Raw genomic sequence first — 144,179 nt, 5'->3', positions numbered from 1 at the left:
TTGAAGAAGTTAGAGAACAAACAATGTATTTACCTTAATAGTGTTCAAAAGTCATAATATATATATATCAGTTCATGACATCCGGTCTTACAAATTTCGTTTTTCTGACGGACACACGTCCAGATCGTCCGCTCTCAAAACTCTGCCATCTCTCTCCCCACATCCACCACTGCTGGCAGCTCACCTCCAACTGCGCAACGCTAAGCGCTGTCACATCCAACTGCCCAACACTACAATAGCGAATATTCCAACAATGCCAACGTGATGTTACCAACATGAAAACCTAAACACCCTACTTACAAAATATCGGGTGATCAAAAAGTCAGTATAGATTTGAAAACTTAATAAACCATGGAATAATGTAGACAGAGAGGTAAAAATTGACACACATGCTTGGAATGACATGGGGTTTTATTAGAACAAAAAAAATACCCCATATTGCTAGACGCGTGAAAGATCTCTTGCGCGCGTCGTTTGGTGATGATCGTGTGCTCAGCCGCCAGTTTTGTCATGCTTGGCCTCCCAGGTCCCCAGACCTCAGTCCGTGCGATTATTGGCTTTGGGGTTACCGGAAGTCGCAAGTGTATCGTGATCGACCAACATCTCTAGGGATGCTGAAAGACAACATCTGACGCCAATGCCTCACCATAACTCCGGACATGCTTTACAGTGATGTTCACATTATTTCTCGACTACAGAAATTGTTGAAGAATGATGGTGGACATATTGAGCATTTCCTGTAAATAACATCATCTTTGCTTTGTCTTACTTTGTTATGCTAATTATTGCTATTCTGATCAGATGAAACGCCATTTTTTTAACTTTAGTATTTTTTGGTTCTAATAAAACCCCATGTCATTTCAAGCATGTGTGTCAATTTTTACCTCTCTATCTACATTATTCCGTGATTTATTCAGTTTTCAAATTTATACTGACTTTTTGATCACCCGGTATATCATCGTATGACATATGGTTCGAGAGATATTAATGCATAAACACTCAGATGCGTGAAAGAAAACCACATCATGCATCAAGTTTTAATAGATTTATTCTTTACTATTAACACAGCGCAACACTCGAGTCAACTTAAGGAAATCCCTGATACCTGACAGCGCTTTTGACAGCTATCAACAGCGAAGCGAAAACAGCTGTAGGCGAAAACGGTAGTCGTCTATAGAGATACGAAGAGGCTTTGACATAGAGACGCTTACAAAATAGCAATGTAGACACGCGAAGCAGTTGCCATTAACAAAACGAATACCCGTTCCGTGCGGGGTTTATCAACTAATAACAATGATGGCAACTTATGCCGTAAAATTTGCCACTACAGAAATTTTGTAGTACTGTGGTACCCCCCCCCCCCCCCCCCCCCCCCCCCCCCGCCGACGAAAAGAATTGAAACGATTGAGAATGTTGTGGCAAGGTTCTTCTCTGTGATGAGAGGAAGGGCGCAGCGGAGGAAATGACGACGAGTTTTATGACAGCAATTTGCAGACTGATGGCAGAAAAAAAGAATGTTATTTTTTGGCTACTCTTCCCATGCAGTAGCCTTGTTTCGTGCGTTTCGGAGATGGGGGCGCCACAGACCGTCAGCAGGCCACACAGGCGGCACACCACCCCGGCCAGCACACCCCGCCGCTCCTCGGTGCCTCCCTGGCCAGCGCCGGCATCGGGCAGTGTATTAGCGCCACGGGCGGCGCGCCAGCGCAGCGGATTAACCTGTGATGTGGCCGTGTTTCCATCTCTGCTGCAGGTGTTCCATTAGGGGCCGAACCGGCCGACGGCTCACGCTGCGTGTTGCGCCCGGCCCTGGACGCTACCTGATTAGGCACCAGTTGCAGATTGCCTCATCCGCCCTCGTAGCCAGGATAACTCGCCCAGAATGGAATCCTTCACGTCTCTCCGCAGAAAACATCATTTCGCCCGGCCGCAATGTTAAATTGAGGCGTAACCGTGGAAGCAATAGCCTCCATTTATCGGTACAGCGACGCAATGGTAATCAACAGCCCGAGAGCAATGAGTCGTATCGCTCCGATGTGACCTCTAGCACTGGCAAAGCCTTACGTATATCTAGAGTAAAATCTCTTGATTTCATTCTTCGTAACAACTAGAGAGCATTGAACGCAACAAATATTTATTCAAATCGCAAAGCTGTTAAATAGTGACTAGCTCGACTCTGCAGCGCTACACCCCATAAAACAATTATTTTGGAAAAAAATGCTCAGATACGTGTTCACACCTATCTTCCATTAATCCATCTCCTCCTTACTTCCCCCTCCCTCTCTATCGTCTCCTTTTCTCCCTCTCTCTTTCCACCTACTCCACTCCCCCCTGCAAGACCCACCGCTTCTAGGCTGATACTGTTATTACTCAGCTGCGAGTCCGTAGAGGGTGGTATATGTGACGTACAGTATAACTGGTCAGCATTTCCACCCGGAATTTGCGAGTGTAAGTCGGACCTTCCTTGATCCGCCTTGGTGGGTCGTGTCGTCGGATTTCCTCCTACCTGTGCGCGGTGCAGCTCTCGTAAATGTCGCCCCGTGCAGATTCTCTGTCGGTGGAAGCTAATTATCTGAAACTGCTGCCGATTAACTTTGGGGTATCTATTTACTCGAAATTAACATTCAGAGCGCCGTAATATCACTTTTATTCCTATTATATCAATAATGAAAGACTCACGTCACAAACTACTCGTAACCGAGAGCATGGCTACCATCGAACAAGACAGAAAGAGCTCTTAACGCCGACTGCCGACTTTGGCACGCAGTCCGTATCTCTTACTAGTTTCGTCACAGTTCGTGGATTTCCGATCAAGTTCGTACTTACTAAGATATGCATTTGTTAATGAACGGGTGTGAATCATAACGAGGCAAAATTATGATAAATAGTTTTAAACATCCAGAGGCTCCTCCTAGTATTCATGTTGTCATCAATGACTTTAATTATTAAATATAAATAAACAAAGCCGGTAACTTTGGCGCCAAGATGGCGGTACTTCCCGTCATGTATATTTCCCTGGCTGACACTTGTTGCTACGGTCCAGCGCCGAGCCCCACCCCACTACGCGCGACATATGGTCGCTTCGTCACCTAGCCAGTGAAATATGGCTTCCCGGCTATTACACAAGTTGAAAATATGGTCACTATTTTTTATAAACTTAAATTTGCCATATTTCGTGACAGTACCTTTTCCATTAGACGTTTGCAAGCAAATATAAGTCTTGGCTTCAGTTGTCTAAGTATGATTCCACAATGCATCGTTGTCGGCTGCAGAAAATGACGTGGTTCAGCGTGTTTCTCTCATTTTGGTGTTTCAAATACAGTTTCTTCCAATGTAGTTTCTTCTTTTTAGTTAATACAAAAATAATAGTTAACATAATTCAAAATTATTTATGACTGCGACCTTCACATTGTTCTTCCGTCAACACACACCAATAGTTAGCTTCCGACTCGGACTGACTATAGTCAAAGACTACTCCAACGTCAAAGATATTTTACACAATCAGTTTCTTTGCTATTCTTCGATACATTTTCTAATAGTAATTAATATGCTTTTACTCTCAAAAACAGAAGTAAATTAACATATAATAAGACAAATTATAATAAATTCTGACAAAAATATAAGAAAACATTTTCAATTCAGTATCGACAAATACGGTAAAAAAATAACATCTCCCAGATCCGTTACACCAGCAGGCGTGGGAAATGCTCTCCGACTCAAGGCCGGCTATGGACTAAGCACTTCCTAACTATCGTGAATACATCAATAAGACACAATAATTTATTAAAATTGGTAAAAATGTCTTCCTCACGTAAGAGGCATCTTACACCCCTCTCCGTCAATATCCCCCTCTCCCGTCTCTCCTCCTCGCTCCTCTTTCCGTCCAACTCATCCTCCCTCCTCTCGCTGTTATCTCCTCCTCTTCCCTCTCTCTGTCCCCTCTCCTTGTCCATCTCCTCATCCCCCTCTTTGTCTGTTCATCTCCTCCCCCATTCTCTCTACACGGTATCATCTCCACCCCAATAGCAGGATGGTGGTCCTTACCCCCACCTCAGTATTTCTTTTCGGATCATTACTAATAAATGCAACAATTTTGGCTGAAATAGTTCCAGGAGTTTAGGAAGAGATTTTTGCCTTTGCCTGCATACTCATATGTCAAATACACTGATCAGCCAGAGCATTACGACCACCTATCTAATAGCCGATATGTCTACCTTTGGCGCAGGTAACGTCGGCGACGCATCGTGGCTCCACATCTGTAAACAGAAGTCACCTAATTCCCATAAATTCCGAGGAGGGTCGATGAGCTCTGACGCCACGTTCAATCACACCCCAGATGTGTTCGATTGGTTTCAAATCTGGCTAGGTGAGCGGGCGAGAACATCAATTCGAACTCACCGATGTGTTTCTCGAACTACTCCATCACGCTCCTGAACTGTTCATTGCGCATTATCTTGCTGAAAAATGCCACTGCTGCCAGGAAACATAATCGTCACGAAGGGGTGTACGTGGTCTGCAACCAGTGTATGATATCCCTTGGCCATCATGGTGTCTTGCACGAGCTCCACTGGACCCATAGACGTCCACGTGAATGTTCCCCAGGGAATAATGGAGCCACCACCAGCTTGTCTCCTCCCTACAGTACAGGAGAAAGGATCTGTCCCACTGGAAGACGACAGATTTGCGCCCTCCCGTCGGCATGATGAAGAAGTTCTGGAGATTCATCAGACCATGCAATGCCCTGCCACTACACTGACGTCCAGTGCCGATGGTTACGTGTCCATTTCAGTTGTAGTTGCCCGTATTGGTTTTAACATTGGCACGTGCATGGGTCGTTGTCTGAGGAGGCCCATCGTTAGGAGTGTTCAGTTCACTGTGTGTTGAAACACGCTTATACTCTGCCCAGCATTAAAATCTGATGTTGGTTCTGCCGCAGTTCGCCTTCTGTCAGTCTGCCCAGCCTACGACGTCCGACATCTATGATGACAGGTGGCAGCTCAACCCCATGGTGTATGGACGTGGGTTCACCTTGGTTTCGCCATGTGCTGAAGATACTCACTACAATACTGCTCGAACATCCCACAAGTCGTGCAGTTCCCAAAATGCTCGTGCCGAGCCTCCGTGTCATCACAATTTGCCCTCGGTCAATCTGCCTTTCCCGTTATACACATATTCATTACGGTCACTGGTACTACAGACTCTGTGCTTGTATGTGACGAACAGTATTCCTCACCAGGTGACACCGCTATCGTATGGATGGGCTTAATAGATAGTAGGTAGGGGGTTATGATGTTCTAGCTGATCTGTGTGTACTTCACCTGTATTTAATACATTTCACAAGTGTTGTGTACATAGTTCCGCGTAGTCAGCGCGTACACAACTTTCCCAATAGAGCGCGCCCCGCTAAGCACAACAGCGCAGGCGCAGCGCTCGTCCGTCTCCACACTACGAGATGGCGCTGTCTAAGAGACGGACCAAATTCTGCTTCCGCCGATCCACGTATTAATATGTAACGCAGCCAATGAGATTGCTGCTAGCATAGAACCTTTTCTCCTCGCGGATCACACTCGCGCAGTGATACCTGAACGCGCGAGGTATTATAACGAGTGTACAGACCTCCGATTAGTCAGTCTGAATTAGTCTGTAGTCAAGTTTCAGTCTGCGCCTAATAAGATTATCATATTCCTGTACATAGCCATGAAGAGAAATGTATAGACCCTTTGTCAAGTATCAGAGATATGTGAGAATAAAATTAACGTACCAAAACCAAAGGAAATTCAGATTGTCAATTGTAAACAGCATCCAGAATCAAGTTACGTAATGTCTATGATTATTATTATTTTAATAAATGTGTGTGAAAATTAATCAAGTTCTGTTTAAAGTTGGTCACCATCAATCTGCTAAGCATGCAAGTGGCATTTCTATTGTCTGACCTAACGGCAGAAGATAAACACGCCACGATAAGACCACGAGACATATTGCTGACACTCGTCTACTTCGTTAGAGCGACAAGTCAAACAATCTGATGGTGTGTGTACTGAAGGTCTTACAGTACGCACACCACAACAAGTATCTGTACACATATTTCAACTGTATCTCTAGCAAATTTCGCTCTACAGCTGCAGTTTCTCGCAGATCAATGGTTATGGCGCCGGATATCCTGAACTACGTTTCGTACAATAATATAATTTTGCAGGTACATCCTTTGGTGTGTGTGGCTACCGCCTTCGAACTGTCTTGTGAATAGTGTTAGTAGCAAAGAAGTAATAAATTAAAACGTCATGCAAAATACAGCAGTTTTTGACGCATCTCACAAGAGTAGGCCAAGAGAATGGGATCACAGATTTAGTTCAAACTTTGTACACCTTTAGTAGCCCATTAAAACAACATAATCTGCAAGTAGGTGCACTACTCTGGTAATTCCGAGAAAATCGAAAGAGAAATTTATCTCGTCTATTATGTAAATGATGTACCTGTGGGTAGATACCGGAATTCATGGTGGTCAATCAGTCCGCCTTCGTCGTTGCAGCGGCTCGGACGTGCCTAGCGCTCGGGCCGCGCCCCGTTTAACGTGAACTTTGTTTACATCCGTGAGGCTTCGCATAGCAGTGCATTGATTACTACAGATGCCGATGGCTCTTTCTTATCGGAGGGCGATTATCAGGTTCACGTTCGACGCACAATACGCAAGACCAAAAGCATACAAAATCGAACGTTTCATGCGCAAAGTGGTGAAACTAGATCCCTGGGAGCTGATGGGAATTTTCCTATCAATAGTGGCCAGCGTCGTATACGTAAAACTCACAGACGAGGCAGCGTGCGACAGACTCACTCGTCGATCCACTAACGGTTTCCGTTTTTGTCACGCAGACGGGAACGTGGGTGTGGTTTCTATTGACCATGCCGGTCTCGGAGGGAGGAAGGTATGCGTATTCGAACTTCCGTTCGGAGTTCCTGCTGACACGGTTATCACAGCACTTCACCACTATAGCACGGTCCTTAACCATGCTGAGGAGAAATGGACCAACTTCGAGACGTATTCCGTACTCGACGGAGTGCGCCAGATAAGAATTGAACTCCAGAAGCACATACCATCTTAGGTGATAGTAGATGCCTGTCTAGCTATCGTTATATACGATGGTCAACCGAAAACGTGCTCTGGCTGTGGGCAGGAAGGCCGTGTCCTCACTGTCTTCAGCGACGCCTCAGACACTTACCTCGGGACACCCAGCATCCACCACAGCAGATGACATCGCTGCCTATTACCTACGTGGAAGTGCTACGGAGCGACGTGGGCGACACGCATGACAGGCCGTTGCCCTTAGAGCCTGTGAGTATCGACCCCGATCCCACAACACTGACGGCGCAAGTGATCTTGTCACACCAACAGCCAGACGCCCCCACGACAGCTGCGGAGCCGCGGTCCTACCACGTTCCAGTCAAGCCCATCTTCAGATATGCGAGCGGATCCGCAAGAGAAAGGCACTGAACAGCATCCCTCAGCAGACGTGGAAGCTCCACCACGAAAACAGCGGTCGAAGAAGCGAAAGAAGAGGCGGCTGCTCACAGAAGACGAGCACCAAAACTGTGGCGATGAACAAGACAGTGGGAGCGATCATGACTCGTTTCCACCGACTGGCTAAAACAGCGTCACACCCACAGCGCATGTGCTACAGACCGTGGAGAAGCCGCCACATCGAAGAGACGCGATGGATACAGCTATGCAACCGGGTGACGTACCACTTGCAGAGGAAAGCCCGTCAAGTCAACAGCAACAGTCCTTACCAACGCATTAGGAGATTGGGCACAAGAAATGGAACAAGCTGATGATATGCAGGAGGTCGACGTACAGTTATTGGCTCCCACCGACAACCAGTCGGGAGGGAACATTGTCCATGGCTGCTAATGAAACCGTGTCGTGTGTTCCCGGTCCTAGAAGAACGCTTCGTAGGCGGCCGATTCCTAGGTGTGTGACTTCCCAGCAGTCCAGAACCGATAAGATGTCACAGGTCTGCTGTCTTGGTACACTTAACATCAATGGCATTTGCACCCCAGTAAAAATCCAAATGCTACAAGATATGCTGCGGACAGCGGGCTTCAACATAGTTTTTCTGCAGGACTTACGAAACGATGCCCCAGTTGAGTTTTAAGGCTGTGACGTCAATCATCTAACAAGCTACGACGATAGCATACTGTTACGAGAAGAAATCGTGGCGGAGGATGTGGAATGCTTACCGTCGAACCCTGGTATTGCCCTGACTGTAGGGGATGGCCACTTAGTGAATGTTTAAGCACCATCTGGCTGAACGAAGAGACACGAATGCACAACCTTTTACACAAAGGAAGTGTCACCGCGATTTCGAGGACGTCAGGAGAATTACATTGTCGGCGGCGATTTCAAGTGCGTTCTGCGGCCCGAGGACCAACGACCACACTTCGTCCCTTGCCCGGCATTACAGACGCTTGTCCGGGATCTTGCACTGCATGACACCAAGGAAATATCGCACGGTGACAGCCGAGGACACACATACTTTAAAAGCCACTCAGCCACTCGATTAGACACTCGGAGTACGTGTCACGTGGGCTACGCCACAGGCGACGACTGACGCCGAGGTGTGGCCTACGGTCTTTAGAGACTTTTATCTGGACCATCGCCCTATCACGACAGAAGAATGGCGCAGTAGAGGCCCATGGAAGCTCAACGTTACCCACCCGGGGGATGAGAACTGTTTACGTGAGGTTGAATCACATGGCGTCAACGTTAACGGCGTCAACTTTCGTACGATTCCGCGCTTAAATGGTGGCTCTGCTATGGCAAACCGGCTTTAAGCAGAACGTTCACACGATATGACCAAGGTATGTCTCACTGGCAAAGGGTGACATCAGAATTTTATTTCACAGCCCTACGTGAGTTGGCGACACAACCACCGTCTCCCAACGGCAGGCTGTCCAGCGATTCAAATCACGACTGCTGCGTCGTATCATTGATATCCTTTCACCTTGAATTTTAATTCCACTCCCTTTCTTTTATTTACTTCATTGCTTCTTCGATGTACAGATTGAACAGTATGGACGAAAGACTGCATCCCTGTCTTACACCCTTTTCAATCCGAGCACTTCGTTCTTGGTCGTCCACTTTTTATTATCCCCTTTAGATCTTGTGCATATTGTATGTTACCCGCCTCTCCCTGTGCCTTACCCCTATTTTTCTCAGAACTTCGAACATCTTGCACTATTTTGAATTGTCAAACGCTTTTTCCAGGTCTACAAATCCTATGAACGTGTCTTGGTTTTTCTTTAATCTTGCTTCCGTTATCAACCGCCACTTCAGAACTGTCTCTCTCTTTTCTAAAGCCAAACTGAATATCTAGGACATTCTCAGTTTTATTTTCCATTCTTCTGTATATTTTTCTTGTCAGCAACTTTGATGCATGAGCTGTTAAGCTGATTGTGCAATAATTCTCGCACTTGTCAGCTCTCGCAGTCTTCGAATTTGTGTGGATGATATTTTTCCGAAAGTCAGATGGTATGTCGCCAAGTTCATACAATCTACACACCAATGTGAATAGTTGTTTTGTTGCCAGTCCCCCCCCCCCCCCCCAAATTATTTTAGAAATTCTGATGGAATGTTATCTATCCCTTCTGCCTTATTTGATCTTAAGTCCTCCAAAGCTCTTTTAAATTCTGATTCTATACTGGATCCCCTATCTCTTCAAAATTGACTCCTATTTCTTCTTCTATCGCATCATACAAATCTTCCCCCTCATAAAGGCTTTCAATCTATTCTTTCCACTAGCCGGCCGAAGTGGCCGTGCGGTTAAAGGCGCTGCAGTCTGGAACCGCAAGACCGCTACGGTCGCAAGTTCGAATCCTGCCTCGGGCATGGATGTTTGTGATGTCCTTAGGTTAGTTAGGTTTAACTAGTTCTAAGTTCTAGGGGACTAATGACCTCAGCAGTTGAGTCCCATAGTGCTCAGAGCCATTTGAACCATTTTTTATTCTTTCCACTTATACGCTCTCTACTCTGAATTTAATAGTGGAATTCCCTTTGCTCTCCTAATGTTACCACCATTGCTTTTAATGTCACTGAAGGTTGTTTTGACTTTCCTGTATGCTGAGTCTGTCCTTCCGACAATCATTTCTTTTTCGATTTCTTCACATTTTTCATACAGTCATTTCGTCTTAGTTTCTCTGCATTTCATATTTATTTCATTCCTCAGCACTTATATTTCTGTATTTTTCTGTATTCCTGAATTTCCTTGAGCATATTTGTGCTTTCTCCTTTCATCGATGAACTGAAGTATCTTCTGTTACCCATGGTTCCTTCGCAGTTACCTTCCTTGTACCTACATTATTCTTTCCAACTTCTGTGATGGCCCTTTTTAGAGATGTTCTTTCCTCTTCAACTGCACTGGCTACTGAGCTATTCCTTAATGCTATATCTATTGCCTTAGAGAATTTCAAGCCTATCTCGACATTCCTTAGTGCTTCCCCTATTAGACTTCTTTGCATATTGATTCTTCCTGACAAATGACATAAACTTCAACCTGCTCTTCTTCACTACTACAGTCTGATCTGAGTCTATATCTGCTCCTGGGTACGCCTTGCAATCCAGTATCTGATTTCGAAATCTCTGTCTGACCATGATGTAATCTAATTGAAATATTCCCGTATCGCCCGGCCTCCTCCAAGAATAACTCCTCCGCTTATGATTGTTGAACAGAGTGTTTATTAATAGCTGAAATTTGTTACAGAACTCAATTAATCTTTCTCCTCACTCATTCCTTGTCCCAAGCCCATATTCTCCTGTAACGTTTTCTTCTACTCCTTCTCCTACAACTGCATTCCACTCCCCCATGACTATTAGATTTTCATCTCCCTTTACGTACTGCGTTACCCTTTCAATATGCTCACATACTTTCTCTATCTCTTCACATTCAGCTTGCGACGTCGGCATGTTTACCTGAACGATCGTTGTCGGTGTTGGTTTGCTGTCGATCCTGACAAGAACAACCCTGTCACTGAACTGTTCACAGTAACACACTCTCTGCGCTACCTTCCTGTTCATAATGAAACCTTATCCAGTTATACCATTTTCTGCTGCTACTGATATTACCCTATACTCACATGACCAAAAATCCTCGTTTTCTTTTAATTTCACTTCACTGACCCCTGTTGTATCTAGATTGAGCCTTTGCATTTCCCTTTTCAGATTTACTAGTTTTCTGCCACGTTCAGGCTTCTGACATTCCACGTCCCGTTTCGTAGAACGTTATCCTCCCGTTGATTTTTCAGTCTTTTTCTCACAGTCACCTCCCCCTTGGCATTCGTCTTCCAGAGATCCAAATGGGAGACTATTACGGAATCTTTTGCCAATGGAGAGATCATCATGACATTTTTTCTACCTACGAAAGACCCGATGTGTGGAAGTAGGCAGAGGGCTGCCGCCAGGAACAGCAGTGTCCATCACCATGGTTCCCACTCTCAAGTGTTTGCAAGTGGTATCCCACGGAAACATATGACGTACAGCGGCGGATGATTATCGACGGCTACTGTGACAGATTCGCGCATTACTACAACAATACGCACTGCTCGCCACAAGTACACTATGTGGTTAAAAGTATCCGGACACCCCCAAAAACATACGTTATTCATATTAGGAGTATTGTGCTGCCACCAACTGCCAGGTATGCCATATCAGCGGCCCCAGTAGTCATTAGACATCGTAAGAGAGCAGAATGGGGCGCTCCGCGGAACTCACGGACTTCGAACATGGTCAGGTGATTGGGTGTCACTTGTGTCACACGTATGTACGCGATATTTCCACACTCCTAAACAACGCTAGGTCCACTGCTTCCGATGTGATAGTGAAGTGGAAACGTGAAGGGACACGTACAGCACAAAAGCGTAGAGGCCTACCTTGTCTGTTGACTGACAGAGACCGCCGACAGTTGAAGAGGGTCGTAATACGTAGTAGGCAGGCATCTGTCCGGAGCTGCTTATAAGCCACATATCACGCCGGTAAATGCCAAACGACGCCTCGCTTGGTATAAGGAGCGTAAACACTGGACGACTGAACAGTGGAAAAACGCTGTGTTGAGTGACGAATCACTGTACAAAATGCGATCCGATGGCAGGGTGTGGGTATGGCGAAAGCCCGGTGAACGTCATCTGCCAGCGTGTGTAGCGCCAACAGTAAAATTCGTAGGCGGTGGCGTTATGGTGTGGTCGTGTTTTTCGTGGAGGGGGCTTGCACCTCTTGTTGTTTTGCGTGGCACTATCACAGAACAGGCCTACATTGATGTTTTAAGCACCTTCTTGCTTCCCACTGTTTAAGAGCAATTCGGGGATGGAGATTGCATCTTTCAACACGATCGAGCACCTGTTCACAATGCACGGCCTGAGGCGGAGTGGTTACACGACAATAACATCCCTGTAATGAATTGGCCTGCAAGGGCTCTGACCTGAATCCTATAGGACACCTTTGGGATGTTTTGGAACGCCGACTTCGTGCCAGGCGAAAGCGACTGACATCGATACCTCTCCTCAGTGCAGCACTCCGTGAAGAATGGGCTGCCATTCCCCAAGAAACCTTGCAGCACCTCATTGAACGTATGCCTGCGGTAGTGGAAGCTGTCATCAAGGCTAAGGGTGGGCCAACACGATATTGAATTCCAGTATTACCGACGGAGGGCGCCACTAACTTGTAGGTCATTTTCAGCCAGGTGTCGGGATACTTTTGACCACATAGTTTGTGTTCCACATTATGTCAACGTCTATTTGGCACCAAAAATAATCACTTGGCATACATACTACCGTTGCCCAACAGATCGCGTCAAGATGCAATATTTCTGGCTTAGTCAGCCATCATATTGGGCTCCAAGAAACTGTTCCCAGAGCAGTGGAGATGCAAGAAGTATATACACTCCTGAAAATGAAAAAAAGAACACATTGACACCGGTGTGTCAGACCCACCATACTTGCTCCGGACACTGCGAGAGGGCTGTACAAGCAATGATCACACGCACGGCACAGCGGACACACCAGGAACCGCGGTGTTGGTCGTCGAATGGCGCTAGCTGAGCAGCATTTGTGCACCGCCGCCGTCAGTGTCAGCCAGTTTGCCGTGGCATACGGAGCTCCATCGCAGTCCTTAACACTGGTAGCATGCCACGACAGCGTGGACGTGAACCGTATGTGCAGTTGACGGACTTTGAGCGAGGGCGTATAGTGGGCATGCGGGAGGCCGAGTGGACGTACCGCCGAATTGCTCAACACGTGGGGCGTGAGGTCTCCACAGTACATCGATGTTGTCGCCAGTGGTCGGCGGAAGGTGCACGTGCCCGTCGACCTGGGACCGGACCGCAGCGACGCACGGATGCACGCCAAGACCGTAGGATCCTACGCAGTGCCGTAGGGGACCGCACCGCCACTTCCCAGCAAATTAGGCACACTGTTACTCCTGGGGTATCGGCGAGGACCATTCGCAACCGTCTCCATGAAGCTGGGCTACGGTCCCGCACACCGTTAGGCCGTCTTCCGCTCACGCCCCAACATCGTGCAGCCCGCCTCCAGTGGTGTCGCGACAGGCGTGAATGGAGGGACGAATGGAGACGTGTCGTCTTCAGCGATGAGAGTCGCTTCTGCCTTGGTGCCAATGATGGTCGTATGCGTGTTTGGCGCCGTGCAGGTGAGCGCCACAATCAGGACTGCATACGACCGAGGCACACAGGGCCAACACCCGGCATCATGGTGTGGGGAGCGATCTCCTACACTGGCCGTAAACCACTGGTGATCTTCGAGGGGACACTGAATAGTGCACGGTATATCCAAACCGTCATCGAACCCATCGTTCTACCATTCCTAGACCGGCAAGGGAACTTGCTGTTCCAACAGGACAATGCACGTCCGCATGTATCCCGTGCCACCCAACGTGCTCTAGAAGGTGTAAGTCAACTACCCTGGCCAGCAAGATCTCCGGATCTGTCCCCCATTGAGCATGTTTGGGACTGGATGAAGCGTCGTCTCACGCGGTCTGCACGTCCAGCACGAACGCTGGTCCAACTGAGGCGCCAGGTGGAAATGGCATGGCAAGCCGTTCCACAGGACTACATCCAGCATCTCTACGATCGTCTCCATGGGAGAATAGCAGCCTGCATTGCTGCGAAAGGTGGATATACACTGTACTAGTGCCGACATTGTGCATGCTCTGTTGCCTGTGTCTATGTGCCTGTGGTTCTGTCAGTGTGATCATGTGATGTATCTGACCCCAGGAATGTGTCAATAAAGTTTCCCCTTCCTGGGACAATGAATTCACGGTGTTCTTATTTCAATTTCCAGGAGTGTAGATAACGAAATGTGGTGTGAGGTACCTGTGACAGATGTTAGATTCGGTACCATTTCCGTGAAAAAGACCGCCTGCATAATGCTACTGCTCTGTGATTGGCTGCTGTTTTCGGAGCAAGGGCGCCAAAACGTTAAAGTATAGTTATTATTATTAGTTAAACTACTCATTGGAATGACTTCACTTTTTAATATGAATATCTCTCAACAGCTGACTCTCCCACAGTAATTTTAGAAATATTATAACCATTTAAATCAAAAACAAAAGACTGATGAAATTGTAGACGAAGCACTTCGGAAGCGTTCCGATCACGCCTTTTCTGGTATGGCGCGCGAAGTGTTTCGGGCTGTTCGCCACTCTGGATTAGACAGTCGAGAAGAACAGACATGTTGTCTGTCGTAGGATGTGTTCCCAATTTTTATTTAAGGCTGTTCGTCACTCTGGATTAGGCAGTCCAGAAGAACAGACATGTTGTCTATCGTAGGATGTGTTTACAAATATTTATTAAGTTCCGATTCGTCACTCTGGATTAGGTAGTCGAGATGAACAGTCACGTTGTCTGTTGCAGGATGTGTTTGCCAGTATTCAGTATTAACAGATTCACTCCGGTAGTCATGAGGCACAGACACGTGACAAAAATAGGGTGAAGATACATTTTCGTAAACATTGTGTTTGATCATGTACTTTGCTGTGTCAGAAGGTGTGGCTGTATTAAAATACGCGAGTGGCATCCCAAAGAAGTGATACATTATCTCAGAACAGAACCTCGCTAAAAGTCAGTTTCAGCCTCAAGATACAGAATCTACGACCTGCGTGCTGTTTTCTGCGCTGGGGACATCAACTTGAAGGCAGCAGGTTAGTGAACTATAACAGAACCTTCATATTCCACACAGTGCAGTGGTAACAACTAGGCGCCTCCCGTGTACTGCATGCACAGAACAAATGTGCTCAGTGGCACGCCATCTGCAGTAATGCAGAGGAGGTAAAGGAGGATGAGCGTTATAGACACCAACAATCAATTCATTCTTCGTTTCTTGCCGTAAAGACTACAGTTGGTCTTCAGACATTTCGTAAGTGCTGACCTCCTCTTCAAAATGTGCTACGATACCTTGACGCTGCCACCGAGAAGAGGAGGCATTGGACAGCGTGAGGAACAGGGCGTGGGCGCTATTTCTTAGTACGATACAGCACTGTTGGAGAACGGAGCACGTCATCTTAATGGGCGCTGTGATCCACGGATTGCTCCCCCATTCACTCTGTTCATTAGTCAGTGTTGGCCACATCACGGCATCGCTCGGACACCTTCGGGACCTCTTCATCGATTGCAGTTACGTTCAGGACAGCTTGCCGGAGACCAGGCTGCCCACAACGAAAGACATATATCGAATCTTCCTTTAGCAACAATCTCGCAATGTGGCCGAACGGAAGTACCCGGAGAAACAGTGGCAGAGAATATGGAGTGCGGACTCTGTCTCCCCACGGAAGTACGCGCGTGAACGGCAAATTCCCGATTCGTCAACGACTGCACTCAACTCGCCAATATGGGCCCCCAATGAGGGGTCGTCGACTGCGATGAGCGCTGCTTGGTTTGTTGCACGACATTGGACTGTTGGCTTCTCACGAGGAAAATACTGGCCATTTTACTGCGTACGGCGCACACTGCGACCAGAGCTGACGACCTGCTGTTCTCGGACAAAGTATACTTTCCCATCGCCAGGACAAACGCCTTAAACTGGACAAAGGAGATGGCGATGTATTATTACCTGTATCGCATCGATGACAAGAACGGCACAGACATCTGGTACATTCTGCAAGAGCAACATGAGATCTTGCGGCGACACCTGAAATATAGAACATATTTTTCCAATTGCTTGGGTTCGTTATTCACGGACGCTCCAGCTAGTTGGGGTGTTCCGGGTATGAGAAGTGAAATGAGAACATAGCTTATCGTTTAGAAACTAACGTTCATGTCTGATGTGTTCAGGGGGGGGGGGGGGGTCTATAATGACCATCATCAGATCTGTTTTATAAAAACAAAGTCCTAATGTACTTTGTTTTTATAAAACAGATCTGATGATGATCATTATAGACAGAAACCGGTAATCTGTTAACAAATAGTTTGTGACCATAGACGTAACTTAAAGGAAGCTTATTGTACAGGGTGATCAAAAAGTTAGTATAGATTTGAAAACTTAATAAACCACGGAATAATGTAGATAGAGAGGTAAAAATTGGCACACATGCTTGGAATGACATGGGGTTTTATTAGAACAAAAAAAAAAAAACGAAGTTCACAAAATGTCCGACAGATGGCACTGGACAGCAAAATTCCTACCGTGACGGGTGAGAGGTACGCCGGTATGTTACAGAATCGCATCATAAACACTTACTGGAACGTACGATGATTATTCAGGATGGCGCTCCACCCCATATTGCTAGACGCGCGAAAGATCTCTTGCGCGCGTCGTTTGGTGATGATCGTGTGCTCAGCCGCCACTTTCGTCATGCTTGCCTCCCAGGTCCCCAGACCTCAGTCCGTGCGATTGTTGGCTTTGGGGTTACCTGAAGTCGCAAGTGTATCGTGATCGATCGACATCTCTAGGGATGTTGAAAGACAACATCCGACGCCAATGCCTCACCATAACTCCGGACATGCTTTACAGTGCTTTTCACAACATTATTCCTCGACTGAATGATGGTGGACATATTGAGCATTTCCTGTAAAGAACATCATCTTTGATTTGTCTTACTTTGTTATGCTAATTATTACTATTCTGATCAGATGAAGCGCCATCTTTTGGACATTTTTTGAACGTTTGTATTTTTTTGGTTCTAATAAAACCCCATGCTATTCCAAGCATGTATGTCAATTTGTACCTCTCTATCTACATTATTCCGTGGTTTATTCAGTTTTCTAATTTATACTGACTTTTTGATCACCCGGTATATACGGGTCACTGTTTTATTCGTGACTATGTCGCAGCTTGTCAAAGTAACAAAAAATACGTCAAATAAAAATTTAAAAATTACGAAATAAAAAAAGTAAAAAACCTTTCATAACTTGGACCACATCCTCAAAAAAGGGAGGGTGGAGACATTGAGGCCAGGCCTAGGGTTGCAACACCAGCCCACCCTGCCTCCGCCAGCCCATGACCTGATTTTATTTTATTTTTTTATAAATGAAGTGGTTAGCGTTCAAGCTACGTAAGACGCGCATGCATGAAGCGACAGTTCGACTCCCGCTCGAACTTAATTTTTAATCTATCTTTTTTCCATCACTGGTCATATTGTTTAACTTATGTGACATTTGAGCGGTCATATAGTTAAAAACACGTTTATTTGCTTGAAGTTTTAGTGAATTTCATGTTATTGGACTACTTGCTGTTGTTGTTGTGGTCTTCAGTCCTGAGACTGGTTTGATGCAGCTCTCCATGCTAATCTATCCTGTGCAAGCTCCTTCATCTCCCAGTACCTACTGCAACCTACATCCTTCTGAATCTGCTTAGTGTATTCATCTCTTGGTCTCCCTCTACGATTTTTACCCTCCACACTGCCCTCCAATGCTAAATTTGTGATCCCTTGATGCCTCAGGACATCTCCTACCAACCGATCCCTTCTACTAGTCAAGTTGTGCCACAAACTTCTCTTCTCCCCAATCCTATTCAACACCTCCTCATTAGTTACGTGATCTACCCACCTAATCTTCAGCATTATTCTGTAGCACCACATTTCAAAAGCTTCTATTCTCTTCTTGTCCAAACTATTTATTGTCCATGTTTCACTTCCATACATGGCTGCACTCCATAGAAATACTTTCAGAAACGACTTCCTGACACTTAAATCTATACTCGATGTTAACAAATTTCTCTTCTTCAGAAACGCTTTCCGTGCCATTGCCAGTCTACATTTTATATCTTCTCTACTTCGACCATCATCAGTTAACTTGCTACTTTAACTAAATTTAATTATTAGAACAAAGATATTTACAACTATCGAAAAGTAAATGAAGATATGCATAGAGTTTTCCTGAAAATATATGCCTGCCGCGATTTGCGAAATCCGTTATACATGCAGTCTGGTAAGGCACCCGTGATTAAAGCCCACCTCGACGCTTCGAGCTGCAGACACAGCGGCAGGCCCCGTTTGGTAGTTAACCTACGTGGCCGTGAAACGTTGCTAATGTAGCAAGAACGAATAGTGCAGGTGTAAATTTTTGAATAACACAGAATTTACGCTTGTAAAACAAAAATTAAGATTTAAGAGGGAGTTCAACTGTCGGCTCACACACCTTTGTCTTATAAAGCTCGAAAGCTAACCACTTTCATTTTTTTATATTTTTCGTTGTGTTTGATGGTAGCGTATGTTACATGACACCCGTAGACGGTCGTTGTTGATCCCTTCACTCAGTTTTTTTATTACAGAGACCAGCCAACTTTGTGACCGAACACGCTGAGCTACGGTGCCGGCGCCAATTGACCACCATGGACTTCAGCTTCCGGCACCTATGCACATACATAATAGACGAGTAAAGCTTCTCTTATGATTTTCTCGGAACTGCCACAGTAGTGCACATTACTTCTTGAGGATTAAGTTGTTTTAATGGCCTAGTAAAGGTGTACAAAATTTGAAGTAAATCCGTGATCCTAAAGTCGTGGTTTCCCCATGACAGCATTTGACGTCATAGCATTCGATATAATTTTGCTGGTACATTCTGTGCTATATTTGAATAATGTCTGCAAAATGAGTCTCGAATATAGTTAGTAGCAAAAAAGTAATAAATTAAAATGTCATCGTTATTGCGGCAGTTTTACTTCATCAAACACGGAAAGTGAAGGAAGTGATGAATTTTTCTCTTTCATCGTTTTTTTTTTTTTGGATGGGGGGGGGGGGGGGGGGTGGAGGGGGAAGTTGGTTGTCAGGGAGAGAAAGTTTCATAAAAGTTTGGCATTATGTGATTGTTGCAAATCATAAAGTACTCTCAAAAACTGGGTGAATAACATGAGTACCGCGCGCTGCACTTCATCTTCACCTCCACGCTTGCCTGTTGGATACATATAGCTTATGTGTTAATTTAGGGTAGAAGCTATCTAGGTTTCAAATTTCATCCAGATCCGTCCTGCCGTTTCAGCGCTCTCTCTCTCCCCCCCCCCCCCCCCCCTCTCTCTCCCTCTCTCTCTCCCTCTCTGACACCCACCCACCCACCCACACCCACATCCACACACCCAAACACACACACACACACACACACACACACACACACACGCACACACACTCGTTCACATATATACAAGGTTACTAGAGTATTGTGCATTGTTGACCGTTGAAGCTGCAGTGCTATGAAGGTGGCATGTAAAACACGCCGTATTTCCATGAAGTGTGCAATATGCTTTCACATGCAAGCACAACCGCACAAAGCAGAAAGGTGTGTAAATGGAGTAAAGCCATCTAAATCCTGTGCATAAGGCAAGTTTACGCCGCGAGGTTCTGTTTCTGAAACTGCATTTGATGCTGGTTGTTTCTGAAAATATCGTGTTGCTCCTCGTATAAGAAGGGGGAACGACTGTAGCTAAGGCTAGGCGGACGATTATTAACGCAAAAGTTTTACGGTAAAGATCGCAACGTTTCTAACGCAGATGCCTGACTATACTATACTTTAAGTAACGCAACGTTTTACGCGGTAAATGACGCAGGTTTTGTAGCACGCCGGCTACACGAGGTATTGCTAACAGTGCTACCTTTGGAACATGGTCCACCGACAAACAGAAAAAATACAGAGAAAGGGGTGGATCGATTAAGGAATTGTAGATTGTAGATCGGCCTCTGAAAGAAGTATTCATAAATACAAGTGGAAGACTGAAAAATTATCCAATCCTGTTATTTGATTATTGTCGTATATCTTTGTAGTTAATGAACCCTTGCACCAGAGGAAATTCTAACACTCGAAAAAAGAAAGTACAATTATCGGCTCAGAGCCCGAAGATTTGTCGAATGTACGTTTGGAATACAAGCCAATAAGTGGCGTATTTTTCACCGTCCTCTCGACACTCAGCATGAACATCATTCCATAATCAAAATATGTTGTTTGTAAAGCAACTTCTTCGGGAAACGGGATGTATTCGGGATTAAAGATATACTGTTGTGTTCTTTAGAAAGAGTACCAACTCGCGGAGTTAGGGAACGCCAGAGAAGATTCCATATACGAAAAAATTTTGCAGCGTATTTCACTTCAACTCATGGGCCATTTCGGTGGTGGAATGATTGCGTATGGATAATGGAATTGAATTACTTTCTATACAAAATGAGATCTAACTAACAATCTGAAAATTGTTTTATACTGTTTTCATTATGCATATAAGTACTTGTCAAACATACTTCATAATAACCACTTAGCATTTAGTGAATCTGTGTAGCACTAATAAAGTTATTATTGCTATGCATCTTAGGAACTGTAAATAAATAATACTATTTCATTTCTTTGCTCTGCTTAAAAAAAGAAAATGGTTCAAATGGCTCTGAGCACTATGGGACTTTATGGGACTTAACTTCCGAGGTCATCAGTCCCCTAGAACTTAGAACTACTTAAGCCTAACTAATCTAAGGACATCACACACATCCATGCCCGAGGCAGGATTCGAACCTGCAACCTTAGCGATCGCGCGGTTCCAGACTGTAGCGCCTAGAACCGCTCGGCCAACCCGACCGGCCCTGCTTCCATGTTTCGAGCATTAAAGCCTTGGAAATAAAAATTCCTGGTTATATGGTCGAGGTCCACGAAACTTTTGCGTTTCAAACGTTTCGTCCAGAGCTAAGCTGGACATCCACAGATGTTCTCTTGGTTACACTAAATCTTGAAAACTGATGGGACAGTATCACAACTATAAGCGTGTCATCGCCCAGTGCTCTAACGGTCCTGATGGTGATTTGTTTAATCTACTTCTGTTTCAAACGGAAGTCAGTACATCAGTCACATTTACCTGTGCACCAAATAACCGTTGATTGGTTTATAAGAGATTACAGGTGAAGTACTAGATAAATTTGCAGTTCTGTGAAATTTATCGCCGGCCGCTGTGGCCGAGCGGTTCCAGACGCTACAGTGTGGAACCGCGCGACTGCTACGGTCGCAGGTTCGAATCCTGCCTCGGGCATGGATGTGTGTGACGCCCTTAGGTTAGTTAGGTTTGAGTAGTTCTAAGTTGTAGGGGACTGATTACCTCGGATGTAAAGTCCCATAGTGCTCAGAGCTGTTTGAACCTTTTTTTTTTATCTTAGCCGCAAAGAAATAGCTTCTATAAAGATCAAGATACTTAACTCGATGAGTTGGACATAGAAAATAATGCTTTAGCAGTAACGATAAGTCCAAGAAATCATGTGATTCATTTCCATGAGAACAGACGGATAATTAAACTGAGCAGTGGATAAATGTTGCTGTAAAATGTGAATGGTAAGATTCTTACAGAAACGCTCAGATCTGAAAAATTGGAGACGAACTTTTTGGAGGGAGGAGGAGATGTTTCACCCCGAAATAGCATCACAGGATAACACTAAAAGTTTATCGAAATTCTTCACTGGCGACGCTAGGAGTCTAGCTGCCTGAGTCAATGACCGGTGAACTGCCACCTACGAGGAAATGCTGAGCAGGCGCTGTAGTAAACACAGAAGCGATTACGACAAGCGGGACTAGCCAAACGGCCTGATCCGCAAACGAAGCAGAATGAAATCATAGCAATCGACAGATATCGTCGTACTGGTGACAGTGCAGAGTGTCGTAAGAAAGCCCAGTTATAATGCAACAGTAAATTTTCAGCCACTGATGCAGCAGAAAAGAGCTTCTGAAAGACGAAATTACGGAATTCTCAAGCCACAAGGAGAGCTGACCACACAAAAAACCAGTACACATGAAGTCAGTGCTACTTCCCAACACAGCTGAACATACGAAAAGCGCCAGCGTAAATACTACGCGTTTCTTAATCTCTCCCTCAGTTGTAACTTTCCCGTTGTATAGTGAACGCTAGTCACTCGACCGTCTACGCGCCTAATCGTCCAGAATTTTCTATGGAGTCGCAAATGACGCTAAAGAGACCTTGCCACTGTAAGCTGCGCTGCAGCGTCACTTCTGAGTCATCACTGATGGGAGTGCAGAGATCACCACCATTTTACTGTTCTATTGGAGGCTTAGCCAGCATGGCCCAGAATCTATACGCCATCTGCCGGAGTGAGAAGGAGCAACTGTTGCCACTCGCCCTTTCCCTGCAGCCGACATTGATGCTACCGGCCTCTTGTCTCCTAATTGGAGACCACTCGTAGAGCTCCTCCCGACAACGAGTACTTAAGTCTAGGCTAGAGGACGAGTACCCTGGGTGCACATCTTCAACGAGAGCGTTACGGAGACCAGCTCACAGAGGATGCTGTTTGCCACCGTCAATCGACAACAACGCCAGAAGCGACGCCTGGGAGTGACCTTATGTGACGTGACGGCTGCCATGAGAGCCTTCCGTGATACGGCAGAACTGCCAGGAGACGCGGCCCTGCTACTGCTGACTGGGTCCAAACGCCATTGGCCCGACTGAGCTGCCAGCACCTGGGGAAGATAGAACTGTATTTGTGATAAATAAACGTTCCACGTACACTACTGGCCATTAAAATTGCTACACCAAGAAGAAATGCAGATGATAAACATGTATTCATTGGGCAAATATATTATACTAGAACTGACATGTGATTACATTTTCGCGCAATTTGGGTGCATAGATCCTGAGAAATCAGTACTCAGAACAACCACCTCTGGCCGTAATAACGGCCTTGATATGCCTGGGCATTGAGTCAAACAAAGCTTGGATGGCGTGTACAGGTACAGCTGCCCATGCAGCTTCAACACCATACCACAGTTCCCCAAGAATAGTGACTGGCGTATCCACATATCATCAAAAGTAGTGACTGGAGTTTGTGACGAGCCAGTTGCTCGGCCACCATTGGCCAGACGTTTTCAAATTCCCCAAGAACAGTGACTGGCGTATCCACAGATCATCAAAATTAGTGACTGGAGTATTGTGACGAGCCAGTTGCTCGGCCACCATTGGCCAGACATTTTCAATTGGTGAGAGTTCTGGAGAATGTGCTCGCCAGGGCAGCAGTCGAACATTTTCTGTATCCATGCGGTCGTGCATTATCATGCTGAAACGTAGGGTTTCGCAGGGATCGAATGAAAGACAGAGCCACGGGTCGTAACACATCTGAAATGTAACGTCCACTGTTCAAAGTGCCGTCAATGCGAACAAGAGGTGACCGAAACGTGTAAACAGTGGCACCCCATACCATCACGCCGGGTGATCGCCAGTATGGCTTCCAATGTGCGTTCACCGCGGTATCGCCAAACACGGATGCGACCGTCATGATGCTGTAAACAGAACCTGGATTCATCCGAAAAAATGACGTTCTGCCATTCGAGCACCCAGGTTCGTCGTTGAGTACACCATCGCAAGCGCTCCTGGCTGTGATGCAGCGTGAAGGGTAACCGCAGCCATGGTCTCCGAGCTGATAGTCGATGCTGCTGCAAACGTCGTCGAACTGTTCGTTGAGATGGTTGTTCTCTTGCAAACGTCCCTATCTGTTAACTCAGGGATCGAGACGTGGCTGCACGATCCGTTACAGCCATGCGGATAAGATGCCTGTCATCTCGACTGCTAGTGATACGAGGCCGTTGGGATCCAGCACGGCGTTCCATATTACCCTCCTGAATCCACCGATTCCATATTCTGCTAACAGTCATTGGATGTCGACCAATGCGAGCAGCAATGTCGCGATACGATAAACCGCAATCGCGATAGACTACAATCCGACCTTTAACAAAGTCGGAGACGTGATGGCACGCATTTCTCCTCCTTACACAAGGCATGACAACAACGCTTCACCAGGCAACACCGGTCAACTACTGTTTACATATGAGAAATCGGTTGGAAACTTTCCTCATATCAACACGTTGTAGGTGTCGCCACCAGCACCAACCTTGTGTGAATGCTCTGAAAAGCTAATCATTTGCATATCACAGCATCTTCTTCCTGTCGGTTAAATTTCGCCTCTGTAGCACGTCATCTTCGTGGTGTAGAAATTTTAATGGGCAGTAGTGTATTTCCTTAACGCTCTCGAGCGTGAATAGATCCTTCTCATTGTTCCCTTCTTCGCACAATCCCGACAAACTTCGGTGTCTTGGACTAGACCCCTATATTAGTCTGGCACTGCTAGTTATGCACTGTGAACCAAAACATAATGACCACCTGCTTAATAGCTTGTTTGTCCGTCTTTCGAAAGAAATGAATCACTGATTCTGCGTATCAAGGATGGCGTCCACTAGCGCCGCAGTACGGTTCCATAGAATTCCCATCATCCGAATTTGGTCGCCGAGTCAACGTGAGTTCACTATAATGCTCCTCAAAGAACTCGTTTCTGGCTCCGAGACACGGACAATTATACCGCTGAAGGATGTGAAGGATGACATCGCCTCTGGGGAAGACATCAAGCATGAATGGATGCAGGTGGTTTGCAGCTGTTAGCGCGTCGTCGATTACTACCACATGTCAAATGCAAGTGCTGGAGAATGTCTCCCATAGCATAATACTGCTTCCACCAGCCTGCGACCGCGGTGCGCTACAAGTTTCGAGCCCCCGTTCACCTCGATGACAGTGTTTGTGGAGACGACTATCGAACATGTGTAGCAAAAATGTGATTTACGCAAAGAGCCGACATCTTTCCATTGATCGACCGTCGAATCTCAATGGTCCCGTGTCCACTGCAATCGTAATTGTTGATTGCTCTGGTTCAGCGTGTGAATACGTAGGAGTGAACTACTGCAGAGCTCCATGTTCAACAATGTACGATGAGCTCCGAAACACTTTCGCGTGCACCAGAACTGTGCTCTTTCGGCAGAGATGCCGTAGGCCACGAACTGTCATACTTTGCAAAGCAAGCGGGCCTCCGAACCCCATGGTCTGTGAAAAGTAGTGAGCGTCCAACCATTTAGCGCCTAATGGTAGTTTCACTGTCTTTCTCCCTCCTTCCGTGGCTGCTTGTGACAATAGCAAGTGAATATTCAACCAGCTTCGCCGTTTTCGATATACTCGTTCGAAGGCTCTGCGTAATCATCTGCCCTTTGCCAAAGTCGCTTATCTCAATGGATTTCCCCATTTGCAGCCCATATCTTCACCAGGGTGATCCTTCGTCCGTGTCTGCTCCGTGTACATACTATTGTTACCACGTTAACTGCCCACAACGTCACCAGGCGGCATCCTACATCACGGTTAACAGTGGTCATAATGTTTTGGTTGATCTACGTACAACAAGTAATCTTCAACTAATACTGACAAAGTCACGAGCTACTCCTCTTCACACATTGTAGGGTAAGTCTCATACTCTAGCTGTCAAAGAACCGACAGCAAAAATTTTCATTGTATATTTTTACAGCACAAGTATGTCAGTCTTAATATGCGTCATGTTGAGAAAATAAAAAATGTTCACCGTTTTGTGTCAAATCTATTTCAAGATGCTGAGAGAATTAACCTACAAGATAGATTCTGGAGACACTTGTAAATGGAATAAATGGAAAAAATTGAGGAAGAGTGGCATTTTAATATTCATAACGCCAATCTTTGTCTGTTTTTATTTCAGCTCGAAGAAAATAATTTTAACGTCAGTCTTTTGTTATAAGAAAATTGTCCTTTTAATAATGTATATGATATTTTATTAGGAACTAGTTTTAGCTTCTTGCCGAAGAATAGAATGTTGCATATCATGTACCCAAGGACAAATTGCTCTCAGAATTTGAGCTCGGATTTCGTGTGAGACAGAAAATTGCAATATATAATGAGATTGTGGTTTAGAATCTCGCCAGCGATGAGGTTATTGAAGACGGATTACGTGGTCGAATTAAATAGGGATTTGGAAGGAAACCAGTCGTGTTCTTCAAAGATACCATCCCAGCATTCTTCTTAAGTGATTGAAAGAAATAATGTAAAATTTAGATCAGGAAAGCAAGACATTGATCTGACTGAATAATCGTTTAGTTTTCATTTCTCTCATAAGTATCAGAAATTTCGAAGAAATGTTATCTATCCCTTCTATTGCGAATCTTCCATAACTAACTCTGACTCTAATATTGAATGTTCTGTCCTCCAAATCAACCTTATTCTACCTCTCCTTTTAATAATTTTAGGATACTTCTGATGTTACCCTGACTGGTATCTTAACCTTCCCTCCATTTTGTTTCAACTACTTATTTTAGTCTAGTTACGGCTCCTGCATTCCCTTCTCGGATTTTGTAATTTCCGTCTCTTATTCACGCTTCTGACATTCCAAGCTTCGATGATGTTTTGGTTTGTGGGGCGCTCAACTGCGCGGTCATCAGCGCCCGTACAAAGTCCCAATTTCCTCACAGTCCAATTTTTTTCACAGTCCTATCTAGCCACTATCACGAATGATGAGGATGATGATGAAATGATGAGGACAACACAAACACCCAGTCCCCGGGCAGAGAAAATACCCATCCAGGCCGGGAATCGAATCCAGGACCCCGTGATCCAGATGTCAAATATTTTCCCACTTGCTTCACCCCCCAATTCGCAGTCCTATTCCTGAATCTGGAATGGAGAACTAATCGGGATTCTTTTGCATCAGGAAATATCACCATGACACTTTTCTAAGTGGAGCCACATCTGTAGTTTCAGTAACTTTAATGCTTTACCTCTTCATTGCTTTTTGCATCTACAGGCCGTTGATCAAAGTTGATTCATCCGCCATTCAAGAGCAGTTTTGCATATCGTTGACACAAAGGTGTCTCAGTCCATTCTGGGTGTTTGTCTGCCTTCTTGTTAGGACGCCGCTGTCAAGGATGTCTTGTACTGAAAAATCATGGGGTTTCGCGAATCACTGTCGTAAAGTCAATGTGCTACTTAGATCGAACGCGGATCGAACCCGAGCTCTCAAATTATCAACCAAGCCCCGAATCTACAGCAGCTGGTCGATAAAACCAGACGCTGTGTGGAATGCGAACGCTACTCTAATCATGAGAAATGAACAGTTCATTGTCTCACATAATCGAGACGTCACACTTTATATTGACGGTCAGGTGATAGTTGAATGCAGGATGGGTATGACGATCGGTTTACATCTGCATACAAGGGGCGAACCCTAAGTCGATCGACAAATTTCGGAGGTCTTCGATAGTTCATTCAGAGTAATCGCAATTTTTTTTATATTTCTCTCTCCCATTTACATTTGTATCGGTATTGGACTAAAAGTATTGGTACAACAGTGCAAATGTTAACAGTATGCACAGTGTCTTGTTTGGAAACAAATTTATTTCATTCACTCACGGTGACTACAGTAATGTCCACTTTGCTCTTCGGCCTCAAGGTTACATTCAGTTTTGTTTGGATCTGTCTTAGGACTGAACGATAACAGCGATACACTGCGGATGGATATGTTTCCGTATGGGGAAATGGCCGATTGCACCTCTTGTATGGGCTCAAAGATTAGGATGAAAGAGCAGCAAGTCGGCGCTATGCTGATTAGTTATCGCAGTGACGGTAACCACACCACAGAACTTTCCCACCTGAGGGTGTATTTGAAGTTGGCGGAATGAATTGCGGGCAGACTATTAAATATGTCTTTCTGAAATTTGGCTGAATTACTCTCCGTGCGTGTTCGCAAGGAGTACTAGGCTAATTTTTTATTTTAATTTATTCATTAGTTATTTCAAAACGTGACCAAAAGCACATGACAAAAATTCACCACTCGTTTAAACGTCCACCATTTCATTATTTTGTCAAATTTTAAAAACTTTGCTATTACTCCGTGTGCAATAAAATGGTTCACATGGCTCTGAGCACTATGGGACTTAACATCTGAGGTCATCAGTCCCCTAGAACTTAGAACTACTTAAACCTAAGTAACCTAAGAACATCACACACATCCATGCCCGAAGCAGGCTTCGAACTTGCGACCGTAGCAGTCGCGGGGTTCCGGACTGAAGCGCCTAGAACCGGTCGGCCACCGCGGCCGGCAGTGCGCAATATCCTATAGATTAAGACAATTGTTGGTTTTTTGATTTCAGATAAGTCTTGCAGGCTGTCGAACATCTGTCACGGGCACACGCATTATGGACACAGTAACTTTAAATCTTCGGATATGATGCTTAATGATGACTGAAATCCTTTAAAAATGTCAGAAAATATTCTCCAAGAATCAATAAATAGTTTACCAAAGATATAAGCTGATTGCTTCATTAGTTTTTCCATAAATGTCGTAAAAATCGCTTGTTTTATCGGCTGACTAAGGAGAGTGGGTCCTGAAGGCAATGGCAATAGGTCTTTATAGAAGTCTACGACAGATGCACTTACACGAAAATTGCATGTCTAGATCGCCATATTACGTCAGACAGAATATGATCACTTCGAGTAGAAGCGCTTCCTCGTTTTGGCTTGGCACGATCATTTGCTTTTCGAGTAATACGATGTCACGAGTCTTTAAATTTTGATCTGATGATGGCAGTCTGCCGAAATACATTGTCCATATGAGAAGGGAGAGAGTGTGATCTAGACAGGCAGTGACTGCATAAATAACTGTATATACCTTCATATGCATACTAATGACCTTCAGCTAATTCTGATGTGCAGTAGCATCAGAATGGCCACACATTCTTTGAATATAAGCCGTGTATGTATCCACAACGGAATTTCGCGAGAACTAGTTCACCTTTCTTCCAAAGGTTTCCATTTAATTTACGTGAGCATCGCTGTTAGACCTTTATAAGGGATATGTCGATCTGCTACGGCCTTTTCAGGGCGTCCCTTAATTTATTCCACATCTCTTGTCATGCCAATTTTATAAGGGCTCCATATAATGAAACAATACTCTGGGATTGCAGCACTAGCAATTTATTTATTAATTCTTGTTTGTTTAATATGATCCGATTGCGACCATCGGGCCCTGTCTTACATCGGATGAAGGTTTCACACATGCAGTGCCTTTTTTTAAAATTATAGTTAGCTAAGGAGTAACAATTTTAGTATAACAAATAGTATTAAAATGATTTGAATGTCTATAGAAACCACATGAGTAAGTAGTACTGACTACGAATTAATAAAGTTAATACAGTCGGTTCTACTACTGGTGCTGCCAAAGATAATGATTGTGATGATAAGCTGAGAATACAGGGAAATGAGGAAGAACTGGCTGGAATGAAGGTTGTACCAAGATAAAGAGTGCGTTCAGAGACAACGGTAGGAATTAATTTTGCTTCAGTAGAAATATCATCAACTATCTTCTGAAGCTGGAGATGTTATTCAGTTCTGTAATATAATGCTCGAAGTTATTCCAAAGATGGGTACCTGTTAATGAGAAGCTCAGAAAGTGGCTGAACGATGGATGGAAACGGGTGTTTGCCACGTTGTTTCAGACAAGAACGTTAAGGTCGACAAGAGTTATGAGGGACAGTGTACTTTGATAAGACGGTAGAGACGACAGAGGGCATGGAAGTCTCTGCCATTGTCTGCACGCAGTCGAGGTAGTTGTGTGTATGATGGTGCAATGTGTTCAAAGAGTCGAACATCACAAATATAACGAACACAAGCATTCAGCACCAGTTTCAGCGCCGAGAGCTTTCCTGAGAAAGATCTTGAAGGATAATGTCGCTGTAATCACTATCTGGAATCTTCTTTTTCAGGTCAAGAGGGAACATCTTTTTATATTTTTGTAGGGCTTGGAGAGATTTCATGCCTTCTTGCACGTTTCAGTTATATGTTCATACCAACTCCAATCTATGATACTCCTAGACTCCTTGATGAGCGAGTGAAGTTGATACTTGTCCCACTTAGGGTTAAAGATAGTAGGGATTCCCGATATTTCTGGCTAATGAGTCTAGATTGACCAACCTGTACCGCTTGGTATTTGGATGGGTTGATCTTTACATTCTGTGCCCATTCTCGATAGCTGTCTTCAGGTTTATTGGTTTTGCTCTTTGATACAACTGGAGGCTATCAGCATGTATGCGGTTTTGCAGTGGAATAAAACTGATGTCACATCATTGACGTAAAGCAAAGGAGCATAGGACCTAATGCCCAACCGTAGGGGATGCCTGAGCCGGCCGAAGTGGCCGTGCGGTTAAAGGCGCTGCAGTCTGGAACCGCAAGACCGCTACGGTCGCAGGTTCGAATCCTGCCTCGGGCATGGATGTTTGTGATGTCCGTAGGTTAGTTAGGTTTAACTAGTTCTAAGTTCTAGGGGACTAATGACCTCAGCAGTTGAGTCCCATAGTGCTCAGAGCCATTTGAACCATAGGGGATGCCTGATACCTCCTGCCTTCATTGTGAACTTGATGGTGTCGGACACGACGAGTTGCTGGCGAGACGTCAGATATGAGGGAAACCATTGCACTGTACTTGCGATGAACTTAGCTTGCTAAATGTGGCAAGTAAAATGCGAAGCCGACACTGCCAAAGGCTTTGCTGAAGTCCAAGAGGCACGTGATAGTCTCATCTTGTGCACTCGTGGAAAAAAAAGAAAAAAAAAAAACTGTCCCAGAAGCTTTCAATAAATGTATGTCTTCCATTTTACGTGTTCGTCCAGTTTAAAGTTGCCTCTCTGGTGATACCTGTGGTTAGTGTTCTAGAACGAGACGCAAAATAATAACAGAGGAACAGAAAACGTAAACTGAAATACGATGAGAAAATTCTTCATAGAAGATAATAATGAAGAAATGTCTATATGGAAATATCCATGACCAATGGAGTTGTAACTAAACCTCTGACAAGAGAAATGATGATCGATTCGCATGCTGTTCTAATTCATCAGGAAGTTTCAGTCTTTCGTTATATTGACGAATTACCTGTCATTCAGTGTCCGGACACAGAGTTTTGAGTGTGTCGACTGTAGCCATGATGAATGGACATGCAGAGACTGGGCGTTTCGTCCATAATTTTCGAGCTTCAGTTCCGGTTTCAGGGAGTCGTCAGCCGCAGTAATGAGTGTTTTTCTATTGAAGCTCTGTTAAATATCACAAGCATTTGTAACAGAGTTTACTTTATGTGACAGTACCACTACAAATATAATTGAGGCGCATTAGTTTCGCTTGCAGTCGGTAGCTTTTACAATCGTCACAGCGTTTTCCGCGTATGTAGTGCGGCGCTGTCGACTTTCAGGCAATTTTCGGTGTATTTAAACACATAATTGGTTGTGGTAAGTATACCTATTGTTAACCTGTCAGCTTTCTGTTCTTTAGATCAGTAAAAAAGGAAAACACAAGATATAGGAAATGATAACAGAAAACTTACATAGCTTGCAGAGTGATCAGTGGTCTATAATTCTGACTACGAATGTTTAGTTATCATCGATGATTGAAATGTTTTAGTTTGCTGCAACTGAAAGTTGTTCAATCTTAGGATTTCAGCATAGACCACGAATCCGTACCCTCCTTTCACCCTCTCCCCTCCTTCCTCCTCAGTTAATTACTTAGTGAGCTAGTTATCTGAATGTTTCGTGGATCCTGGTTTCGATGTGGTATTGTGTCACTTTACATATGTCACACCCTTCCTCAATGAAAAACCCGCCGACATGCTAACTACATACATTATTTACATTAATCTTAAGCTATATTTAAGTCCTCAGTCTTTCATGTAACTATCGTGTACTTCCTTAAAGTGAAAAGCTAACTTCGAGTTTTTGCTAATAGCTCCCATTCACTTTCAAACTTATTTGCTTATCGTTACGCTTTTAAAGAGACGATCGTTATTTCTTTCCGTCTGTTAATCGTAAAAATCATGGCTCAGCTGAATCAGTAAGCTTTGTTGTTAAAAGTTGAAATTTATTCGTTCGTCATCACACAGTTTCTGTCTCAGAGGCTACTTTGATATAATACCCATAATATATCAAAAATATCATAATCTTGGAGAACAGGATAGAGTACATGTCATCCAACTTACGTCGATGCCCGTGCTAAGGTATTACATGTCTGTGTGTAACAAGATTATCTGCGTTTTATGGTCCTTTGTACTACATGTCACTGCCTGAGTGAACCGACTCTGTACCGATAAGAATTAGGTACAGGTGCCGTGAAATGTTTTCCGGAATTATAACAGCTCCTTCTTGGTATCAGTGAAAATGCCTTCTAGGGGCGCAACTCAACAGCTGTGAGCGACCAACAAATTTTAATATTTGACAGAGAGATTGCAGTTCAGTGTAACCTTGCTATTAGCCTCTAAAATGATTATTGATACAAGCGAACCTATTGTAAATAAATCTAACTACTACTTTCTATTTTTTAATCCCGAAATACGAGTAAGTTTGATTACATTCTGTGACAAGATATTATCGAATTTTTTAAATTACCTAGCGTATAACGAATCGCTTTCCGGAGGTTGAATGCATGTTATTAGAACACATCATCAATTTATCTGATTGCTTGTAGCCTAAGTAAGAGAGCATCAGAAATAAAAGTGTGTATCTCAGACAGGTTTCAGACGGACAAATATCGGCTGCAATAGTTTTCGTTAAAAATGATGTATGTAGGTACTATACTTGAGATTTCTAGCAAATTGTTTCTCTTTAAGGAAAAAAGAGAAATAGCCTCTTCATTCTCCTGTTCCACACATGAGGCTCTTCATTGATAATTTTTTTCTCCGTAAATAGGTTATTTTTTCCGCTTATAGACCGATGGTCCGCCAGTGCGAACCTTCTAGCACTCAGTTTTAAAACAGGGGTACAGCACTTTGCAAGATACGATTCTTGTGTTAGATCACTGCTGATCGTATGCAGAAAATGGTTAGTCCTATAAATCTAAAATGTTTCTAAGTAATTATTGTGTCTATATATAAGACCTATACAAAAATACAGAAAAGATCACAGATTCAATGAGGAAGAGACGGCTAAAATTTTATGGACATTTAAAAAGAATGGAAGAAACACGGATCACAAAGAAAATTTTTAATTACGTTAGTAAGCTGAAAAAAACTGTAGGATGGATAGAAGCAGTGAAGAAAGACGTCAACAAAATAGGTGTTACAGAAGAAATAGTACGTGACAGGAATAACTTTAGGCTACTTAAAGAAAACGCAAACTGTGAAGAAGATGCGCCAAAGCCTCGACCCAAGAGAGTGTGGACAGATGAGCAGAGGCGAGCAGTTGGCGAGAAAATGAAGAAGTACTGGGAAGAACGGAAGAAAAAGAAACACCATAAGTCTTAAGTTGTATGCGGTCCATAGCTGGCCAAATTCATAAATAAAAAAAAACCACTGAGAATGTAAAGTTTTTTCCTTAACATTCGCTAACTATTCTAGACGTTGAGAAAAAGTTAAAATTTCTATAAATTTTATTTGTTACTATTAAATAATCAATTTCCTGAATGTCCTCGTACGTGGATATCAAGTCGTACGCATATTTGGTAATTTCAATTTGGTCTTCGATAATGGAATACTGAAACAACTGTTATTTATACGCTCTACAGCAATAAAAAATAAATCAAACTAATCTCCTCCCGAACAGGCCATGAAGGCCCAACGGTACCGACAGGCCGCCGTGTCATCCTCAGTCCACAGGCGTCACCGGATGCGGATATGGAGGGGCATGTGGTCAACACACCACTCTCCCTGCCGTATGTCAGTTTCCGAGACGGACTCGACAGCAATGCATAAAATATTAATTGATGAGAAATTATAAGCTCTTTTTAAGACAGAAATGGGGAGTTATCTGTCTGGAAAGAAGAATTCTTGTCTGAAGACTGTCCTGCTGAGCTTGATGAAATTGACTGCTAAACAATATGAACGTTAAGATGACTTACCAGTAGCTAGGAGTAGATGACACCCTTGTGAGTGAATCTCCTAACAGTGAAGATGTAGATGGAGTAGAAAATGTGAATAAAAAGCCAAGAAGAGCTCTGCTGAAACCAATATCAGAAGTTAGGTTTCAAAATATTGGCCAACCACAAAATTTGTTTGAGGCAAAGAATGCCTCACAATGCAGGGCACCTGGCTGCGTCAGACGTCGAATGTATTTATGTATTTTGAAAAAAAGAATTGTTTTGAAGCTTATCATAAAGCGTACCGAAAAAATTTATTTACTACCAGTAACAAATAATTATTTTATGATTCTCATTTTCTTGCATTTATGAAGCTGTTTCATAGCATCAGCAAACACATGTATTGGAAATCATATATTTACAAAATATTAACGTTAAGAATGCTATTTTCTGTGTGCATTAATATATACAGCTTACCGTTTCAATGTTTCAAACAAAATATATATTTTGCTGAATAAAATGTTTTATTGAAGAAAGGGAAAAGAAAATACAAAGCGAGGACTAGTACGTTTTAACGGTAAGTGAGACGTGAGCTCAACACAAAATGGTTCAAATGGCTCTGAGCACTATGGGACTTAACTTCTGAGGTCATCAGTCCCCTAGAACTTAGAACTACTTAAACCTAACTAACCTAAGGACATCACACACATCCATGCCCGACGCAGGATTCGAACCGGTCGCGCGGTTCCAGACGGTAGCGCCTAGTACCGCTCGGCCACGCCGGCCGGCGAGATCCACACATGTGGACCTCCGTTTATGCCTTAATGAATCATAAAAAAAGTTTTTCGTTTATATTTGTGTCATGCTTGTATTTTAGTTTGCTGGAAATTATGAAAAGAAGAATTTCCTCAGATTTTTTTTTTTTTAATTTCAGGAATGGAGAGGATAATATAGTATTTTAAATGCAATGAGGACTATATGTTGTTGTGCTACACCGTCCGAAACTGGTCTTGATGCATGCTCCACACTAGTCTATCCCTTGCATGATTGTTCATCTCTGCATAGCTACTGCAACCCACATCCATTTGAAACTGCTTACTGTAGTCAAGCCTCGATGCTGTACAATTACTACACTCGCCCCTCTCCAGCCCCCCCCCCCCCCCCCCCACACACACACACATTAACTTTCCGTCAGTACAATACCGTCGATTCTTAGTTGCCTCAGGATGTGTCCGGTCAACTGGTTCCTTGTAATAATCACGTTGTCATAATATTTTTTCTCCGTTCACTTCAATATCTCATTAGTTACTCGACTTACTCAGCTGATCTTCACCATATTTCAAAAGCTTCTATTATCTTCTTCTGTAAAATGTTTATCGTCCAATTTTCACTTCTGTAGAAGACCATACTCCAGACAAATAAGTTCAGAAAAGATTTCCTAGCATTTAAATTGATACTAGGTGTTAAACTTCTCTCTTTCAGAAATGCTTATCTTGTTGCCCAAATAATAAAACTCGTCTACTATTTTCACTGTCTCATTTGATAACCCTTGCCCTTAGAACTGCTTGAATTACGAGTTATTTGCCATATGGAACTGCTCTTTTTGTAGTTTACTTGACGTTCGTTTTGTAAGCTCTTTCAAAACATTATCAATTCCATCCAAGTGCTCTTTCAATACCTTTTCGTCTTTGACATTACGTTATCGGAAAATCTCGAATTTCTTTCTTCGGCGTGGAATTGTAGCTATAAGGTAAACTAGATTTGTGTTCTTGTTAGCTTTCATGACGCTGTAACGGTAGTCTACGTAAGAAGGAATATTACATACGCTTCAGTAAAAACCTGTTAGTGAATGCCAGTAACACTTTTCTAAGAAGAACAAGGCAAATAAATTTGACTAGGAATATTAAGAATTTTATGAGCTTCTCTGTGGATGATATAATTATAAATGAGGATCTGTGCAGTCTCACATTAATAATCGCCAAAGACGGGGCTTTTTGTTTCAGATGATATTAATTCTAATATGTGAATTGTAACTCTGCATTTGTCCTTGATTTCCCTTTTTCCCTATTAAGAAAACGATACGTACTGGAGATAAAATCAAGTATTAACTTGCAAAGAGCACTACCAAATACACAGCATTTCTAAATTTAACGGAACATTTAATCTGTTATAAAGCAAAAGTACGCATAAACAATTCTTTCAAATGAAGCTCGTATTTTTTAAATTAATTTACAGTACGTAATAATTTGTATGTAATTTATATCAATAGTATTGCGGCGATTTGTCTTTCCAAACGGACGACAATTCTTTTAACACCATTTTACTCATAAAAGATACGAAACACAAAGAAAGAAAGATATCTTTTTTTCTCTTCCCAGATTTGTAAGCGAAGTGTGTGTGCTGTGAAGGTAAGAATGGATAGTGTTTATTATGTTGTGGGCTTTAAATAACGTTGTAATTTGATGAACGTCCCAGATCAAAGAAAAATTCAGTAGGCAGTATTTTGAAAAATTTATATTCAAAATTTAATATTTTGAAAACGCACAATGAAAAGACTGTGGCAGGCAGTGTTTTTAAACCAGTGGAATTTTAGCGTCTGCACTATCTGAGAACGCGCTGACGGCTGGAATTCTAGTTCTTTTCTGTCTTTGCGTCTGCAATGCATAGATCTGACCCATTACGATTGTCATCACCTCTATCATCATCATTGTCTTTATCTGCAGTTACGTCAATCTGTTGATGGCGCTGGCTAAGAATGAGTCAGAAACTTTGTCACAAAAGGATAATGTTTCAGTTGTGTCACTGAGTTACGTTGCGTGTATGTTTTTGTAAATGCTAAACTTTAATTAGTCGCTACTGTTAATAGACTGATTCCACCACAGCTGAAATTTGGTTCATAGCAGTAAGATCTAGAAGTGAATCAGACAAAGTAAACATATTTTAAGGGAGTGGCATTCAAATGAGAAACAGTTGTTGTTATACCGAGTGGGTTAGCGCACTGGATGGCACACTGGTTTCGCGGTCGGGAGTACGAAGGTTCAGATCCACGTCCGGGCATTCTGATGTAGGCTATCCGTTATTTCGATGGTTCCTTCGAAAGGGTACGGCTGCTTTCGTTCTCCATCCTGCCCTAATCCTAGCCCGTGCTCCGTCTCTTATGACCTCGTTATAGACGGGACGTTAAACACTAATATTCTCCTCCATTAACAGCTGTTATATTTGTTTTCATCTGTGTCTAGTTAAAAGATACAGCTGTTTTACACCTGTGTCAAGAAAGGACTGCACAATGGGCGCTTTTCTGCCGTGTACGCTCATCAATATAAGAAGATAGATTGCGAGTGCTGGTAGTCAACAACCGGCATTATCTGATGTCATCATATCCACATTGTCGTAATTACAAGTTTATTTCCAAGTGAAGTAAGTGTCATTTTACCACATAAGTTTGTATCAGCAAAACATGTGAAGGAGCGCCGATTACTTCGTTTCAGTCGAAGAACTGTATTTACTTATTCTACGACTATATACGTATTCTACGACAATGTACATAAAGATTTAAAATCACTTACTCTTGCCCAGAAAGGAGTCCAGTATTCAGCAACGCATATTTTCAATAAGTTACCAGCAACCATTAAGAGTTTAGTTTCAGACAAGGCACAATTTAAACATAAGAATTTTTGGTGGCCAACTCCTTCTATTCCATCCACGAGTTTCTCAACAAGTGCAGTAGACCATTTTAATGAAAATTTATTACACTTTAATTTTTGACAATATTTGGTTGTAACAGCGAACTAACTACCTACTGTGTGAATGATGGATGTAGGGAAAGCAGATGTAAGTCTTCAGTCTGTAAACAGTGGAAGTTTAATTTTAAATCTTGTACGTAATCTGACTGTTCTTAACTGAGGATCACTGAAATGAATAATTTACGTTAATTTTTGGCAATACTTCGTTGTAATAGCCAAGAAACTAGCAAATGTCTGAATCATGGATTTAATGAAAGCATATGTAATTATTAAACCTGTAAATATTAGAAGTTTAAATTTAATTCATGTACATAATTTTACTGTTTATTGACTGAGGACCATTAAAATTAATGAAACTCAAGTTTTCTAATTACATTTTTGTAATTTGTCTATCTGACATGTTCCACACACAGGAGGATTCCCTCTTTTATGGGTCTATGGAATGAATAATTAATCTAATCTAATCTAATCTAAGGATTGTAATTGGCTGTATTTCCTTAGGAATAATATGATGAAGATTTTCCGTGTGTGTGTGTGTGTGTGTGTGTGTGTGTGTGTGCGTTTGCGTTTGTGTGAGGGGGCGAAACGAAATACAAATTTTCTTACGTTCATTCAATTTCCTCTCTCATGAAGTTTGTTGTAAATAATCCACTGCAATTCGAAAGGACCAATGATGTACTCAATTACAATATGTACATAATTAAAATACCGGAAGGAAAAATGGCATTCATTACTCCACATTGAGACTGTCTGCGCCAAAGTTGTGGACAATGCTGCAACAAAAATTTTTTTCACTTATTCAGTGATATAAAAAGTCTAGCAGACAGCAAAGGATAATTTGAAAACATAATGAAAAAGTTTCTTCGTGACAACTTCTTCTATTCCGTGGGAGAATTTCTGCTTTTGTAATGAATAAAGCTGCTGGGTAGGAATTAATAACTCACGTCTGTGTATTTTAATATATTAAGAAAAACACATATTTTAATAAAGGTTAAGAATGTAGTCATATTTACAAATTAATTTGTGATGTGAATTTTAAATGACTCATTCGAAATCATTAGGATTTTTGTGCAAAATGATTATGACGGTAAACTGAGTTCATGGTTCAGAGTAGTTTCAGGGGTAAGACAAGGCTGCAACCTGTCTCCACTGTTGTTCATATTATTTATGGATCATATGTTGAAAACAATAGACTGCCTGGGTGAGATTAAGATATATGAACACAAAATAAGCAGTCTTGCATATGCGGATGACTTAGTTGTGATGGCAGATTCGATTGAAAGTTTGCAGAGTAATATTTCAGAGCTAGATCAGAAATGTAACGACTATGCTATGAAGATTAGCATCTCCAAAACGAAAGTAATGTCAGTGGGAAAGAAATATAAACGGATTGAGTGCCAAATAGGAGGAACAAAGTTAGAACAGGTGGACGGTTTCAAGTACTTAGGATGCATATTCTCACAGGATGGCAACATAGTGAAAGAACTGGAAGCGAGGTGTAGCAAGGCTAATGCAGTGAGCGCTCAGCTACGATCTACTCTCTTCTGCAAGAAGGAAATCAATACCAAGACTAAGTTATCTGTGCGCCGTTCAATCTTTCGACCAACTTTGTTGTATGGGAGCGAAAGCTGGGTGGATTCAGGTTACCTTATCAATAAGGTTGAGGTTACGGATATGAAAGTAGCTAGGATGATTGCAGGTACTAGTAGATGGGAACAATGGCAGGAGGGTGTCCACAATGAGGAAATCAAAGAAAGACTGGGAATGAACTCTATAGATGTAGCAGTCAGGGCGAACAGGCTTAGATGGTGGGGTCATGTTACACGCATGGGAGAAGCAAGGTTACCCAAGAGACTCATGGGTTCAGCAGTAGAGGGTAGGAGGAGTCAGGGCAGACCAAGAAGAAGGTACCTGGATTCGGTTAAGAATGATTTTGAAGTAATAGGTTTAACATCAGAAGAGGCACCATTGTTAGCACTGAATAGGGGATCATGGAGGAATTTTATAAGGGGGGCTATGCTCCAGACTGAACGCTGAAAGGCATAATCAGTCTTAAAGGATGATGATGATGATGATGATGCTGATGATTATGGAACATGAAACTAACTAATTGAAAATTTAAAAAAAAGAAAATTTTGAGCCTGACGCACTGTCGCTGCCAAATTTAAAAGAACACAAAATCCCCAAGACTGGAAAAGTTTTGCAGAAGTTCGAAATATAGCGCGTGCTTCAATGCGAGATACTTTTAATAATTTCCACAACAAAACTCTGTCTCGAAATCTGGCAGAAAACCCAAAGAGATTCTGGTCATGTATAATTACACCAGTGGCAAGACGCAATAACTGCACGATAACAATGGTGATGTCACTGATGAGAGTGTCACTAAAGCAGAGTTATTAAACACGGTTTTCCGAAACTCCTTCATCAAATAAGGTGATGTATATATTCCAGAATTCCAATCAAGAACAACTGCGAAGATGAGAAACATATAAATAGATACCCCGGTGTAGCAAAGCACAAAGCAGCTTCAATCTCTTAATAAAGGCAAGGTCTCCGGTCCAGATTGTATACCAGTCAGGTTCCTTTCAGAGTATGCTGATGCAATAGTTCCATATTTAGGAATTATATTCAACCGCTCAGCTCAAAGAAAGTTCCGTACCTAAACACGGGAAAGTTGCTCAAATCACACCAATACCCGAAAAGGAAAGTAGGAATAATCCGCTGAATTACAGGCCCGTATCACTAACGTCGATTTGCAGTAGGGTTTTGGAACATATACTGTTTTCGAACTTTATGAATTACCTCGAAGAAAACGCTTTATTGACACTTAGTCGGCACGGATTGAGGAAACACCGTTCTTGCGAAACACAACTAGCTGTTTATACTTATGAAGTAATAGGTGGTATTATCAGGGGATGTCAATTTGACTCCATATTTTTAGATTTGCAGGGGGCTTTCGACGCCGTTCCTCACAAGCGTCTTCTAACCACACTGTGTGGCTGTGGAATATCGCCTCCGTCGTGCGCTGGATTCGTGATTTTCTGTGAGAAAGGTCACTGTTGGTAGTAATAGGCGGAAAGTCATCCAGTAAAACAGAAATAATATCCAGCGTTCCCCAAAAAAGTGTTATAGGCCCTCTCTTGTTCCTGATCTATATTAACGACATAGGAGACAATCTGAGTAGCCCTCTTACATTGTTTGCAGATGATACTGTCATTTACCGTCTTGTAAAGTCATCAGGTGACCAAAACGAATTGCAAAATGATTTAGATACGATATCTGTGCGGTGCGAAAAGTGGCAATTGACCCTGAATAAAGAAAATTGTGAAGTTATTCACATGGGTGTTAAAAGAAATCCAGTAAATTTCGATTACGGGATAAGTCACACAAATCGGACGGCTGTAAATTCAACTAAATACTTAAGGATTACAATCACAAATATCCTAAATTGGAACGATCACATAGATAATGTTGTGGGTAGAACCAACCAAAGACTGCGATTCATTGGCAGAACACTTAGAAGGTGCAACAGGTCTACTAAAGAGACTGCTTACACCACGCATGTCCGCCCTATTCTGGAGTACTGCTGTGCGGTTTGGGATCCGCATCAGATGAGACTGACGGATGACATCGAAAAATTACAAAGAACGGCAGTTCGTTTTGTATTGTCGCGAAGTAGGAGAAATAGTGTCACAGACATGATACGTAAATTGGAGTGGCAATCATTAAAACAAAGGCGTTTTTCGTTGCGACGGGATCTTCTCATGAAATTTCAATCACCAGTTTTCTCCTCCGGTGGCGAAAATATTCTGTTGGTACTCACCTACATTGGGAGAAAAAATCATCACGATAAAATCAGAGAAATCAGGGCACACACAGAAAAATTTAAGTGCTTGTTTTTCCCGCGCGCCTTTCGAAAGTGGAACGGTAGAGAGACAGCTTGAAGGTGGTTCATTGAACCCTCTGCCAGGCACTTAATTGTGAATAGGAGAGTAATCACGTAGACGTATAGGTATCACTAGACACCAACAATACAAGTGATGGACTTAGCCAACATTTCTTTAAGAAATCAGACGTTCTTCTGAACTGACTTACGAAAATCGAAATTACAGTTGATGGGCAGAGATTCGAACTTTGCTTCTCATGGACGCGAATGAAATATAATTTTTAAGAAATGTTCATTGGAATCTGTTAACTGAAAACTGAGTGGGCCAAAGATCGATAGTAGACAACGTGTCGCTAGACCACGCAGCATATTCCTCAGTTTTGCCTCTATCTCTCAAGCATCACTAAAATCTAACAAGCTGCATTAGTCACAAAAATTTCGGCGATTTTTCAGTGGCTTCATATCATGGCCAATTTTAGCTATCATCTATCGACTGTTCTGATTCAGTCTCTTTATCTCTCCATACGGTTTATGTATTCTTAATTTGAAGTTTTTACTGCCCCCACCATATTTGTTAGTTGGTTCTGCATACTCTAAACCTTGTCTCTAGAAAGTTTCAATTCTACCCCTTCTTGTACGAGATGAGTTATTCTTAAATGAATACCTTACTGGATGCTTTAGGAACCTGTCCCTTGTACTGGTAAGGTGATTTTTTTATACTTCTTTCTTTAACCACTCATTTTAGGCCCCTTATTTCATACTGTTCACTTAATTTTTAACGTTTCTGACAGTGCATTCTTATCTCTTTCCCAAATTCCGTGTATAGTTCCTTACAGAGCTGTCTACCAAACGTATCAAACAAAATCTTAGTTTTCAGTTTTCATATCAGTGGAACTCTTACGCTAGCGAAAGTTTTCTTGATTTGTGTCAATTTACCTTCGATATTTTCCTTCCCTTATGTAAGTTTGTTTCCTATGTATCAGGATTGACTGTACTTCTGCAGCTGTCTTTTTACTAAGTCTGATGTTGATCTCTTATCTGCCACTCTCAGTTGGAGTATTATGATACTCTGCTCAAGATATGCTCTCGCACTGAATAGCATTAAAAATATTCCACGTATTGGGAACATGTGGATTCATCAGCACCGAAAAAGTCAGTGCCCCAATCATTACCGAGCGAGATGACGCTGCGCTCGTTTTATTTCGGAACTGGAATGGCGTGGCGTGGTGCGAATAGTTATACTCGTAAGATGCAAACAATCACAAGAATACATTACCAACACCTCCTGACGACCTCACAGGAAACTGCCAAGGCGGAGTTTCACGTGAAGGTGTCCAGTGGGGCGTGTTTTGCTCCACGACAACGCCAAAACTCACTCTGCACAAGACACACTCTGCACAAGACACAGTAACACATGCTGTTCTTTTGGACTATCAGTTTTTGCCCTGTGTCACTGTTTGCCCACCATGTCATCCAATAACTTCTTCTTGATTCTTCAGATGAACAAATCCCTGTATGACAGGTTTTTCTAAAATGAAGACGGGGTGATTTTCGAGGTGGAATGTACACTGAACAGCCAAAACGTAGAGTTCTACACGGCCCAGTCGCATTAATGTGATCACCTGTCAAAAGCCTGAATAACTACCTTACGCAGCTCAGACGCGCAGACGCCGGCCGGTGTGGCCGTGCGGTTAAAGGCGCTTCAGTCTGGAACCGTGTGACCGCTACAGTCGCAGGTTCGAATCCTGCCTCGGGCATGGATGTTTGTGATGTCCTTAGGTTAGTCAGGTTTAATTAGTTCTAGTTCTAGGCGACTGATGACCTCAGAAGTTAAGTCGCATAGTGCTCAGAGCCATTTGAGCCATTTTCAGACGCGCAGAAAGCGAGTCAGCGAGGTCAGGGATTGGAAGCATGTCGTCTCCAGCATCATGGCCAGTGGTGGTAGGTTTTTTTGGTTGAGAATCCGTGGTGTGGAGAGCCTGATCGAGGTGGTCCCACAGATTCTCCACTGCGTTTAAATCCGACGAGTTTGGTGGCCCAGGAGTATGGTAAACTCATCGTGCTGCTCTTCAAACCACGCACGTAGACGTCGACCTGTATGACATGTTGCACTGCTGGTAACGAGGAAAAACCAACTACATGTAAGGGTGGACTTGGTCCCTGAGCAACTTGTGTTAATCCATTGTGCTTTCCGGAATGACGACATCACCCAGGGAAAGCCATCTAGCCTGGACACTTCCGAAGATTGTTGCAGGGTGTTTTCTTTCTGACGTTTCACACCGTACACGCCAATGGCCATCTGTCCGGTGGAGCATAAAACGTCATTCATCTGAGAAGGCTGTCTTTCGCCATTCAGCGGACGTCCAACTGCGTTACTGGTGTGCGAATTCCACCCATTGTCGCTGACGAACAGCAGCCTGCTGCATCAACCAGGCGCCCGCTGCAGAGGCCCACGCGCGGCAACGTTCGTTGAGGAGACGCTGTTGGTAGCCCCTTGGCTCATCTGGCCGGTCAGCTGATCAATAGTTGCACTTCTATTCGCTCGTAGACACTTCCGCAACCGTTGTTCACATCTGTCATCTATGAACAATGGTGACCGATAGTTCTCTCGGCGCCGGCTTTGGCTAGCACCATTTTGCCAAGCAATAGTGTAATTTAATCATTGCGGCACACGAACACTACAGTTTATCTGCTCCGGAAATGTTTCCATTCTTGGCCCGAAAGCAAATCACCATGCCCATTTGGACGTCAGATAAATCGCTCCGTTTCCTCATTGAGACAACGACTGCATTTTTCCAAGTTCCCCGGATATACTTTATGTATCTTCCGGTGCTAGGGCTGCCACTTACCGTCTGTGAGTGGTTATTGCACGTTGTGGTTACAATGAGAATGGACTATGTGCGGCCAGGGCCTCCCACAAGTAAACCATCATTATGATAAATATGTTGGTTCAAATGGTTCAAATGGCTCTGAGCACTATGGGACTCAACTGCTGAGTTCATTAGTCCCATAGAACTTAGAACTAGTTAAACCTAACTAACCTAAGGACATCACAAACATCCATGCCCGAGGCAGGATTCGAACCTGCGACCGTAGCGGTCTTGCGGTTCCAGACTGCAGCGCCTTTAACCGCACGGCCACTTCGGCCGGCAAAAATATGTTGCATTGAAGGATTAATATGTAGAGGATTGACACCTTCACCGTTTTTTATAGTCACAGGGTCATTATGTCTAGGTGATAAATCTTTACCACTAGCCCTGGTACTAAGACAAATCTAAGGAAGAATAGCGTATTGTATCACAGCCGTCCACAATACGAGCACGAAGAGTCTCTACATTTGGTACCGAGGTTGCGTAGACAAGAGCTTTCAAATGCCCCCATAAATGAAAGTCAAGAGGGTTGAGGTCAGGAGAGCGTGGAGGCCATGGAATTGGTCCGCCTCTACCAATCCATTGGTCACCGAATCTGTTGTTGAGAAGCGTACGAACACTTCGACTGAAATGTGCAGGAGCTCCATTGTGCATGAACCACATGTTGTGTCGTACTTGTAAAGGCACATGTTCTAGCAGCACAGGTAGAGTATCCCGTATGAAATCATGATAACGTGTTACATTGAGCGTAGATGGAAGAACATGGGGCCCAATCAAGAAATCACCAACAATGCCTGCCCAAACGTTCACAGAAAATCTGTGTTGATGACGTGGTTGCACAATTGCGTGTGGGTTCTCGTCAGCCCACAGACGTTGATTGTGAAACTTTACAGTTCACGTTGGAATGAAGCCTCATCCGTAAAGAGAACATTTGCACTGAAATGAGGGGTGACACATTGTTGGATGAACCATTCGCAGAAGTGTACCCGTGGAGGCCAATCAGCTGCTGATAGTGCCTGCACACGCTGTACATGGTACGGAAACAACTGGTTCTCCCGTAGCACTCTCCATACAGTGACGTGGTTAACGTTACCTTGTACAGCAGCAACTTCTCTGACGCTGATATTAGGGTTATCGTCAACTGCACGAAGAATTGCTTCGTCAATTGCAGGTGTCCTCGTCGTTCTAGGTCCTCCCCAGTCGCGAGTCATAGGCTGGAATGTTCCGTGCTCCCTAAGACGCCGATCAATTGCTTCGAACGTCTTCCTGTCGGGACACCTTCGTTCTGGAAATCTGTCTCGATACAAACGTACCGCGCCACGGCTGTTGCCCCGTGCTAATCCATACATCAAATGGGCATCTGCCATCTCCACATTTGAAAACATTGCACTGACTGCAAAACCAGAACACCAACCTGTTGATGCTACGTACTGACGTGTTTGATGCTAGTACTGTAGAGCAATGAGTCGCATGTCAACACAAGCACCGAAGTCAACATTACCTTCCTTCAATTGGGCCAACTGGCGGTGAATCGAGGAAGTACAGTACATACTGACGAAACTAAAATGAGCTCTAACATGGAAATTAAGCGTTTCCGGACACATGTCCACATAACATCTTTTCTTTATTTATGTGTGAGGAATGTTTCCTGAATGTTTGGCCGTACCTTTTTGCAACACCCTGTATAAGTAATGATAAAAAAGAAGAGAGAATTATATCTGAAGGTACTGTTTAGTTTATTGTTTTTTTATCAATATAGATGGTTAACTCTCCAGGATTGCAGAGTGTGTGAAAGCGTCGCTTCCAGGGTGGGAGGTGTGGCGTCCCTAGATTAACGGCGAGGTACGGTGTGACGGCCAGTCTCGACGTGGTTTCTTAGGTGGTTTCCCATACTGGACTACGTGAAGTCCCGCCAGGGTTACACAGTTCACAAACATTTAGAAAACATTCACACCTAAAGAGCAAATGGGTGGAAACAGGAGGGGCATCCAACCACCCCTTAATTTTCTTTTTTGAGTCATCGGTCTTCTGACTGGTTTGATGCAGCGTGCCACGAATTTTGCCCTCCTGTGGCGACCTCTTCATCTCAGAGTAGCATGTGCAACCTACATCCCCAATTATTGGCTAGATGTATTTCAATCTCCGTCCTCCTCTATAGATTTTACGCTCTACAGCTCCCCCTCGTATCATGGAAGTTATTCTGTGACGTCGTAACAGGTCGTATCTACATGTCCCTAATTCTTGTCAGTGTTTCTCATATATTCCTTTTCTTTCCGATTCTGTGGAGAACCTACTCATTCCTTAGCTTATCAGTCCACCTAATTTTCAAAAGTAGTCTGTAGCATTACATCTCAAATTCTTGGCCAGGGATGTTCTTTTTGCCAGTGCTAATCTGCGTTTGATGTCCTCCTTGCTCCGTCCGTCAGGGACTATTTTGCTGCCTAGGAAGCAGAATTCCTTAACTTCATCTATTTTGTGATCACCTGTAACACTTCTTCACTTTCACTGAGAATAGCAATGTCATCAGCGAATCTTACTGTCCATATCCCATTAATTTAACTATGCCAGACACGTTGATAATCATGCGGACCCTACTCAAATGCAGTACAAAGGAACAAGAAAAAGTTCATTATGTAGATACTTACTGGGTAGACTTTATACAGGGTGTTACAAAAAGGTACGGCCAAAATTTCAGGAAACATTGCCCACACACAAATAAAGAAAAGATGTTATGTGGACATGTGTCCGGAAACGCTTAATTTCCATGTTAGAGCTCATTTTAGTTTCGTCAGTATGTTCTTCCACCTACGCTCAATGGAGCACGTTATCATGATTTCATACGGGATACTATGCCTGTGCTGCTAGAACATGTGCCTTTACAAGTACGACACAACATGTGGTTCATGCACGGTGGAGCTCCTGCACATTTCAGTCGAAGCGTTCGTACGCTTCTCATCAATAGATTCGGTGACCGATGGATTGGTAGAGGCGGACTAATTCCATGGCCTCCACGCTCTCCTGACCTCAACCCTCTTGACTTTTATTTATGGGGGCATTTGAAAGCTCTTGTCTACGCAACCCCGGTACCAAATGTAGAGACTCTTCGTGCTCGTGTTGTGGACGGCTGTGATACAATACGCCATTCTTCAGGGCTGCATCAGCTCATCAGGGATTCCATGCGACGGAGGGTGGATGCTTATATCCTCGCTAACGGAGGACATTTTCAACATTTCCTGTAACAAAGTGTTTGAAGTCACGCTGGTACGTTCTGTTGCTGTGTGTTTCCATTCCATGATTAATGTGATTTGAAGAGAAGTAATAAAATGTGCTCTAACATGGAAAGTAAGCGTTTCCGGACACATGTCCACATAACATATTTTCTTACTTTGTGTGTGAGAAATGTTTCCTGAAAGTTTGGCCGCACCTTTTTCTAACACCCTGTAGATACTATAATGGTTCTTCGTCTCCTCCTTTTATCGGTTGACACTGTAGTTGTTCCTATACCCCACTCCCTAACGAATTAACAAATTATTATGAGATGTGGAATGTGCCGTGACACGCTACTGCGTTGGGCATGCTAACAGCGCTTGTTTTTCTTTGAGAATTCTTCCATGCGGAGGACTACGTTTTCCGCGGCCTAACAATGCGTTCACTTAACTCCTCTCACACTAAGTACATGGTGTAGGTGTGAATGTTAGTTCTTGACTGACTGAACACTAGTCGAAAACTGTGTGTTAGTCAGCTTCAGTGTTTCGCGCCGGCGTGCAGAGGGCACATTTCTGATTGGTCGGTTCAATCAGCCAGGGATTAATAACATTACATAAAATTTATAATTAATATTTCAGGTAGGTACTTGCGCTACTGCTATCATGTTTAGGCAGCTGTCAAGGGGATAATGTTGAAAGTCTAGCTGAATGTGTATACAAACATTTAAATAGTTAATAGTAATAAACGAATTGATTCGCTAGCCGCCCAGTCTTGCCACAGTGTGAAACACCGCATTATTTATACTCTGCAGTACGCCACGGCTCCTACTCGCACCTTATTTCTCGCTCTTCCTGAATTTCAGTCGTTTTGTTGGATGGGAATTACTACCGATCCTAACTGCTTGCTCACTTGCAGCAGTATGTCACTACAGAGCACGATGTAGTACCAATGGTGTAGCAGGGAAGACTGGGTTTAACGCCACGTCGACATCGAGCTCATTATAGACGGAGCACAAGCTCGGACTGCGTCAAGGATGCGAAGGAAATGGGCCCACCTTCTCAAAGGAACCATCCCGGTATTTGCCTGGAGAACCACAAGAGGAGGAGGTATACTCGGAAAAGACCGGAAGACAAGGGCAGGTCCGAGCTGGATTACATCATGACAGATATTTCCAAATCAGACAGTGAATTGTAAGGCATAGCCAGACGCAGATATTGTCGTGCGTGATTCATACACAATGGTAAGGAGAGGTGATGCGGTAACTGTTGCCTTAGTAGAGCTGGACAGGAGCATAAATGATTAGGTACAAGTAACACGGCAAACAGAAGATATATTCAACTCGTATTTCTCCAAACGTACGAAGATGATGATGATTATGCTGACGATGATGACGTTTGGTTTGTGGGGCGCTCAACTGCGCGGTTATCAGCGCCCGTACAAATCCCCAACCCTTGCTCAGTCCAAAAACTCGCCACTTTCATGAATGATGATGACAACACGAACACCCAGTCATCTCGAGGCAGCTGAAAATCTCTGAGCCCGCCGGGAATCGAACCCGGGACCCCGTGCTCAGGAAGCGAGAACGCGACCGCGAGACCGCGAGCTGCGGAAAAACGTACGAAGTCTCGATGCGTACAAGCGGCAAGAAACAGAGTCCAGCTATCAAAGTGCCAACAAGGAAGAATCTCGCTCTCCTAAAGGTGTTAGAACCGCGACTAGACGGCGACTGCGTAGCGTCACGTGGCGATGTGGTTCTAAAACCAAGTGGGGCTTAGCCATCCTGTATCACAGCGGTAGAGGGTGCTCGTGGTACGGAGCCGCTGGAGGTGTAACTTAGGTGGACGCACACCATTGGGTCCGCCCGATCCCGCGGGACTGCTATCAACGTCAAACAGAAATTTACAATTCCATTACTAACATAACAACATTCGCGGAGTGGTATCGATATGTAACTCTACAGCTATAGTCTCTGATCATGATTTAACCATGAGGGAGAGTAGACTGAAGTTTAAGAGAATCGTCCAAATGAATCAATGTAGGCATTTCCCAATCGGAAGAAGAATAAATAAGGATGAAGGTCAGAGTGAGAGGGCAAGGGAGATGGCGGGAGAGGGAGAAGGTCAGATGGACAGAGAGAGGGGGACTAGGAGATAAGGGTGTGTATGTCATACATATTGAGCAATTGCGAAGAATTTCCAGATTCGCTAGTCAATTAATAAAACAGTCTAGATCGCGAAAACCATTTATTTAAAAATGATGACCAGTTTTGGCTTTATGCTGGGCATCTTCAGATCTAATGCATTCTAAAAATATAAATTGGTCAAATTAAATAGGGAAGTCAGAAAATAACATACAGTGCGAAAAAGGAAAGTAAAGAAAGACCATCCAGAGTTAAAATTACACTTACTGCTGCTGATGTCTAATATACCAAGGGTTAAATAGGGTGGAAAAAGGTGCGATTATGTCGCCGTTATCAGCCTCAGCCAAGGGGCAGTGACTTAGGTAAGATTCGTTCAAATGAACGAATAAAATCTGAGAGAAATGGCAGAAGCATCTGTGTAACAATTACTAAAAGTAGCTTACGAATAACTGTGTAAGTAGCGTGGATAAAAGGACACTATGTGCAAGAAGCATGAAGCGCCCTTTGAATGTATCCTGATAGCTAAAAGAGCCACGCGCACTTAGAATAAGAAAATGCTACTTGACACTGAAATCAATATAAAAGATAGGGTCGCCACCAACTCTAGCCACACGACAAAGAAGAAGTAGCACTGAGTCGGAAAATTACTTAATTTATTAATAAGAAAAACTCACAAAAGAACATTCATTGTAAAGTCATTGATAGAGAATGGGATGTAGTTATTAATATGATCCAGGCATTCTTCCCGTGAATCAAATATTGAGTAAAGTAAATAGGTCGTGAACACCATGCGTAAGTGCAGCCTGCAGCAAGATTCGTGAAAACACGCTCTATTCCAGAGAATTTGTTTCAGATAAAAAAAGGGACACTAATCACTACACCTGTGCACATGGAAACGCTATAGGTGGGCCAACAAGGAAAACTACAAGGTAAATGGCGAAGGTAACGGCGACGTAACATCGGTACACAAGATAAGATTGAAGGCAAAATTATTTATTACTTAAAACATTGATGTAGTGCATCTATAGACTGCTGTTGCATGCTAACTATGTACAATTGCTTGTGAAATACTATACGTTTCATAACAGACTCCCGTGCCCACTCGGTCCGCGGAGACAATTTCTATGGACCGTGGCCAAATTTTAATCACATGAGACAAAGAAAATTCACAAATACACAAAAATTACCAAGATCCGGAAAAGATTAGAAGCATACACACACAGTTGTAGGCACATAAACATTCACACTGAACCGAGGGCACTTCAACATATGCAACTCCTTTGTGCTGTGTTCCTCTCACGGATCAAAGTCAAGACTGCATTGGGAATCAAACTGAAAGTCTACAAAAGCCTTGCATTCCCTGCTGCAACCCAGCAAGTAAATCTTTATAAGACGAAATTCGAGACCAAAAGCTAAAAGCTCCCCTCTCTATGTGACAACGCGCCACGCGGTCAGTCCAACTCACCCTTCTTCAACTGGAGCACAGCTGTGTACGCTTCCCGTACCGGCGGCAGACTGCCTCCCGCTTCTCCAGCCTCTTCCACGCTCCGCGTGGACCGGAAAACCCCAGGATGCCATTTCCGCCACCAACCTAACGCAGGTGGATTTCTCACAAGTAGCGGAAACCTCTTTGCCGACTTGACCACTACGAGAGTTGGCAATGAAAGGTGGCTACAGGACCCTTTCAACTGTATCAGTTTACTGATAAAAATCTTGTAATCTTAAAACATTTCAGGTTAAAAGAGCCAATGTGATAGACTGTATGGTAATCGACTGTAGACTGGCGCCATTGGTTGGTGCTTTCAGGGATGCTGTTTCCATAGAGACGTCGGCCGCTGGTGGTCCAAGATGTACCAGGAGAACGCCGTATATCGCTATGACGATGGCGTGTGGTTATCGATTGGCACCGGAAAGGATGAAGCAGTAAGGCATCGCAGACTGTATTGGAGGCAGTGTGTATGACGTCGCCAGCACTAGGATGCTTGTTGAATGTTCATGAAAGAAGCCAGTAGGTCAATCGTTATAGTATGACAATATAGAGCTTCATACTTCGTTTTTTTTCTCTTGGTTTATTTTCTTGTATTGCTCAGTTATAATTGATTGTGGCCTACATGCCAAGAAAGATCGGCACCTTATCAGAAGTTTGTTGCTGCTATTCTTGAACTGCTGGTTCAAAAAATGGTTCAAATGGCTCTGAGCACTATGGGACTTAACATCTGAGGTAATCAGTCCCCTAGAACTTAGAACTACTTAAACCTAACTAACCTAAGGACATCACACACATCCATGCTCGAGGCAGGATTCGAACCTGCGACCGTAGCGGTCGCGCGGTTCCAGACTGAAGTGCCTAGAACCGCTCGGCCACCAAGGTCGGCTCTTGAACTGCTGACTACCTGCACTCCGTGCATTCGTTATGTGCAGCCGATACGAATCGTTTGGAGAGGAGTCACGTTTTGACTGCTCAATGCCAAAAGCTCTCTGTTGCACCACCATTCAGCTAGCTGGGAAAGTAATTCCTTCCTAACTCGTTGGTCGACATAGTTCCGAAATGCCAGATTTTGATTTCTAATCCTTCACCTCTCGGCCACAACAAGACTGGCTGTCGCCTTGCATACCAACCTGATCGCGCATGACTGAACCATGTATAAGAAATAAACTTCCTTTTGGTCCATCAAAAGTTCGTCTTAGGGATATAATTCTCCTTAAAGATGCCCACAGTTTCACTAACCCGTCCAGGCTCACTCTGCTTCTGAACATACAGTATTGCCTCATTGCAGGAAAACCGATTCTAGTTCAATAAACAAAGATACGAGCGGCAGTTCATAAAGCTATAATTCTAACCTCGAAAAAATAATGTGACCCTAATATTTTTTTTCTTTGCAGATACGGCTATTGCCGCGCTACAATCTTGCAGTAAGCCGCAAGAGATGTCAAAATGGCGCACCACGTTGACAAAGTAAGGCACTTACGAGGCACGGCATGGCTGCACACTTAGCGGCTTGTTGCGGTACTGTAGCTCTGGGATATCAGTGTTTACCAGGTCTGCAGAAACATAAACAATTAATCACGCGACTTTCATTTTTCGACGTGATAATTATATTTTATGACTATCTCTCTTACAGTTACTTGTGGTGCTGGGTTTATTCGTAATACGAGGGGCATTCAATAAATAATGTAATATATTTTTTATCGGCCAGTTGCGTTTGAAAAAAGTGGAAAATGTTTTATGGGACATAGTGGAGTATCCCACTTGAATAGTTTCCGGAACTTCTAGTTCGTTGCTTTCAAAGTGTCGTCTGTAACGGAGGCGCGTTTCAAGCGGAGAGATGTCGTTGAGTTTCTTTTGGCACAAAAAAAAAAAAAAAAGAAAAAAAAAATGGCTCTGAGCACTATGCGACTTAACTTCTGAGGTCATCAGTCGCCTAGAACTTAGAACTAATTAAACCTAACTAACCTAAGGACATCACACACATCCACGTCCGAGGAAGAATTCGAACCTGCGACCGTAGCGGTCCCTCGGTTCCAGACTGTAGCGCCTAGAACCGCACGGCCATTGGCGCAAAACCAGAGCATAGCAGCTATTCATGTCTACGGAGACCTGACAGTGAACAACAGCATGGTGAGTCGTTGGACGAGGCATCTATCATCATCACAACGACGTCGCGCATACCTGTCTGATCTCCTGCTTTCAGCCAGGCTGCACACAGTTGTGATTCTTACCATGTTGGAATGTGCAGACAGCCTCATTCGAGGTGATCGACGCATCACAGTCAGACACCTCGCTGATTGGCTGGACGTCTCTGTTGGTAATACTCAAACACTTTCGTCCACCAGTTGGGGTACCTAAAGGTGTGTGCCCAATGGACTCCTCGCAGCTTAACAGAAGACCATAAACAGCAACTAAAGACTATCTGTGCAGAATTGCTTTTGTTTATTTATTTATTTATTGTTCCGTGGGACCAAATTGAGGAGATGTCTCCATGGTCATGGAACGAGTCAATACATGAAATTATAACACGACAGTAGAAACAGATAAAATGAAATACAATAAACGTATTCCGGCGACAATTCGTAAGTTTAAATATAGAAAATCAACAATGTAACACGGGAATTTGCTTAATTTTTCAGCCCTTTCAGGAACTCCTCGATAGAATAGAAGGAGTGAGCCATGAGGAAACTCTTAAGTTTAGACTTAAAAGCGTTTGGGCTACTGCTAAAATTTTTGAGTTCTTATTGAAAATGGACGCAGCAGGATAGTGCACTCCTTTCTGCACAAGAGTCAAGGAAGTGCATTTCACATGCAGATTTGATTTCTGCCTAGTATTAACTGAGTGAAAGCTGCCAACTCTTGGGAATAAGCTAACATTGCTGACAACAAACGACATTAAAGAAAATATATACTATGAGGACAATGTCAGAATTCCCAGACTATTGAATAAGGGTCGACAAGAGGTTCTCGAACTTACACCACATATAGCTCGAACAGAACGTTTTTGAGCCAAAAATACCCTTTTTGATTCAGAAGAATTACCCCAAAAATAATACCATATGACATAAACGTATGAAAATATGCGAAGTAGACTACTTTTCGTGTTGAACTGTCACTTTATTCTGATACTGTTCTAATGGTAAATAAAGCAGCATTTAGTTTCTGAACAAGATCCTGAACATGGGCTTTCCACAACAGCTTACTATCTATCCGAACGCCTATGAACGTGAACTGTTCCGTCTCGCTTATAATATGCCCATTCAATATCAGTTCTTGTTGAACTGTGAGTTAGAAACTGTAAAAACTGAGTCTTACTGTGATTTAGCATCAAATTATTTTCCACAAGCCACAAACTTATTTCATGAACTACATTATTTGATAATTTTTCAATATTACACACAAGATCCTTCACTACCAAGCTGGTGTCATCAGCAAACAGATATATTTTTGAATCACCTTTAATACTAGAAGGCATATCATTTATATACATAAGAAACAGCAGCGGCCCCAGCACCGACCCTTGTGGAACGCCCCACTTAACAGTGCCCCATTGGGACTGAACATCACTACCACTCTGATTATTGCGGAGAATTACCTTCTGCTTTCTGTTCTTAAAGTAAGAGGCGAACCAATTGTAAGCTACTCCCCTTACTCCATAATGGTCCAACTTCTGGAGTAATATTTTGTGGTCAATCCAGTCAAAAGCCTTCGTTAAATCAAAGAAAACACCTAGCGTTCGCAACCTTTTATTTAATCCGTCCAAAACCTCACAGAGAAAAGAGAATATAGCATTTTCAGTTGTTAAACCATTTATAATGTCAAACTGTTCATTTCACAGCAAATTACGTGAATTTAAATGCTCCAGCAACCTTGTATATACAACCTTCTCGATAACTTTAGCAAACACCGATGGCATAGAAATAGGTCTGTAATTGTCAGCATTATCCCTGTCTCCCTTTTTATAAAGTGGATTAATTACTTTAATCGGTCAGGAAACCGACCACTCCTAAAGGAAAAGTTACAGATATGGCTAAGTACTGGGCTAACATACATAGAACAATACTTCAGTATTCTGCTAGATACCCCGTCATATCCATGAGAGTTCTTGGTATTTAAAGATTTAATTATTAACTCAATCTCCCTCTTGTCAGTATCATGAAGGAGCGTTTCATGTAACAGTCTCGGAACACTTTTTTCTAAGAGCGCTATATGATTCCCTGTTGGGACTAGGTTTCTATTTAGTTCACTTGCTATATTCAGAAAGTGATTATTAAATACTGTACATATATGCGACTTATCAGTAACACGGACATTCCCACTACGCACTGATTCTATATCCTCGACCTGTCTCTGCAGACCAGCCACTTCCTTTACGACTGACCATATGGTTTTAATTTTATCCTGAGACTTAGCTATTCTATCTGCAAACCACACACTTTTTGCCTTCCTAATAACTTTTTTAAGCACCTTACAATACTGTTTGTAATGGGCTGCTGCATTTAGATTTTGACTGTTTCTAACGTTTTGATATAATTTCCACATTGTTCTACAGGATATTCTTATATCTTATATTCAGCCACCCAGGCTGCCTGTTTGTGCTAGTGCCCTGTTTTTAACGTTCTAACGGAAAGCAACTTTCAAAGATCACGAGAAAAGTCTTGAGGAAAGCATTATATTTACTGTCTACTGTATCAGCACTATAAACATCTTGCCACTCTTGTTCCTTGATAAGGTTTACAAAGGTCTCTACAGCAACTGGATCAGCTTTCCTAAAAAGTTGATAACTATATTTAACATGTGTTGCAGCACAAAAATCTTTTAAAGTTAAAACTTGTGCATCATGATCTGAAAGGCCATTCACTTTTTTGCTAACAGAATGCCCTTCTAGTAATGAGGAATGAACAAAAATGTTGTCTGTGGTTGTTCTACTGTTCCCCTCGTTTAAAACAGTTAAAAAAAATTTCGGTCCTTCCTGTCAGTATGGAATACAGACTTCTCCAAATAGTACATTTTTGCATTTTTGATACAGACTGGTCCTTTACACAGTTGGGGAAAATGAAGATCTGATGGCATCTGTTCCTTGTTTCGTGTGATGCATGTACTCCACGTCCACGTCTTCAACTGAAGAGGTGACTTTGTAGTTTTCAGCTTCCTCTAAGTTGAAAATGTTCCCTTGTATGTCATTTACAAGCTTAAACGGGCTCGGTTTTATTCCACATGACGCCATTATGTCATTCCAAAACTCTGGAGTTTCTATGGTCTCCACGGCTTTTCTTTGAGAAATGTGTGCAAAATGCTGTTCATTTGGGAAAGTACGAACGGACCCCAACCGAAAACATGTGAGTGATTGTACTGAACATTTTCAGACAATGCACCAAGAGATACAAGAGCTTTATCACCCACCGGACACCAAAACCAGATCATCTCTCTTATTTTCCAGATCCTAATGTAATGGAAAAGACGTGATGTCACCGCGATTTGACCCGTCTTCCTAGTCCCTCATAAACCCATACTTAGCTACGCTATCGTCTTATAAACTGTGTATACCGAAAACAAAATGCCATAACTGTCGAGCATAAAATATCTGGTTTGTGTAGATGTGCAGGCAAATTCTATTTATAATCAAACGAAATTACAGAATTTTGCCCCTTGTATGTATACTGTTGCAGTTTCCTTGTCTTTTCCTGAATCTTTTCGTCTTTTCGGAGATGGAATTCCTTCTCCATCGCACTGGTTGGTTTGACCCCAGATGATGACTGAATTTTGACCGTTAGGAAGCAACAAACTCTACATGTATCAGACCTAGATACTCCAGATTTAATATTAGACTTCCGAGAAAAACGGTCCAATAGGCCTTTTGTGGATATTTATCTCATACATCTCAAGGAATATTGTATGCATTGTATTAACATTCAGTGTTTATGATAAGTATTTGCGGTTTAGATCTTCTTTGTCTGAGTAATGAGATGTTCTTTGTTTAAATGATTTAATATGTTGAACGACCAAGTTCTTTATCTGCTCATGACACTTTCGTGGTCTGTTACCGCTCTCGGATCCTATACAATGGATAGTCAAAGACTAGAGGGGATTGGATGTACCTCAGACGTGGTCTCGTAATCCCATGGAAAACTAAAAAGGCATTTCGACATACAAGGTACATCTGTGGGACTGCCATTTACATTAATCCTTTATCTGTAAAAGAATGATGACGAGTGGCTGAATCATTGTGCAGTAACCGCTTTATGATCGCTGATTTCCTGTTCTGCGTCAACTGTTTCAAATAGTTCGGCTCTGTTTGTCACCAGAAGGTCTAATATGTTATCGCCACGAGTCGGTTCACTGTTTAACTGCTGAGGGTAGTTTTCAGATAATTCACTTAAAAAAATTTCACTGGATTCTTTGTCTCTGACACCCATTATAAACGTTTGAGTCTCCCAGTCTACATCCGGTAAATCAAAATCTCCACCCAGAATTATAGTCGGGAAATCTAGTCGAAATATTTTACAAATTTTCCTTCAGATGCTCTGCCACAACAGCTGATGATCCAGGGGGCCTATAGAGACATCCAATTACCATGTATGAGCCTGCTTTAACCGTGACCTTAACACAAATTATTTCACATTTCGGATCTCCGTCAATTTCCTTCGATACTAATGCACTTTTTATCGCTGTGAATGCGTCCCCCTCTTCACTGCCCAGCCTGTCTCTGCGGTATACGTTCCAATCTGAGTTTAGAATTTCATTACTGTTTACATCTGGTTTCAGCCAGCTGTCCGCCCCTAGTACTATGTAGGCATTGTGACCGTTTATTAATGAGAGCAGTTCTGGGACCTTTCTATAGACGCTCCTGCAGTTTACTATTACCACATGAATATTGTTATTCCCTGTTGGGTTTGCCTACTGCTACCTTGTCGCGTCTCAGGAGGCGTCTTGTCGGGCCTAGAGAGGGAATTCTCTAACCTAAAAAACCCACATGTGCACTCCACACATACTCCTATACTCTTGTAGCCGTTTCCTGCGTGTAGTGCACGCCTGACCTATTCAGCGGGACCCTATATTTCCACACCCGATAGCGGAGGTCGAGAAATTTGCACCCCAGGTCTCCGCAGAATCGTCTGAGCCTCTGGTTTAAGCCTTCCACTCGGTTCCAAACCAGAGGACCGCGATCGGTTCTGGGAACGATACTACAAATAGTTAGCTCAGATTCCACTCCGCGAGCGAGGCTTTCCGCCTTCACCAATTCCGCCAACCGCCTGAACGAACTGAGGACGACCTCTGAACCTAGACGACAGGAGTCAATGGTGGCGACATTAGCAACAATTTGCAGTCGGGTGCACCCAGTGCTCTCTATCACCGCCGGCAGGGCCTCCTCCACATCTCGGATGAGATCCCCCGGCAAGCAGACAGAGTGAACGCTGGCCTTCTTTCCGGACCTTTCCACTATTTCCCTAAGGGGCTCCATTACCCACCTAACATTCGAGCTCCCAATCACTAATAATAAACCCCTCCCCCCATGTGCCTGCTCGGATCTTGCTGAAGGAGCGGCCACATATCCACTCACAGGCAGAGCGGGCGATGCCACACGGCCAGCCTCCACATTGATCCTCCGCCTCCTGTGACGCGAACGCCTCTGAGCCCGCCACTCCCCTTGGGGAGAGGGTGGCCCAACCGCGCCCGGTACCCGCGAATATGTCTCGACGGCAGGGACCCTGGGTGAAGCATGTACACTTGGGGTGTACCATGCGATGCACCAGACTCCCCACTGCCGCTACACTCCGAGGCAGCAGCCTGAAGACGGCTGACCACGGCCATCAGCACGTTCAGTTGTTCACGAACAGTGGCCAGCTCCTCCTGCGTCCGTACACAGCATTCACACATCCTATCCATCATACGAAATCAACAATTTACTGTAGACTTTTAACTAGACTGCTAATTCACTAAAGGCGGCTGATAGTTGACTAAACTCTGGTTACTAGACACTTCTTGATGGAAACAATGAAAATAAGCACTAACTGTCTCTGGACTGCATTCAAAACAAACACGAAATCTATGGAACACTATTACTAGTACTCTAAAATTAAAGCTTCGTAAAAGCAAAAACACACGGAAAAAGAAGTGACAAGTAAGGAAAACACAGTTAATACTTGAATTTACGTAGCTTGCTGCACAGCGGATGTGAAGCAGGCGGCAGTTACAACGACTTATCAGAGGGACTTGGCACCCTCTCTGGCTTCGATGTGTGAACCGTTTCGGGTGGGAAAGATGTGATAAAACTGTTGTATCCTCTCTAAAGGCAAGGGTGCAGGTGGCCCACAGCGGCTGTAACTCATCCTTCATATCCACAATACTGGCACTCGGATGGAGGTGATGTCCGAGCAAGTCTCACACATGTTCTATCGGGACAGCTCTGGAGATCTTGATGGCCAGGGGGATATCACAACATCACGCAGAGACTTCATAGAGACTCATGACATGTGTGGACGAGCACTGCCCTGTCGAGACGTGGCAGAAGGTCCTGTCACATGAGAGGAAGAGGTGGAGATTTGTGTTTAACGTCCAGTCGACAACGAGGTCATAAGAGACGGAGCACAAGCTCGTATTAGGGAAGAATGGAGAAGGAAATCGACGAGGCCCTTTGGGAACCATCCCGGAATTTGACTGAAGCGATTTAGGGAAATCACGGGAAACCAAAACGAGGGTGGCTGGACGCGGAATGCGGGTCCAGTGTGCGAACCACTGCGCCACCAGGTTCGGTCGCATGAGAGGTAGCACATGAGATAGCAGGATGTTCATGACATACCGTCGCTCAATCACTAACAGCTGTGACCTGAAATAATACCCGAAGGCTCTCCGCACCACGTCGCTAGGAGGAACGACACTGTGCCTCTGCTAAACATCTCCACAGGTATCTGCCATGTGGGGTAGTGCGGAACCGCCAATCATCGGTGTACCCAGTGCGACGCCATTCACTAGTAATCCATGCTTGCCAGTCAGAAATGGCAGGCGCAGTCTGTGATGCTTACAGCAGAATACGATGGCCGGAACGCTGACGACGAGTACGCCTACCCCAAGGCTCCCATGCCGTTTAAGACTGGGCCAGTCACATCAGAATGCCCCACAAGCATGATTTGGTCAACTCGCCAAATACAGACCCTCTCAAACTTCATCTCATTCCACCTAACCAAACGACAACTGAATGTAATCTTCTATTAGTACAACAAAAAATACGAGATAGTCGACACTCAACATAGTTGGGTGTGATTCTACAGCTCCCCGATATTTAGAAAAATCTTTGAAATTAAAAGGACAGGAGTTAAAATGAAGAAATAAGATATTACGAAAAATAGCTGGTGCTAACTGGGATCTATTGTAACCCCTTAAGAATTACAGCAGAAGCACTTTCTATCTTGTCGCCGAATACAGTTCTTTTGTTTGCAGTAGATGTAGCCATGTAAGGAAAATAGATATCCTTCTATATGACGTGATTAGGATCGCGACAGGAACTCTTAAATCCATGCCAATATCATGGCCGTCAGTACTCGCCAAAATTGATCCTCCAAATCTTCGACGACGTGACTTGATGATAGTCGAAAGACCCAGACAGTTACAAACTCATCAAACATTGAACAAATAACCACGCACCTAAGAACTAGAGAACCAATCTGGATAAGTAAAGGCCATCTCGCCCCAGAAAGCTATAAGATAAGGGATGAATGAAGAAACAGTGGATGTCCTTCCCTGGTCATAGGAAGTTAGATAAAATAGATCCGTCCGTCCAATCCAATAAGCAGAGCAATCAAGAAATATATGGAGCTTCCTGAACTGTATCAGAACTGGCCACGCCCTAACCAATCTGCGCCACACAAGTAGGAAATTGTAAATGATAGCCAATGCGACTGCGTAATATCAGAACAAACAACGAGGCACATGTTGCTCGACTACCAGGAAAGAAACTTCATGGGTACTTGGAAAGCCATCGTAGACGCAACACCTGCAGCATTTAAATGGTTGGAGTCTTCGGATATCCGACTATGATGGACAATAGATAGCTCAACTTCTTTTAACTACTGCCTGTTTTCCAGCTATCCTTATTACCTACACATAGATAAAGGGTGCTAGAGGTATAACAGCAGACACTGTGATCATTGGTACCTCCTAGCTCACTCATTTGTTACATAGTTTAATTCTTAATTTCTTTGCGTGTTTTTGGTACTTGCATTGTGTAATTCATAAATTTCGGGCGTATTATAGTATTTGAGAGTTGTAGCATCGCGTTTTAGTACCTGAATAGTGTAAATTCGCGTAGTCGTCTGTCTTCTGTTTTTGTTTTGAACGGCCAGTGTCGGTTGGTCACAGTCAGTGTGCTCCATGCCGCCGTTGGATAAGCAGCTGCAGCAGCAAGTCGTATACTCCTAGCTCACTCATTTGTTACATAGTTTAATTCTTAATTTCTTTGCGTGTTTTTGGTACTTGCATTGTTTAATTCATAAACTTCGGGCGTATTATAGTATTTGAGAGTTGTAGCATCGCGTTTTAGTACCCGAATAGTGTAAAATCGCGTAGTCTCCTTCCGCCGCCGAGCAGTGTGTCAGCAGTGCGCAAGTAGCAGCATTACTGCATTTACCAGGCAATCTTGTATTTTAATAACCGTTTAAATTTTGTGTCGATTTGGTTGGTTGGTTGGTTTGGAGAAGGAGACCAGACAGCGTGGTCATCGGTCTCATCGGATTAGGGAAGGATGGGGAAGGAAGGTGGCCGTGCCCTTTCAGAGGAACCATCCCGGCATTTGCCTGGAGTGATTTAGGGAAATCACGGAAAACCTAAATCAGGATGGCCGGACGCGGGATTGAACCGTCGTCCTCCCGAATGCGAGTCCAGTGCCTAACCACTGCGCCACCTCGCTCGGTGTCGATTTGTTTGCGCTCTCTGTAGATTAGTTCAGACGTTCTTTGCAAAACAGTTTTTAGCATGGGTAGGGACTCCAACTGCTGTGTTCGGATGCAGGCTGAGTTGGCATCCCTTCGCTCCCAGTTTCAGGCAGTGTTGGCTTCGGTCACACAGCTTGAGGCTGTTGCCAATGGGCATCACTGTGGGGGTCCGGATGGGGGTTTGTCGGGGACGGCCAGCTCGTCCCACGCATCCGCCGATCGGACTACGACTGTGGTTGCCCGGGATACTGCCCGCATTGAGGCTGATCCCTCACCTGTGGTAGAGTGGGAGGTCGTCTCAAGGTGTGGCAGGGGGCGAAAGACATTCCGGAGGGCTGAACGGAAGGCCTCTCCAGTTCGTCTGACGAACCGGTTTCGGGCTCTGTCTCAGGATGATACTGATCCTCGGCCTGACATGGCTGCTTGTCCTGTTCCAGAGGTTGCCCCTCAGTCTGTAAGATCCGGGCGGTCGCAGAGGGTGGGCTTACTGGTAGTTGGGAGCTCCAACGTCAGGCGCGTAATGGGGCCCCTTAGGGATATGGCAGCAAGAGAGGGGAAGAAAACCAATGTGCACTCCGTGTGCATACCGGGGGGAGTCATTCCAGATGTGGAAAGGGTCCTTCCGGATGCCATGAATGGTACAGGGTGCACCCATCTGCAGGTGGTCGCTCATGTCGGCACCAATGATGTGTGTCGCTATGGATCGGAGGATATCCTCTCTGGCTTCCGGCGGCTATCTGATTTGGTGAAGACTGCCAGTCTCGCTAGCGGGATGAAAGCAGAGCTCACCATCTGCAACATCGTCGACAGGACTGACTGCGGACCTTTCGTACAGAGCCGAGTGGAGGGTCTGAATCAGAGGCTGAGACGGTTCTGCGAGCGTGTGGGCTGCAGATTCCTCGACTTGCGCCATAGGGTGGTTGGGTTTCGGGTTGCGCTGGATAGGTCAGGAGTCCACTACACGCAACAAGCGGCTACACGGGTAACAGGGGTTGTGTGGCGTGGGCTGGGCGGTTTTTTTAGGTTAGATGGCCTTGGGCTAGTACAGAAAGGGCAACAGCCTCAACGGGTGCGGGGCAAAGCCAGGACATGTGGGGACCAAGCAGCAATCGGTATTGTAATTGTAAACTGTCGAAGCTGCGCTGGTAAAGTACCGGAACTTCAAGCGCTGATAGAAAGCACCGAAGCTGAAATCGTTATAGGTACAGAAAGCTGGCTGAAGCCAGAGATAAATTCTGCCGAAATTTTTACAAAGGTACAGACGGTGTTTAGAAAGAGTAGATTGCATGCAACCGGTGGTGAAGTGTTCGTCGCTGTTAGTAGTAGTTTATCCTGTAGTGAAGTAGAAGTGGATAGTTCCTGTGAATTACTATGGGTGGAGGTTACACTCAACAACCGAGCTAGGTTAATAATTGGCTCCTTTTACCGACCTCCCGACTCAGCAGCATTAGTGGCAGAACAACTGAGAGAAAATTTGGAATACATTTCATATAAATTTTCTCAGCATGTTATAGTCTTAGGTGGAGATTTCAATTTACCAGATATAGACTGGGACACTCAGATGTTTAGAACGGTTGGTAGGGACAGAGCATCGAGTGACATTATACTGGGTGCACTTTCTGAAAATTACCTCGAGCAATTAAACAGAGAACCGACTCGTGGAGATAACATCTTGGACCAACTGATAACAAACAGACCCGAACTTTTCGACTCTGTATGTGCAGAACAGGGAATCAGTTATCACAAGACCGTTGCAGCATCCCTGAATATGGAAGTTAATAGGAATATAAAAAAAGGGAGGAAGGTTTATCTGTTTAGCAAGAGTAATAGAAGGCAGATTTCAGACTACCTAACAGATCAAAACGAAAATTTCTGTTTCGACACTGACAATGTTGAGTGTTTATGGAAAAAGTTTAAGGCAATCGTAAAATGCGTTTTAGACAGGTACGTGCCGAGTAAAACTGTGAGGGACGGGAGAAACCCACCGTGGTTCAACAACAAAGTTAGGAAACTACTGCGAAAGCAAAGAGAGCTTCACCTCAAGTTTAAACGCAGCCAAAACCTCTCAGACAAACAGAAGCTAAACGGTGTCAAAGTTAGCGTTAGGAGGGCTATACGTGAAGCGTTCAGTGAATTCGAAAGTAAAATTCTATGTACCGACTTGACAGAAAATCTTAGGAAGTTCTGGTCTTACGTTAAATCAGTAAGTGGCTCGAAACAGCATATCCAGACACTCCGGGATGATGAAGGCATTGAAACAGAGGATGACACTCGTAAAGCTGAAATACTAAACACCTTTTTCCAAAGCTGTTTCACAGAGGAAGACCGCACTGCAGTTCCTTCTCTAAATCCTCGCACAAACGAAAAAATGGCTGACATCGAAATAAGTGTCCAAGGAATAGAGAAGCAACTGGAGTCACTCAACAGAGGAAAGTCCACTGGACCTGACGGGATACCAATTCGATTCTACACAGAGTACGCGAGAAAACTTGCCCCCCTTCTAACAGCCGTGTACCGCAAGTCTCTAGAGGAACGGAAGGTTCCAAATGATTGGAAAAGAGCACAGGTAGTCCCCGTCTTCAAGAAGGGTCGTCGAACAGATGCGCAAAACTATAGACCTATATCTCTGACGTCGATCTGTTGTAGAATTTTAGAACATGTTTTTTGCTCGAGTATCATGTCGTTTTTGGAAACCGAGAATTTACTATGTAGGAATCAACATGGATTCCGGAAACAGCGATCGTGTGAGACCCAACTCGCTTTATTTGTTCATGAGACCCAGAAAATATTAGATACAGGCTCCCAGGTAGATGCTATTTTTCTTGACTTCCGGAAGGCGTTCGATACAGTTCCGCACTGTCGCCTGATAAACAAAGTAAGAGCCTACGGAATATCAGACCAGCTGTGTGGCTGGATTGAAGAGTTTTTAGCAAACAGAACACAGCATGTTGTTATCAATGGAGAGACGTCTACAGACGTTAAAGTAACCTCTGGCGTGCCACAGGGGAGTGTTATGGGACGATTGCTTTTCACAATATATATAAATGACCTAGTAGATAGTGTCGGAAGTTCCATGCGGCTTTTCGCGGATGATGCTGTAGTATACAGAGAAGGTGCAGCATTAGAAAATTGTAGCGAAATGCAGGAAGATCTGCAGCGGATAGGCACTTGGTGCAGGGAGTGGCAACTGACCCTTAACATAGACAAATATAATGTATTGCGAATACATAGAAAGAAGGATCCTTTATTGTATGATTATATGATAGCGGAACAAACACTGGTAGCAGTTACTTCTGTAAAATATCTGGGAGTATGCGTGCGGAACGATTTGAAGTGGAATGATCATATAAAATTAATTGTTGGTAAGGCGGGTACCAGGTTGAGATTCATTGGGAGAGTGCTTAGAAAATGTAGTCCATCAACAAAGGAGGTGGCTTACAAAACACTCGTTCGACCTATACTTGAGTATTGCTCATCAGTGTGGGATCCGTACCAGATCGAGTTGACGGAGGAGATAGAGAAGATCTAAAGAAGAGCGGCGCGTTTCGTCACAGGGTTATTTGGTAACCGTGATAGTGTTACGGAGATGTTTAACAAACTCAAGTGGCAGACTCTGCAGGACAGGCGCTCTGCATCGCGGTGTAGCTTGCTCGCCAGGTTTCGAGAGGGTGCGTTTCTTGATGAGGTATCGAATATATTGCTTCCCCCTACTTATAATTAATGGCTCTGAGCACTATGGGACTCAACTGCTGTGGTCATAAGTCCCCTAGAACTTAGAACTACTTAAACCTAACTAACCTAAGGACAGCACACAACACCCAGCCATCACGAGGCAGAGAAAATCCCTGACCCCGCCGGGAATCGAACCCGGGAACCCGGGCGTGGGAAGCGAGAACGCTACCGCACGACCACGAGATGCGGGCCCTACTTATACCTCCCGAGGAGATCACGAATGTAAAATTAGAGAGATTAGAACGCGCACGGAGGCTTTCAGACAGTCGTTCTTCCCGCGAACCATACGCGACTGGAACAGGAAAGGGAGGTAATGACAGTGGCACGTAAAGTGCCCTCCGCCACACACCGTTGGGTGGCTTGCGGAGTATAAATGTAGATGTAGATGTAGAATGTGTACCCATTCCAGTGTGTCACTTGTTCCTTTTTCTGCATGCAACAGTCTTCCTGAAAACGTACCACATAATGTACTACCTTATGTTTTCTGCACAGTCGTAACTGCACCACTAAGTAAACTACGACTAACCCTTTGAGGTCCACGAGCTCAGACTTCAACAACTGACATGCTACCCAGGGGAAAACAAGCGTTTATGGCTTGCTCTTGCTTCATGTTCTCGGAGGTACTAACCAACCTAAAAACGTATTGCTCCTATTAGCTATAATCATTAGTCTGTAAATGAAGTTAATTCTGATGTAATGTTGTTGAGTACACTGTCCTTAAGCACCAATAAAAATGCTTGCTCTTATACGCATAACACCCAGTATCTAAGAGCTGCCTGCTTATACTGATTCATATTAATTATCTTGTAGCAACTTTTATTACTTATGCACACTGGTGGCCGCTTTACCTGTCACGGAGCAATATAATTCTAATAATTTTCATACCCTTCGATGGCTGTATTGTTGTATTGTTTATTGCGCTTACATAAAAATAGGGCTTGACTGTTTCCGGGTTCATAAACATTTTATTTTGGCCTCTTGTTACTTTTGTGTTGTAATTTCATGTACTGACACGTTCCATGAGCTTGGAGATTTGTTCCTCAATTTGGTCCTAAGGAACTTGACACGTAAATAAATAAATAAGCGATAGGAACGTGTACGAACTTACATTCAGATACGACGATGTCTTGTGTGTGCTTTGACTCTTTTGTCAGGCAGTGTAGTTATGGCGATGGTGGATAATGTTGTAAAGCTGTAGCAGTATATGTGGTCTTATTAGTGTTAGATGTTTGGGGAACAATATTAACACTTTCAAGACAGATCCATGTCGTAGTCGGGCACTGGTTCAGGGCTATAGGCGTCATATCTCCTGAATTACGTGTAGTAAAATGACTTAAATTAGCAGGTACATTGTATTGTGTATGTGGATGCTGCCTGCAAAATGTGTTACGAGTAGAGTAAGCAGTTAAGAATCAGTAAATTAAAACTTCATGCCTTGAGATTCGGGCTCCGTCTCGAAAGCATTACACGTTGAGAGCAGTAATTTCAATAAGAATGTATACAGCCGTTCCTTAAATTATAGATAACAGGCTAAAATGTTAGAACTAAATAAAAAAGAATGTAAATAGTGTTCAGATCATCTTGGACTAAGAGTTATTACCTGTGCTGAATAAGATGCTTGCTAACGGAACTCTTATTCCTTCACAGGATATGTACCGTAAGAAAATAACACATGTATGGATACACAGGTATGAGTATCTGTCCTCATCTCAGATGCCGTCCCCGTGTAGCCTGCATATTTTCTTACGTCGGGATTCCGGAGGAAAATTTGATGTACACGAATTTAATTTCTCGGTAAAACGCCCGACTGAGATGCTGTGGCTCTTCTCACAATCACAGAGCTTTATTTTGCTTAAATGGTACTGCTCGGTTTGCTTGAAACTGAAATTTAATTACGTTCTAGGTTTCGGCCTTGCTACTGGAGAATAAGCAGACCTATTTGAAGCTTACAGTTCCTTTCTCCTTAATTAATTTCATTAATTTTCTTTTGAGGGAAACTTAATTGTAGCTTCAAATAGTGTCTGAATTAAACATTAATAAAGCACAATGCAACAAGCGTGGACGGGCTGTCAGAGCAACAATCCCAAGTTAATGAAAGACAGTAGACCAACTGACGTAGCTGCCCAGTTTCAGGGCCAATTTAAGAAACATATAAATAAAATCAGAAAGTTTTTCACTTTTGACAAGTAGGGTTTTACATTATCACTGAACAAGAACCATGAGTTTATTCCATGGGACATACGACAGGTAGTCATACAGTTTTAATTAGCCCGGGGAAAAAAAATCAGTGCTTGGCCACGAAACTTGGTGATGTTGTTAGCCCTTTTCTTCTACATATTCACGATCCAGTTTTTCAACGATGAATCACTGGGGGGGGGGGGGGGGGAGACCTTCATTGTAGAAGTCACCATTTTGACGTACAGGAACCGTTCCACCTCGAGAATCACTTCGACATTCTTCTGGAAATACCTGCCATGCAACAGTTTCTTCATACGACCAAATAGGAAAAAGTTACCGGCAGTCATACCATGGAAATACGCAGAGTGAAGCATAATTTGATAACACAAAGCAGCAGCATGTATGGCTGTGTTCATTTCGAGGGTGTAGCTGGTTCGGGTTATCAAATTATGCTTCACTTTCGGAACGCGTTCGTGACACTCACGGCTTACTCGTACGTGAGGTAAAAATGACGTGATAGTAAGCCAAGAGTGCAGACGGCTGCTTTGGAGATGACATGCCTATTTCGTCGTATTTCGTTGTTGTTGAATTACAATATGCGTGTTATGGCACGAGTATGCAATTTCAAGGCAGTTGCGCATTGAAAATTTATCACAGACAAGGTACTCATGGTACGATTGCTTGCAATTTTATGTCAGTTAGTGACGCATCAGCAATAAAAGCCTTCATTTGATCCTAAGATGAACAGTAAAAATACAGAGAGTTCCCTGTTTGTCATGGTCCTGTGGTTAGGGATTCCGAGCTATGAAGTCGAAGGAAGTATAATCGCTTCCTTTTTATAACGTTCTTTTTTGGTCTTCACTTCTGTAACGGATTCTGGGACCACCATGGGCATTTGTATTCCTGCTTGTAAAAAGTATTTGGCCGCTTTTCCGAATATGTCGCGATTTCAGAGGTCTTGCTGTTGCTGCGAGTGGAACGAGGGTGCAAACCGTGCATATCACGAACGCATCCCTTCCTGTATCGCTTCGCCATTTATAAGCATTATCTGTTACCATCATACTATGCATGTTATAACGATACACATTAGAATTAGATTAGGGAATTAGATTAGGGAATTAGATTAGGGAATGAGGCACTTAAAGTAGTGAAGGAGTTTTGCTATTTGGGGAGCAAAATAACTGATGATGGTCGAAGTAGAGAGGATATAAAAGGTAGGCTGGCAATGGCAAGGAAAGCGTTTCTGAAGAAGAGAAATTTGTTAACATCCAGTATTGATTTAAGTGTCAGGAAGTCATTTCTGAAAGTATTCGTATGGAGTGTAGCCATGTATGGAAGTGAAACATGGACGATAAATAGTTTGGATAAGAAGAGAATAGAGGCTTACGAAATGTGGTGCTACAGAAGAATGCTGAAGATTAGATGGGTAGATCACATAACTAATGAGGAAGTATTGAATAGGATTGGGGAGAAGAGAAGTTTGTGGCACAACTTGACCAGAAGAAGGGATCGGTTGGTAGGACATGTTCTGAGGCATCAAGGGATCACCAATTTAGTATTGGAGGGCAGCGTGGAGGGTAAAAATCGTAGAGGGAGACCAAGGGATGAATACACTAAGCAGATTCAGAAGGATGTAGGTTGCAGTAGGTACTGGGAGATGAAAAAGCTTGCACAGGATAGAGTAGCATGGAGAGCTGCATCAAACCAGTCTCAGGACTGAAGACCACAACAACAACAACAACAACAACGATACACATACACTTCTCTGTCCGAACTTTAGTTTAGAGTAACTCACAGTCTATCAGAAGGCTGAGAAGGCATTACCAGCGCAGTGTCGTCTGGTGGGAAAAGCAAAGATGGTTACTGCAATACCGGGAGGCAAAAGAGCAATTTCAAAAAGAACTAAAAGAAGTCAGAATACGCAGTTGGGAAAGATTTGTACTGGACCAGTTGGCCTTGGACCCATGGGGAGTACCTTACAAATTAGTTAGGGAGAAGATCCGACCCCCAATGATGCTATCAACGGTCAGGCACGGGGATGGGATGACGGATTCCTGGCAGGAGACTGCCGAGGTCCTTCTCCGATCCCTGCTGCCTGATGACGATGAGGCCTGCGACACGGAAGGCCAGTCCCAGCTACGAAATGAAGATTGAGGCAGAATAGTGAACGACAGGGCAGTCTACCCCTTCTCCGAAGAGGAGATGGCTGGCCACATCAAAACACTAAATACAGGGAAAGCCCCCGGCCCAGACGTCATTGTGGCGGAGGTGGTGCAGTTTCTGGGACCCCAGCTGGTGGCGCCACTAACCCAGCTATACAATGAGTGCCTAAGACAGGAAAAATTCCCGAAAATCTGGAAAGAGGCAAATGTTGTGATTATCAAAAAGGGACCCGACAAGGACCCAGCGGATGTCAAGTCCTATAGACCGATCTGCCCACTGGACATCCTTGGGAAATTACTCGAGAAATTGCTAGCTGACTGACTGCACACCGAGTGCTGTGCGGGATGAGTGGCAGGCAGTTCGGCTTCAGGCCGGGGCGATCGGCAACCGATGCGATCGCTCTGGCGGCTGAGGTCTGCGGCTCTACCCCGTACAAGTACGTTGTTGGCATCATGGTTGACATCAGTGGCGCCTTTGACAACCTGTGGTGGCCTTCGCTCTTCTCCTGCTTGCGGGAGAAGGAGAGTCCAGGGTCGCTATATGGTTGCCTGAGGAGCTATTGTGAAGGGTGGGAGGTCTGGCTATCATCCCCTAGCGGTAGAATAGGAAAAACTGTAACTAAGGGATGTCCCCAGGGTTCCGTCTTAGGTCCCCTGTTCTGGGACATCCATATGGAACCACTTCTAGATAGTTTGCAGCAGAGTGAAGAAGTGCTAGAGGTGATAGCCTACGCGGATGACCTCCTTTTGCTGGTCGGCGGCCGGAGCCGCGAGGACATAGAGCCTAAAATAGACGGAGCAATGACCAAATTACAACTGTGGTGTACAAATACTAAGATGACGATCTCACCAACAAAATCTACGTACTTATTACTTAAGGGACAGCTGGTAAGGAACCCTACAGTCAGAATCGGAGGCTCACCAGTTATGAGACGACAAGAGACTCGCTACTTGGGCGTCATCATCGATGAAAAGTGGAACTTCGGAAGGCACATTGAGTCCGTAACCCAAAAAGCACTACAAGTACTTAACAACCTTACTTCCATAAGCCAAAAACGATTCCACCTTCCACCGCACCTAATCAAGCTGTATCACAATAGTATATTAACGTCGATAGTGGGTTACGGATCGGGAGTCTGGGCACATAGGCTCACGAGGGTGGTGCCTGCCATGGCAGTGAGAAGAGTACAGAGAAACATGCTGTTGAGATCTATAGGAGTGTACAGAACATCCCCAGGAAGTGCACTATTAATAATAATGGGGCTCTGTCCTTTAGATATAAAAATACGGGAGCAAGCAGCTTGGTATTGTGTTAAGAAGGGGAACAACACGAAAATTGAGAATATCCTGGGAGCACTGGTGAGGGACAAGGGAGAAATACGCAGAAAGGGTGAGGACTTATGGCAGCAGTCTTGGAAAACCGATGAAACTGGTAGAAGAACCTTTGGGTTCCTGCCAAATGTAAAAGAAAGGTTAGGGATGAAGTACTTCGAGCCAACGCGGGGTCTAATACACTTTCTCACAGGTCATGGGCCCTACCCGACATACTTGTGTCGGTTTGGGAAAAAGGCTACACCCGAGTATGACTGTGGCGCTTCGGAGGGCACTCCCGACCATGTGGTTTACGAGTGCCCCCTTTCCGGTGATGTAGCAGTGACACTAAGACAACAGCTTCGACATAACAATACATACGACCTATTAAGACATGAAGAGACATTTGAAACACTAAATAGTCTGACAAACGAGGTATCACGGAAAGTACTGACAGCATACTTGAGGGACTTTCACGACTAAAGATAAATAATGAACGTGTCCAATTACCCTGATCCTATACCGCCTGTGCGTGGACAGGTCGACTTTTCAGTTGCCATCCGCCACGTGCAGGACTAGGGGGACCGGGGTACCCAAATCAAGACCGAAAAGCACCGGAATTGACGTAGGATAGTACAGTAGTTGTAGCTTTAGATATAGATATTAAGTTGGGAACCTGCAGCGACAAACTATCTTGGCCTGCCCGGTGTCAGGGGCACGCTCATCTGGATTAGCTCGATGAGCAGGGCCTGAAGTAGTAGGTTTATATCTACGCTGACACATCTGTAACGCTGCAGGCAGTTAGGAATTAACAAGTAGGTAATAATACTAACAATTAGCAAGTAGTATAGATTAATAGATGTAGTCTGCCTATTGCCCTGTATTGAATCCTGTCTGTAGCTCACAATAACTAACATAGTACCATTGTAATAACAACAAAATAGCTGCTGGATATATAACATTGTAGTATTATTATAACCCACTAATCATTAAGGTGGTGAGTTCCTTTTGCATAAATATTTTAGATGTTGTCAATAAAGAATTTTTTTTAAACTCACAGTAATGAACCACATTTCATCGTGAACTAAGCACAATGTAACGTCTTCTCTCGTAAGCTGGTGCCACCTGTTGATAACTAATCGAACTAACTGCGGAGACACAGGTAAATGAAAAATGCGTACACTGACGACTTCATTTTATTTTTAATTAACGTCAGAAACTGTTGAATTGGTTGTAACATAATGTGCAGAAATAAGAAAGAAAAAAGTTTGTCATGACTTGATGTTACAAATATGAGAGAGCCGTCCTTTAAAAATTAGTGGCGCACGTCTACATCTATAGGGCATCTACACCTACATGACTACTCCGCCATTCACACTTAAGTATTTGGCATGCGGTTCGTAGAACCCTTTTTAGGATTATTTCTGGACCATTACACTTTAGAATAACTCTTGGGAAACTGGACACTTTATCTTCCCGTGCGAGCTCTGATTTAATTGTTGAAAGAAGGAACAGCAGTCAGTCGCAGCTTGTGTTTATCGTGCAAGATCTAGGTTTCCGTCACTGAATGGCCATCTTCAAAGTAACACTCGAAGTTAAAACATTTCAACCATTATTTGCATAGTGCCTCTTGGACTATACATATCAAAAGTTCAAACTGCACACAACTAACGGATGAAACGTATTAACTTTATCTGATAAATGAAAGATGGTCACTAAGTGACCGAAATCTAGATCTCCTACGTTAAACACATCTTGTAACTGATTGCTGTACCTTTTTTTCACCAACTGAAACAAGAGCAGCTGCTGAGACTTCCAAGTTTCAGATGCCAGATGTGGTCCAAGTTAAGGTTGATTGGTTGATTCAGGGGAAGAGACCAGAGAGTGAGGTCATCGGTCCCATCGGATTAGGGAAGGAAGTCGGCCGTGCACTTTCTAATTAACCATCCCGGCATTTGCCGGAAACGATTTAGTGAAACCACGGAAACCTAAACCAGGATGGCCGAAGCGTGTTTGAACCGCCGTAAAATTTAAAAAAAAACTGATTTATTTTAATACGGGCGGTTATTTCTCTGTATGTAGGTGGGAATCAAAAATATATTTTTGCGTTCGGAGAAGAAAGTTTGAATTAAAGTGTTGCTGGAAGATCTCGACGCAACTACAAATACCCTTGTTTCAATGACTGCCACCGCAACTCGCATTTTGTATCTGTGACGCTTCGTCTTTTATTTGCGATACTACAAATCAAACTATACTTCTTTGAAATCGGTTAGAGTGTACTCCGTCAGTCCTATCGTGTGCGCTTCTCTACTGCGCAGCCGTACTAAAGAAGTGAACGGGCAAGTTGGTTGGTTGGTTGGTTGTTTTGGGGAAGGAGACCAGACAGCGTGGTCATCGGTCTCATCGGATTAGGGAAGGATGGGAAGGACGTCGGCCGTGCCCTTTCAGAGGAGTGATTTAGGGAAATCACGGAAAACCTAAATCAGGATGGCCGGACGCGGGATTGAACCGTCGTCCTCCCGAATGCGAGTCCAGTGTCTAACCAGAACGGGCAAGTGCAGTATAGGTTGATGTGCAGTATAGGTTTCCTCTTTAGTAATTTGTTGTATCGTTTAAGTGTTCTGCCATTAAAAGCAGTCGGTTCGCTTCCCTAAAACATTTTCTATGTGATGATTCAGATTTACGTTATGAAAAGGTTTTCAAATACCATTACCAGTCACAATTTTTTTTTTGTTGATTACTAAATTATTTATTTAGCAACATGTTCCGAGATACTACTTGATTATCGGGATATAGTGGCACTATAAAAATATTTAACGTAAGTGTATACAAATACTAAAGCTTCTTTACATGACTGCTGTGATCATCCTGTGGAGAGAGAGAGAAGGATAATCTAGTAAGAGGCGATAGCGCTTTGTGCGTTGGTATGCTGTTAACATGAAAGTTTTTGTAAAACTAACACTCACTTTCATGTGAACAGGAGACCAATACACAACACGCGACCAAATGTATTCGGATACCCCCTGAAACATACGTTTTGCATATTAGGTGCATTGTGCTGCCACCTGCTCCCAGGTATTCCGTATCAGCGATCTCATTAAGCATCGCGAGAGAGCAGAATGGGGCACTCCGCGGAACTCATGTACTTCGAACGTGGTCAGGTGATTGAGTGTCACTGTACGCGAGTTTTTCACACTCCTAAATATCCCTAGGTCTTCTGTTTCCGATGTGATAGTCACTTGACTGATAGAGACTACCGACAGTTGAAAAATATGGAAATATGTCGTAAGGTCTTATGGGACCAAACTGCTGAAGTCATCTGTCCCTAAGCTTACACATTACTTAATGTAACTTAAACTTACACTAAGGGCAACACACACACCCATGCCGAAGGGAGGACTCGAACTTCCGACAGGGGGAGCCGCTCGGATCGTGACAAGGCGCCTAGGACTGCTCGGCTACAGAGCGCGGCGCCGACAGTTAAAGAGGGTCGTAAAGTTTAATAGGTAGACATCTATGCAGATCACACAAAGAATTCCAAACTGCATCAAGATCCACTGCAAGTACTATGACAGTTAGGCGGGAGGTGAGAAGACTTGGATTTCATGGTCGAGCGGATGGTCATAAGCCACACATCACGTAGGTAAATGCCAAACGACGCCTTGCTTGGTGTAAAGAGCGTAAAGATTGGATGATTGAACAGTGGAAAAACGTTGTGTGGAGTGACGAATCACGGTAAAGAATGTGGGGATCCGATGGCAGGGTGTGGGTATGGCGAATGCCCGGTGAACATCATCTGGCAGCATGTGTAGTGAAAACAGTAAAATTCGGAGGCGGTTGTGTTAAGGTATGGTCGTGTTTTTCATGGAGTTGGCTTGTAACCCTTGTTCTTTTGCATGGTAATATCACAACACAGGCCTACACTGATGTCTTAAGCACCTTCTTGCTTCTCACTGTTGAAAAGCAATTCGGGGATGGCGACTGCATCTTTCAACACTTTCGAGCACCTGTTCATAACGCACGGCCTGTGGCGGAGTGGTTACATTACAATAACATCTCTCTAATGGACTGGCCTGCACAGAGCCCTGACCTGTATCCTATAGAACACCTTTGTGATGTTTCCGAACGTCGACTTCGTGCCAGGCCCCATCGATACCTCTCCTCAGTGCAGCATTCCGTGAAGATTGGGCTGCCATTCCCTAAGAAATTTTCCAGCATCTGGTTAAAAGTATGCCTGCGAGAGTGGAAGCTGCCATCACGGCTAAGGGTGGACCAAACCCATGTTGAATTCCAGCATTACCGATGGAGCGTGCCACGAACTTGTAAGTCATTTTCAGGTAGGTGTCCGGATACTTTTGATCACATCGCGTACAAAGTGACATCACCTCTTGCTAGGTTATCCTTCTCTCCCTCCGCAGGATAATCGCAGCAGTCATGTAAAGAAGCTTTAATATCTGTGAACACTTACGTTAAATGTTTTTGTAATGCCACTATGGCTTGTGATGAGGTATCACCCCGAAATACGTCGCTAAATAAATAATTTAGTATCCAACAAAAAATATTGTGACTGGTAGCGGTATTTGAAACAGTCACGATCGGTTAATGGAGAATATGGCTTCAAATAACCGATTTAAGTTTCTCATAATTGAAATTCCTTGGTGTTAACTGATCGAAAATCTTTGGATTTGTGATTTCTCCTGTAACCGAAATTTAACGGAATCTTCTCAATACGGCGCTTCTGTAAGGAACTCGCAATTTTTATGTTTAAGGCCAATTATCAGTTTTCGCACGGTACAAATGTGTAAATCAGTTTGAAAATCGTTTTGATCTTCTTATGACTTTATCGGGTGGTAACCAGTAGCATCATCTGCAAATAATCTGAAGACGACTGCTGGGGAACCGCAGATATCTCCTCTGTTTCACTCGGTGGCTTCTCGTCAGTTACTACGCAGTGTGACGATTCTGACAGGATATCACGAATATAGTCGGGCAACTGAAATGATGTTCCACTGGACACGGAAGTTGGAGTTCTTGTAAGAAACGGTGTTAAATGACTTGTGAAAATCTAGAAATGTGGAAACAGCTTGAGATCCCTAGTTGATAGCGTTTACTACTTCAAGAGAATAAAGATCCAGTTGTGTTTTACAAGAATTGTATTTTAGGAATGCATGATGATTATGTGTCAATAGATTGTTTTCTTCGAGGAATTTCATAATGTTGGAACGCAGTACATGTCTCAAAATTCTACTGGAGGTTGATGTCACAATCTATGTTACACACTTCTGAATGTTATGAATGGGACTTACAGTTAGTAGATCAAGTTTTGAGTACCCATGTCCGGAGACGGTTCGTTTCCATGTTACAAGGAAAACAAGAACCACTGAACCGTGCGCTAGATGTTTCTCATGCAGTTCTCCTGTTATGATAGGCTACCTACATTCGTGAATGGCAGGATGACTCGGTGTCACGTGATGTCCTCTGTTTTCCTCTGCCTTGTTTTCATACTTCCTGGTGATGCTTCAGTTGACATTACGATGACCAGTTGTACGATAACAGGATGCCTGAGTTCACGTTCGCAGAGTACACCGATATGTTGTTAATTAACGGTCAAGCCCGTCGTAATGGAAGAGATGCTCAACGTCTGTACTTTCCAGATCGTGTGACTCCATCAGATCCCACGTCTTCCACAGTAGAACAAGGGAGGAAGGAAAGTGAGAAATTCAAAAGCGATATAACAAGTGTGGTGCTCCAAGAAGGCGTCACATTGTCGTATTGGAAGAGGAAGTGTTTCATCAAATTGATGAGAACTCATCAGCGAGTGCTCGAGCCATTGCACGTGACTTACGCGTGTCTCACTCGTCTATCTAGCGTATTCTGCATGAACAACAGCTCCATCCGCATCACCCTCAGAAGCTATACACCATGCTCCTGACGAATTTTGTGCCACATGTCAGTTTCTGTAATTGGTTTTTACATCATTGAGTGGATTTTCCTCGGTTTCTAAGGCGAATTTTGTTCACCGACGAAGCGCATTTGAACGGGGAAGGTGTTTTGAGCTCCAGGAAGAGCCATATTTGGGATCAAGAAAACCCCGAAGCCACGTCACATGAAGATTTCAGTACACCTCCAGCATCTATGTCTAGGCAGGTACCTGCGATGGTCGTGTGACTGGGCCGTTCAACCTCCTACCCCACCTAAAAAGTTCCAGGTACGTGTGCCTGCAAGAAATGGTAACAGAGTTTTTGGAAGTTGTACGTTCAGCACGAATTGTAGTTCCAGTGTAATAGCGCTGCAGTACATTTTGCAGTTCGCTTTCTAAACTATCTGCGTGTAGTCAGGTGGATCGGTCGAGGTGGACCACGCGCTTGGCCACCAAGATCCCTTTGGACTTCTTTTTATGGGGCCACATGAAGAGTCTTGTTTAGGGACCCCAGTCCAGAAGGAGGAAGATCTGGTTGCACGGGACATGGATGCGGTAGAGGTGATGAACCATGCATATTGGACAGAGTTTATGCGAACTTACTGTGTAGATACACTGCACTGAACTTGATTGTCGTCATATCGAACAGCTGTTGTAATATCACAGTAACTAGAAGTGAAGTCTGTACATGAAACAAACTGTTTCCGGACATGGGTTCCTTCGTAAAACTTGATCTACTAAGTGCCCTTTACAACCTCTTCTAGTGTGTAGCATGATTTGTAAAACAGTCTGTATAACTGAGCGAATTCCTACTATTAACTTCCTTGTGTGCTGGTAAGAATTATTTATTGTAAGAACAGCTTGAGATGTCAAAGATATTGAAGAAATTAATGCAAGTTCACGAACGAGAAAAAGCTTCAGAGGCCGCTTCCATGTACTGGAGGTAAGTTGAGTGGAGCTGAGAGTTCTGACAAAGGCGCAACCATTGGAAGCTGCGTCCAAACTGGCCTAAAGTTGTGTAGAGCTTTCTACAGAGCACGATGAAAACACACACATAATTTCTACCGAAAGCGCAATGGATCGGTAGGAAAAATGCAACGAACTGTACCGACCTATATGAGACTCGTAATAGGACCACTATTGGAAATGTGGAAGAAACGGGTTGCACAATAATTACTCTCAATGGTGGAACTAGCAAGATAGCTCCTAAGATAAGATTAACATTGAAAAAAGGAAAAAATGGAACGAAGGAAGATTAAGGTTTAACGTCACGTCTACATCGCGGTCATTAGACACGGAGCACAACCTCGGAATGTTTTAAGGATAGGGAGGGAGGGTGGCAGTGGTACTTGAACCACGGCATTTGCCTGGATCGATTTAGGGAAATCGCCGAAAACTTAAATCTGGATGGCCGGATGCAGATGTGAAACTTCGTTCTCCCGAATGCGACTGCCATCTGCTAAGCACTGCAACACCTCGCTAATTGAGTTCTGAAGGACCGGGAGTCGCCGAAAATGACTTCACATATTACACATCAATAATCAGAAACGTCTTGGGATAAAACAAAGAAAATGGGTTTACAGGAAAATGCTGACAAGACAAGTTATCGCACAATACAGTGGTATGAAGACTATACGCTTCCACACATTAAACAGGGATCTTATCCTTCTCTAGGCAAACGCACTATCTTGAATTTTATATGTTTATTTAAAGGTGTAAACCTCTCTTGAAAGTTGTTTCAGATTGAGAAGTTGTTTTTGATTTCATCTTTAGAGGCGCCTCAAGATAATATTTGTAATTATTAGTTTAAATAAAATCTCAATGTTCCTCTTGTGCTCTTGTTGCTGTTTGTGTTAAGGTTAAGTATAAGTCTTGATCAACTGTCACTAAGTGACTTGATAATTAATAGAAAGGCCTGTATTAATTCCTGTTTAATCTGTTTAGATCGTCTTACCTTATTGTGTGAAATTGCTGAAGTTACTCCATGTGTAGAAAAGCGCCTAGGTCAATAAAAGGGACTGGCACATGATCAACATCTCACATATTCTTCTTAATACTGTGAGGGAGTTATCTTCCATCTGAATTTCGAGTAACCTTATGGATTTATGTGCATGTAATTTTCAAATATCTTAATCGTTTCCAGTTTTATTGCAATGAAAATATTTAGCTAAATTCTTTTGTAACTAAGCTCCCGTAAAACATTGGATTGGAGTCTGTTTTATTACTCAGACTGCCGAGCCTGCCTTTAAGGTAATGATAACTTTTTGTTCAAGTTGTATTTTGCTTTAAATGAGCCTCTGTCTAAGCTTTGGACTTGTGTTTCTTTTTCTATTGAGATTGCTGAGTGCCTGTAAAATCTTATTTGGCTTAATTGTTTCAATTTAACATCTGATTTAATTTTAAACCTTTGTTTAAACTTTGGATTTGAAGCTGTTTACTATTTAGATTGATGAGCCTGACTGTAAAATCAAATTTTGTTTAATTGTTTAGGCTAGATTTTGTTTTAATTGCTGTCTCTCTAAATATTTGTTCCAATTCTTCAGATAGCTGAGCTTGTCTGTAAAACCATAAGTTGCTCATTCGTTCTATGCATGCTGCCAGCCTGAGTTCTCCCAAGTGTCTCAGTCAATAAAGAAAAAAGTGTATTTTTTCGTGTATCGTTGACTTTGGCTTAGTCCTTCCCGGAGGAACATATCCTGATGTCCTACCATATCAGTGACCAGAGGCGAGAGTCATGCCTTGTTGGTGACAGTTGCTTTCAAACCCGAGAGGGATTCGATACTGAGAATGTTACGACACCAGTTGTCAAATGTGTGACTGTTTTGCAACATGCCTCTGCGCGTAATGGCACTTGATAGCGAGATAAAGTAGTAGTGAAACGTGTTATAAAAATATGACACATTTGACAACCAGTAGCGTAACATCCTCGGTACCGATTCATGACACAGTTGTACAATGGCCTCACACCAGATAACCGAAGGGATTGTTGCTGTCGGTGAATGCAGATGCATCTGAACCAGTTTCCGAATCAACACTGAAAACCGAAATTCATACTAGGGACATCTGGAGTCAAATGTGTCGTAGAAGGCTGTTGGTCACAGTGTCACGTTACGTTGTACTACTTTAGAGGTCTAGGTACTGGACAACAGCTGACTAGGGGCTTTTAAAGCGACATCTCTTCAGATGAAGGGAGGTGTCCGGTGCACGGAAGGCCCAATGTGACGTTTAAAGCAAAGTCTGTGGAGGCTCTACTGTAGTAGTACGAACTTTTAGGGTTACTTTACCATGACTTGCGGCAATGTATCAGGTTACAGAGGACATTGGGATGCTTAATCTTGGTGAGCAAGTGTTTCCTTGTCTTCTGCATTATGTATGAGGAGGCTGCGGAGACTCCCGTATTTTAGAATGGCAGAGTCTGTCATCACGGCGGTGCACACATACATTCCTGGTTTGATGAATATTCCAGCATCCTATTGCAAATCGAACGGCCCGCTAAATCACCTGGTCTTAATCCCAAAGACGGGACTATTTGTAGCAGCACGTGATACATATTAATCAACACCCCCGAAATAAGATAGTTCTGTGGGATCAAAATGAAGGGTTTTTGACAAAAACAGCCCTTGAACATTGTCAATAATTTTTCAGAGGACGGAAGAAACCTTCTAGCAGCTAACAGTTCTCAGATAGTTGAACTGTCTTAAACTATACCCTGACTAAACTATCAAAGCTATATTTTAACCTATGAATAGATTTATTCGTGATCGCTTATGATTAAGATATGCTGTAGTAAACACGGGTATGGAAGGACATAGGCTGGTTCCGTAGGAAAATCATGGAAAGAAGAAGATATCTTACTTAATAGCTTTATCTCCGTTAATTTTGCAATGTTACAACGTAAGTGAGTTATTTACTAACTTTGTTTCTGCTATCTTTAATGTTACAACGTAACTGAGCAATGATGAACCAAGGCAATTTGCTTCCTTTATTTTTTTCGACTTTTTTTCATAACGCTTCACCGCTGCTATTATCTGATTCATCTGTGTAACCACTGTTCACGTTACTTCGTTTAAAACAGTTAAAAAACTTTCGTTCCTTCTCTGTCAGTATGGGGTACAGACTTCCCAAAATAATACATTTTTGCACCATTGATACGGACTGGTCCTTTATACGACTGGGCAAAATGAAGGTCTGATGGCATTTGTTCCTTGTTTCGCGTGTTGCACGTACTCCACGTCCGGTGTAATTCTCTCGCACAGGTACAAGTGGATGTTGTCTGTCCACACAGTGTATTATAAGCTTCTTCAGCTGAAGAGGTCACTTTGTAGTTTTCAGAAAGTAACCATCTGCAGCTTCCTTTACGTTGAATATATTTTGTTGTACAACATTTACAAGCTTAAATGGGTTCAGTTTTATTCCACATGACAACTTTATGTCATTCCACTGCTCTGGAGTTTCTACGGTCTCCACGGCTTTTCTTTTAGAAATGAGTGTAAAATGCTGTTCATTGGGAAAGTACGAATGTACCCAAACCGAAAACACGTGAGTGATTTTACTGAACATTTTCAGACAGTCCATCAAGAGATAAAAGAACTTTTATCACCCATCGGAAACCAAAACCAATATCATCTCTCTTATTTTCCAGATCCTAATGTTATGGAAAAAACGTGACGTCACCTCGATTTGACCTCTCTTCCCAGTCCCTCACAATACCCTTATAGAGCTGCGCTACCGTCATGGAAACTGTGTATACCGGAAACAAACTGCCACCATAACTGTCGAGCGCCGGCCGCAGTGGTCTAGCGGTTCTAGGCGCTCAGTCCGGAACCGCGCGACTGCAACGGTCGCAGGTTCGAATCCTGCCTCGGGCATGGATGTGTGTGATGTCCTTAGGTTAGTTAGGTTTAAATATTTCTACGTTCTAGGGGACTGATGACCACAGATGTTAAGTCCCATAGTGCTCAGAGCCATTTGAACCATTTTTTGACTGTCGAGCATAAAATATCTGGTTTGTGTGTATTTGTGCACACATGTTGTTGTTGTTGTCGTTGCGGTCTTCAGTCCTGAGATTGGTTTGATACAGCTCTCCATGCTACTCTATCCTGTGCAAGCTTCTCATCTCCCAGTACCTACTGCAACCTACATCCTTCTGAATCTGTTTGGTCTCCCTCTACGATTTTTACCCTCCACGCTTCCCTCCAATACTAAATTGGTGATCCCTTCATGTCTCAGAATATGCCCTACCAACCGATCTCATCTTCTAGTCAAGTTGTACCACAAATTTCTCTTCTCTCCAGTTCTATTCAATACCTCCTCATTAGTTATGTGATCTACCCATCTAATCGTCAGCATTCTTCTGTAGCACCACATTTCGAAAGCTTCTATTCTATTCTTCTCTAAACTATTTATCGTCCACGTCTCACTTCCATACATGGCTATACTCCATACAAATACTTTCAGAAACGACTTCCTCACACTTAAATCTTTACTCGATGTTAACAAATTTCTCTTCTTCAGAAACGCTTTCCTTGCCATTGCCAGTCTACATTTTATATCCTCTCTACTTCGACCATCATCAGTTATTTTGCTCCCCAAATAGCAAAACTCCTTTACTACTTAAAGTGTCTCATTTCTTAATCTAATTCCCGCAGAATCACCCGATTTAATTCGACTACATTCCATTATCCTCGTTTTGTTTTTGTTGATGTTCATCTTATATCCTCCTTTCAAGACACTGTCCATTCCGTTCAGCTGCTCTTGCAGGTCCTTTGCTGTCTCTGACAGAATTGCAATGTCATCGGCGAACCTCAAAGTTTTTATTTATTCCCCATGGATTTTAATACCTACTCCGAATTTTTCTTTTGTTTCCATTACTGCTTGCTCAATATACAGATTGAATAACATCGGGGAGAGGCTACAACCCCGTCACTCCCTTCCCAACCACTGCTTCCCTTTCATGTCCCTCGACTCTTATAACTGCCATCTGGTTTCTGTACAAATTGTAAATAGCCTTTCGCTCCCTGTATTTTACCCCTGCCACCTTCAGAATTTGAAAGAGAGTATTCCAGTCAACATTGTCAAAAACTTTCTCTAAGTCTACAAATGCTAGAAATGTAGGTTTGCCTATCCTTAATCTATTTTCTGAGATAAGTCGTAGGGTCGGTATTACCACACGTTTTCCAACATTTCTATGGAATCCAAACTGATCTTCCCCGAGGTTGGCTTCTACCACTTTTTCCATTCGTCTGTAACGAATTCGTTTTAGTATTTTGCAGCCGTGGCTTATTAAACTGATAGTTCGGTAATTTTCACATCTGTCAACACTTGCTTTCTTTGGGATTGGAATTATGATATTCTTCTCGAAGTCTGAGGGTATTTCGCGTGTCTCATACATTTTGCTCACTAGATGGTAGAGTTTTGTGAGGCCAGGCTCTCCCAAGGCTGTCAGTAGTTCTAATGGAATGTTGTCTACTCCCGGGGCCTTGTTTCGACTTAGGTATTTTAGTGCTCTGTCAAACCCTTCACGATAATCAAAGGAAATTACAGAACTTTCCCTCTTGTAAGTATACTGTTGCAGTTTTCTTGTATTTTCCTGAAACTTTTCGGCTTTTTGGAGATGGAATTCCTTCTCCCTTTCACTGATTGCTTTGCCTCCAGATGTTGACTGAATTTTGACCGTTAGAAAGTCACAAACTCTACATGTATCAGACCTAGATACTCCAGATTTAATATTAGACTTCCGAGAAAAAACGGTCCATTAGGACTTTTGTGGAATATTTGAAACATCCCCTTAGAAAAATTGTACAAGACTGTGCTTAAACTGACACACAATATTTTTAGTGCAACGGAATCTGACTTTCAATAATCCCTACAAAAGAATGGCCCTGACTAACATTATACTATACCTTTCACAAATCACCTACCTCACAAAAATCTTCGTTACTCAAGCTCCTGCTATAAAGCGAGCGCCACTACTGCCAGCTAAATAAAAGATTCAAACTACTGAAGGCACTAACTACTGATAGGCATAGTTAGCAAATGAAAGATTTTGATAGAGAAAAAACAATGTATTTACCTTAATATTGTTCAAAAGTCATATTATATATATCAGTTCATGACATCCAGTCTTACAAAGTTACTGTCTCTGTCCAGATCATCCGCTCTCACAACTCCGCCATCTCTCTCCCGACATCCACCACTGCTGGCGGTTCACCTCCAACTGCGCAACGCTACGCGCTGTTAACATCCAGCTGCCCAACACTACAATGGCAGACAACAATGCAAACTAGCCACAGACTGCACACAGCACAGCCAGTGATTTTCATACAGAGCGCTACGTGGCGTTACCAATAAGAAAACCTAAACAGTCTACTTACATATTTTTCTCATACATCTCAAGGAATATTGTAAGCATTGTATTAACATTCAGTTTTTATGATAAGAATTTGCGGTTTAGATCTTCTTTGTCTGAGTAATGAGATGTTCTTTGTTTAAATGATTTAATATGCTGAACGACCAAGTTCTTTATCTGCTCATGACACTTTCGAGGTCTGTAACCGTGTATTCCACTCTGATCCGTAGGCAATGGATAATCAAAGACTATAGAGGATTGGATGTACCTCAGACGTGGCCTTGTAATCCCATGGAAAGCTAAAAAAGCATTTCGATATGCAGGGTACATCTGTGGAACTGCCATTTTCATTAATCCTTTATGTGTTGAAGAACGATGACGAGTATCTGAATCTGGCGTTTCCGTTTTCGTTTCCTTTCATTCCTCTCCTGCACTGCTGCACTATACAGCGTCCATCGTAATAAAACCAGGTAAATGAAAGTCCTGGGCATCTTTACGTTGCAGCTTGCAGAACTACATCAAAATTTCTTCACATTGCTGTGAATGTATTCTTACAAAGCGTTTTTGTGGGATTCGTCAAAAGGAAACAATGAAAATAAATTACCACCTTTTGGTATTTAAAATTATTTAAATTTTGTTGTTTGTAAAGTTAAACATAACAGCGAAGCATTATAATCAGACACTGCATACTTTTGTGAAAGAAATGCAATACAATTTATTATGTGCGGATTTCAGTTCTTTTTTCTTTCATCATCGTCCCAACGAGGTTAATATGACTTTATCCCTTTATATTTGCATATCTTAACACTGCCTCCTTTCTTCTTTGAGAGGAGTTTAGCACCTCACGCACCATTAGCCTCATTATCCATGTTGAAAAGGATGTATGAACATACAATTCACAACAGAGTAATTGAACAAAACTAACAATAGAAGTGAATAAGTCTTGACACCTCTTGTTTATCACAATAACCAACATTTCCAACAAAACAGTTCCGGACAAGTGAAACTTTTGTTTTAAAAAAGGATGCATAGTGTCTGTTTTTATAGAATATGGAATTATTTGAACACCTGTATTTTGTAGCGTGGGTTTGTTTTGCCGGAAGCAGTGCAATAGGCATGTAGTTCATCGTTCTATCTATATATGGTGGCTGTATCTCAAGTCATGTAATTTTGGGCAAGAGCTGTTTTTGTAAAAAGCCCTTCAAATGTTAATGAGTAGCTGCAGCTGGGTATGGCATAGTTGAAGAATCGTGGGGACACTTTCTCATTTAACTGAAGGCATTATCACCACTGAAAGTGACGCGGTTTTAGCGTGACGTCTCCAGGGGGAGGCCAATTGTTTGTGTGTGTGTGTGTGCTTACATCGACAAAAGGAAACGAGACTACTGACATTACTCACTCACCAGTAACAACTTTTTTTAGCTTACCGGTGCATGACTGTTTCTCGACCTTCAGTTGTATCCTTAAATCCTTAAGAAGTAACAGCTTTAATTACACAACTGGTCATTAAAATTGCTACACCAAAAAGACATGCAGATGATAAACGGGTATTAACTGGACAAATATATTATACTAGAACTGACATGTGATTACATTTTCACGCGATTTGGGTGCATAGATCCTGATAAATCAGTACCCAGAACAACCACCTCTGGCCGTAATAACGGCCTTCATACGCCTGGGCATTGAGTCAAACAGAGCTTGAATGGCGTGTACAGGTACAGCTGCCCATGCACCTTCAACGCGATACCACAGTTCATCAAGAGTAGTGACTGGCTTATTGTGACGAACCAGTTGCTCGGCCACCATTGACCAGACGTTTTCAGCTGGTGAGAGATCTGGAGGATGTGCTGACCAGGGCAGCAGTCGAACATTTTCTGTATCCAGAAAGGCCCGTACAGGACCTGCAACATGCGGTCGTGCATTATCCACGGGTCTTAACACATCTGAAATGTAACGTCCACTGTTCAAAGTGCCGTCAATGCGAACAAGAGGTGACCGAGACGTGGTACCCCATACCATCACGCCGGGTGACACACCAGTATGGTGATGACGAATACACGCTTCCAATGTGCGTTCACCGCGATGTCGCCAAACACGGATGCGATCATCATGTTGCTGTAAACAGAACCTGAATTCATCCGAAAAAAATGACGTTTTGCCATTCGTGCACCCAGGTTCGGCGTTGAATACACCATCGCAGGCGCTCCTGTCTGTGATGCAGCGTCAAGAACCGCAGCCATGATCTCCGAGCTGATAGTCCATGCTGCTGCAAACGTCGTCGAACTGTTCATGCAGATGATTGTTGTCTTGCAAACGTCCCCATCTGTTGACTCATGGATCGAGACGTGGCTGCACGATCCGTTACAGCCATGCGGATAAGATGCCTGTCGTCTCGACTGCTAGTGATACGAGGCCATTGGGATCCAGCATGGCGTTCCGTTTTACCCTCCTGAACCTACCGATTCCATATTTTGCTAACAGTCATTGGATCTCGACCAACGCGAGCAGCAATGTCACGATACGATAAACCGCAATCGCGATAGGCTACAATCTGACCTTTATCAAAGTCGGAAACGTAAACTGGATGTGTGCCGGCAAAGGATGCGCTGAATTACTAAATGAGCAGTTACCAAACTTAACACGTGGCACAGTGCTGAAAACTCTCTGCCGTTTGTTACGGATAGATAAATAGTTTTACGTTTTATTAAATGCAGTATATTTACGTCTACATCTGTATCGATACTCCGCAATCCACCTTAGGGTGCGTGGCGGAGGGTGCTCTGCACCACTACTAGTCATTTCATTTCCTGTTCCACTCGCAAACAGAACGAAGGTAAAACGACTGTCCGTATGTCTCCATATGTGCTCTAATTTCTCATATCTTATCTTCGTGGTACTTATGCACAGTGTATGGTTTAGCCAACATCGTTCTGCAGTCAGCTTTAAATACCACTTGCCAAAATTTTCTCAACACTGTTCCTTGAAAAGAACTCCTTTTTGCCTCCAGGGATTTGCATTTGAGTTCCCGAAGCATATCCGTAACATTAGTATTTATTCATTATTGAAACTACTCCTGCATTACCCCTATTTTATTTTGTATTTATAACCCTGTATTCACCTGACCAGAAGTCCTGTTCCTCCTGCCACCGAACTTCGCTAATTCCCACCGTATCTAACTTTAACCTACCCATTTCCCTTTTTAAATTTTCTAACCTACCTGCCCGATTAAGGGATCTGACATTCCACGCTCCGATCCGCAGAACGCCAGTTTTCTTTCTCCTGATAACGATGTCCTCTTGAGTAGTCCCCACCCGGAGATCCGAATGGGGGACTATTTTACCTCCGGAATATTTTACCCAAGAGGACGCCATCATCATTTAACCATACAGTAAAGCTGCATGCCCCCGGGAGAAATTACGGTCGTAGTTTACCCTTGCTTTCAGCCGTTCGCAGTACGAGCACAGCAAGCTATATATTGTGATGTCTCTGAGAGAGAACGTCTCTGACACTGTTGTAGATCCGAATGGGGGACTATTTTACCTCCGGAATATTTTACCCAAGAGGACGCCATCATCATTTAACCATACAGTAAAGCTGCATGCCCCCGGGAAAAATTACGGTCGTAGTTTACCCTTGCTTTCAGCCGTTCGCAGTACCAGCACAGCAAACTATATATTGTGATGTCTCTGAGAGAGAACGTCTCTGACACTGTTGTGCTTGTAAATCGGCAATCTTGTGAAAACTTCACATGTGGCAAATTCTTTTTGGTGTGTGTGTGTGTGTGTGTGTGTGTGTGTGTGTGTGCGTGCGTGGTGCTTTGCACAATATGGTGATGTACAAATTACATAAGTGCTGGATGTATTTTGCAATATTCGAAAAACACAATCCTGCAACTTCGCAACAAAACCGCGCGGAATTTTCGACGTAAGTACCATAACCACTTAACCTCACATATTTATTTACGCTGTATTTCATCGTTTGGAGGCTAGTTATTTTCACATAGGGCGTTTCTAACACTGTTTTCTACCGTAGGGCAACGACACACCAAAAATACTTTGCCACAGTGGAATAATAAAAATCTAAAACGGATGATAATGTGAAGTGTATCTTGAAAATCATGTGAACAGCTGTCTGATGATGAACTTGCCAGTTCGAAACCGGTAACGGCGCTATTTACCTAAATAAATAGCAGCATTAATAGTGGCTGGTTGCTGTTTTCTTCTTTGTAAGAATTAACCTACATTAATTGTACACAGCCACAGTCTCACCATGTCAGTTTTAGACAAAATAGCATTAAAAACTAATGTATTTACGAGACGCATATATATATATATATATATATATATATATATATATATATATATATATATATATATATATCTTTGCGGGGTACACATTCCTTGCGTGTGAATAAATAAATATACAAGTATTTTTTTGTTTATGCTTATATTTAATAATTATTTTGTTTATGTTTTTTCAACTTTTTTTCACACACATGGTGTGCATATAGATACATTTTTCCTTGTTCTTTATCTTGTTTCACACAAGTGGTGTGTGTGTATGTATATGTGTATTCATAGTACACATAAACAAATAAATATTTACACCACACACACACACACACACGCACACGCACACACACATACACAAAATTACTTAAACTATGATAAAAAGGTCATAGTACTACTCTACAGAGTCTCTCTCTCTCTCTCTCTCTCTCACTCATTTTCTCCCTCTCACTCAATCAGAGCCCCCCACACCATATTTCACTGCAAGTGAGTTGTATGAGTACGGGAGAGTTTCAGTCCTGTCATTACAAATGACTCTTTTATCGTCATAAGGCGACAGGTCGATTTTAGACTGCAGCACAGCGTACACCTTGTGTCCTCTTGATCGAATACTAGTTTACCGCACCATACCATATGTGGCAGATGCAGCACCATGAACACCGCTGTACAGGCGCAGGAAATAGTCTTCAATAGAGAGGGCTCTCAATGCCATACGATGCACATCCTTAACCCGCCTCTGTGTGGCACTTTCCAGTGTGTGATACGCCTGCATTTTTGATTGCAGACCTACAAACTCCACAATTGGCAATCCATTCGCCTCGTATTTCACAAGGCTGATAACCTACCTGTTCTGTGGAGAAGACACTGTCTAAAGATTGTCGGCCATGTATGAGGACGTGTCGAATTCATTACTGTGGTACCTCATTACCTCATATGGATCCCATTCTTCACCAATAGATGAAGTTGTCTGGGCCCATATAAAGTGTTTAGGATCTGCGAAATGAAAGCGGTATGTGTGGAGTTTTGGTAGTTTTAGTGTGCATGTCCCCACATAAATAGATTTCTTAACCTATACTGCAGTCTTTGCCATCAAAATGTTCAAATGTGTGTGAAATCTTATTGGACTTAACTTCTAAGGTCATCAGTCCCTAAATTATCCTAAGGACAAACACACACACACACCCATGCCCGAGGGAGGACTCGAACCTCCACCGGGACCAGCCGCACAGTCCATGACTGTAGCGCCCTAGACCGCTCGGCTATCTTTGCCATCTCCACAGCGACTAAGTTCATACTGAATATGGTGAACCACTTAAAATTTGGTCTGACAGTGCTTTTCCTTACGCCATAACGCTCATCCCATTCGGTCCTAATCAAAATGTCACGTCGTTCCCTCAAATTATCCATAGTTTTACCGAAAATTGAATTATTCATTAATTTATAAAAATCTTTCTCAAAGTCACACGTCGCGGAAGCTCTCTGTCTTGTATTCAAATCAATATACTCCTTCAACCAGGGGGACTGCTTGAAGGAGATAGCCTGGGTGATTCTAACCAACCCCATCCCCAAGCTGAGACACTGCTGGAGATTACGATAATGAATCGCGTATCTGCGCTTATTTCCCATCGTTGTCATCAGTTTTGGGGTGGAGCCTCCTCACGGAACTAGTTGCTCTGGACACAGCGGCAAATCAATGTGCTTATAACGCAAACTAATAGGGTATGTGAATTCTTCCTCCACCATGTACCTTACATAAGAATTAGGTGCAACATCCCCACGATTTTTCCTAATCCCTTGCAATTGTCTTGGGACACCCACAGAAACTCACCAATCGACAGCGACTGCTGCATGGCATGCCCATGTAATTATTCACATTCAAGTACCTTATGTAACTCGAATCAAGGGATGCTTTGAACCTGTCACGCATCTTTGGGGTTATTTGCGTTTGCGTGCCTACGGACTCATTGGCAAAGTCCGCCGCTGATTCCTCATTCAAAGAAAAGAAGCATGTCATCATCCGTCAATAATTCGATGTTGCACTTTGTTTTCCTGAGCATTGCGTCCCAAGACAACCCGGATGCCATGTAATAAAAGGCAGGATCCAGAGAATGTGTGTTCATGCATACATAGACTCCGGAATTTCTCGACAACGTCTGCAAACAAGCGCATTTCTGTGTCCTTGTAAAGATGTGCATATTCTCCTAAAGTGGATTTACGCCATACATGCTCCTACTCTGCATCCGTTATGGCATCCTCTGTAAGGTTGCTGGAGAATGCAGTTATTGCGTGCAGGCTGGTTTCATTGAGTTTTGCCATACTATCCACATACTCATATTGGAAAATCCTCTTCCTAGTCACAAACTGAAAATTTTCCTCGTCAGGGAATGAAACCTGAGTGATATGCATACCCTGCGAAGGCAGAGTTTCGACGAGTCTCTGGAGTGGCGTCTGCATAAAACGTAGCGTGTCAAGGAAGCGTAAAGTCGTCTTTCGTTTGAAGAATGAAATGTAATTCTCGACTCTCTCTGGTGGGACACTGACCTGATCTTTCTCCATGTCGAAATCAGCCAAGTGCTCAACTAGAAAGTGAGCGTCATACCCATTACAGTTATAGAAGAAAACGGGTTAACTGGTAGTTCAAACTGCACGTGATGTGAGCTACGTCACGGAACTTCCCCATGGGATGACAGTGGCGCTTACGAGGAGTTTCCGCTTTTCTGTCTAACGGGATCCCACAAATATGAAAGTCAACAGTGTTATTGTACAAAGCTTCATTCTCCTTCGATTTGGTCATGGGAATGTTGTTGTTGTATAGCTTATCAACCTGCCATGAAAGTTTTTCAACCTCAGTGAGCAGCCACATCATAGGATTATCCCCGACATAAGATCTGTAGCGGTTAAGATTCGCGAATCGTAGGACGATATAGTTTCGTTCACTGACGCATATGGTACATGTTATTCTGTAAACGTAGCATGTGAGGTCGGTTCCTTGGAAGCGCAATCTGTAAGATGCTTTGCTAATAACTTGTCTGAAGGAAAATAATTGAGGTGCCTTAAGCAAATACGCTTTTTACCCTTATAGTTATTCAATTGTGAGGACAGAAGTCGGGATGTGTCTTTGATACAAATGTAATTATAATTATCACCTTCAGAGAAGAGTAGCATGTTCACATGCATCTTACGCTCGCCGGCAAGTTTTGAGAAATGGAGGGGTCCGACAACAATATGCTTGCCTGCTCATCTGACTAGCGTTTTTTCTGCAGGCCATAAACATGAACCGATATTCTGAAATTCTTCGCCATAAATTTAGGAATGTCCTGCACCTTGACGGGTAACTCATTGCAATCAAAGTTATAACACTTATGAATATGAAAGTACCTACCGTATTTAGATGTGTGCTGTGGATTTTTATGGTAATTTGTCTCGCAAGCCAGAAATGACCATGCAAAACAAGCCTGATCGGTTTTATTTTCGACATTAATGCATGTCTGCTTATCAGCTATCGTCTTAGGGAGCTTGATATAGCTGCACTGTCCATTTACCGGGTCATAGACTTGTGTATGGATGTCCAGGCGATTGACGTCCTCCGCGTTATCCCGCCATTCCCCTCCTTCCTCTCCCCCCAAAGATAATGAAGACTTGTCTCTTCAGTGGCAAAGGGAGCGTTTGGGGCGGGGGGGGGGGGGGGGGGCTGCAACAGTTCGACGCAGAACGCCGCACCGCATTTAATTGCGGGATACCGCAGATCATTGCCTAGTTTGAGGAGCTCCCTTTCGACGACAGGAAGGCACGCCCTTAGAAACCCGACAGGATCGCGCTACCCTCTTGCCGGAATCTCGATCCTTATGAACGAGATTCACTCTGCAAAGGTGTCTGCAATCATTGAGTATTCTACCTGCGGTATGGTGTCACTGACCTGATGACCTTCACTAAGAGGACGGAGGGGGAACTGCCGCTAGCCACAAGATCATCTCTGTTACTAATACTATAACTGCAACTACGTGACGAAGCTGCTTGCGGTGATGTGTTGAGGGGAACGTGCTGTACCTCGCGACATCGGCGAGGACGTGATAGTGGAGGAGGAGGAGGAGGAGGAGATGGTGAGGAAGCGGGCCAGTACGAGCTGTGCGGCTGCTGCAGCCCTGACCCAGTTGCAAAAGGGAGCGTCGCCGATGGTCGCCAGAACGGAGCCACTGTGTGGGCGGCGACGTCGAGCGGCGGCGGCGGCTTCCCGCGCGGCGACTAGCGGCGGCCTTGCTGGCGATGCGTGCCGCAAGGGACCCCGTCTCGGTGTTATAGCCTTTGCCGCCCTCCGTAGCCGACCCACGGCGTATTGCACGAATTGCTCCCCTGACAAAGGCGCTGTAGAATAACGAACGCAATTAAGTACAACGTTCTAGACATTGTCTGCTGTTGCTGCTGCAAGGCTCCTTAGGAACTCCCTTAACACATCATGATGATGACGATCTTTCTCCATCTGCTCCAACCACTGTGGCATTTCGCTATCGCCTGAAATGGAGAAGATTCATCTGTCCAGCACCCCCCCCCCCCCCCCCGCCATATCGCCTGCAGCAATAATAATCTAATAATAAAAACATATGCACACAAAAATTACGGGAAGTAAAAATAGTTTCTTAGAATATACACTTTCATGAGATCTGCTATGGTTCCTGCACATTTCTTTAAAGTCAGTACCGCCATTAGAGTGTTGTTTTATTTGCGGTGTTACATTTACACGATCTTAATTTCGGCTTTACAATGCCATTATCATTTTAACGTTGTACATTGCCTAAGGTGGCATACTACCGTATTTAAAATACACTATTACACATGTTGTCCAAGGGTCAAGCATATGTCCAGCACATACCCCTCCCTCTCTCCCTTCTTCGTCTTCCAGGAAATAATCTATAAGAAAGAATATGTGACATGTTTCATGTATACGATGAAATTTAATTATATATACACAGTACTATGGAGATGCAAAAAAATTATATATACTCACACAATACGAAATTCTTAGTGAAAAGAGTCTACAACAACAGCAACATATTAAGTAAACTATAATTTTTTTTTAAAGAAACTACATGTAGATCACATATACTGCAACAATCCGAAATTCTTAGCGAAAAAAGTAACATTTATCAATTTTGCTCCCTCGAAATCATCTACAACTACAACAGACTCGTCGCTCACAACGTATTACGTATTCGATGACAGATGTATAAACTACATACGATGATATTGCTGCTGCTGCAGCTGCTGCCATTGCTGTTACTGGTGCACCTCGCCATTCATTTCATCCACGATTTGTTGTTGGTGGATATGCGCTACAATTATAATAAGAAGAAATGTATTCAAGACTACGAAATTCTTAGTGGAAGAGAATAGTTACGGTTACCATCCTGCTCCAACAGTTTTTGCACTACCGACGGTGCCTGATGCAGCTGAACACTTCATTTTTCGCACAGACTTGTAACACACACTCAGCAAAGGAGCAAACTGACGATTAACGCACACAAACGAGAGCAAGACGATCGACCTCACACTATGCTGGTTGACGACAGAATCAGGGCGAATGGGGGTGGAGTGGCCTTTATGTACCCTCTGCCCCTCCACCCACCACTTTCCACAGGGAGCCAATAGGAACGCTGTATTGTACTACACCTGCAGATGAATTCTGGTCTGAGCGAACTGGAAAGGTCGGTCCTGGTCTAAACACTCTGTGACAGTCTGTGCCGATCTGTGAGCGCTGCTTGTGTCCTGCTGGTCGTTGGCATTTTGCTATTCAACGAAACCAAACTTAAGATTAAACGTAGGTAATGCTCGCCCCGTTTCGTTCAGTTTCCTATGCATCTAGGGCTGCCATAATTTCTGTTTGACAATGCGGGACATTTCTCTTAAATTGACTATAAATTGACGAAATTTGGGAAGAAGCAATCGGGGCAAAGCGGGCTACTTCTCTTAAGCTAAAAAGGTGAAATATTGGAGTAAATGCCACTTTTAGTTACGAACGGTTGTAGCTATACCAAAAATAACGGAATTTTGAAAGATCAATGTGTATTTGTATGACGGTGTCTGGCACTAATAACTATTTCGCCATTACTGTTGATTTTGTTATGCCCAACGACATTTGTTTTTTGCGGCTTCGGAAAATGTTTGGAGCTTAGCGTGAACGTATAGTTCACTAATTTCAAAGACATGATGACTTTTAACGGTATGAAAGTACCTTGCTAATTGAACCTGTTTGAATAAATTTGGAACAAAGTAACTGTCCACCTCTGTAAGTGCTTCCGGAGTGCACGTTTGATTTACACTTTACGTTAGCTAAATGATCTTTAATATCTGCTCTTCTCATGCCGTAATCAAATCATAACACTTACAAATTACACATTGTGCTTCGTAGTCGTGCCTCCCTCCTTTTATAAAAAACCATTCATTTGAATATTTTTCTGGAAATGAAAACTTCCTCTTCTGCACTTTGAGAATCAAACACCTTAATAACAAAAATGGTTCAAATGGCTCTGAGCACTATGGGACTTAACATCTGAGTTCATCAGTCCCCTAGAACTTAGAACTACTTAAACCTAATCAATCTAAGGACATCACGCACACACATGCCCGAGGCAGGATTCGAACCTCCGACCGTAGCGGTCGCGCGGTTCCAGACTAAAGAGACTTAATAACAAATTATCCGCGATACGACTCAGAGAAACATAGAACGACGTTGCTGTAAATTTTAAACTAAGACAAGGGACGTTGATGGTGGTCCATCAATATGGCATAGTGCATTCGGGTCACAGTGGTTAAAGTAGGGCTCATGCTTTGAAATGAGTTCATCCCTTTTAAAGACGTCAGGTAGAGCTGTGGAGTCACTATCTCCCTTTAATAGCGATAACCAAAGCATGACCATACTGGACACAAAACACTCACTAATACTCCTCAAATACACTGTTAGAATTACGGCATTACCTTATTCACAGACATCCTGCGCACACTTGTAGTAGACTAACTCAATGACGATGGATTCACAGTATTATTCAGTTACATAAAGCTGGTGCACTGAAAGGGACAAACGGAAGTCTATTCTACGCTTGGAATAAAGCATTATTCGGATTCAAGCGTGTAGAAGGTTTCTACATTACATGATATTCCTTTTTGAAAATTCAGCGTCACCATACGCGTATTATAGGATCGAAACAGGTTCTTAAGATTAAATCACCGTTTCTGCCACACGTAACAAACAAAATCTTTGTATGATGCTCAAACAGGTTCATGTTGTTTTTTCGTAAATTGAAACTGGAATTTGTGGTAAGGTCTTATGGGACAAAAGTGCTGAGGTCATCGGTCCCTAAGCTTCCACATTACTTAATCTAATTTAAACTAACTTTCGCTACGGACGACACACGCACCCATGTCCGAGGGAGGACTCGAACTTCCGACGGCGGGGGCCGCGCGGACCTTGTCAAGACGCTCAGCTATCCCGCGCAGCTTGTTTTTACGTAACAAACTCAATTTTGCCAGCTGCAAAAACAGATCCATCTCGTGGTGATCCTCCTCCAAAGTGTTAAAGAGGTACGTTGCTTAGCAACAGGAACTAAAATGTGCAACCGCGTGACTGCTACGGTCGCAGGTTCGAATCCTGCCTGGGGCATGGATGTGTATGATTTCCTTAGGTTAGTTAAGTTTAAGTAGTTCTAAGTTCTAGGGGACTGATGACCTCAGATGTTGAGTCCCATAGTGCTGAGAGCCATTTGAACCATTTTGAACTAAAATGTGCTTAGACTCGACACACTGCAGTTTTCCACTTTCTCCTCCCATTTGCTTTGTAAGTAGGCTGTTTAGGTTTTCTTATTGGTAACGCCACGTAGCGCTCTGTGTGAGAATCACTGGCTGTGCTGTGTGCAGTCTGTGTCTAGTTTGCATTGTTGTCTGCCATTGTAGTGTTGGGCAGCGGCAGCTGGATGAGAACAGCGCGTAGCGTTGCGCAGTTGGAGGTGAGCCGCCAGCAGTGGTGGATGTGGGGAGAGAGATGGTGGAGTTTTGAAATTTGTCATGAACTGCTATATTTATATATGATGATATCAAGGTAAATACATTGTTTGTTCTCTATTAATATCTTTCATTTGCTAACTATCCCTATCAGTAGTTAGTGCCTTCCGTAGTTTGAATCTTTTATTTAGCTGGCAGTAGTGGCACTCGCTGTATTGCAGTAGCTTGAGCAGCGAAGATTTTTGTGAGGTAAGTGATTTGTGAAAGGTATAGTTTAATGTTAGTCAGGGCCATTCTTTTGTAGGGAATTTTGAAAGTCAGATTGCGTTGCGCTAAAAATATTGTGTGTCAGGTTAAGCACAGTCATAAATAATTTTTCTAAGGGGACGTTTCATATGGCGACCCTGCCAGGATACCTCACTGGAAACTTCTGATTTTTTTGTTGTAGTTTGTGTAATTAGTGTAGATTTTGTTTATTGCTAGTGCGTAATTGTAGAGAAAATCTCCTTTGTAGTTGCAGTCTTTCATTGTTGTACAGTAAAACGATTGTGGCATGCATGTAGATTTGCACCGAGTATTTCGCAGCTGCAATTAACTAGATATTATTTTCAGTGCTATGTTAATGTGTTCTCTTATTTTTGATCTTCAAATTGTGTTTTTCTGTGTTGTCGTGTGAAATGCTGTGACAATAATGGCGTGTGAAAAACGTAATACTAGGCTCCAAAGTAAACTGAGAAATGACAGTGAAAATGAAAGCAGTGTGTTAGCGCCACCGAGTAATGAATTAACTGATGTTCAAAGTAGTAATTTGGTAATTGTGCATAGGGAAATGGAGCGGGCTGCAAACAATGGTGTAGACAGTGAAACAGGTAGTGAACAGGGAAGCATTATCGATCGATCGGTCGGCAACAGCTCGCCTCAGGAATCCGAAATGACAGGACACAATTTCGCAAATACTGTAGATTCAGGTTTTGGGTCATCACCGTTTTCTCAAATAAGTCAAGACACATTTTCTGCTTGTCAAAATGTGAATGTTGCCGGTGCAAATGCACTGCCGAAAAGCGTAGAGAAACAGATTCCAGACACTAATACATTATTATTGCAATTAATGCAACAAATGGAACAAAATCAGAGACAAATGGGACAAAATCTTAAAAAGTTAGACACAGTGGAACAAACTCTCAAAAAGTTAGACACAGTGGAACAAAATCTCAAAAAGTTAGACACAATGGAACAAAATCTTCAAAAGTTAGACACTACACTTGAACAAACACGTGAAGATTTAACCACTGAGTTACATAACATCGAATCGAAATGTCAAAAGGTCTGTAATGACGTAAAAACACAAATTTGTGAGCATTTCCAACCTATTTCTTTGCGTCATGAAAATGTATTACAGAATCACGAAGCAGCCATAAAAGAACTGCAAACTATTGTTCATGAAAATCATGAGACCTTGCAAGCTAAAATTGACTCAGTTGCATCTACCGATTCGGTTACGCAACTTGCAAGAACTCAGGAAAACTTAAAGGACACAGTAGATACCCTGAAAATTGGTTCAGAAAGACACATGGAGGAAATAAGTACACTATCGGAGAAAGTAGCCGAACTTTCGGATCAGGTCACTAACTTATCTACAAAGGTAGATGATGATCTGAATGACACAAGACCCGTAGCCTCCACTGACACAGAAGAGTATGAACAAATAAGAAAATTCAAACAAAATCAAAATCAAATCAATACACAGTACAAAAGAGAAATCCGGGAAGTACAAGATCAGTTGACGCAGGTAATACAAGAATTACGTATTTCAGAGGACACTCGCGCTCCAATACGGGAAGAGGGACATAGAAATACGGAACAACCACAAAATAATAACACAGGACACTTCGGAAATTATGAAAGAAATTGGCAAGGCGCATTGGATTTTGAGATGGAACCGCCGAAACGAAGTAACAATGACCGACATACTACTCGCCGACATGACGATTTTGACTATAAGCTGTTCATTACTTCACGTAAATTCAAAACATTTAAGAATTCTGGCAACGACATTCATCCACAAGCATGGCTCCATCAATTCTCTCATTGTTTTCCTCCCAACTGGTCGTTAGAACACAGATTAGAATTTATGTGTGGCTACTTAGAGAATGAACCAGCTGTAAGAATGCGATCGGTCATTCACGATTGCCACAGTGAAGGAGAATTTTACCATGCCTTCCTCTCAGCATATTGGTCTCAAGCCACACAAGACCGAGTAAAACATGGCATCATAATGATGAAACATTTCGAACAATCTGAATTTTCCAGTCTTGTGAAATATTTTGAAGACATGTTGCATAAGAATCAGTATCTTTCAAACCCATACAGTCCCTCAGAACTCATCCGCATTTGCTTACTCAAATTGCCTGAACATTTACGACATATTATTTTAGCAGGACGTTGCAAAGAAGGCATTGAAGCTTTTCAGGGACTGTTACAAGAACTGGAAATTGACACTGACAGTCGCCGGATGCGAAAACAGGAAAATAATCACTACAGGTCACATACGTCACAATTCCGTGACGACAGAAACAATAACTGGACACGACAAGGCTATTCTTACAACGCAAATCGTGACCAAAACAGACACCACCCATATGACAACCACTGGCAGAGTAATTATAGTTACACAGAAAGTTCGCATTTCGGTAGTAATGAATATGACAGAGACAATAATAGAAACAGACAATATGGTAACCAGAACTATTATTATCAAGGGAGACAGAGTAATTTCAGACGCAACAGTTCAGCGCGCAGTTACGATTCCGGGAGAAATTCTCCACCACATGACCGACAAAAAAGAAACTATGTAAACTACCGACAAAACGACAGACCTGAATTCCATCAGAACTGGCGAGCTTCAAACAGAGCAGGGCCCTCTCGACAAAGTGAATTTGTAGAAGTTAGGTCTCCTAATCCCAATAACGACGCGCGCCAACAAAGAGACAGACAATGAGTCGCACAGCAGGCAGCCGCGTGCGCCCGCTAGCTCCGAGAAAAATAACATAAGACGCTAGCCTTGAGAAAAATTTTAGCATTCTTTACCGATGTATACAACATGATAATTGCTTTGAAGTTGAAACTCTGCGTACCAGGAAGAGTAAAGGTTTACACCACATTTCACATGTAAAACCGTTTATTGAAAGATAATCTGCTTTTTAACTTTGTCTTTGCCATATAACTTTTCGCTTTACATTACTAGTATGCTGTGTCAGACTTAAGAAACTGTTAACATACAACTATGTTTGAAGTTAAATATCCAGTCTAGAACCTAGGGAACATTTTTAAACAGAAATTACGAATGCATTGTTATAGTGAACAGACGACACAGTGTTGTATTTGTACATTCTTGCTTGTTAGTTGCACGATTACGTAACGACTATAAGGCTCACATACTTAGAACATTTACCAGTACTGCTAATGAGATTTTAATGCAACATTTTGGTTTACTTGAAAATACATTCTGGGTTTAAAGTACTTTCTGTGACATACCAGACGACACAGTGGTTAGTTTATGTGACAACTACACGGTTTTATCACGACGCTACTAATGAGTGAAAATTTACAATGTTGCTTTTGCAGTGTTTCTGTTTTATATCTGCACTGTTTTCTGTTTTATTCTGGAAAGTAAAACAGGTTTTAGTAGTAACTTTTGTAGTATAGCTACAACGAGACTGCCTTTTCCGTAGCACAACAATACGTTACAGTACAGTACTTTCTTCATCACGGCAATAAGCGTAATAACTAAGAAATTTATACGCAAAGAATTTCACTTTTGTGTATTATGAGGTAAGTACATTGACTTCTGCAGAACTTAGCTTTTGGAGGACGATAACTACGACACTTCCACACAGATTATGTTGCAACAAGACGCACATTTAGCGCTACAGTACACGTATTTGAGTGATTAATTTTGTACTTAAAACATTTATTTTTAAAGATTTTTGAATTACAAAGAAAGTTTTCCGTGATACATTTCATTCCATTGCTGTAATCTCTAACACCTGAGGGTATAATTACATTAATCCTCAGGGGGGTACACGCTTACTTTGTGTACCATGTGTGTGGCAACCACAAGGAACCCTAGCTAATATGGTATTTGCTTATACAACTTTACACATCGGTACCATATTTCTCTAACACACAAATTACACAGCTATCTGATCATGTAACTGAGAGAGACAAACATTTATTTTACTATATCAGTGACAGATGTTTACGTAATTACACAGTTGGGTAACTTCACACTTATGAAACTGTATTTTGTCTGTACTTTGTAAACTGTTCATATTTTTTCGGAATCATTGTGATACTATGAGAGCTTTGAATGATGTATTTGGTAAGGGAGCATGATTTTAAAGTACGTTTGAAGTAGATGACACTATTGAAATGAGCAGAGAATTTTTTTTAGGTTTTGAAATTATTGCAGAAAGCTACGACGTTTTTGAGATTTGACTGAGGTGTTATGATGTTATTACTACGACGACGATGTGTATTATGTTGTTGAGGAATGTTTATTATGCTACGTATTTCTCATGATGAAATATTGAAGAAGTGTCGACGAATATGTATATGTAATAAGGTAAGGAATAATGAGTAGTGGTGACTCTGATTTGTGGAAAAGGTTGTTGGAAACCAAGAATCGTACTTTAAGAGTTATGAAATGTGTGTATATGCGTAAATGTATCACAATGCTGGCGAAAATTTTTTGAACGCTGTTATATTTACAGGATTTTGTTTCTACACATTTGTAACGCAAATTTTCGACCTGTGAAATTTTTATATGAGACTGTCACTGTAGCGAAAACTGCTGTCGTAAATATTTCCATAAGAAAGTTAAGTGACCACCTGCACGTAATGCGTCGTGGGCACGCAGCTGTGTCAGACGCCAGGAGAACAAGTCATTAGTGAGTGCCTCATCAGAAGCACAGGTAGAAAAAAAAAAGAAAGGGGAGGCCATTGTCCTCGCTATTGACATTTCCTTGTTGAAAGCATACTGTGGAGCTCGTAATTTATGATATTTACTAAAATGCCTAATGAAATGATTAGAAATATTTTACATCTATTGTCTTTGTAGTTAAGAGATTGCTCATTTCGTTTAATATCTGGTTTCCAGCTGTGTTGCAGCATTGGTTTTATAAAATAAACTTAAATGCATCTGCTAATGTGAACACTTTCTGTCAACAGATTTATTAAATAATTATTTTCTGATCCACATTCTTCGAAAAAGGAGCTCTTGGAATGGAGAGAACAATAAGAAGGGACTAACAACAGTAACTGCATCTATAATTTTCTTTTCAAGTACTTGGTAATTTCTTTTGTAGAATAATTTGTGGTGCACCACTTTAATTACATAGATATTAAGATGTGATTATACATTTCCCTTATCTGCATTGTTATCTTTAGTGTACTATTTTTTCTGCTTGAGCTATGTCATGTTTAGATATAAGCTGCTGTTTGCCAGGCATAGTGCTACTGAATTTTGATTTGTGTTACTCTGCTAAGCCAGATTTATTTTTCTTGTTTGCTGCGCATTGCCTCATATTAGTTGTAATGTTGAATTGCTTGGTAATTTAGATTTACTGTAGCTTGCTTTGCAAATTTGATTTTTTTGTCCTTGCTGTTTGTGTTACTTGTTTTGTGCTGCTGCATTGCCTCGTCCCTTAGTTTAGCATCTGAGCTCAGTAGATTTAAGTTAGCTTAAGAGGGGTTAGACTATATAAGAGATTGAGTTGCGATGAATTGGAAGAAATGCATTGAGAAGTTAAACGAAAAAAGTACAGAAAGCAGGTATAGATAGTACTTTTGGGAATAATGATGAACAAAGGGAGATCTCCATGCAAAATACTGCAGTAAAACAAACCCTGTCCTTTCCTTTTGTATTATTCCGCTATATGTGTGTGTACTCTTGCGTATTTGTGTTTTTCCTGTCTTTATGTGTTTAGCTAATACGATTTATGTTGTAGAATTTTTCTAGTACTAAGCTATATTCACTATGAGGAGGAATACTGTTATCCTCAAATATAAGTTGCATTAATAATATGTTATTTTCTTTGTAAAGTTGTTTACAATTCTGTTCTGTTTCAATGTTCATGTGTGAAATTAATGTTTCGAAAACTATTCTCATTATTTTATATATTTACTTATGTCACAATTCCTGTAACTCTGATGGATATGTTATTTCGATTCTTTTGTAAAGCCTGTACTACAAATGTTATCTGTATTGTTATGTTCTTTAATGATGTATTTTGTACCTTTGTAATTTTATTTTCATGTTGTAAATTTATAATTGTATAGACACCAGTTCTTCAAATTAAATTACATTTCACTGCACACGTTTCTGTTGGTCATAGTAATGCACAATATGTAAGAAGTTGGAATTGATAGTGTTTGCACGTGTGTTAATAATTCAGCAAGGGACTGGATAACAGCATTGCTGGTTCTAAGGACAATTCCAAAATCTTTGTGAGTGCACAAGTGGTGGTTTATGGACTTGCTACGTTATCCGCAAGACTCTTCAGTGGTGATTGTGCACCTGCACAGTCACAACAGATGGCTGCTGGCCATCTCTTCAAGGACTACAGTGGGTCTACATCTTTGATGATCCATCAATACCATTATTTCTACAAGGACTGCAGTGGGTCTGCACCTTTGATGACCCACCAATACCGTAATCTCTACCAGGACTACAGTGGGTCTGCACCTCTGGTGGCCCACCAATACCATACTCTCTACCAGGACTACAGTGGGTCTACTCTGTGATGACCTACCTACTAATATTCTTCAAAACGTCGAATGACTCTGCTGTGGGTTTGCTCTGTTGTGGCCCATTATCTGTCAGCATGTCAAGAGTCAGCACTGTCTTTCCGTTGGAAGGACAACGCTACTTCTTCAAGACTGCATGGAAATCCACTACTTCCGTGTGCATTTTCTTGTACTGCTCAGACTTTGAGAAAAACACTACTATTTTACCGTGATGAACGATCAGGACTGTCTTTAAGGACTGTGAGAAAATTTTAGCTTTTGACCAACATTGTATCAATAAGTGTGTGCATTTGATATCTTTGTTATTGTAATTATGAAAAATTTTTTCAAATCATTATTGGCCATTGGCCAAAACAATTTGTAAGATTTTTTGTGGGGAGCATGGGGGCTATGTAAGTAGACTGTTTAGGTTTTCTTATTGGTAACGTCACGTAGCGCTCTGTGTGAGAATCACTGGCTGTGCTGTGTGCAGTCTGTGTCTAGTTTGCATTGTTGTCTGCCATTGTAGTGTTGGGCAGCGGCAGCTGGATGTGAACAGCGCGTAGCGTTGCGCAGTTGGAGGTGAGCCGCCAGCAGTGGTGGATGTGGGGAGAGAGATGGCGGAGTTTTGAAATTTGTCATGAACTGCTGTATTTATATATGATGATATCAAGGTAAATACATTGTTTGTTCTCTATTAATATCTTTCATTTGCTAACCATCCCTATCAGTAGTTAGTGCCTTCCGTAGTTTGAATCTTTTATTTAGCTGGCAGTAGTGGCGCTCGCTGTATTGCAGTAGCTTGAGCAGCGAAGATTTTTGTGAGGTAAGTGATTTGTGAAAGGTATAGTTTAATGTTAGTCAGGGCCATTCTTTTGTAGGGAATTTTGAAAGTCAGATTGCGTTGCGCTAAAAATATTGTGTGTCAGGTTAAGCACAGTCATGTATAATTTTTCTAAGGGGACGTTTCAGCTTGGCCCCTGAAAATTATCTCCTGGTGGATGTAGTCTAGTATATACTGAACTCGCAATGATTTCTTAGTCAGAGGAAATTTGTATGATCTTCGTGGTGGTAGGTACATCTATGGTAGCTATGCATGGAATGCACTGACACAAACAACGACTTGACAGTATATATATATATATATATGATACCGTGTCTTGACTGGCTTTACAAGTATGAGTAACACGAAAAGGCTTCGTGGAAGTGATGAAATCGATAAAACAAAAAAGTCACTATGGCTTTTTTAAATTGTATTTACATCCTTTATTCATCCACAAATATATGATGGCGGGAGGCTTTTTTACAGTGCGAAAACGATACCCAGCTGATGCGAGTGTGGACATAACTTTTTTATACACCTATAAATGACAGAAACTTTATGCTACTTGAATGTACATGTAAAGGTACCGACATATCACCAGACGTTTGTGGGAAGCAATGAAACTACTGTTCACGTAAAAAAATTACGTATGTCTAGTTATAAGGAGAGGATTGATTTGGCATGGTGTATTATGATATCAAGGCATTGAGAAGGATATCCGAACTTAAGGGATGACCGATTAATTTTTTAAATAGTTTGACAATATTGCAATACAAGCGTTCAACTGGTTGTGCTACTGTGTACAAACAGCATTGGCAATACCGTTGTAAAAAATGGATACACAGAACGTCCCCTCACCAGTACCCCTTAGAGTATCCTCGTGTTTTTCTTGTTGCACTACCGACAGTGACGATGATACAGCACCCCATCCTGTATCGGTGGTGTGTTTCCAACCTATTAATTGTTGATTATCACACAGTGCTGAACGCCTGTGCTGTATAGCACTTGTTTGAGAGAGTCTTAGCAGGATGCAGTGCCTTCCAGAAGTGCTGACTGGAAAGCTTAAACGTCATATAGTTTCATATAACTGAAGAGAATCGAGACTCGTCGCTGGTGTGAGTGTGGGCATACAATTCTTTCGGGTGCTGTACACATATTAAAGATAACTGCATTGCTTGTCTGAAATATACAGGGTGAGTCGCCTAACATTACCGCTGGATATATTTCGTAAACCACATCAAATACTGACAAATCGATTACACAGACCGAACGTGAGGAGAGGGGCTAGTGTAATTGGTTAATACAAACCATAAAAAAATCCACGGAAGTATGTTTTTTAACACAAACCTACGATTTTTTAAATGGAATCCCGTTAGTTTTGTTAGCACATCTGAACATTTAAACAAATACGTAATCAGTGCCCTTTGTTGCATTGTAAAATGTTAATTACATCCGGAGATATTGAAATCTAAAGTTGACGCTCGAGTACCACTCCGCTGTTCGATCGTGTGTATCGGAGAGCACCGAATTACGTAGGGATCCAAAGGGAACGGTGATGGACCTTAGGTACAGAAGAGACTGGAACAGCACATTACGTCCACATGCTAACACCTTTTTATTGGTCTATTTCACTGACGCACATGTACATTACCATGAGGGGTGAGGTACACGTACACACGTGGTTTCCGTTTTCAATTACGGAGTGGAATAGAGTGTGTCCCGACATGTCAGGCCAATAGATGTTCAATGTGGTGGCCATCATTTGCTGCACACAATTGCAATCTCTGGCGTAATGAATGTCGTACACGCCGCAGTACATCTGGTGTAATGTCGCCGCAGGTTGCCACAATACGTTGTTTCATATCCTCTGGGGTTTTAGGCACATCACGGTACACATTCTCCTTTAACGTACCCCACAGAAAGAAGTCCAGAGGTGTAAGATCAGGAGAACGGGCTGGCCAATTTATGCCCGTGTTTGTTACAACACGCAACTGAACGTCGGAGGTTTCAAGCGTCAACTTTAGGTTACAATATCTCCGGATGTAATTAACATTTTACAATGCAACCAACGGCACTGATTACATATTTGTTTATATGTTCAGATGTGCTAACAAAACTAACGTGGTTCTATTTAAAAAAAACGTAGGTTTGTGTTAAAAAACATACTTCCGTAAATTTTTGTATGGTTTGTATTAAACAATTACACTAGCCCCTCTCCTCACGTTCGGTCTGTGGAATCGGTTCGTCAGTATTTGATGTGGTTTACGAAATATATCCAGCGGTAACGTTAGGTGACTCACCTTGTATACATGTTGCAATGTAAAGTTACTGTTGCTTATATACTGGGATGTACAAAGAAAATGACTGTGGTCCCATGGTGAGGGAGGTATAGATTCAAGACTACGAAACCCGTAAGGATATGAGAGAGACATTTTACACGGAAAATTATGTACGCTGTAGATATTGAGATTTGTTCAAGAACAACAGCCGTCAAAAGCAGACATTTCCAGTCCATCGGTTGATGTCAGACTGCAGCTGCAGGCGTAATATTTGATTGTAGTTACATTGATAAATATGTGCTTGTTCCCAATATTTCTGTGAGTCTGGAGATGGCTGTAGAAAACATAGCAGCAAGCAAGCAGGTCGGAGGCCGGAATCAACATCTCAGTAGACACCCTCGCTACAGGTAAGGGCTTGCCCATCCTTTGAACATCAGAGAGTTCGAGAAAGCTTCCAGCTTATGGCAATTTGGCTTACGGCTCCTCCTGGATGGATGGGTAGTGAACTAATACCCAGCTTGCCTGTATACGCCATGGAAATTTGAGAAGCTTCAATATGACGATTGTTTGCGCAGGGAATACTGAGAGCATTCGAACCCCTAACGCTCAGGTTCCTCTGGCTGACACGTGCTTCCGTGGCTGAAGTCATGGGTGGCGTTTACGGCGGTAGTTTCCTCTGTCTCTGAGCACTGGCACTGTACTATGGCACAGTGCGTGTGGGTGTCCGGAAGGTAAGTACGTGGGATGTGAGAGTGTTTTCAACGATCTCGGTCATCTAGCACTGGATGGATCTTGTTTCTCAATATATCGTCTAGATATTTGTTTTTGTTGTTGTTATTGTTCTATCACACGATAGACCCTTTCCTCCCTCCTTCTTCCTGGTGTAGCTGCGAGAACCAGTCAACTTAGGAATTCTAAAGTACTTTTTTTTTTTAAAAATATCATTAACAGACATGTAGCGGTCAGGAACTCTATAACCGTGATGGTGTAAATTCACATCGAAATTTGAGATTCCAACTATCATTTCATACGTCACCAGTCCCAAGTGTGATGTCAAATAATAATAGGTTTGGATTATTTAATGAAATGCCAGCAAACTACTGTGCAGTGTCGGTCTTTCTTTTATTCTGAGTAGTTTTAAATTGTGTGAATGAAATTGTTTAAACGCCATATTAACGATATAATTATTAAGTCCCATAGCACGTCGTCTGAAGCACCATTTGTAACATCTTCAAGATGCAATATTCCTCACCAGATTTAATAACTCCTGTAGCAGTTCGTGAGGAGTACCTCAAGCCAAGTGCACATGAGGTCTGGAGCAGTTTATAGTCCATGGCGGAATGAAATATCTCTTGCTAGTTCCTGTGTCATCTGCAAAGCAAGCTACAGCTCTCTCTCTCTCTTTTTATGTAACTATTTTTTTTAAAGTATATTTCGAGTCAGCCTTCTACTAGTATTGTGACATCATCAATTTGGTTGTAAGAGATAGCTACAGATCTGCCTTATATACTCTACATCATGATCACAGGACAGGAAATTGATAATTTATGAACTTCAGCAGTATTTCTGGATTGATTCTTAGTCAGGCATTTTCCTTGGAAGGAAAGCGTTTCGTGTGCACCGGTATTCCGCAGGGGTTTACTAGGTAAATGCTGCTTTGTTCACAGTTCAGTCTGGCCACGACTGACAGCGCGTACAGGCCCGGCAGCGGCACACTAAAAGACGAGAGAGAGAGAGCAGATGTTTCTACAGCAATTTCTCGGACGTCAAGTACCAAAGGATTTCGCCCACCTGATTCTTTTCTTCGGGAATTAACGTGTTATCCAGCCTGTCAGTCGTGCCACATGGCGCAACCAGTGACGGACAAGTCGTTTAACGAGACACCGAATGATCTGCGTGTACTGTGGCACGAGCAGGCGATGCGAACAGGACAGTAGCATGGTTCGTGATCGAAGGAATTTTAAGAGAGTAATTACGTGTGATGGGTGCCTCATGGCATGGTCGGGATAAAAAAAGTGATCTATTTAATTACTTCTTCCTCATGTATTTTACATGACCTGCATCTCCCCAAACACCAAAGAATGTTGAGCAAGAGAGATCCAACCCCTGGAAATTGAGTTCTTTTTATAAATAAACAATATGCCTTCTTCTATGTAATTGAATTTCCTGACATGAGATCCTCCCTCCCCAGCACAGAGCCTCCAATTTCTTAGTAGAGGTGGGGTGGAGTGGGAGGAGAAGGTTAGGGAGTTATCAGGGGGAGGGCTTAATTAATTTATCGACTTAATTAAATAATCAATGAAACTGATTTAAAAATGTGCTTATATCTGCAAGGGCAGTTCCCAGAGGGATGGGTGAGGAGGAGTGTGAGGGTAAGAGGAGGAGAAAGGAGAATGGATGGAGGCCTGTCGTCCAAAAGGTTGGATTATCCCTAGTGGTGCAATCCTTTTAGCAGAACAATCGGTTAAGGACATATGAGTCAAAAGAGAACAATAACTTTGCCCCTGAATATATGCTTGCCCCTGAATGTAGGCAAGCCACACTAGAAATTGTGCTCATGCTACTGTTGCCCCACTACTTTAGTCTGTCTTTTACACTGTCTTTACTTTGTCCGTCATGTGTTATTTCGCTTCCAAGATAGCAGAGATCTTTCACATTGTCTGCTGCTTAGTCGCCAACTTTAATGATAAATTTATTGTAGTATCGTTACTTTAATCTTTTTTCGGTTTACTCTCAATATGTAGTGTGTGTTCATTAGAGCTGTGAAAGTAACGAGAAAATGTTTACCCGTATGTATTCGTTAATACAGACAACAATACTCGTTACAACCATATCATTACTCGTTACTTTCGTTAACGACGGTACTGTATAACTCGTATAGAGTCGAGTAGCATTCATACGATTACATTTTGTTCTTTGGTGTATTTTTTGTACTTGAATCTGTTTGAAGCAGGTTTAGCAATTGAATAAAGACATAAACCAGCAAGTCTTGAATTATTTAATGTGACAGCTAAAGACAATTTGTTGCAAATGCACTAGCAAAAAAATAACGGTGCAATAATCAACATAATATGTGGTCTATACAACAGACAGAAAATGTACAGAGAAATGTCTTACAGAAACCTTTGGTTCAAATTTGAAAATAAATTTTTTTCCATGGATTTAGGCTTCAGGGAACTCCGCCTATCAGACAATATATTTGGTCTGACGTCCAGAATGCTCTTTCTGACGGTACTGAAGTAGCTATGACAGATAAGTATTTTTGTGCTAAGCATGACAGCTCAGGATAGAGAAGTGATCGCACCTGCCACGATTTTAAAGGACTCTCTGCCTGCTTAATATCTTTTCTTCCATACATTGCCTCATTGAAAATATGCTGGTGACACCTGCTGTTGTAGAGCTTGGCGTTGCCTTAGCATTAAATTCTATCCAAATTGAGTCCTCTTTGTCAAAAGGAATGACCGATTCAGACTAGGGCAACCCTGCTTCCAGTGGTGTTCTTGAATTCAGTTTTTAATGAGCTTTTGGCATTCGTAAGCAGATTCGTCTTTAAAAGCAATGCTCTTAAATCTTGGATCTAATAGGCCGCTTTCGAAACGACTGGATGTCTAGCACAGTTTATAACTGGTTATTAAATTCTGTCTTCAACTTAAATGGAAAGTTCTTTGCTGTTTCGGTACTTAAATTAACATGCAAACTGTCAAATATCTCCGCTACACTATCGGTGGCTGCTAGCACCTTTGAAATAGACACTAGCTTTTGCAAGGACATTTTTTCTGTAAACTGTTTAAAAGGCTTTAAAATTTTGATAACTTCTGGTAGAGCTAACCACTCAGTTTCAAGGAGACTTTGAACAGTATTTTGAAGAAGTCCAAGCACCGCTTCAAGGGGTTCTTGTAGAAAGAAATCCTTTCCAGCATATCCAGTGTGCTGTTCCACCTAGTTGCAACGTCGATTTTCGGTTTTAAAGGTTTTGTTCAGGCCTGAGCTGCTCTTGTATTGATGTTAATTTTTTTGTAGACACTGGACTTCTATGGAAGTGTTGTACGATTGTTTTAGTTTTTTGTATAATTGTTTCAATGCTCTTAAGTCCAGAACGCACTATTCAATTTAGTGTATACGCGACACAAGGCAGATGTTCGTAGCCCGCCAACCGAATTGCTGATTTCATGTTAGCGGCATTATCTGTAACACACACATAAATTTTGTCTTGTACTTCCCACTTACCTATTAAATAGGACGTCGTTGCCCGAGAAGACCAACCATCAGTCGTGATGGAAATGTGAGACCCAGTTCCCAGTTCGTCTTTTAGTTTATTTTTCACTCTTACATACTGAGCATCCAGTAATGTTGTGCTTAGTACGTACGTTGCTGGTAATTTATAGCTGGGCTCCAAGTATTCAATTAAAGTTTTGAAGCCAGCATCTTCAGTCACAGAAAAAGGTTGCAAATCTTTAATTAGCATATTGAAAACTAACTCAGTATTTTTTTCTCTTGCAACACTTAAGGGCTTTTTGATAAAGGTGGCAATGGTTGTTTGTTGTTGTCGAGGTTGATGTTTTAGTGAAGCGACTTCACATTTTGATGTAGACGGTACTGGCGTTTCAGAAGAAAATTCTCGACCTTCTTGGGATCTGGTGAGCTCTAGTGGATTTGGTGAAATTGTAATTATGGTCTCGTATGATGATCGACGTCTTTTTCTAACATGTTTTTTAAATTTGATGTAGAGCCACCTTTCACGGAATATAAGGTATGGAAAAGATCACATTTTGCCTTATCATTGGTACCTCTGCTGAAAAAGTTCCACAGTTTGCTTCTTTTCTTGTCCATTGCAAATTGCACTGAAAAGAACAATACAGAACTGTTAACCAATCGTCTTGATTGACACAAGAGTCAGGAAGCGAGTATGAACGATAAGTACTGTTCCCGCATCCTATCTTGAAGGCTTGGCCCAAAGTTAGCTCATGGAATTTCAGAAACTATCAGAATATTTCGTGACGACTGTCGCCTGTTTCTCATTGCCGCCAGTGAGACCGATCTTAGTTGTATGACTACATTTGCGAACCGCGTGACTGTTGTGCTGTGTTTTGTGACATTAACAGTTAAAATAATATCGATATTAGTGGAAAAGTATCGCATTCGAAAATGACAATCTGTATAATGCGCATTCATGAATCCATTGTACCACTGCAGTTATATGGTATAGGCGCACTTCCTAGCTTCTAGATTGGCAGCTCCGATTCGGTGGTGTGTCAACACTCCCCCACCCACGACTTAGCTCGTGGCTACCCACACTGCAGCCACAAAAAAATGGTTCAATTGGTTCTGAGCACTATGGGACGTAACATCTGTGGTCATCAGTCCCCTAGAACTTAGAACTACTTAAACATAACTAACCTAAGGACATAACACACATCCATGCCCGAGGCAGGATTCGAACCTGCGACCGTAGCAGTCGCGCGGTTCCGGACTGCGCGCCTAGAACCGCGAGACCACCGCGGCCGGCCTGCAGCCACATCCGCCTCTGAAGTGAAGTGAAGTGAACTAACAAATAATAAACAACTAAATCATGTAAAATTCGTCAAGAATGAGTATATAACTTACTCACCTCGCAATAAATATTAACAGAGAATATTCCAAAAACAGTTTTCGAATGAAGCTAAATTTATTCAACAGAGCTTGTACAGCAGAAACCATATTGTCGATATAGCCTCTACTGTGCCGATGCGAGCGCATGCCTTCCGAAAACGGCCGACAGAACCGAGCGCAAAGCACGGTACGGTAACGAGTAACGAAATTATGAGTAATGATTCGGTACTTCGTGTCCACCAAAGTAAACGTTACTCAGTACCGAATACATGATCTTGGTACTATGATGTATTTTTTATACTTGAATACGTTTGAAGTGGGTTTAGTAATGAAATTAAATAAATAGTAGGCTTTGAATTATTTAATGTGGAAGCTAAAAACAATTTTTTACAAATGCAACATACAACGTATGTATTTTAAATAACTGATCAGTGAAATGAAAATAATGTCCATGTTTCAATCAACTAAATAAACTAAAAAAAACATATTGAGCTTTATTTCAAAGTAGGACCCCAATTACAACGAGACCAAAAAACAAACAGTAACCATTAAACTGAAACATTTACTGGCAAAAAATTAAAAAAAAACGTGTGTTTTTCGTTAAGGGCGGCGGACTTGCAGATCATCGAGGATTAATCTGCAAACACGGACCAAGAAGTAAGATCGAAAATATTTTATAACAATAACCATCTAAATCATAGAGCCACGCACATCAAATTCGTCAAGAATGCTTATATAAATTACTCACCTCACAATAAATATTAACTCAGAATATTCCAATTTCAAAAACAATATTAATGAAACTAAATTTGCACGACAACAAGGCTTGTACAGTTATAACTATATTATCCAAATGGTAACTACTGCGTCGACGGGCGTGCGTCCGTAAATCTTGCTCAAACGGCCGTGCAGAACCGAGCGGTACGAGTCGAACGCGGAGCACGGTAACGAGTAACAAAATGTATTTATGAGTAACGATTCGGTACTTCGAGTCAGACACACTATTTGTTAATCAGTACCGAATACATGCGGTTTGCTACAGCTCTAGTGCTCATGGTGCCCTTGTTCCATTCATCCGGTCTTGCAGTTCTTGCTTTCTTTCACTCACATCAGTGAATCTTGTCATAGATATTTTTTTCGATCTGAATTTAAGTCCCACCACTGAACCTTTCTCTTAATACACTGTAGGATATTCTGCAACTAGCCACAAGCTTTTTGAAATGATTTCACTGTACCATGGTGGTTGGTTGCCGTATTTTCCTACAGCGTAATTTACGAAAACAGCTGCTGTGTTCTCCAACCAATATGGGTAGAATAAACACTTTACTTTTGTCATTGCTTCTGCAATGTATGCGAGAGGGACCACTAGGGGCGAAAGGCTGCATCTTTGTCTTGTAGTCAGAGTACATCATTGTTGATCCTCCACTCTTAATTTGCCTTTTGGTTTTTGTTCATATTGTGTATTACCCGTCTTTCCCGATACCATACTGCTATTTTTCTCAGGTTTTCGAATATCTTGCACAGTTTTATACTGTCCAAAGCATTATCTAGGTCGATAAATCATGTAAATATTTCGTGATATTTTCTATATCTTGTGTCTGCGTCTTTGGTGTTTCTACTTTCCGAAAGCCAGTCTGATCGTCATGTAACAGATCGTCAGTTTTCTTTGCTTTTTTATGTATATTATCAACGTGGATGCTTAAACTAACCCTTGCTATCTTTGAAATTGTGCAGATGATATTTTTCCGAATGTCTGGCGGTGTGTTTACAGTTACATAGATATTGAACAACAATCGAGTGGCCGTTTGGTTGCCACTATACGCGTTGGTTTTAGAAATTTCGATGGAGTTTTATCTGTATCTTCCGCTTCATTTGATAGCAAGTCTTCCAAAAGTTCCGTTAAACTCTCACTCTAATACTTATTCTCCTGTGTCTTCCATACCGACCCTCATTTCTTCTAATACGTCATCAGTCACTTCTTTCAGTACAGTGCGACGGTGCGGTTTTAATGTACTTCCAACCGGAAATGTCCACTCACCTTGCTGTGATTTCTTCTTCTGTAGTCCAGTCCACACAACTGCCCTCGGACAAAACGAATAATGTTCATCTGCTCGAGAAGCTGTTGTAGAACGAGTAGTACTACACGTATCTACAGGCTGCTTTACAGATTTTAGTTTCAGTTTAACTGAGCAATTAAAGGAGAGATAGTTTGTGAATGTAAGCTTCAATATATTGTTACTTCTTTGATTCAATAACACCGCCAAGCACGTGCTAATCCTAAGTTACAGTTTCGACACTCACACGTAATCACAGTCAATCTTAATAACCAGCTTATGGTATCTAACCGAGCCTTTTACTGGAAAGATTGTAAAATGAATTATCTGTGGCAGAATGCTCACTCAGATATTCCACACACAACTCGATCCCTTTGAACGTTCGTTTGTCAGCTCCGATTAGCACAATACGCCACACGGATTTTAGTTAATTCAAAGGTCCCAGTTTACATATAAAATCCGGGATTCCTTACTTTCGTTTTTCTTGCTCGTCGATACCACTTTGCGGCACTCTTCGGTAAAATTCAACTCATAATTCCGAAACATTACCACATCTGTTTAGAGTTCTTTTATACATCGTAGCCAATTATTGTTGGTATAAACCCCGATACCCCGCGGCTTTTGCTATGAACCAATCACAACATAATAACTTTTACCAACAATTTATTAAAAGAACAAATTTATGAAAGCAAAAAATAGCAAAATGACTACCCCTTTAAATAACAAATTATTGTCAAATGTTTCTTTTTCCGATACCATAAACTGGCTCACTCATGCTGTCTAGAAACAGTTCTCACGATACCATATACGTAGTTAATAAACATAAAAATATTCATTTATCATACTAATTCGAATACACATTTGTATTCCCAGTAATAACTCATCATTATCGTCATCTTGAATTGTTTCCATCCCCAGGCTGCGTCTATGTGAGAAAAAGCCTCAGCATCTAGTCCTGCATCCCACCGTTTTCTGTATTCACTCTGGTCCAGTCACCACCTCTTTTTTTAAAACTCCTTCACACCTTTCAACCGTCTATCGATTGGTCTTCCTCTAATAAATAAACATATTAAATCGGCAATAATTAATAAAAGAGATAATTTTCACAGCACATACAATTTTGTTTCCAAAATATACTGTTTCGACCACTTAGGATTTCGTAATCCTTAAAACTCAGAAACATTTCTGTGACAGCTGTCACACTTGGACTTGCTCCATCGTAAGCGCACGCCTGTTACGAAAGTTATGTCTGTATGAGGCTATCCGCTTTCCTTCGACTTCTATACGCACGATGCAAGACCTGAGGTAGCAGACTATTTGCTGCTACCATTCATTCACTCAGATGTTTACCGCTCCATACCACTTCCAGATATTTGTCTCTCTGAACGAGAGTGAAAATCTATCTGACAAACTGACACTGACGATCATCGTGAAAGGTACTTCTAGACAACTTAGCGACAACAGAAAAACTTCAGAGGAAAATTCTGCAGAAATATGCATCATCAAATAATATTAATTAATTTTTCCGTCACTTCCAGGCAGAACAACTTCATGGCACTAATGTGTAGGAAGCCAGTGACTAAAAGATATTGTCAACACACACAGAACCTTTGGTCACGACAGTAGATGAGAGATGCCAAGTGAAAAGCTTATCACTCCTGTTATACATGAATGTAAGGAAAAAACTAACATCCCAACATGTAAGTTGCATGAATATAGTTGGAAGGTTTGTGGGAAGAAATTTTAGTAATATATAATGACAGTGCTATTGTGCTAAGGTTTGTGGAGATGAATATGGTTAATTGGATCATTTTGTGACGGCACAAACCCCCGTTACTAGATGGATATTTCTAGTATGCAAGGATTGCTTTGTGGAGAGCGAGAGAGCTACATGGCGCGCATTCGCGGAAGCGCGTGGCGCGCCCGCGCGAGATTTGCAACGGGCGGTGGGATGGCCTCTGCTGCCGGGCGGCCACGTGGCCTGCAGCTTGGGGCATTGATTAGTTTTTCGCGCATTACGCGAAAACTGTGTAACTTACGGTGAAGAGCAATGCGGCAGTGGATTGTGGTCAGCAATATGCACCTTCTGAAAGATCGATCTTTATTTCAAGTCACTAGACGCGAAAGTTATAGTAACCACAAAATCGGTTAATATCACGTATACTGAAAGATTAATAAAAATAGTAAATAACAACTTACAGGGATGAGCGAGCACTCATTAAAAACGTTACGTCATAGTTGATCGATTGCCATATTCGTATGTTAAGATTCATAAATAATTAAGCCCGTAAAGAGCAATAAACAAAGTTTGAGGGAAATTTGTTTATAAAATTCAATAGAAAATTCATGACGTAAAGAATCGCACTATATAATATTTTGGATGGCACCACACGTATTTTAAAGTAGTTAATTCATACTATACACTTAACTTGCAATAGTTTTCATTGTTTGCAAATTATTATTAACATTTATCGCCAATAATTAATTAATTATTATAGATATGAAGATTTTTAACAGCGCAGTGTGTAGATCACTATAGATCTAAAATCGGTGCTATATGCAGTTATACGCTAAAACGTTGCAGCACAGATGTCAAAAAACAAATTTGCGCTAAGTGGCGAAATCTTGCAAAAACTAAAACTTCATTTACAGGCGATAAAATAATCCTATAAATTAATATAACATAGTAAATAAGATGTACTTTTTAGCCTGGTTCCTATGGTGTACTTATTTCTGTCGAGGGATGTATGTATCAAAATTTGCAATCTTAACTGGTGAGATTGGTACTTGCATAACCAAGTGGGGGGGGGGGGGGGGGGGTGTTGACGTCCGAGCCTATATAAGCGAGCGGTCATCTTGGCCAAGGGTCAGTCTGAGGTGGTAGCCCCTCCCAAGCCAGGGAAAGACATCCGCTTGGCGAAGGAACTACCGTCCCATCAGCTTACTGTCAGCTCTGTCGAAAGTTTTCGAGAGGTTGTAAATACAGCGCCTCCACCGGCTCATTGAAGGCCAGGGCATCTTGCCCAGTGAGCAATTCGGCTTCCGTCAGGGTCACTCGACGGTCCACCAACTGTTGCGTCTAACGGAAGAGGCGTTAGGAGCCATTGATCGGCGTGAGTACTTCGGCGCTCTTCTGCTCGACGTGTCTCGCGCCTTTGACTCCGTGTGGCACGAAGGCCTCCTGTACAAACTCTTTGTACTGGGGGTTCCGACGCCGCATGTGAGTCTCCTGCAGAGTTATCTGCAGGACAGGACGTTTCACGTACGAGCTGCCAGTAGAATTTCCACGGAGCGTCGAACACTCGCGGGTGTTCCACAAGGCTCGGTCATTGGCCTGACACTCTATTCGTTATACACAGCGGACCTGCCGCGTACAGAGCCAATCAAACTCGCTCTGTACGCTGACGACACCGCAGTCTACGGCCACAGCAGAAGTGCAGCCCTCCTCCAAAGGAGACTACAAACGGCCACAGAAGACCTGACGCAGTGGGCAGTCAAATGGCGACTATCCTACAACGCTGAAAAGTCGCAGGCCATCCTGATCTCAAGACGAAACATTCCACCGGGACTGCCACGCATATCAGTCCGAGGACGTCCAGTAGAGTGGAGTGCCAGTGTTAGATACCTTAGCGCCACGATGGACAAACGCCTAACGTGGCGCCAACATATTGAAGAGGTGAGGGCGAAAGCACAGGGCAGACTACGACTGCTATACCCTGTGCTAAACCCAACATCAACGCTTCTTGCCCACTTAGGTCTCACGCTGTATAAGGCTACAAATCGCCCCCTGCTGGAACATACAGCGGTAGTATGGGGTAACACAGTGGAGACCAACCTACGCCGACTTCAGACGATCCAAAATAGGGTTCTGAAACTGGTACTACACCTCCTACGAGATTTTCCCTCGAAGGATCTACACTTCGTCACCGACATTCTGCCACTTCGAAGGCGCTTCAAGGGAACAGCCAAGAAGTTTGACGACAACACCGCAACACGCTAATACGGGAGCTCGGACAAAGGCCACACTGGTCAAACAGCACCAGGTGGCCAGACTTGTTAAGGCTGGACTAACCAAGCCAACCCATGAATCATCTCAAGGCTCCAGTGCTGAGCAACTAAGACAACCTAAAGACTTTATCTAATATGAGCAGACCTACTCTTACAAGGAACAATAGCAGTAAGCTATTACAGACTTCTACAAACCCAGTTGTTGTGCGGTAGGAAATCCGCTGCAACTCCAAACTGAAGCACAAGATGGCCAAGGGTCAGTCGTTTTGGGGGGTGGATGGCGAGCGAGCCCCACTTGAGGGCGGACCATGTGTTCGTTTGAGAATTCTTTTTCACGTCGACTTATTTAGACAAAGAGTATTGCTTAATAGTGCAAGTGTGCAAGCATATATTTTGTGAACTGGAAGTGCTTCGATTATTTGTGTGAGTGCGAATTACAAGGTATACATCGGCGTAAGTGAACATGTGGCGATCTGCGATTTCGCACCAAAAGTGCTAGAACAAAGAGGACAGTGGGACTTTTGGTTCTGTTCGAATTGATTGAGTAATGTTCGTTTATATCAGTCTACATTACTGTTATTGGGGGCTCGGAGTCAAATTATTATTAAAGTAAAACTATGAACCGTCTCACCAGTGCTAATTTCATTGTGTGAACGCCAATAAATAGTGATTGAACTGTGTCGCGATAAACTGATTTTGCTATAATAATCACCTAATTTTGTTCCCTAGCATAAACTGTACTCATGTCTGAGTGAACAATTAATTCAAAAACTATAACATATGCGCGGGTGTGAAACAGTGCACTAATGCACCAAGTGTGGAAATCATCCCCTGATACTTACGTGAGAGCCAAAATTTGCAATAACATTTTTTAACCAACATTTGTATATGCACATTTCGTGTGAAAACGCTTCAACCGCACTTCTTTATTTACCGCCCCGTAGCAATGTAAAGCTTAAGAGAGTGGATGTTGAAACGTCCCCTTAGAACAATTATACATGACTGTGCTTAAACTGACACACAATATTTTTAGCGCAACGCAATCCGACTTTCAATAATCCCTACAAAAGAATGGCCCTGACTAACATTAACCTATACCTTTCACAAATCACTTACCTCACAAAAATCTTCGTTACTCAAGCTACAGCAATACAGCGAGCGCCACTACTGCCAGCTAAATAAAAGATTCAAACTACTGAAGGCACGAACTACTGATATGCATAGTTAGCAAATGAAAGATTTTGATAGAGAAAAAACAATGTATTTTCCTTACTAGTGTTCAAAAGTCATATATATAGCAGTTCATGACATCCAGTGTTACAAATTTCAAAACTCCGCCATTTCTCTCCCCACATCCACCACTGCTGGCGGCTCACCTCCAATTGCGCAACGCTACGCGCTGTTCACAGCCAACTGCCCAAAAAATGGTTCAAATGGCTCTGAGCACTATGGGACTCAACTGCTGTGGTCATAAGTCCCCTAGAACTTAGAACTACTTAAACCTAACTAACCTAAGGACAGCACACAACACCCAGCCATCACGAGGCAGACAAAATCCCTGACCCCGCCGGGAATCGAACCCGGGAACCCGGGCGTGGGAAGCGAGAACGCTACCGCACGACCACGAGATGCGGGCCAACTGCCCAACACTACAATGGCAGACCACAATGGAAACTAGCCCCAGACTGCACACAGCACAGCCAGTATTTTCATACAGGGCGCTACGTGGTGTTACCAATATAAAAACCTAAACAGCCTACGTACAATGTGTTTAGCTGTAACTAATTATTACTGGAACTAAGTGGGGTTTTTGAGCTCAATGCTTATTTACCTCAAGGTCTTCTAATAACTTAAGTTTCTCCTCTGTACTGACTACAAGTAGCACCTTCGTGTTGACTTTTTATTTGTGACTTTCCTTCAGCACATATTCAGAAAAAAATGATCTGAGATCAGTTGTCTCCAATTACGGCCATGTTCAGCCAGTCTTGCTGTCTGTTTGATCAACATGCGGGAAAAGTGCTTAGGTCTCAAGTTGATTGCTCTCTTAGTATAAACACAGGTTTCTCTCCAAAATATTGCCGATTTTACACAGTTCAAAAAGAAGAATTTGACAGATGGTGCATGTCAGACATAGGCTTTAGTGATTAAGTTTGACAGGTCACCCATTTTGCACTGTCCTTCCACTTTACAGCACCACATAGTTGTTCGATAGTTCGTATACTAATCCTAGATTTCACCTTTTCGAATGACGCAATTACCAATTTCTGACATAGATAAGAACGAGTGAGCTCCTACAAGTCCGATTACGTAATCGATTGAACTCGCCATGTATAAAACAGCTTCAGCAGCCTGATCATTTTTCAAATGAGTGAATGTATTAAATATTGCTGGTAAATATTTGGTATAAGTGGATACTGCCGGCCGCGGTGGTCTAGCGGTTCAGGCGCTCAGTCCGGAACCGCGCGACTTCTACGGTCGCAGGTTCGAATCCTGCCTCGGGCATGGATGTGTGTGATGTCCTTAGTTTAGTTAGGTTTAAGTAGTTCTAAGTTCTAGGGGACTGATGACCACCGATGTGAAGTCCCATAGTGCTCAGAGCCATTTGAACCATTTTTTTGGATACTGTCCCCAAATCTGTCGCGAATAATGTTAGTAGTAACGACAGTAATAAATTGTGAGTCATGCCTCATAATGTAGTTTTATTACACGAACAGCGAAAATGTTGTAAGCGGTTAACTCTTTTCCTTTCATTTTTGTGGAGGCTGTCAGCGAGAAAAAAAGTTAACTGGAAGTTGCCAGGTGCTCTCATTCTCAAATACTGGGTGACTACAATTTTGATAATCTCCCCGCTGTGCGTTATGCTGCCTCAAGATATATGCACAATTTGTAATGGCGCAATTATCTGAATGGTAGGGAAATCGGAGGACGTGATGTACATATACAGACAAAGAAAGATTTAAATTTTGACTGATAGAATTGTTGGGTGTCCTCCTGAGGGATATCTTGCCAAATTCTGTCGAATTGGCGCTTTAGATCGTCAAAATCCCGATCTGGTTGCAGTCCCCTGCCCGTAATACTCCAGACATTCTCTATTGTTGAGAGAGCCGGAGACCTTCCTGGCCATGGTAGAGCCGGGCAAACATGGAGGAAGGTGGCAGGAACTCTCACCGTGTGTGGGCGGGCATTGTGTGGCTGACATGTAAGCCGAGGACGGCTTGCTATGAAGGGCCACAAAAGGGGGCCTAGAGTATAGTCGACGGGCGTAGAGTAAATTTGTGGTAAACTCCTATGGGACCAAACTGTTAAGGTCATCGGTCCCTTGTCTTACACACTACTTAATCTAATTTAAACTAATTTGCGCTAACGGCAACACACATACCCATGCCCGAGGGAGGACTCGAATATCCGACGGGGCGTAGAGTACAGTCGACGTACCGCTGTGCTGTAAAAATGCCGCGGATGGCAAACAAAGGCATCCAGCTATGAAGCGAAATGGAACCATCATTCCTCCTTGTCCGGCCGTATGGCGGGAGACAGTGAGCTCTTTATCCCACCGCTATCCGGGGCATCTCCAGACTCGTCTTCGACCAGGAATCTCCGAATGGAGTTGAACTGTCTTCAGTGATGAGTCCCGCCTCGAAATAAGCACCGATCACCAGCGAAGAGACACGCCAGGTGTGATACCAACCTCACTGTCACCCGACTTACCGTCCTAGAACACAAGTGGTGGTCTGGGGGTACCACTTCATTTCATATCGGGAACTCTTTGTCTGTCATCAGCGGCAACCTTACAGCACAGGGGCACGTCGGCGATATCCTACTGCCCGGTTTGTTGACCTTTATGGCAAGTCATCCTCGGTTTACATTCTAGCAAGATAATGTCCGCCTGCACACGAGGAGTGTTCCTACTGTTTGTCTTCGTGTTTGCCAAATTCCTACTTGGCCCGCAAGATCGTCGGGTCTCTCGCCAATTGAGAAATTCTGGAGCATTACGGGCAGGACCCTGCAAGCAGATCGGTATTTTGACGATCTAAAGCTCCATTGGACAGAATGTGGCACGATATGCCTCAGGAGGACATCCAACATCTTTATCAGTCAATTCCACGCCAAATAATTGCTTGCATAAGGGCTATACGTGCAACAGCACTTTATTTACTAGATCATTTTGTGAAGCTCTTTTTCTTGAATAAATTGTCTAATTTTTCAGAAACTGTAATCATTTGTTTGTATAATCATATGTTAGTCTGATGACGTGATAGAAACAGAAACGGGAATCAGTAGAGAAGAGACAGTGGATACAGTATTAGAGGTAAAATTTAAAATAGCTTTGAAAAACTTAAGGTCAAGTAAAGCAGAAGGGATAGATAACATTCCATCGAAATTTCTAGAATCATCAGGGGAAGTGCAGAAAGTATGAGACTGGACATACACCATGAGGCTTTCGCAAAAACATCAGCCACACAATTTCAGCGATAGCAAGATCCGACAAGTGCGAGAATTATCGCACATTCAGCTTGACAAGTCATGCATCCAAAGTTCTGATTGGAAAAATATACAGAAGAATAGAAGAGAAAATTGAGAATTTGTTATAGGACGATTGATTTGACTTTAGGAAAGGTAAAGGCAGTTGTGACGTTTACATTGATAATAGATGAAAGACTGAAGAAAAATTCTAGACACGTTAATGGGATCTGAATGGAATGAGCAGTTTGATGAGTACAGAATATGAACTCAGAGTAAATCGAAGAAAGACGACAGTAATGAGAAGTAGCAGAAATGAGAACACCGAGAAACTCTACTGCAGGACCGGCCGCTGTGGCCGAGCGGCTCTAGACGCTTCAGTCCGGAACCGCGCTGCTTCAGCGGTCGCAGGTCCGAATACTGCCTCGGGCATGGATGTGTGTAATGTCCTTAGGTTAGTTAGGTTTAAGTAGTTCTACGTCATGACCTCAGATGTTAAGTCCCATAGTGCTCAGAGCCATTTGAACAATTTTTTTTTGTTTTTTTTTATCAACATTGCAATATCACAGGTCAAAGTAAGGGCGAGGTAAGCCACTGCAAATGTCGAATGCTGGTACAATAACAACCGGTGTAAACGTCAAGCAAGTACGAAAACGTGCATGTATTGTATTGCGCTGGTGTCGGATGTTAGTTTGTGAGGTGGAGTTCATGCCTGTTGCACTTGGTCGGTCAATACAGGTACAGTTAATGCTGTCTGTGGGTATCGCTGGAGCTGCCATCCGGTGATGTCTCATATGTGGTCGATTAGAGACAGATCTGCTGATCTAGCAGCATGAGGCAACATGTCGATGCTCTGTAGAGAATGTTGGGCTACAACAGCGTTAGGGGGGCGAGCGTTATCGAGTTGGAAAACACCCCCTGGAATGTTATTCGTGAATGGCAGTACAACAGGTCGAATCACCAGATTGACGCACAGACTTGCAGTCAACGTGCGTTAGATAACCATGAGAGTGTTCCTGGTCTCATACGAAATCGCACACCAGACAATAACTCAACGTGTAGGTCGAGTGTGTCTAGCACGCAGACAGGTTAGTTGCAGACCCTCAACTGGTCTCCTTCTAACCAACAGACGCCCGTCACTGGCAAAGAGGCAGAACCAGCTATCACCAGAAAACAGAAAAGACCTCCCTGCCCTCCAGTGAGCTGTCGTTAGATGCCCATGAAGTCGCCAATAGCAGTGGTTTGGGGCCAGTGGAATGCACGCTACAGAACGTCTGGCTTGGAGCTGTCCTTGAAGTAACTGATTTGTAACGACAGTTCGTTGTGTCCCTGTGGTGCCAACTACTACTGAAATTGCTGCTGCAGCTGCAGTACGATGCGACAGAGCCATACACCGAACGCAGTGGATTTCCCTCTCAATAGTGCCATGTGGCAGTATGCAGCCCAGCTTCTTGCGACTTTACATTCCCTTGACCACCACTGCCCGCAATCACGTGTAGTGGTTGCATTCCTGCCAAGCCTTTCCACAATATCGGAGAAGGGGCATCCAGCTTCTCGCAGCGCTATGACACGACCTCATTCAAACTCAGTTAGGTGTTGATAACGGTGTGTTTGTCGCCTTAAAGCCATTCTTGACTAACATCAGCTCACCACTTCAAGTCTCAAACGTAACTAACGCTCACGAGCGTTACGGCACGTTTTTAAAGCAAACCTGATTTGCATCCATATAGTGGCGCTACTCTTATGTGCCTGGCGCGAAACCTGAATTGACATCATCATTCATATCTAGCAACTTTCATTAATGTCACACAACTCCTTTTTTGTCTTTCAATTTTTTTCCATCAGTGTATAATATTTCGATATGTTACAACCATTTGCTTGGCTGCAACTGATGTTCATTTTGTTTCTACTGAACATTCGGCGTCCGCTATAGCGTACTGGGTTCTATCAGTATAAATCCCTTCGAGCTAACCACATTCCCCTATGGGTACTTCGTACGATCAAGGTTTGTTTACAGTCGGCAGTGTTGTATAGAGTCGAACGCCTTTCGGAAATCAAAGAAGACGTTTCTACTTCATCTAGTGTTTGAAAGTTACCGTGTGCGAATAAAGCTGAATTTCTAATTACTAGCGGTTTTTCCTGAAGCTTTGCTCATCTTTGGGAATCCGTTTCCTTCGAGAAATTCATAATATTTGATCTTAAAGTATGCTACAGAGTCCTACAATGGCCAGATGTAGACTCATTGGACTGTAATTTTGTACAACCACTATTTTAGGCCTTTCTCAAATAAGAGTGACCTACGCCCTTTCCCAATTACGGGAAAGTATTCGTTTCGCAAGCTTCTTAAAAAGTATGAACTCGTGATGACTGGGTGTTGTGTCATGTCCTTAGGTTAGTTAGGTTTAAGTAGTTCTAAGTTCTAGGGGACTGATGACCATAGATGTTAAGTCCCATAGTGCTCAGAGCCTTGGTAAGGAAAAGTAAAAAAGTAAAAAAAATATGAACGAGGAAGTATTTCTGTTCTCTCGCTGCAGTTAATATAAAATCCATACGAGTTTTCTGAGGGTCTGTTCTCTTTGAGTTGTGTCTAATATTTTTCAGCACTGGGGGTGCATTTATCAGTCTCGTTATGAATGTGACGGTCAAATTTTTATGAAGGTCGTGTCCTCGTATCAAATACATTTTTAATGCAGTAATTAGAAAGTTCCTTTCATTTCCTTTGCACAAGTAATAACAAAAAAAGAGACTATCCGTCACTTTATAGATAATAGCTGAATGGAAAGTTAATACGGTCAGAGTAATAATGACTGATGTCAAGTAAGAGTGTAACGTTCCACTGGGTTCTAGATTATTGAAGACGATGCACTAACTTGTAATGTGACCTTCAATGTTTTTGAGCAAAGTGTGAGAGCAAGTACTTGAACGAGGCAAGGTAATCTGGGAAACTTAAAGCAAAGTGCCTGGGTGAGGACTTGAACCCTGCCGTGCTGTGTCAATCAATGAACACTTCTTCCTGAGGAGGATTGAACATGTGTAGAAGAGTGTCAATACTGCCTCTTCGTTTGAATGCTTGTACTGAAGAAACCAGTAGTGCGTGCCGAAAAGTAATGGCTCTGAATTTTTTATGTGATGACCCTTATAGTTGTTTAAATAAAACAAACGTTATAAACATCGTGTAGAAGAGTGTCAATACTACCTCTTCGTTTGAATGCATGTACTCAAGAAAAGTAATGTCTCTGAATTTTTTATGTGATAAGCCTTACAGATGTTTAAATAAAACAAACGTTATAAACATCGTACATCACTCAGAACGAATTTTTTACTCCGCAGTGGAGTGTGCGCTGAGATCTTCTGTGACGTTTGGAAGGTAGGAGATGAGATACTACAGGCATTGTGACTGTGAGGACGGGTTATGAGTCGTGCTGGGGTAACTCAGTTGGTAGGGCACTTGCTCGCAAAAAGCGAAGGTGCCGAGTTCGAGTCTTGGTCCAGTAAAAAGTTTCAGTCAGCCAGGAAGTTTAATTCTACATCTTTATCCTTTCTGTCTATATAATTATTTCGCAACATAGTGAACCTGATGATGAACACATTTCGCTCAATGAGAGGCCATTTAGTTGATGCCGTCACAGTAGAACGTTTGACGGAGGCACCTCACCTCTGTTTGCATAACTTTATTACTATCGAAATGTGTTCCTCGAAGGTGTTCTTTAAGTTTCCGAAACAGACGAGAATCTGATGTGGCCAAGTCGGGACTGTATGGAGGATAATCGACTATAGGGAACCCAGGGCGTCAGATTGTTGCAGATGTCGTAGCGTTCGTCTGTGGTCTGTCATTATCATGCTGAAGGAGAGGGTGAAATCGTCGAATTCGGAACCCCATTACAGAACGCAGTTTCTCCCGCAGCGAGGTGGTTACGTTACAAACCGCCATGTTACACGCCTCTAGCGACAAAGGATACAATATATAGGCACTAGCGAACCTCGAGTGCCATAGAGCGCCTCATCAGCACTTCACTTCCATACGCGGATCTGCCGGAACTGTTCGTTCAGGTACAAAAAGCATGGAATGGTGTATCACTAGACTACATCCCAGACCTTTACGACTCCATGCCGCGTCATCTGGAGGCTTCTGTTCACAACCATGCAGCGCAGTGATGTTGTTCCTTCAAATTCGAAAGTGAATCATTTCGTATGCGCGGTACTATCAATCTGTTTGCCAACAATGATCGCAAACCGCCTTGTCCTTCTGGGTGCAGATCTTCTAACGACAGTCAGTGTATGAGTCAACCGATTCCAACCGTGATTCGTTGATGTTGTATTCATAAAATATTGCGTTTCTTGTCTGGTGAGGCGAATTTTGTAAACAGATGACAAAAAGTTAGTACTGGTAAAGGTATAAATGTATTACGTCCTTTGACGATCGGTGGAAACCAGAAGATTTTCGTAGCAAAAATAAAAATATCGAACACTGTAACAGTTATGACTTATGGAGCCTTAATATCCTGCCGTAGTCTGATTCTACGTTACAGCTACATCTATACTCTGCAAGCCACGTTGCAGTGTGTGGCGGAGGGTGTTTTGTGTCTCACTGCTACTTTTCCCTCGTCCTGGTTCAAAAAATGGCTCTGAGCTGTATGGGACTCAACATCTGAGGTCATCAGTCCCCTAGAAATTAGAACTACTTAAGCCTAACTAAGCTAAGGACATCACACACATCCATGCCCGAGGCAGGATTCGAACCTGCGACCGTAGCAGTCACCCCGTTCCAGACTGAAGTGCCTAGAACCGCACGGCCACATCGTCCGGCCCATCGCCCTGTTCCAGCTGCGCAATTTTAGCGGGAAGAACGACTGCTAGTAATCCTCAATGTGGACAAGAATCTCTCTGATTTGATTTGACCTTCTTGGTCTTTTCGCGAGATACGCTTAGAGGAAAGGAATATATTGGCCGACTACGCTGTTGTTCTTTGTACACATGAATGATTTGGCCGAAAGGGTGAGCAGCAATTCGTGGTCGTTCGCTGATGATGCTGTAGCCTACGGTAAGGTCTCGAAGTTGAGTGACTTTACGAAATACAAGACGACGTAGATAAAATTTCTAGTTCTTGTGACGAATGGCAGCTACACTGTGTGATCAAAAGTATCCGGACACCTGGCTGAAAATGACTTACAAGTTCGTGGCGCACTCCATCGGTAATGCTGGAATTCAATATGGTGTTGGCCAACCCTTAGCCTTCATGAGAGCTTCCACTCTCGCAGCCGTACGTTCAATCAGATGCTGGAAGGTTTTAAGGGGAATGGCAGCCCATCCTTCACGGAGTGCTGCAGTGAGGAGAGGTATCGATGTCTGTCCGTGGGGCCTGGCACGAAGTCGGCGTTCCGAAGCATCACAAAGGTGTTCTATAGGATTCAGGTCAGGACTCTGTTCAGCACAGTCCATTATAGGGATGTAATTGTAGTGTAACCATTTCGCCACAGGCCGTGCATTCCGAACAGGTGATCGATCGTGTTGAAAGATGCAGTCTTCATCCCCGAATTGCTCTTCAACGTTGGGAAGCAAGTAGGTGCTTAAAACATCAGTGTAAGCCTGTGCAGTGATAGTGCCACGCAAAACAACAAGGGGTGCAAGCCCCCTCCATGAATAACACGACCACACCATAACACCACCATCTCCGAATTTTACTGTTGGCACCACACAACGCTGGCAGATGACGTTCATTGGGCATTTGCCGTACTCACACCCTGCCATCGGATCGCCACATTGTGTACCGTGATTCGTCCTCCACACAACGTTTTTCTACTGTTCAATCGTCCAAAGTTTACACTCCTTACACCAAGCGAGGCGTAGTATGGCAATTACCAGCGTTATGTATGGCTTATGAGCAGCCACTCGGCCATGAAATCCAAATTTACTCACCTCCCGCCTAACTGTCATAGTACTTGCAGTGGATCCTGACGCAGTTTGGAATTCCTGTGTGATGGTCTGGATAGATGTCTGGCTACTACACATTACGACCGTCTTCAATTGTCGACGGTCTCTGTCAGTCAACAAACGAGGTTGTCCTCTACGCTGTTGTGCTGTACATGTCCCTTCACGTTTCCACTTCACTATCACATAGGAAACAGTGGAACTAGGCTTGTTTAGGAGTGTGGAAATCTCGCGTACAGACGTATTGATACAAGTGACTACCCGGCGATGTTAGGGATTTTCAACCGCCTCGAGATGACTGGGTGTTTGTGTTGTCCTCATCATTTCATCATCATTCATGAAAGTGGCGAGACTGGACTGAGCAAAGGTTGGGAATTTGTACGGGCGCTGATAACCGCGCAGTTGAGCGCCCCACAAACCAAACATCATCAGCATCATCATCACAAGTGACACCCATTTACCTGACCACGTTCGAAGTCCGTGAGTTCCGCGGAGCGCCCCATTCCGCTCTCTCACGATTTCTAATGACTACTGAGGTCACTGGTATGGAGTACCTGGCAGTAGGTGGCAGCACAATGCACGCAATATTATAAACGTATGTTTTGGGTGATGTCCGGCTACTTTTGATCACGTACTGTGGCTCTAAAGGTGGAAAAATGTAAGTTAATGCAGATGAGTAGGAAGAACAAACCTGTAATGTTCGGATACCGCATTTATAGTAACCTGCTTGACACAATCAAGTGGTTTAAATAACTGGACGTGACATCGCAAAGCGATATGAAATGGGACGGGCTTGTGATAACTGTGGTAGGGAAGGCGAACGGTCGAGTTCTGTTTATTGGGATGATTTTAGAAAAGAGTAGTTCACCTGAAAAGGAGAACACGTATAAGATGCTGGTGCGACCTATTCTTGAGTACTGCTCTAGTTTTTGGCATCCGTACCAGGTCGGACTGAAGGAAGACATCGAAGCACTTCAGAGGAGGGCTGTTAGATTTGTTATCAGTAGGTTCAAACAACACGTAAGTGTTGCGGAGATACTTCGAGAGCTCAAATGGGAATCCCTTTAAGGAAATCGACGTCCTTTTCGAGAAACAGTATTGAGAAAATATAGAGAACCGGCATTTGGACCTGACTGACAAACGATTCTACTGCCGCCTGCATACATTGCGCGTAAGGTCCACGAGGATAAGATACTAGAAATTAGGGCTTACACAGAGGCATATAGATAGTCATTTTTCCTTCGCTGTATCGAGTGGAACAGGAAAAGAAATGACTAATTATGGTATTAAATCACGATTTTGAGCATAATGATGTATAGTTTGTCCACGAACCATCTTGCTTACCTAAGAGAGAAGCAAGCCCTTTGTTCTGTTGGCCACAATTGTTTCATTTCCGCAGAGCTTCATTTCACTCAATTTCTCACGAAAGGCAATGATGTGAAATATCTGTGAAATACATGAAATTTTCTTGAGTTTTTTTGCCAACCTTACTATCACAGAGGGGCCTAATCCAAATTCCTTAGTCCATAGAGGAGTTGAATCACCTCGCCACATTTCGAAGTCTAATGCAAGACCAACTGATGTGGTGAGTAAAAAATTCTTTCATCCGACTAGTCGAGGTGTGTTTCTTGTAAACTGCCTCAGTGGACAGCAACCAATAAATGGTAAGATTTTCTCATCAGCTGAGTATGTCACATTATCCTGTGGAAGACTCAGGCACAAATTTCGTACTACCTCAAGAACTGGCTGTACTTTCCAAACCAACCATGTGAAAAGCATTTGTAAGTGCAAGAAATCTGTCTCTTGACATGATTGTTGAAACTGGAGGATAGCCATACTCACTTCTCCAGTATAATCTGAACAGAGCAAATCTGATGCAGCCCATAATCAGGTTGACAGCTGTAAATGTCCTAAGTTCATTTGCATTTGTTGTTGTTGTGGTCTTCAGACCTGAGACTGGCTTGATGCGGCTCTCCATGCTACTGTATCCTGTGTAAGCTTCTTCATCTCCCAGTACTTACTGCAACCTACATCCTTCTGAATCTGCTTAGTGTATTCATGTCTTGGCCTCCCTCTACGATTTTTACCCTCCACAATGCCCTCCCATGCTAAATTTTTGATCCCTTGATGCCTCAGAACATGTCCTACCAACCGGTCCCTTCTTCTTGTCAAGTTGTGCCACAAACTCCTCCGCAATTCTATTGAATACCTCCTCATTAGTTATGTGATCTACCTATCTAATCTTCAGCATTCTTCTGTAGCACCACATTTCGAAAGCTTCAATTCTCTTCTTGTCCAAACTATTTATTGTCCATGTTTCACTTCCATACAAATACTTTCAGAAATGACTTCCTGACAATTAAATCTATACTCAATGTTAAAAAAATTTCTCTTCTTCAGAAACTGTTTCCTTGCCATTGCCAGTCTACATTTTATATTCTCTCTACTTCGACCATCATCAGTTATTTTGCTCCCCAAATAGCAAAACTCCTTTACTACTTTAAGTGTCTCATTTCCTAATCTAATTCCCTCAGCATCATCCGACTTAATTCGACTACATTCCATTATCCTCGTTTTGCTTTTCTTGATGATCATCTTATATCCTCCTTTCAAGACACAGTCCATTCCGCTCAACTGCTCTTCCAAGTCCTTTGCTGTCTCTGACAGAATTTCAATGCCATCGGCGAACCTTAAAGTTTTTATTTCTTCTCCATGGATTTTAATACATACTCCGAATTTTTCTTTTGTTTCCTTTACTGCTTGCTCAATATACAGATTGAATAACATCGGGGAGAGGCTACAACCCTGTCTCACTCCCTTCCCAACCACTGCTTCCCTTTCATGCCCCTCGACTCTTATAACTGCCATCTGCTTTCTGTACAAATTAAGTCAACATTGTCAAAAGCTTTCTCTACGTCTACAAATGCTAGAAACGTAGGTTTGCCTTTCCTTAATCTATCTTCTAAGATAAGTCTTAGGGTCAGTATTGCCTCACGTGTTCCAACATTTCTACGGAATCCAAACTGATCTTCCCCGAGGTCGGCTTCTATCAGTTTTTCCATTCGTCTGTAAAGAATTCGCGTTAGTATTTTGCAGCTGTGACTTATTAAACTGATAGTTCGGTAATTTTCACATCTGTCAACACCTGCTTTCTTTGGGATTGGAATTATTATACTCTTCTTCAACTCTGATGGTATTTCGCCTTTCTCATACATCCTGCTCACCAGATAGTAGAGTTTTGTCAATACTGGCTCTCCCAGGGTCAGTAGTTCCAATGGAATGTTATCTACTCCGGGGGCCTTGTTTCAACTTAGGTCTTTCAGTGCTCTGTCAAACTCTTCACGCAGTATCATATCTCCCATTTCATCTTCATCTACATCCTCGTCCATTTCCATAATATTGTCCTCAGGTACATAACCCTTGTAGAGACCCCCTATGTACTCCTTCCACCTTTCCGCTTTCCCTTCTTTGCTTAGAACTAGGTTTCCATCTGAACTCTTGATATTCATACAAGTGGCTCTCTTTTTTCAAAGGTCTCTTTAATTTGCCTGTAGGCAGTATCTATCTTACCCCTAGTGAGATAAGCCTCTACATCCTTACATTTGTCCTCTAGAAATCCCTGCTTAGCCATTTTGCACTTCCTGTCGATCTCATTTTTGAGACGTCTGTATTCCTTTTTGCCTGCTTCATTTACTGTGTTTTTATATTTTCTCCTTTCATCAATTAAATTTAATATTTCTTCTGTTACCCAAGCATTTCTACTAGCCCTCGTCTTTTTACCTACTTGACCCTCTGCTACCTTCACTACTTCATCCCTCAGAGCTACCCATTCTTCTTCTACTGTATTTCTTTCCCCCATTCTTGTCAGTTGTTCCCTTATGATCTCCCTGAAACTCTGTACAACCTTTGGTTCTTTCAGTTTATCCAGGGCCCATCTCCTTAAAATCCCACATTTTTGCAGTTTCTTCAGTTTTAATCTACAGTTCATAACCAATAGATTGTGGTCAGAGTCCACATCTGCCCCTGGAAATGTCTTACAATTTAAAACCTGATTCCTAAATCTCTGTCTTACCATTATATAATCTATCTGAAACCTGTCAGTATCTCCAGGCTTCTTCCATGTATACAATCTTCTTTTATGATTCTTGAACCAAGTGTTATCTATGATTAAGTTATGCTCTGTGCAAAATTCTGCCAGGCGACTTCCTCTTTCATTTCTTCCCCTCGATCCATATGCATCTCATACGTTTCCTTCTCTTCCTTTTCCTACTATCGAATTCCAGTTACGCATGACTTAAATTTTCGTTTCCCTTCACTACCTGAATAATTTCTTTTATCTCATCATAGATTTCATCAACCTCTTTGTCATCTGCAGAGCTACTGTAGTAGGCCTGGGATTCGTGTCTATCTTGGCCACAATAATGCGTTCACTATGCTGTTTGTAGTAGCTTACCCGCACTGCTATTTTTTTATTCATTATTAAACATACTCCTGCATTGCCTCTGTTTGATTTTGTATTTATAACCCTGTATTCACCTGACAAAAAGTCTTGTTCCTCCTGCCACTGAAGTTCGCTAGTTCCGACTATATCTAACTTTAACCTATCCATTTCAATTTTAAATTTTCTAACCTACCTGGCCGATTAAGGGATCTGACATTGCACGCTCCGATACGTAGAAAGCCAGTTTTCTTTCTCCTGATAACGACGTCCTCTTGAGTAGTCTCCGCCCGGAGATCCGAATGGGGGACTATTTTACCTCCGGAATATTTTACCCAAGAGGACGCCGTCATCATTTATCCATACAGTAAAGCTGCATGCCCTCGTGATAAATTACGGCTGTAGTTTCCTCTTGCTTTCATCCGTTCTCAGTACCAGCACAGCAAGACCGTTTTGGTTAGTGTTACAAGGTCAGATCAGTCAAGACTGTTGCCCCCGCAACTACTGAAAAGACTGCTGCCCCTCTTCAGGAAACACACGTTCGTCTGGCCTCTCAACAGATACCCCTCCGTTGTGGTTGCACCTACGGTACTGCCATCTGTATCGCTGAGGCACGCAAGCGTCCCCACCAACGGCAAGGTCCATGGTTCATGCATTTGTTTTAACATTTTAATATTTTTCCATGCTTCCACACATTATGCTGATAAGTTCTTTAGCAGTCTTAAAGAATTCATTTGTAAAATACACAGTAAAATACTGAAGGGGGGTGCGCAATGGACTTGAAAAGTGAAAAGAAAATTTACTTGAAAACAGAAGAAAATATATTACAGTAACCTAGAGACAAGGGATATATTGTACCAGAATTGTAGAAAAATCCAACGGTCCTGGGTGATGTTAGTTTTAAATAAATCCTTCTTCAAATGGTTCAAATGGCTCTGAGCACTATGGGACTTAACAGCTGTGGTCATCAGTCCCCTAGAACTTAGAACTACTTAAACCTAAATAACCTAAGGACATCACACACATCCATGCCCGAGGCAGGATTCCAACCTGCGACCGTAGCAGTCGCGCGGTTCCGGACTGTGCGCCTAGAACCGCGAGACCACCGCGGCCGGCAATCCTTCTTCCACATATATTCTTAGCCTGATAGGTTTTGTTTCTTTATTACTCGTGCAGAATTAATTTTTAAGAGAGTTTCTTCTTTTGTTTGATTATTATTTCTTGAGGATTCTGATACAGTTTCAACTGGTATTTCATCTGCACAGAATCGGAATTCGATGCACCAATGTTCTCTGGCATACTTTTAAATCTGATCCATTAAACAACTTCAATATATTTTCCTCAGTAAGTCCATTCATTACCTAAGATGTTCCAATACATTGCAGCATGTGTAATTCGAGGACAGTAGTGGTTAAGTAATCGTATTTGAAAGTACATTCAAGTAATTCCATACAAGGTTTTGCTATTGCGTTAATCACCATGCAAGCATGCAAAGAAATGTAGTTGAACAAAACTAGCTTCAATAAATGAAGAATGGAGCAACGCCTAACCCTCACGAATGTGGTGGCAGGCACACTTTCAGGCACCACAGGCGCAATAACCACACAAAGTAGATATTTTGTTAATAGACAAATAGTTAAGGATGTCGAGATACCAACCGAATCCTAGCAATTTTTCAGAATTATGCACTAACACAACGGCTACAGATGAGACGAAGCCACTACATCTTACGCAACGACGCTGGAAAAATACAAGCCTAACAACTTCGCAAACTGGATGAAGCTGCGATCTAGTGGCGTCCTGCGGTATTACATGAACTACAGTAATCGCCACGACCGTACGTTTCTGACTGCTATCACGTTCAAGCCCCAGCAAAAGGAAGTGTTTACTCGTATCTAAAGGGTAGGGGCGTAAAGGGATATGAAGTTATCAACAAGTTCGGTCCATGGAGTAAAAACAGGATTTAGGTAAAATTAATATAAAATCCAAAGAAACAATGGACAGAGCTTAGGGAGAAAGTATTGAATTTGGAAGGATTCCAAGGGATAATCATGGAAAACAAATGGTCTAAATTGGGCAGAAGACAAGAAGAAAAAACACGGCGAAGAATGGAAAGAGTACTGGAGGAAAAGAAGAGAACAAATAATAAGGAATTGAAATTGGCGCGTGGTCCTTACTTGGTCCATCGAAGAAGGAAAATATGCTTTATAAAAACGTGGCTGGTTGTTGTATTTTTTCCAAATAATTTGCTTTGCAGTTATCTAGTGCACTTGAGGACTGAGGTATATGAGGAAATGGTCCTAGCATCGAACTACCGGGAATATCCAGTGTTACAGTAATGCAATAAGAGCCGGCCGCGGTGGCCGTGCGGTTCTAGGCGCTCCAGTCCGGAGCCGCGCTGCTGCTCCGGTCGCAGGTTCGAATCCTGCCTCGGGCATGGATGTGTGTGATGTCCTTAGGTTAGTTAGGTTTAAGTAGTTCTAAGTTCTAGGGGACTGATGACCTCAGCAGTTAAGTCGCATAGTGCTCAGAGCCATTTGAACCATTTGAATGCAATAAGATGCTGGCTGACCGACTGGCTGTGAGGGAGGAAGCGGAGGGTGTGACCAAATCAGTTACAGCTGCGGTCGGATCTAGCTGCATTGTGTGGACCAATGTGGCTGACGTCGTAGGCGCTATACAGCGGTCGGCTCTTAGGCGGGCATCTGAGAGGTGGCTTCCGCGCTGGCAGAATTGTAGTGCGGCGAGGCGTGCTGGCGGTCTGGCGAGGCGACACACAGTACGGCAGGGTGGAGCAGAATGGAGCCTCCTCTGGACTCGCATTGTGCCGGCTGGCGCAGACAAGGCGCCTGCCGCTGAGCCGATTGGCCATTGTCTGGCGCGCTGAGCGCTCGCGAGCGGCGCCGACTTCCGGAGACACCGAGCCGCCGAGTACAGGCGGGGCTGCACTGCGCCCGTTTCGGGGTCGCTTTGACCTTGGTGCGCGGTACCGAGCAGCACTCTACACAGAGATCTCTTCGTTTTAAAAGTGGCGATACAAATACTTACTTTCATAGTAGAGGTTATGTTTCACGACAATTTGAAAAATAGACAAGACACAAATTAAGACGGTTATCCAGGGCAATAATATTAGTAAAGGGTACATCTGTCTGTGTTACAACTAGCCACCTCCTAACCATCCCTCTACAGTTTTAATGCATATTCAAATTCTACTTTAAAAAATACGTACAGCGTACTATAATACGATTGTCTTTCATTCGTGACAGATGACGCTGTAATAGAGAAATATCAAGCGTGCATGTTTTTCAATTAAGAACCGACACTTTTGATTCAATATTTCATTTACGATGTAAATGCAAATCACTTCTCACTATCACTATCGCTGTAAGTCGCTCGTACCCGTCCACTCCCACTTGCCCATACTCATTCATTCATTTAGCCTAACAAATGGTTCAAATGGCTCTGAGCACTATGGGACTCAACTGCTGAGGTCATTAGTCCCCTAGAACTTAGAACTAGTTAAACCTAACTAACCTAAGGACATCACAAACATCCATGCCCGAGGCAGGATTCGAACCTGCGACCGTAGCGGTCTTGCGGTTCCAGACTGCCGCGCCTTTAACCGCACGGCCACTTCGGCCGGCTTAGCCTAACACATTGTCATTGTCGCTGTCTCCCGTGTCACTGCCACAGTCCACTGCATTCTGTCCTACTAACACTGTCTCCCCCACTGTCTCTGTTTCACTATTGCTCTCTCTTACTGCTGCTATCTCATTCCTTCCTTCCCACTGCTGCTGTCTGTTTTCACTGATACTATCTTTCGCTTCCTCGTTGTCATTGTCATAGACTATCTCATTATCAATGGCTCTCACCCACTTCCACTCTCCCAGTCCCTTTATTCCTGTGCCACTGGCACTATCTCCTTCTCTCTTTCCTAGCATTGTTCTTTCACTGTCACCCACTTTCCACTGCCATGTGTCCGTCTCTTTCCCTCACATTGCTATTTTCTCCTTTGCTCCTTTTATAAGACAGCCACTTACTATCTTCCTGTTTTTGTTACTTTCCCCTCTCTTTCACACTGCCACGATCTCTTTCTCTGTCAGCATGAAAGAAGCGCGAATATGTTCCCATGCCAAAATTTTTGGGAACATTTATGAAGGTGCTGAGGAAGGTAGAATGAGGCAATTGGTACTCCCCTTTTTCTTTTAATAAACAGGAGCATATTTGCTTTTATTGTGCTCTGATAGGAGCGTTTTTCCGCTGGTTCCCTTCTTTTCCCTGCTACAGAAAATCATGTGAAATAACCGCAGCAATCAGTGTGGGACGTATGAGAAACTTATCCGTTAAAACAATGCTGCGAAATTTGGCGGTAGTGGGTTAAGGCAGTAAACGACAGAGGCCGGTACCTTCGCTGTAGCGCCTCTTCTCGGCTAGTGAACAACTGGATAACCGTGGTCTGGCCAGATTAATCCCGATTTCAGTTCGTAAGAGATGATGGTGGGGTTCGAGTGTTGCGCAGACAACAGGAAGCTGTGCATCCAAGTCGTCAACAAGGCACAGTGCAAGCAGATGGTGGGCTGATAATGGTGTGGGCTCTGTTTACAAGGAACGAACTGGGTCCTCTGGTCCAACAAAACCCGTAACTGACTGGAAGTGATTACGTTTGGCTACTTGGAGACCATTTGCAGCCAACCGTTCATGGACTTCATATTCCCAAAGAACGAGGGAATTTTAACGGTTGACAATGCGCCATGTCACTGGGCCACAATTGTTCGCGATTGGTTGGAAGAACATTCTGGACAGTTGAAGCGAATTATTTGGACACCAGACCACCCAGCATGAGTACCATCGGACATACATGGGACATAATGGTGAGGTCAGTCAGTGCAGAGACTCCTGCAAGGACAACACTTTCGCAGTTGTGGACAGATATGGAGACAGCATGGCTCAATATTTCTGCAGCGGACTTCCAACTTGTTGAGTCCATGCCACGTCGAGTTGCTGCACTGCGCCGTGCAAAGTGAGGTCCGACACAATATTAGGATGTATCCCATGACTTTCGTCACCTCAGTTTAGTCTTTCAGCTTTTCTCTGCATAATTGATTAACGGTGTGCTTCTGGGTGTTCTGCCGAGTTATTGTTTTCATTTTATGCACAATGTATCGACAGCTGCATCGTTTTCCGAAATATTATGGACGAAAGAGAAATAGTCATGCGACAGAACAAATGGAAGCACACCATTAACTCAGATGTTTTCAGCAGATGACTTTCGTTACGGCTGGGAGGCGGGGAAGGGCTAGTTTCTCAGAAGGAAACAGTCCCATTTACGCCGTATTCTTGTGATCATGACCGAATTGTGTTGTCAGGTTTATAAGGGGAAACAGTTTTGTGACATACAAAGTCTGTTTATATTCTTATATATATCTTCAGGCATCTGCTTGTAATCGTAGTGAAACGTAACTACTTGTAGATGCAAACTAGCTTCTTTTTAATGCACTATTACAGATAAGTGTTTACATTAAATCATATAAAAGGTAAGTAGTAGATATGAGAGAGAATTTTTTCGTTCGATGCTTGCTTGTTGAATGTTACAAGTAACAAATTCCCTTGTTAATGGTACTGCTGTTTACGTATTTTTATTTTCTACACATTTGTAGTCAACCAGTTACGTGTTACATAAGGGCAGTAAATTGCTGTTGCACTTACGAAACATTAGTGGTGCGAGTTTATTTTAAAAATGTGGGATACCATCCTCTACTCCAATGTCAGGTAAACGTGGCGGAACGACTCTAGCTACACCAGTATAAAATCATAAACAACCAATATCTGACTATATCTAATTAGTATTTTGACCTTAATGGAGAGACTGAAATGAAAGTAATGTGATAGATTGGTTGGTTGTTTTGGGGAAGCAGACCAGACATCGAGGTCATCGGTCTCATCGGATTAGGGAAGGATGGGGAAGGAAGTCGGCCGTGCCCTTTCAGAGGAACCATCCCGGCATTTACCTGGAGTGATTTAGGGAAATCACGGAAAACCTAAATCAGGATAGCCGGACGCGGGATTGAACCGTCGTCCTCCCGAATGCGAGTCCAGTGTCTAACCACTGCGCCACCTCGCTCGGTGTGATAGATTCTCACCTCACAAATAAATTAATTTAAAAAGGGTTGTAGGGTCTTGTTTCCACTGAAATTGAAGGTGTCCAGTGTGATTACACAGATTTATTGTCGAAAACCACAAGGGTGAAATTCGACGAGCAAACATAAATATTTCTAATTCTAAGGTATACAGAAACTGCTCAAATTCAGTTGACGAAGCCGAGAATGGGTGGAGACCCCATCACTAATCCTATTTAGACTGCGGATAATGCTATCTTTCACCGGATTGACAGAGACGATGAACAGAAAACTGCTCGCTAATACGGCCGAAATATGTGGAGGCACGGTTTCTGGTTTTTGCAGAGGCGAACTCTGTAATTGGTGAGAAATTCCCCTTCAATATTCTTATCAAGCCAGAGCAGCGCAATGCTTACCATGTAGCATTGGGAGTCTGCAAAGCAGTGAACTGCGCGCCACAGCTGTGACTCGACCGGAGTACCACAGCCCGCACTGCTCGATACAGGACTCGAAATTGCGTCTCCATACTAGACGCAAAATTGCGATTGCCCACGAACCAAGGCTCTCGGTCAGAAAATTCGGTCAGATTTGCCTCATGGTAACAAACCGAGATTCGACGCGGAGTTGCCTCGCACATAACACCGATTGTATGGTGGGCTTTGCAGCTACTACAGGACACTTCTCTGACAGTCCTCTATCTCTGCCTTCCCGCTGCCTTCATTTCAGCATTCTGTTCTCTACTCTCTTCCCTAGTGCTTTCCAGAAAGAAGCACAATCCACCAGCGACCGGGTGTGTGCCTTCCACCAGTAACCTATTTCTTATACATTACAGTGTGGCTAGGAAAAACACATACATGAAAACTTAAATCGTTGTTACGCAAACAGATCTAATTAAATGTGAATAAGTAGAGAATCAAAAAGGGGAATCAACTTTGTCAACCTCCAAAGAACATAAAAAGACGTATATAATCACCACTCAACACCGAAACGTGCAATAACTTCAATTAGTGCTGGAAAAGGGTCTTAAGATCGTTTTGGATGAACATTGTTGTACTGGACCGGATAGCCTCAGCAATCATTTCCGACTCAGTGAACTAACTGAAAAGGAAAAAAAAAGACTTTTCAGCAAGATATTGAGACCTAACTTAATTTACAGACGATAGATTGGAAATTTTTTAAATATAAATTAAAGAGTGTATTAACTCACCACTGTTCCTCTTCAAAACTATAGTCTCCTTTAGTTGTAAGAATATAAACTGAGTGCACGACATTGTAAGATTTTGTGGTCTCGTAACGCTCATACACGGAACAAATGCAACAAACAGGTAAACACTGAAATGTGTCTATGCAAACGAGAGACAAAATGCACAAATGTGTAGTTACAGGCTGTAGATCGTTGTGTAAGTGTACAAAAAATGTAGTGAGCAAATAAATGGTTCACACATGGCTCTGAGCACATGGGACTCAACTGCTGTAGGCATAAGTCCCCTAGAACTTAGAACTACTTAAACCTAACTAACCTAAGGACATCACACACATCCATGCCCGAGGCAGGATTCGAACCTGCGACCGTAGCGGTCGCGCTGTTCCAGACTGTAGCACCTAGAACCGCTCGGCCAGCCCGGCCAGTTCGGCAGGTAGGGATGCTTCTGGAATTTACATTACAAACTCAAGTTTGGTAGCAACAGCGCTCAACTGAAAGTTAAACGTTACTGGCACTACTATTATGGCCAGGACCAACTGTGTTTTATGTCACTTGGCCGCGCGCTCAAACCTTTTGTGAATGAGGACTGCTGTAGTAGCACTGTGCAAACACACTGACGTTGCAGTTCTCAGGAGCAGGTATTAAGCTTGCTACCTCTGCTAAGACACGCCTTTTCGTGGCCATCTTCTACTGCGACGCCTTATGATAGCGTCTAGGCTGTTAGTGGAGTTACCAGTTAATACTCTGAAGTGGAACTTCTCCCTTGGGTTAACTTCCCAGAGGGTCTACAGTTTGCAAGGCTCTAGTGTTACTATGTATCTCTGGTAGCGTAATCGCTACCACTTTTGCCTGCTCTTTGCATTGTGTCTCTGATATCCTATCTTGGAGCGCCCTTGATAGCTCCTAACAGCCTTAACCATGACAAACGAACCAGTCGTTACGTCGTCAATATATGAAAAATTGCCGGCCGGAGTGGCCGTGCGGTTCTAGGCGCTACAGTCTGGAACCGCGCGACCGCTACGGTCGTAGGTTCGAATCCTGCCTCGGGCATGGCTGTGTGTGATGTCCTTAGGTTAGTTAGGTTTAAGTAGTTCTAAGTTCTAGGGGACTGATGACCCCCAGTTAAGTCCCATAGTGCTCAGAGCCATTTGAACCATTTTTATGAAAAATTCCAATCAGTGCAAACAGAATAAGACTTTCGATCGGTATTCTTTCTAATATTATTACCTATGGTCCAAGGTCATTGAAACACAAGCCCTTGTATTAGGTGTCGAGGTATCTAGCATCAGCAGACATGAGCACACACGTTGCGCAGTCAAGTATTTATGTGGCTCCATGATGACCAAAAGGTAAGCTGAAACAATGACAGAGAAGCACAACTGGCGTGTTGTTGCTTTCTAAGTGCATGACGGGCAAAGTATATCCAGAAACGAAGGCGGGAAATCAAAGCTGGCATGTTGTTTGTTGTTAACTGTGAGCAGATCTTGGGGTGATCCTGACCGATTCCACTGTCATGGTAGATAGAGAGAAACGGTTCTTGTAGCACAGAATTGCAGCTGGCTACAGTTTGGACATAGTAAACTAGTCTCCAGGTTTCAAGTGGCAACAAGGGATGAAGACATTATGGGGTTTCACTACAGGAAGTTTAATGCTGTAGAGGATCTTGCGGAAGACTGTGCGAGAAGACTGAAGCCCACCGTTCGTCGACAAGCCCGAGGGGTACTCTGTTATGTTTACTCCATCTCAGGCGCCACACTGTCTGCTGCGTTTGCTTCCACATAGAGTCGCCCTTATGGGACGTCCGCTGTTAGCGAGGAACCCCCTCTGAAGAGAGCCCCTACTTCACGCAAGGCTTTCGACAGCTGTCCGGGCTGTGGGTCACGTCTGGCCACCAACTGAGCTGTCGGCCTCACTTCCTCGGTTCCCGAGTCTCTGTCCACATCAGGCTGAGAGGGTGTTTCCTAGTCCATGAAATGTTTTGGCGTGAACAAGTCTGCGCAGCTCTCATACAAGCTACGTTACTGTTTGGCTCTGAGCACTATGGGACTTAGCATCTATGGTCATCAGTCCCCTAGAACTTAGAACTACTTAAACCTAACCAACCTAAGGACATCACACACATCCATGCCCGAGGCAGGATTCGATCCTGCGACCGTAGCAGTCGCGCGGCTCCGGACTGAGCGCCTAGAACCGCTAGACCACCGCGGCCGGCCCCGTTACTGTTTGACTTATAGCTAATTCATACACAATATATTGATCAAACTATAATAAACAATGGATGTAAAACAAATAAATGTACAATTGGCTAACAATTAATTTTGGGTTGGTGAATAAGTTTGCAGATTTTCTCCACAAGTTTTATAAGCACAACAGATACACACAGCAGTAACTTCAGTCATATAACAATATATTCTCCTTCACTATTTAAAACAGTGTGTCAACGCTAAGAGCATCTTTTCGATTCCGTGACTGTAGAAATCACGTGTCTTTGAGGCAAAGAACTCGTTGAGCCATGTTTGGAGCGCATTTTCATCAAGAAAGGAAATTCCTTGAAGATTGTTCGATGGAGAGCAGAAAAGGTGAAAATCTCAGGGCACAAGATCAGGTGAATAAGGTGGGTGTAGAATGACGTTCCGACCCAACTCCTTTATAGTATTTTATTGTCAGTCTAGCAGAATGTGTGCGCTCTCGTAAACTGACATACGGCCGCGAGAGCGGCGTGCTACCACATGCCCCTCCATATCGGCATCCTGTGACGCCTTTGGTCTGAGGATGACACGGCGGCCGGTCGCTACCGTTGGGCGTTCGCGGCCTGTTCGGGTGGATTTTATTTTTTAGCAGACTATGGGTCGGCAATCTCATGAAGTAGCATCACTTCACACAGTCTTCCTGGTCGTTGATCTTGGATTGCGTCTGCAAGATGTCTCAGTTTTTGACAATAAATGTCGGCAGTGATGGTTAAACCTTAGGGAAGCGGTTCGTAGTACACCACACCGTCGCTGTTCCACCAGATGCATTAAATTATCTTTTGTGAATGTACACAAGTGTTTGTAAGCGGAGTTGCTGCTTTGTCTAGGCTCAACCATTCCTTTCTTTTCCTTATGTTACCATAAATCACCATATCACGTCGCCAGAACGATACGCGGTAGGAATGATCGGTGGTGTTCATGAGCTACT

The sequence above is a fragment of the Schistocerca americana genome, chromosome 3 (genome assembly GCF_021461395.2).
Source record: "Schistocerca americana isolate TAMUIC-IGC-003095 chromosome 3, iqSchAmer2.1, whole genome shotgun sequence".
Taxonomy (NCBI): domain Eukaryota; kingdom Metazoa; phylum Arthropoda; class Insecta; order Orthoptera; family Acrididae; genus Schistocerca; species Schistocerca americana.
This window is presented reverse-complemented; position numbering follows the sequence as displayed.